The 123,377-nt window shown below is 44.4% G+C and overlaps 1 protein-coding gene across 1 annotated transcript; it reads right to left on the reverse strand.

Annotated features, from left to right (window-relative positions):
• Positions 1–57,127: 57,127 nt before the first annotated feature.
• PPIL4 (peptidylprolyl isomerase like 4) lies at positions 57,128–119,272 on the reverse strand. Its single transcript, XM_068231728.1, has 13 exons — positions 118,908–119,272; positions 105,723–105,790; positions 97,359–97,423; positions 95,271–95,388; positions 93,173–93,315; positions 86,331–86,427; positions 74,380–74,496; positions 72,881–73,005; positions 71,880–71,946; positions 71,684–71,795; positions 70,108–70,204; positions 64,776–64,911; positions 57,128–57,434 (listed from the first exon to the last, which is right to left on the reverse strand). The coding sequence occupies exons 1-13, from the start codon at positions 118,975–118,977 to the stop codon at positions 57,219–57,221; spliced, it is 1,431 nt and encodes a 476-aa protein (XP_068087829.1). The 5' UTR covers positions 118,978–119,272; the 3' UTR covers positions 57,128–57,218.
• Positions 119,273–123,377: the final 4,105 nt, after the last annotated feature.

Below are 123,377 nucleotides of genomic sequence, written 5' to 3' on the forward strand. Positions count from 1 at the left end.
AGTTTCGGCAGGATTGACTCTGGAATTGGGCCTTGTCGGGCTGTCCCGACCTTCATGAATCTTCAGTCAGAGTTTTTTGCTAATATCAGTTTTGAGAGACGTCTGGAAGCCATCTCTAGAGGGGGGGGGGTTACTGTAATGATCCGCTCAGCTGTCTGCACAGGCAGACAGCTGTTTGACCATTCCTTAAGTCTGTGAGCTGCAGGTCTCTGGAAAAGAGACCTGTCTCCGCTTTGCAAGTTTCAGAGTTGCTCTGCTGAGGAATTTGCATACACTTGTCATGCAAATTGCCTACCTGCCTCCTTTGAAGGCTTGCAGTATAAATACCTTTTTCTCCCAGAGTCCTTTGCTGGTCATGATGGTTTGTTCCTGCTAAAACCTGGAGTGTCAGCCTTTGCTATTGTTTGCTAAGATTATCTTAGAGTAATTCCTTGGGACTGCACTAGGCATCCCTTCTAGTGCAGTCAGGTTGTATTATCTGTTTTGTCTGTGCGATTGCACGGTCGCCAGTGGTTGGTGATTGTGAATCGTTCTGTCTTGCGATTGTCTTGTCGCCAGCGGCGGTCGACAGGAAATCGTTTTGTCTGTTTGGATCGCACTCGCCCTAGCGGTAGTGGCAGTGGTTCCTTCTGGGAGTGTAGGCCAGAGCGGCGGTTGCTGCTGGCTGCTCCTTCTCTCTGTCTTGTCTGGTACAAACGCTTGCTGTAGGCTCGGTGAGGTAACCGTTTAGCAAACGCTCGCGTTCTCTATTTCGTGGTTGTGTTGGTTAGTTAGGGTGGCACGCTTATCACTGGGCGCCTAACACGCGGTGATCGTGCTTAAATGCGTTTGCTGTTGCGAATGAGTGCGGTGTTCGCGTTTAGCTAGCGTTTGTTAATTTCCTTGACGTTTTGATCATTGTTATTGTTATGTCTTTCCTGCTACACTTGTGCTCTGTCTTATCTGGTCTTGTATCTCTATTGGCAATCGCCACTCTTGCGATTGCGTTCCCACTCAGTTTCCGTTGTTGTGTGTTCACCGTCGCTGGGTGGCGCCTGGATTGGTGGACACACATACATTCTATCTCTGTACTTATTCAGTCTTGTTTCCCTGTTGGCAATCGTCATCTCTTGCGATTGCGTTCTCACTTGGTTCCTGCTGTTGCGTATTCGCCGTCGCTGGGTGGCGACTAGATTGGTGGACATACATACATTCCTTCTCTGTGCTTACTCAGTCTTGTTTCGCTGTGAGCAATCGTCATCTCTTGCGATTGCGTTCTCACTTGGTTTCCGCTGTTGTGTGTTCGTCGTCGCTGGGTGGCGACTAGATTGGTGGACATACATACATTCCTTCTCTGTGCTTATTCAGTCTGGTGTCGCTGTTAGCAATCGCCATCTCCTGCGATTGCTTTCCCACTTGGTCTTCACTGTTGTGTGTTCATCGTCGCTGGGTGGCGACTAGATTGGTGGACACACATACATCCTGTCTCTGTGCTCTCTCTCTTTAAGGGCTATCTTGCCCTGCATTGCTTCCCCTCGTACAATTCCTATCTGGCATCTATGGCAGGTCAGAGGGGTTGTTCCTCTGTTCTCCACAGCTCCATCTGCCGGCAGGAATTCCTCTCTACAGGTGCATAGCACCATTGCTGGGTTCTCTCAGATTATACGCTTGTGAAGGATTTCCGCAGTGTCAGTGCGCATCCTGTGCGCTGACCACGGAAATAATTACACAATCGTTTCCATAATCACCCAATCCTGTGGCAGGAATGTATCACATAAAATAACGGATATACAAGTCAAGATCTTCAGTTAATGTTTACATAAAATTCTGACATGTGGGCTTGATTCACAAAGCGGTGCAAAGTGTTTGCACGCCTGTGAAAAGCCCTTTATCACGCCTAAACTCAGTTTAGGAGTGATAAGAAGAAACTCGCGCGATGTCCCGCGCGCAAAGTTTTGCGCGCGTAGCGCACCGCGCTGCGCGCGCAGTGTGCCCTGCTTCGCGCGCAGCGTCCATTGAGCCCTATGGGACTTTGCGCGCGCAGCGCGGTGCGCTACGCGCGCAAAACTTTGCGCGCGGGAGCTTCGCGCGAAGAGCAGCACAAATCGGTGATAACTCAGCTTTGCACCGCTTATCACGCCTAAAGTCTTTTAGGCGTGATAACTGAGTTATCACCGCTTTGTGAATCAAGCCCATGGTCTGAGTATTCTGTTACTGCTGATCACTTTGGATTCTCATGTACAATAGTCTCTACACTTTACTCAGAATGATGCAGACATTGAAAATACTCAGTAACTGGCATTTATGCAGACAGAAATATCAATTTGGCCAGTTAAAGGGGCACTATGGCAAAAAATTGTAAAATGTAAAATATGTGCAAACATTGACAAATAAGAAATACGTTTTTTTCCACAGTAAAATGAGCCATAAATTACTTTTCTCCTATGTTGCTGTCACTTACAGTAGGCAGTAGAAATCTGACATAAGTGACAGGTTTTGGACTAGTCTATCTCTATCTCTACATAGGGGATTCTCAGCAAGGCTTCTATTCTTTATAAAGATATTCCCTACAAAAGGATTTATACAAAGATGCTGGCCGGCTTCCCTGCTCTCTACACAGTTTTTTTGGCAGTTGGATAGAGCAACTGCCATTCACCAAGTGCTTTTGAAAATAAATATATCCCTGAGAATCCCCTATAAAGAGATGGACTAGTCCAAAACCTGTCACTTCTGTCAGATTTCTACAACCTACTGTAAGTGACAGCAACATAATAGAAAAGTAATTTATGGCTCATTTTACTCTGGAAATAAATGTACTTCATATTTGTATATGTTTGTACATATTTTAAATGTTACAGCTTTTTGCTGTAGTGCCCCTTTAACAAAAAGAAGTGAACAAAGACTCACCACAAGTTGAAGGCTGGAAAATGTAGTTTGAGTTAATTAACTGTTATTTCTGCTGAGGAACACAAATACCAAAATCAGAATTTAGCACTAACAGCATAAATCCATGGACACGATCTGTGTCGGCAATCTAGGCTGCTAGTCATTTAATATGTGATTGAATAGCATGAATCTGCAGAAGGTGCAAGATGCTATTGTGTCACCCATGAACATAAATCTCAAAGGAAGGTATTAAATGTTTTCTAGAATACATGCTACAAAGAACGGAATCCGTTCTAAAGGTAAAAGAAGGCCCTAACAGTATCACTAAATTGATCTTAAAGTGACACTGAAGCAAAAAAATAAACCCATATGATATAATACATTGTATGTGTACTACAGATAAGTAATAGAACATTTGTAGCAAATAAAAGAGACTCATAATTTTATTTTCAGTTATATAGCTTTTTTTCATAACATTCATGATTCTGGCATATTTTCAATTACAAACCACCCTCTTTATTTTAAACTATGAAACAAAGCAGAGCTAATGATCTGTTGAACTCCCCTGCAGTAAAACCTTATCTGAAGCTGCTTTTCTCTGTTTCTTTGATGTATAAGTGCTTCAGAAAATATGACTGCCTCTGATCCAAGTTGGGCCTGAGAGCTCAGTGCAGCTCTTTTGCATAGATTACAACTGAAGTTTTGTAACTCTTCCTGTACTGGAAACAGGGCCGGATTTAGGCCAAGGCCCCCTAGGCAGTGGCCTAGAGCACCTCAGAAGCAGTGGCACCAAAGCATCAGGCTAAACATATGCAGCATTTGCAAGCTTGCAAATGCTGCAATGCATGGAGATCAGGGGAGTGCCTAACCACGGTACTCTGCTGCTAGCTGCCTGTGCAGCAGCCACCTTGCTCTCTGTGCATGTTTGCATTGTGGCCGGCGGCTACGTACTTGGGCAGCATTGGAGACAGAGGGGAAGAGAAAGCTTCTGCGCTGGAGATGAGCTGATGGCTGCTGCGGTGTGAAGGTGAGGGGGGGGGGGGGAGGAGAGATTAAGGGAGTCATCTGGCTACCTATACGGGTATGTAGATTTCCAAAGTAAGTAAATATCTTTTGAACAGGGTGCAGTCAAATTCTGTAGACGGTACATAAGTTCCACATGTCATAACTAGGGTCTCTGGGGACTGTGCTTAAAGAGACTCCGAGCCGAGTAAAATAATAGATTTATACATACCTGGTGCTTCCTCCAGCCCCATCCGCATGGATCGCTCCCACGCTGCTGTCCTTCGCCTACTCTATCGCCGATACAGTCTCGTAGCTTTGGCCAGTCGCAGCCCCATATTAGTTAAAGGATATCTGAGGTGCCAAAATAAATCTATCTTTACTTACCTGGGGCTTCTTCATCCCCTAAAAGTCATGTGTGTCCCTTTCCGCAACTCCCAGGTTCTGCTGGCAGCCTCTGAAGGATTGCCGACCCCTGGTGGGTTAGCGTCTTCTGCATATGCGTGCGCGCACGCAAGAACGCTTACATCACAGGTAGTGTACTGCTCCTGTGAAGTAGTACTGTGCTGACTCAATACGATCCCGATAACGTGGGCAAGTTCGCACGTTGGTGCTTACACTCCCACGTGCATGTGCAGAAGACGCCGACCCATCGGTGGTCAGCAATCCTTCAGAGGCTGCCAGCTTGACCTGGGAGAAGAGCTGTGGCAAGGGACACACGTGACTTGTAGGGGCTGGAAGAAGCCCCAGATAAGTAAAGATAGATTTATTTTGTCACCTCGGATACCCTTTAAGAAATAAAAAGTATAACCAACAACACCATTAAAAAATAACTGCTATTTAAATAGAAACAATTATAAGCACAGTATGGAGTGAAGCAGTAAGCACAGTACCAAGTGCTGTATAAAGCAAGTGGAATGCATGGGGCCAGCAGGCAATGTATGGTGGAAATGCAGCCTGGAGTTAGTAGGGCGGGTATAAGTTAAAGGGTGTAGACTCTGGAACGAATAGGAAGTTTTGTGTTTTAGGCTATCACTGTCAAGCAAACACAACAATTCTTTACACACTGAGACTTTCAAAGTTAAAATGTTTCAGTTCAAATGATCATATGTTTTCTTTGATATTTTATCACCTTCTTCACTAACCTATCTTTAACGTTGTTATTTCCATCACTGTGGTTAGCAGACATGTAATTTAGCATTTTTTTTGCTTAGTGGAAATAGTTGAAAATTTAGAAGGAATGGAAAATATACGATGAAATGCAAAATGGAAACATTTTATGCCTTCGATGTGAAAAGGGGATTTTAGATTACTTTTTTTTTTTTAACATTCCTATTAATCCATCCAGGGAACATTGCTGGATGATGTTAACTTCATGCAAGTTCCCTATGTAGGTCACAGTAGACCACAAGTCTTGACATAGTAAGCTTTTTTTGCTTTATAATACATTATAGTATTAGTTATACAGGCCATTGAAATATATTGCACAGATGGATGCCAGAGCACCAAGACTGTAACAAAGAAATAAAATCAGTTGAGCAAGTACATGGCATAATGATCAGGTTTCCATTTTATGTTGTTTTAAAAGGATTTAAAGTGGGAATGAACTACCCTAATTTTATTTTTCAGTAAAGGTGAAATGAATGACAATGGCAATGGTGTATGTGTCATGTCACAGTACAGTCTAGTATACCAGACAATTGCGTTCTGGGATGGTGAGTGATCGAGAGCACCGCTGCGCACTCTGCACCAGGCCCTCCTAGTGGTCTCCACAAGTGTAGCTCGGGGTTACTGCTAATTGTAGTGAAAAGTAACCCCGAGCTATATTCAGGAATACCACCAAAGGGGTTAACAAATAGGGGCTTTGTCTATGGATCCTTAAGCCATCTGAAAAAAAAAGAGTTTCACTTACCTGGGGCTTCTACCAGCCCCCTGCAGCCATCCTGTGCCTGTGCCGGTCCTCTACGATCCTCCGTTTTCCTGCCGCAGCTTAGTTTCGTTTTCAACGACTTGAAGTCGGCGGCCCACTGCGCCTGCGCAGCCTTGACAACGCGTATCCTTGCTTGCGTTGCTGTCCGCAGTAGCATCCTGCAAAAGGGCTGCGCAGGTGCAGTTTGTTGTATTTTGTAGCAATAATTTGACTACTTGCCACATGAAAATTCATGAAATATAGTTAATTTGCATTGTGCTTTATAAAGAACTATATACTTCTCTGTCAAGCCTCTGAGAAAGCAGATAAGCATTCAAGATATCTGTGTCAGGCAAACACAGAAAAACCTGTGAGATTGCATACTTGCACAACATATAATCACATCTGTTTTGTCTCATGCAGTAGTTGAAGTATTCTCTGATACTATAAGACTTTCTCCCAGTTTAATCTTAAGACTGAAAGTCAGTTATAACTATAGAGATAATGGCCTCAATTCACTAAGCTTATCTCCTGTCTTTAATAACGTTTCTAGAGTTATCACCATGGTGATGAGGCATGTAGTATTCCGGAAACATTTTACCTCAGGCAAACCTTAAGTTAAAGTGAACCTCCGGACTAAAAATCTACTCAGCAGAACTGAAAAAGCTTGTTGTTTCTTTAACAGTTTCACAGCATCAGAACTTGGTTTTTCTTACCAAAACATCATTTTTAGCTGCATTTTTAGCTAAGCTCCACCCATCAAAGAAAACTGCCCGGGCTTTTTTCCCTGATGCTGTGCAAAGCATGATGGGATTTCCTATGTTGTTATTCACGTTGCCTAGCAACTGGGAGGGGTGATCAGCACACATGACAGTTGGAACTATGTCTCATGCTCCCTGTCACCTCCTTTCAACCAAAAGGATGGCTGCCCTCATAAAATCAAACATTTGCCTGTTCTTTTAAAACAGTGTGGGTAAGAGATTATATTACCTATCTATTTTAATTAACATAACTAATGTAACTTAATGCCAGTATGTTTGTTTAGACTGAAGTTCCTCTTTAAAGTGAACCTCCGGACTAAAAATCGACTCAGCAGCACTGAAAAGGCTTTGTGTTTCTTTAACAGTTTCACAGCATCAGAACTTTGTTTCTCTTATACAAGCCTCATTTTTAGCTGCACAGAAGAAAACTGCCCGGGCTTTTTTCCCCTGATGCTGTGCAAAGCATGATGGGATTTCTGATTTTGTTTTTCTCGTTCTGCTGTTTTGGTGCTATTTTTTTTTTTTTTACATTTTGAATTTGACATTTGAAGCCTAGCGCACACAGATGGGAGGGGTGATCAGGACACAGGACAGTTGGAATTGTGTCTCATGCTCCCTGTCACCTCCTTTCAACCAAAAAGATGGCTGCCCCATGACAAAGATGGCAGCCCCCATGAATCACAAACATTTGCCTGTTCTTTTAAAACAGGGTGGGTAAGAGATTATATTACCTATCTATTCTAATTAACATAACTAATGTAACTTGATGACAGTATGTTTGTTTAGGCTGAAGTTCCCCTTTAAGGAATGAAGAGACAAGATAACTCTCTCACTGTGTGGTGGCAAGTTTTCTCTTGCCTTATTATCTCCAGCATGATCTTAAGGCAGCCATACACTGGTCGATTGCCACCAGATCGACCAGCAGATAGATCCCTCTGTGATCGAATCTGATCAAAGAGGGATCTATTGGCTGCCTACACTGCAAACAGATTTTGAATCGATTTCACTATGAAATTGATTCACAATCTGTGGAGCCGCCACTGCTGCCGCCCCCAGCCTGCATTACCTGATCCGGCCAGCGCGAGTCCCCCGATCTCCGCTGTCTCTTCTCCGCTCTGGGCTTCAGCTTCACTTTACTTCCTGTCGGGGGAAAGTTTAAACAGTAGAGGGCGCTCTAAGTAGTAAGTAAGTAAGTGAAGCCAGCCGGAGCCCAGCGCGATATGATATTGGAAATAATTTTGGAAAAAAGGTCCAGTTAAAAATTCCTTGAGTGACACTCAGACCCAACCAAAATAATACTGTATTACAAGTCAAAACATACACCCTATTTTTTTTATTGCGGGGGGGGGGGGGGGGGGGGTGGGAAGTAAATCAAAGAAAGGGTAGAGTAAAGCTTTGGAAGGAGGGCTATGTTGTGTTTTGTTTATATTGTTATGCGCCCCCTCCTTTTTAATTTTTTAACTTTCCTTAACCCTTTCTCACCCATGCAGGGTGGTATAAACTGCATGGGGCTCCACCATACTAGCCATACCAGTTCATATGGTACATGCTATGGGGGACTCTTTAAAAAGACTTCGAAAAAAGCCTCCCAGTCTGCTACAGAGCCCTTGTCCATATCATGGACAAGGGGCTCCTCTCTACCTCTGGTGCCCAGGATAAGGTGGGGGTGCATAAGTCCTGGGGGGCTTATGCTGGAATCTGGCAATCCCCTTTAAGGGGACTTCCAGATGTCCAGCCTTTTCAGGTAAATAGGTCTAAATGGTCACTTTTGACTGGTAAAAATGGTGGTCAGTGGACGAAGTGTCCTAGGTACAAGAGTAGAATTTCCTGAAGAGGTGAGTTTTAGATTGCACCTAAAAAGGGTAAGTGTGGATGAGTAGCAGATGTGTTGGGGTAGGGGAAGTTCCAGAGGAGGGAAGAAGATCAAGAAAAGTCTTGTAAGTGGGAGTGAAAAGAGGTGTCCAGAGAGGAAGACTGGAGAATATTGTTAGCAGACCTGAGATTCCATGTAGGATGGTATCTAGAAATAAGGCAAATTAAAGAGGAAAGAGCTAGGTTGAAAGGAGCTTTGTGGGTGTGAGTCAGGATTTTGGATTGTATCCTTCCTGTAACTGGCAACCAGTGAAGGGATAGACAGAGGGGAATGGGTCTGGAGAAGCGGGAGGAGAGGTGAATGAGTCATGCTGCAGAGTTCATAATGGACTGTAACGGGGCTAAACAGTTAGCAGGTATGCCACAGAGCAGAGAGTTGCAATAGTTTATTGAGTTTTAGAAAACGGGAGGACGTGAAGGAGGAGATTGCAATGAGACAGTCAGGAACACAAGGATAGATTAGTGTTTGGCATAGATGGGGCGAGGTTAGTGTAAGGATGGGATAGGATAAGATAAGGCAATAGTAAAATATTGGTAACATTACCAATATTAACATCTTGCGCCTAATTGAGCATGCCACTTTTAAATGTATGCCTTGCACCATGTCCAATCCCAGAAGATACTTTATTGAGCAAGAATAAGATTTTGTGTGTTGGAGTTCTTTTTTGTTAGTGGTCTAGTCTGTGTGTGTGTCTGGGGGGAGGATTCATGGAGCAGGGCTGTAATATAAGTTACATAAGGCTAAAAATGTAATTTAGAAAAAGGCAGCTGATAAGAATGAAGTATAAAGTGACAGTTATAGTAAATCTTCTAGGTCCTTGTGAGTTCTGTGCAGCACTCCTCATATTTCTTTCAAAATGAAAGCTGTGTAAACTTTAATAAAATGGGGCATAATTTCTTCTTTTAAAGATAAATATGATCCACATCTTAAACAGGGATTTGTATTTATGAATTTCATGTTATCTAAATAAAGGCTTTTGTCATAATAAACCGCCTAGAAACTCGCAGAGCAGATAAGATAATGGAAAAAGGGATATGAAGGAAAGAGAAATATTGTTTTATTTTCCACAGAATGTAATATGAGAACATAGATGGTAAATAAGGCAGAATAGCAGTTATACTTAGGCCCCTGACCTCATGGGTCCTCTGTACCCCCTGCAGCTATGTCTTAGGATCGAGTAAACATCTTTAATGTAAGGCGTAAAGACTTCAAAGATGATTCTTCCTGTTAGCTATCTGCAGCCTATTCCTTTATGTCTCCACACTGTGCTATGCAGCACTGCTATAAGGCAGTTCTGTGCAGATCGCCCTAAAAATGCCCTTGAGCTGGAGGGCACTTTTTCATAGAAAAGGATTATTAGTAACACCTGTTCAATTTTTCATTAATGCAATTATCTAATCAACCAATCACCTGGCAGTTGCTTCAATGCATTTAGGGGTGTGGTCCTGGTCAAGACAATCTCCTGAACTCCAAACTGAATATCAGAATGGGAAAGAAAGGTGATTTAAGCTATTTTGAGCGTGGCATAGTTGTTGGTGCCAGATGGGCCGGTCTGAGTATTTCACAATCTGCTCAGTTACTGATTTTCACGCACAACCATTTCTAGGGTTTACAAAGAATGGTGTTAAAAGGGAAAAACATCCAGAATGCGGCAGTCCTGTGGGCAAAAATGACTTGTTGATGCTAGAGGTCAGAGGAGAATGGGCTGACTGATTCAAGCTGATAGAAGAGCAACGTTGACTGAAATAACCACTCATTACAACCGAGGTATGCAGCAAAGCATTTGTGAAGCCACAACACGCACAACCTTGAGGTGGATGGGCTACAACAGCAGAAGACCCCACCAGGTACCACTTATCTCCACTACAAATAGGAATAAGAGGTTACAATTTGCACGAGCTCATCAAAATTGGACAGTTGAAGACTGGAAAAATGTTGCCTGGTCTGATGAGTCTCGATAGAGTCAGAATTTGGCGTAAACAGAATGAGAACATGGATCCATCATGCCTTGTTACCACTGTGCAGGCTGGTGGTGGTGGTGTAATGGTGTGGGGAATGTTTTCTTTGCACACTTTAGGCCCCTTAGTGCCAATTGGGCATAGTTTAAATGCCAAGGGCTACCTGAGCAATGTTTTTGACCATGTCCATCCCTTCATGACCACCATGTACCGATCCTGTGATAGCTACTTCCAGCAGGATAATGCACCATGTCACAAAGCTCGAATCATTTCAAATTGGTTTCTTGAACATGACAATGAGTTCACTGTACTAAAATGGCCCCCACAGTCACCAGATCTCAACCCAATAGAGCATCTTTGGGATGTGATGGAACAGGAGCTTCGTGCCCTGGAAGTACATCCCACAAATCTCCATCAACTGCAAGATGCTATCCTATCAATATGGGCCAACATTTCTAAATAATGCTTTCAGCACCTTGTTGAATCAATGCCACGTAGAATTAAGGCTGTTCTGAAGGAGAAAGGGGGTCAAACACCGTATTAGTATGGTGTTCCTAATAATCTTTTAGGTGAGTGTACATACAGTACTGTTTGCACTTACACAATGCAACTGGGACTTCTACTTAGGGATCTGGTATGGTTGTGACCATTGGCAGAGAGCTGGACAACTTAAAGTGTACTTGAATTGACATGTCACATGGGGCCATATGCAATTCACTGTTTCTCCTAAATTTTGTCCTAGGAGACAGCTTTTTATCTTGTGTTTAAAATAACTTTTCAGCACTCTACAATTGAAAATGTTACTAAACTTAGGTGAAAATGTACTGTCACAATTATTCTGAGTATTGTCTTGTTTGCTGGTGGATTAAAAGGCATTTTATTGATATGATGTGAAAATATCACTTAGGAGAAAACTTAGGAGAAATAGTGAATTGAATAAAGGCCATTATGAGATAAACATACTGTAGGTTCAAAATGGGTGACTAATAGCAGTGGGGTCCCACAGGGGTCAGTACTGGGTCCAGTACTCTTCAATTTATTTATTAATGATCTAGTAGATGCAGTAGACAGCAATGTTGCTATTTTCACAGGTGATACAAAATTGTGCAGAATTATCAGGAACTATCAGGAAAAGGGTAAAATATTGCACATGGATCTGGATAGGATGGCTATATGGGCATATAAATGGCAGATGAAATTCAGTGTTGAATAATGTACTATTATCAGACAAATGGTGCTGGTCTGGAAATAGTTGACGTCACATCACACAGCATGGGAAGTTAATTTCTTTTGATGAGTTCATGAGTCGGTATGGAGTCCATGCCTTCTAAAAATTCAGGTATTTACAATTTGGCGCATGCAATGAATGCTCAGCTTGGACATCTCCCTGTTGCCCTTCATAACTGTAATAAATAGTAAGGAGGCAGCTGCAGTGAACTACGCTGCCACCGCAGCTGCCTCTATCTCCCTACTGAGCGGTACTCCCGTGCCTCGGGCGTCTAGCACGCAGAGGACGGGTATCTCATCAGCACATAGGGTCGGGGTGACGCGTGCGCACCGTTGCGATCTTTATGCAGCAAGGAGGCGCATCAGCTGACCTGCGGGTCGGCTTACGTCATGCCATACGTCCACCGCTGCTGATTGGCTGGGCGTAGGGGGGCATGCCTCAGGGTCTCCTCGGGCTCTTAAGCTCGGAGGATTCAGTAGGTCCTCGTCTGCTGTTGCGAATACTTCGTGTTAGCGCTCAGACCTTAGATAGATCCGGTGTGCTTTGATCCGGGAGGAAACCAGGGATTTCACACAGAGATAGGATTTGTTGATAGCTATAATTATAATTGAAATACTGTGTTTTATTTGGGTATGACTCTTGCTCGTTCTGACTATTCCTCCGCTCAGTGATTCTGTACTTCTGCCAATCTGATCTTGCTGCCAACTCTGCCTGTTTAAACCTTCTTGCCTTTGCATTCTGATTTTGTACTGTATCTGTCCGTCTGTTGCCAACTCGATTAGTCTGACCTCTCTACTCTCACCAGAGGGCCCTTTTCTCTGGAGAGGGGCTCTGTACTGTTAGTGCCCACCAGCTCCTCTGGCGAGGTATAGCTAAACCTATCAGTACTACTGTTGCACCAAGCACTATACTTGCTATCACATTAGCTGTCTGGTATACTTGTATTATTGGTGATTCTGCAGCTCACCATATAATCAGGTATATATCTGTATTATAGGTGATACTGCAGATCACCTAATAATCAGAACTCTGTCACTTGCTGACACATATCGTTACAGAACAGCAGACCAAAATGTCTATGGACGCACTGTGTAGCCAAGTTGGGGCCTTGACCACAGCAGTGAACAATTTAACCGTGCTGGTCAATACCCAACAGACTCAGATCACCCAACTGTCTGGAGTGGTACAAACTCTCCAGCCTGCAACCGCACCAGTGCTGTCCCCTCCAGTTGTAGAGCTTAAAATGCCTCTCCCTGAAAAGTTTTCAGGGCATAAATCTGATTTTCAGAATTTCAGAAATCGTTGTATTTCTTACTTTGAGATGAGACCTACTTCTTCAGGGACAGAGAGTCAGAGGGTGACCCTCATTAAAACCCTATTATCAGGGGATTCACAGACATGGGCGTACAGTCTTCCTAGTGAGCATGAAGCATTATCTTCAGTTCAGGAGTTTTTTAAGACCATGGCTATCATATACGATGATCCCGATATCGCAGCCACTGCTGAAAGGAAGCTAAGGACCCTCAGTCAGGGACGTAACACGGTGGAAACTTATGCCGCAGAATTTAGAAGGTGAGTTGTGTCGGCTAGATGGGGACAGTTTGCTTTATTAGATTGTTTCTTAATGGGGTTATATGACCCGGTCTCTGATGTGATGCTAGCTCATCCAGAGCCTAAAACTGTCGATGAAGCGATTGAATTGGTAGTAAAGATTGATCGCCGCATTCGTTATCAAAGGCAGACTCGTGGGAGATACTCTGTGAGGTCTGTTCCTGACGCCTCTCCGTCATCTTCTCCTCCTCTGGATGAACCGATGCAAATCGGACATTCTAAATTATCAGAGGTAGAGAAGAACCGAAGATGGTCAGAGAGACACTGCTTATACTGTGCAGAAAAGGGTCATTTAGTAAAGAACTGCCCTAAGAAGTCAGGAAAACGCTGCCGCCTAGGTGTAGTTAGGAGGTACTACCCTAGGCGAGCCAGCATTACCTCTAACAGATAATCGCTTGCTCCTCCCCTGTTCTATTAACTGGGAAGGTCAAGTTTTGTCCACTCAGGCATTTGTGGACTCGGGCTCTGCAGCCAATTTTATCAACTATGATTTTGTTAAGAAATTAGGGATTCCCCTAATCCCATTAGACAGATTTTGGTGACAGCAGTGGATGATTCCCCCCTGCAGTGTAAACAACCCCTTTCTCAGACCCCTGTACTGTTGTGTCATGTAGGGGTATTGCATAAAGAAATGTTACAGTTTTTTGTGCTTCGAATGGCAACCTCCACTGTGATCCTTGGGATACCGTAGTTGCAAAAGCATTCTCCTCAGATTGACTGTAGTTCCGGCCAGTTGTTAAGTTGGTCATCATTTTGTCATCATCATTGCATGGAGAAAGTTGCTGTTTGCGCCACCAAGGTTCAGGTGGAGGGGGTGCCTATGCAGTATGCAGAATTTGCGGATGTGTTCTATCCCAAGTCGACAGACAAACTTCCTCCACACCAAAGTTTTGACTGCCCCATTGAGTGAAGGCCAGGTTGTATGCCCCCTAGAGGTCATTTTTATAACCTTTCTGGTTCGGAAAAACTTGCTATGCAGGATTACATTAAGGAAAACCTGGCCAAAGGGTTTATTCATCCTTGTAAGTCTCCGGCCGGAGCAGGGTTCTTTTTTGTCCAGAAAAAGGATGGTGTATTGTATTGATTATCGGGGATTGAACAAGATTACCGTAAAAAATCATTACCCACTCCTTCTCATTGATGATTTATTCTCTCAGGTGACTAATGCAAGTCTCTTCTCTAAACTCGATCTAAGAGGAGCATACAACCTGGTACGCATAAGGGAAGGTGACGAATGGAAGACGGCGTTTAACACACACGACGGGCACTACGAGTACCTTGTCATGCCCTTCGGGTTGTGTAACTCTCCTGCTGACTTCCAGGAGTTGATCAATGAAGTGTTCAGAGAAGTCTTGGGGAGGTTCCTTCTGGTATATTTGGATGATATACTGATCTTCTCATCTAACCTGACAGAACACAGGGAACATGTAAAGTTTGTTTTGAAAAAACTTAGGCAGCATTCCTTGAATGCTAAGCTAGAAAAATGTCTCTTTGAAGTGTCTGAAGTTCCATTTTTGGGGTATATCATTTCTACCTCCGGGCTTTCTATGGACCCCGGAAAAGTCTCTGCCATTCTGGAGTGGCCACAACCCGTGGGGTTGAAGGCACTCCAGAGATTCATAGGCTTCGCCAATTATTATAGAAGATTTATTAAAGGATTCTCTTCTGTAGTGTCACCCCTTACTAAGCTCACCAAGAAAGGGGCGGATACTTATAACTGGTCAGAAGAAGCACACTCCGCTTTTTCATCATTAAAGAAGCTGTTTTGTTCTGCTCCTATCTTGCGGCATGTGGATGTCACTAATCCCTTTATTGTGGAGGTGGATGCATCAGAGATTGGGGTGGGGGCTGTACTGTCACAACATTCTGGTTATCAAGGCAGGTTGCACCCCTGTGCATTTTTCTCACGTAAGTTCTCCCCCGCTGAGAGAAATTACGATGTTGGAAACAGGGAGCTTCTGGCCATTAAACTCTCATTTGAGGAATTGCGCCATTGGCTCGAGGGGGCAGAACATGTGATCACGGTCTATACGGACCATAAGAATTTGGAATACATCGAAGGGGCTAAGAGACTTACTCCCCGACAGGCTCGCTGGTCCCTATTTTTCTAGAGATTCAGATTCGTCATTACCTTCAAGCCAGGTAGTAAAAATGTTAAAGCAGATGCCCTGTCTAGATGTTTTGAGCCTGAGACAGTTCAGCCACCAACCCCTGAGAGCATTCTTCCAGAGAAGGTGGTCTTGGCCGCCACTGAGACTTGGGAAGATTGGTCCACCACTCTAGGCCCCTATCAACAAGACGTTCCCGAGGGGAAACCTGAGGGGGTTCTATTTGTACCACTTCCCTTTCGCCTACAGATCTTGCAGTTATTTCATGCACATAAGAATGCAGGGCACCCTGGGGCTGCACGGACACAGGATCTGCTGTCCAGATGTGTCTGGTGGCCATCCTTGGCTCTAGATTGTAAGGAATTTGTGAAGGATTGTTCATTGCACTCTGCAATCATTGCCAGTGCCTAAGGAACCATGGACCCATTTGTCAATGGACTTTGTGGGGGAACTCCCCAGGTCCGAGGGTAAAACAGTCATCTGGGTGGTAGTCGACAGGTTGAGCAAGATGGCTCATTTCATTCCGCTAGATGGATTCCCCTCTGCCCAAGAACTGGCAGATCTCTTCCTTCAGCACATTTTCCGGTTGCACGGCATCCCGGAGAATGTAGTGTCAGATAGGGGAGTTCAGTTCGTGTCCAGATTCTGGAGAGCCTTTTGTCATCATCTGGGGATGGACCTGTCATTTTCCTCTGGCTACCACCCACAAACCAATGGGCAAACTGAAAGGGTTAACCAGTCATTAGAGCAGTTCCTTAGATACTATGTGGCTGATGCGCAATTGGAATGGGCAAAATTCTTGCCATTCGCAGAATTCGCGCACAACAACTTGAAAGGTTCTTCCTCAGGCTTTTCTCCCTTTCAGGTGGTAACGGGAGATCGCCCAAATTTTCCCCGTTGTCAGTGGTTTCTTCTCCTTTTCCTGCTTTGGAGGATTGGCAAGGAGCATTAAAAGAGATTTGGATTATGGTTAAAAAGAATTTGTAAAAGGCCTTCCAAACCCAGAAGAAGCAGGCAGATAAAAAGCGGTCAGTGGAATGGGAATTTGTACCAGGAGACATGGTGTGGGTTTCAACCCGGCATCTGGCCTTGAAACGGCCATCAGCAAAATTGGGCCCCAGATTTATAGGCCCATACCCTGTTTCTAAAAAGATCAATGAGGTCACTTATGTCATTTCACTGCCACCCAGTATGAGAGGTGTAAGGTCATTCCATATGTCTCTGTTGAAACCGGCTGTGCATGTGAATTCCTCTGACCCCCCCCCCCCCCCCGGTGTGGATATTGATGGTGAACCTGAGTATGAGATTGAGCAAATTTTGGATTCCCGTCGGGTGCGTAACTCGGTACAGTATCTCGTGCATTGGAAGGGGTATGGGCCTGAGGAGAGGTCTTGGGTGCCGACTTATCGCATGCACGCTGAGAAGTTGAGACAGGAGTTTCATAAATTGCATCCGGAGAAGCCATGCAGGATGTGTCCGGAGTCCACGCCTCAAGGGGGGGGGGGGGGTACTGTAATAGTAAGGAGGCAGCTGCAGCGAACCACGCTGCCACCGCAGCTGCCTCTATCTCCCTACCGAGCGGTACTCCCGTGCCTCGGGCGTCTAGCACACAGAGGACGGGTATCTCATCAGCACATAGGGTCGGTGTGACGCGTGTGCGCGCGCACCATCGCGATCTTTATGCAGCAAGGAGGCGCATCAGCTGACCTGCGGGTCGGCTTACGTCACGCCACACATCCACCGCTGCTGATTGGCTGGGCGTAGGGGGGCATGCCTCAGGGTCTCCTCGGGCTCTTAAGCTCGGAGGATTCAGTAGGTCCTCGTCTGCTGTTGCGAATACTTCGTGTTAGCGCTCAGACCTTAGATAGATCCAATGTGCTTTGATCCGGGAAGAAAACGGGGATTTCACACAGAGATAGGATTTGTTGATAGCTATAATTATAATTGAAATACTGTGTATTATTTGGGTATGACTCTTGCTCGTTCTGACTATTCCTCCGCTCAGTGATTCTGTACTTCTGCCCATCTGATCTCGCTGCCGACTCTGCCTGTTTAAACCTTCTTGCCTTTGCATTCTGATTTTGTACTGTATCTGTCCGTCTGTTGCCAACTCGATTAGTCTGACCTCTCTACTCTCACCAGAGGGCCCTTGTTTCTGGTGAGGGGCTCTGTACTGTTAGTGCCCACCAGCTCTTCTGGTGAGGTATAGCTAAACCTATCAGTACTACTGTTGCACCAAGCACTATACTTGTTATCACATTAGCTGTCTGGTATACTTGTATTATTGGTGATTCTGCAGATCACCATATAATCAGGTATATATATGTATTATAGGTGATACTGCAGATCACCTAATAATCAGAACTCTGTTACTTGCTAACACAGATCGTTACAATAACTCAGCTGTTCTAGACCTTATCAAGGATGGTCCTGCTAAATATCTCATAGGGAATATTTATAAAGCTATCATAGCGCACAATGTGTTAGAAAACACTGAATACTCTAAATCCAAATGGCTGCCACTCATATCAAACCTTGATGATGAAGAATGGGATGATGCTTTCTCTGTAGCCATATATGTTACTCCTAATCTTCACGAGAGGCTCACTAATCTCTATATTCTACATCAGACATATCTAGCCCCCCTCTAGGCTACATAAAATAAGTAGATCAATACTTGATATGTAATGTGTCCTAAGTGCCAGTCACCAGCACCCTCGTTCATTCATCTAATGTGGGAATGCCCACATTAGATGAGGAGTTCTGGAAATAAATAGCCAAATTCCTTCATGATAAGTGTGTCTTAGATGTTTTCTCAGATGATAGTATTCAAAACGATACCAAGAAATTTATGTCAGAAACCATTTGCAGCTAGGCAAGAGGTGCTAGGCTAAAGTGCCTAAGCTCAAACTCGTCCACTTAGGCCCCATTCACACTTACAAAACCCAAAATGCTAGCGATTTTGCTAGTGTTTTGCTCTGGCGTTTTTGTGGTGATTAACGCCATTCACACTTGGGGCGATTTTCCGGGATTGCGATTAGCGCTTCTATAGCACTATACGCAACCGCTGGGAAATCACCTGAAAATGGTGCAGGATACACATTTTTGGGGGGCGATCGCCCAAGTGAGAATGGGCCCATAGGTTTCTATTGCACTAGCACTTTCAAAAGCGCTAGCGCTTGAGCGTTTTGCCGATATTGCTGGCAAAACACTCAGGTGTGAACGGGGGCCTAAAGCTGAGTGGGTGAAAAGAATTAATAATGTCTTCCCATACAAAAAAAAAAGGATATATGCACAAGAATAGGGCCCCCGCATCCCATAAAATAAGGGATACGCGGTTGGAGCGTTGACGAAATCAAGAAGATGTTTAATATGGAACTATGTAAGTCAGCTGGGAGAACCCTAGACACGCTGAGTAGCAGCTACTTTGATTCTGATGGAGCCCCCTTTCCTTATGAGACGTATCGCATTTATGCAGTTTACTTGTTTGACCTGTTCAACTGTTTAGCAGTTGTTGATGTTGTGCATTGTCTAGAGATGCTTCTTCTTTCAGAATTGAACCTGGTTACTATTGACTGTTGATACCTTGTGATTGACGCACTATATAAGATTGTATTATTTGTGATTCTCTATGATCTGTTGTTCTTAACTTGCTCAATGTAGTAGGAAAGTCTATGGAGATATTTATATGGTTCCATTTTCCTGTGTGCTTCAATACATTTTTTTTCTTGATGGAAAAAAAAATGTTGAATAATGTAAAGTCATGCATTTTGGTCATACCAACGGTCTAGCAACATACAAAATAAACGCCATGGATATGGGGACATCAAAATTGGAGAAGGACTCAGGAGTTCTCGTTGACAACAAGTAATCCTATTCAATGCCAAGCCGCTGCAGCTAAAGCAAATAAAATGTTGAAGTGCATTAAAAGGGAAATAAAAATTTGGGATGCTAGCATAATACTGCCCCCATTTAACTTTCAAGTAAAACCGCAACTGGGATATTGCAGTTTTAGGCAGGTGCAGAGATGAGCAACAAAGAGGGATGGAAGGTCTCACTTACCAGGAAAGGTTAGATACACTGGGTTTATTTAATCTGGAGAAAGTATGCCTTAGATGCCTTGTCTGACTATCGGTCTGAGGGTGGTAGCCAGAGGAGAGTTAAGAGTGAAGCAGGTGATTTAAGTGCAGGAATCAGCAGGCATTTAACAGATGCCTGTAGAATGTATCGATAATTGAGCACCCAGGTGGTGAGTTGGAAGCCTGATGCGTTACTAGTAACCGTTTGGCTACAGAAGTAGCTGATCGGATGCTAGATAGGGGAGGAACAGATTCAATAATCTATTTTGCAGATGAACAGCTAAAATAGGGATAGTTTATGCACTAGGGGAGAGAGAGGTTAGTGCTAAGGCATTAGGAAGGAGAGGTTAGTGTTAGGCATTAGGTGGGGAGGGGGGTTAGTGTTAGGAACTAGAAAGTGAGGGTTCAAGTGAGAATGGGTGCCAGGTAAATGCAGGCACACCGTGCAGCCCGCAACTGTGCAGTAGCATGGGGACGTTTGTACACTGCTGTTTTCTCCGTGCTACTGCGCAGGAATGGCCATCTGTGCACCTGCACAGTGTGGCCGCGCTCGTTCACAGTGGAGCGCTGCCACCAAGAGGAAGTGGGTCCCAGTCAGCAGTGGAGGAGTCGTGGATATCAGGAAAGCCTCTGCTTCACCCTCAGGTCTGGATTTCCATCACAGGAGCCTATAGGCACAGATATCCTTCCTGGCACCTTAGACTTTTCCCTCCACCAAACTGCACTGCACGTGTACTGGCTGTCCCAGCTGTCACTTCTCCTTTATTTCCCTTGCCCATCATAGGTAGCTACAGGTGCCCCTTAGTATTAGGTAGCCAGAGTTATGTTTGATATTAAGTAGCTAGAGGTGCCCCCGGCTAAAGGGAGATCTGGTCAGTGGAATGCAGAGACCCAGATGAGTATTCTCTCATTTACACTCCGCTCAGGACTCTGCTTAGGGAGGAAGGGAGGTAAGTAAGCCGCCTTTCCATTATCAGGCACCTTTAGGCACGTGCCTTATGGTAAATCCGGCCCTGTTCGCCCTACTGATGTAAGTATGAAAGTTGTTTTTTTTTTCAAAGCTTCAGATTTTGCCAATGTAGTAGAAATGCAAACCAATGGAACTAAAAGTGTAATAGCTAAAATAAATTTACTAGACACTGCAGCAGCAAGTGGAAAAGGTCATCAGGATAAGCCAGTTGTGCAGAGAACGGTAGCAGAAGAGGAGTGCCAATTGTTCTGGCAATTTAAAGACCATTTGAATTACAAAGGAATAACATGTTGGAAAGCAAAATGATGAGGAAGCAGGCATGCTAATAGCATGAGGAGACTAGCCAGTATAATGTAACAGTAGACAGATTAATGAGGAACTAAAATTATGGTTTAAGCCAAATGACTAATCTTAATTTGGGAAGGCAACTAGAGAGAGCAGATGTTGCAAGACAAGCCATGGATATAAAAAAAAAAAAAAAACTAGTGGAAAATGCTGAGGTCCATGTCACTGTAAATTGCAGACATGGAACAACAAGTACAGGTAGATGACAGACTCTGGAGACAGACGAGAGAGACAGAGATGGAAGGCAGAGGCAGTGTTATTTGTCAGTGTAACATTATCGCTTTTTATGTTGCAATATAGATTTTGTGTTTTTTTTTTTAACAATACATTTTTAACTACACAGTTGTTTAAAGACCTAGTGTAGCCTGCCGGTTTAAGCATATGATAGTCATTTTGCATCCATTAGTATTATTCAAGGTTTAGTGCATTGCTTGTTTGTACCTTTTTAATAAATAAATTGTTTACTGGGTCATGGGCACATATGCAATTAACTTTTTTCTCCTAGGAGATAATTTTTCATCTTGTAGTTAAAAAAACTTTTCAGCATTTTCCAGATGAAAAAGTACCAAAAAGTAGTTGAAAAACTACTATCAAAATTATTTTGAGTATGCTCTTGTTTGCTGGTAATTTACCATAAAATGCATTTTATGTACAAGTTGTGAAAATATCATCTACGAGAAAACTTAGGTGAAAAAATGAATTGTTTATGGGCGCAGCTATGTTAAATGACGTAGTAGCGGTAGCACTAGCGAAGTATCGCGATCGCACTACTTCACATAACACGGCAGCAGAAAGGAGCACCGCATGTAACTTAGGAATTCACGCTATGCAGTTGTAAGGAAACGCGGAAATGCCGCCGTCTCTCAAGGTGAGGCGGCTGTTTCCGCGTCCAGCATGGCGTCACAACGCGGAAAAAACGCTGCATGCCGCATAGGCAGTGCGGCGGAATCCGCATCAGAGGCGGCCCCCGCACTAGATACATTGCATGACAGTACTGGTGTGGCTGGGACTGATAGTCCACCAAGATTCAGACTTACACGCGCGCGAGCAGAAAGGCAGAGTTTAAATAACAGTTAGAAGGGTGTCGGCTGACCAGCTGGGTCAGCTGACAAATTCCACTGCTCTCATTGGACCAGCAATTAGGGAGGTCCTGGAAAGGTCCTAGAGTATATATACTGCTGGTTGTTCACTTGCTCTTTGTCTGGCGTGCGATCACATACGTGGGAGCACCCAGATCCGTAGTCAGATCCTGAAGTGTGCCGGGACCAGCTGGAGCTGTAATCCTACACTTAGCTAGATATTTGATAGCTAAAGTACTAGTTTGATTGTGATTATATGTTATGACTTTTGCCTGCCTCGACTATCCTCCTGAACTCTGACCTTGTACCTCGATATTTCTGATACTCTGTTGCCGAACCTCGGCTCGTTCCAAGACTCTGTTTCTGCCTCCTGATTTTGTACCCCGATATATCTGATACCCCGTTGCCGAACCCTGCCTGTACTTTGACTCCGCCTTTGCCTACTGTATTTGTACTTTATCTGTCCGTGTGTGTACGACCTGGCTTGTCTGACCTCGAGAACCGACCTCACGATTGGAGGCGGTTCCCAGTCCTGTTAGTGACACTTCTTCCTGAGTGTCACTCTCGGACTTTCCTTCCTACTGTCAGTCTGACTCCTCCCGTCTTGGAGAGCTCAGGTCTGCAGAAGGAATACGTGCAGTTCTCCTTGCTGCACTGAGGCCTAGGCCTCCTAGTGTTACTGTTACACCAAAACACTACACTCTACTCAGGCGAACAGAGGTTAGTTTGTATATCGGATTATCGGTGAGACTTCAGATCACTTATAATCTGGTATATATCTGTATTTCCGGCGATACTGCAGATCACCGGTAAATCAGATACTCTCTGCGCCCACCGATCGTTACAGAACGCCAGACCAAAATACAAAATGGACGCAAACACTGATTGTCTGGGTGTACTTGCCGCTTCGGTGGACAACATCAATCAAGTACTGGGCACCCACATAACTCTTATTGATGCCCTATCAGGGTCTGTACAAACCCTCCAGACATCAGTGAATCATGTGCGATCCTCTCCTAGCTCTGACATACGTATGCCTGTCCCTGAAAGCTTTTCCGGCCACAGATCTGACTTCCGGAATTTTAGGAGTAGAGTATTTTCCTATTTTGAGTTGAGACCCCAATCTTCGGGTACTGAGACCCAGAGGGTCACGTTTATTAAAACTTTGTTGTCCGGCGACTCCCAGTCATGGGCATATAGCCTGCCCACCGGAGACAAAGCGCTTACCTCTGTAGAGGAATTCTTTAAGGCTATGGCGGTAATTTACGACGATCCAGACCTTGCCTCGACTTCTGAGCGGAAGCTCAAGCTATTGCGTCAAGGCGAAGGTCCGGTCGAAGATTACGCGGCCGAGTTTAGGAGGTGGTCAGTTACGGCCAGGTGGGACACTCATGCCCTGTTAGATTGTTTCTTGTCAGGGCTGTCCGATGAGGTCTCTGACATGATGTTAAGTCAGCCCGAACCCAGAACAGTCGATGAGGCCATCTCAGCGGCCATCCGGATCGACCGCAGGCTGGGCTACCAAAGGCAGACCAGGGGTAGTTCCCGTGTCAGAGGGGTGTCTTACGCCACAGCCCCAGTGATTCCACCTCCTACTGTTTCGTCTTCTCCGGTCTTGCTTCCATCCGAGCCAATACAGATTGGTCGGTCAAAATTGACCCAGGTGGAGCGAAGACGGAGAATGACCGAACAGCTGTGTCTGTATTGCGCTGAAGGGGGGCATATAGTACGAAACTGCCCTAATAAGCCGGGAAAACGCTACCGCCTGGGAGTGGTAGGGGGTAACACCCTGGGCGTCCGACTTTTACCCTTAGAAGAAAAACGGTTGCTTCTTCCCTGCACCATTACGTGGGAAGATAAAACCGAGGTCACGGAAGCCTTTATCGATTCAGGCTCCGCGGCAAATTTTATGGATTTTGAGTTTGCTAAGAAATTGGGTATCCCACTCACACCTGTACAACCACCCATCCAGGTTACGGCAGTGGATGACTCTCCTCTGCAAGGGAGTCACCCACTGTCTCAGACACCAGAGGTGGGAGTCACCATAGGGGTTCTGCACTGGGAAAAATTACAATTCTTTGTGTTGCATATGTCTACTTCCACCATTATACTCGGCATGCCATGGTTGCACCTTCATTCTCCGCACATCGATTGGGCCACCGGCCAACTGGTTTCTTGGTCAGCACGCTGCTTTCAGCAATGTTTAGGGAAGGTGACACTGGGCCAAACCAGGGTTCATGTACAAGGGGTACCTGAGCAATATTTAGAATATTCTGATGTGTTCTGTCCCAAGGCAGCAGACAAATTACCCCCACATCGCTCTTTTGATTGCCCCATAGATATCCGTTCTGGTTGTATGCCTCCTCGGGGTCATCTGTACAATTTATCTGGGCCAGAAAAGTTGGCCATGCAAGAATATATCCGTGAGAATTTAGCCAAGGGTTTCATTCGTCCGTCCCGATCGCCTGCTGGAGCAGGTTTCTTTTTCGTTAAAAAGAAAGACGGGGGCCTGCGGCCCTGTATCGATTACCGGGGACTGAATAAAATCACGGTAAAGAACCGATATCCGTTACCCCTGATAGACGATTTATTTACGCAGGTCACAGACGCCAAGATCTTCTCAAAACTGGATTTACGGGGCGCGTACAACCTGGTACGCATAAGAAAGGGTGATGAGTGGAAAACGGCCTTTAACACGCCAGACGGGCATTACGAGTACCTAGTGATGCCCTTTGGGTTATGTAATGCCCCGGCCGTTTTCCAGGAACTCATCAACGAGGTCTTCAGAGAGGTGTTGGGGAGATTCGTGCTGGTCTATCTAGACGATATACTTGTTTTCTCCAACAACCTCTCTGAGCACAGAACGCATGTGAAATTTGTACTCAGCAAACTAAGACAAAACTCGTTATACGCTAAACTTGAGAAATGTATTTTCGAAGTAACATCTGTCGCCTTTCTGGGTTACATTATTTCCACCACGGGCCTGTGTATGGATCCCGCCAAAGTCTCTGCTGTGTTAGAGTGGCCCCAACCCGTGGGGTTAAAATCTTTACAGCGGTTCTTAGGCTTTGCGAACTATTACAGAAGGTTCATAAAGGGGTATTCCACGGTCATTTCACCCCTCACCAGTCTTACAAAAAAAGGGGCAGATACTAACCACTGGACTCCAGAAGCTCTACGAGCATTCTCCACTCTGAAAGACTTGTTTTGCTCAGCACCCATTCTGAGGCACGTTGACACTTCTTACCCCTTTATTGTTGAGGTGGACGCCTCAGAGGTCGGGGTAGGGGCTGTGCTGTCTCAGCGATCAGGGTTGCAGGGAAGATTACATCCCTGTGCCTATTTCTCTCGTAGGTTCTCTCCGGCAGAGAGAAACTACGATATAGGCAACAGAGAGCTCCTTGCCATTAAACTTGCCTTTGAGGAGTGGCGTCATTGGCTGGAAGGAGCAGAGCATATGATTACGGTATACACCGATCACAAAAACCTGGAATACATCGAGGGGGCTAAGAGGTTAAGTCCCCGTCAGGCTCGATGGTCGTTATTTTTTTCGAGGTTCAGGTTCCTGATTACATACACCCCGGGCAGCAAGAACGTTAAGGCAGATGCTCTGTCCAGATGCTTTGAGCCAGAGACAGCCGAGCCTCCTGCCCCAGAGTCCATTATCCCACAGAGGCTAGTGTTAGCGGCAGCTGAGACTTGGGAGGACTGGACAGAGACCCTGAGGCCTTTTCAGCAGGATGTCCCCGAAGGGAAACCTGAAGGGGTGATGTTTGTACCCCTACCCTTTCGTCTCCGCACTTTGCAGATGTTTCATTCTCACAAGAATGCGGGACACCCTGGGGCATCTAGAACTCAGGATCTAGTATCCAGGTGTGCCTGGTGGCCTTCTTTAGCAGCAGACTGCAAGGAGTTCGTTAGGGAGTGTGCAGTTTGCGCTAAGAGTAAACCCTCCCGGCTGGCACCTGTGGGTACCTTGCAGCCTTTACCCACCCCGAGTGAGCCATGGACTCATTTGTCCATGGATTTTGTGGGCGAACTTCCCAAGTCAGAAGGTATGTCGGTCATTTGGGTGGTAGTCGACCGCTTCAGTAAAATGGCCCATTTCGTGCCCTTGAAAGGACTCCCCTCAGCCCAGGAATTGGCCGACTTGTTTATTACACATGTCTTCCGGCTGCACGGCATTCCGGAGAACATAGTGTCGGATCGGGGAGTCCAGTTCGTTTCTAGATTCTGGAGGGCATTCTGCCAACAGATGGGCATGAAGCTGTCATTTTCATCGGGCTACCACCCACAGACCAATGGGCAAACGGAGAGAATCAACCAGTCATTGGAGCAATTTTTGAGGTGCTACGTTGCGGAGACGCAGAGCGACTGGGTTAAATTTCTGCCCTTCGCGGAGTTCACACAAAATAATTTGAAAAGCTCTTCCACCGGATTCTCTCCGTTCCAGGTTGTGTCTGGAAAATTGCCCAAGTTCTCACCATTTCCAGTGGCCTCCACCCCGTTTCCAGCTCTGGAGGCCTGGCAGAGGTCTTTTAAAGACATTTGGCGCACGGTGAGAGATAGTTTACAAAAGGCGTTTTTGAGTCAGAAGGGTCAAGCTGACAAAAAACGCTCAGTGGAGTGGAGGTTCAGACCAGGGGACTTGGTCTGGGTATCTACACGTCACTTGACCCTGAGACAACCTTCTGACAAACTTGGTCCCAGGTTCGTGGGTCCATTCCCGGTTGCTAGGAAGATCAACGAGGTCACATATACCGTTGATCTTCCCACCAGCATGCGGGGAGTGAGGTCCTTCCACGTATCACTTCTTAAACCCGCAGTCCAGGTGGGTCCCACTCCTCCTCCTCCTGTGTTAGTAGATGCCCAACCTGAATATGAAGTGGAAAAGATTTTAGATTCCCGCACGGTTCAAAACTCGGTTCAGTACCTCGTACATTGGAAAGGGTACGGCATTGAGGAGAGACAATGGGTACCGGGTTCACGCATGCATGCAGACGAGTTAAGAAGGGAGTTTCATGCCTTACATCCCGAGAAACCTGGTAGGAGTTGTCCGGAGTCCACTCCTCGGGGGGGGGGGGGGGGGTACTGTAAGGAAACGCGGAAATGCCGCCGTCTCTCAAGGTGAGGCGGCTGTTTCCGCGTCCAGCATGGCGTCACAACGCGGAAAAAACGCTGCATGCCGCATAGGCAGTGCGGCGGAATCCGCATCAGAGGCGGCCCCCGCACTAGATACATTGCATGACAGTACTGGTGTGGCTGGGACTGATAGTCCACCAAGATTCAGACTTACACGCGCGCGAGCAGAAAGGCAGAGTTTAAATAACAGTTAGAAGGGTGTCGGCTGACCAGCTGGGTCAGCTGACAAATTCCACTGCTCTCATTGGACCAGCAATTAGGGAGGTCCTGGAAAGGTCCTAGAGTATATATACTGCTGGTTGTTCACTTGCTCTTTGTCTGGCGTGCGATCACATACGTGGGAGCACCCAGATCCGTAGTCAGATCCTGAAGTGTGCCGGGACCAGCTGGAGCTGTAATCCTACACTTAGCTAGATATTTGATAGCTAAAGTACTAGTTTGATTGTGATTATATGTTATGACTTTTGCCTGCCTCGACTATCCTCCTGAACTCTGACCTTGTACCTCGATATTTCTGATACTCTGTTGCCGAACCTCGGCTCGTTCCAAGACTCTGTTTCTGCCTCCTGATTTTGTACCCCGATATATCTGATACCCCGTTGCCGAACCCTGCCTGTACTTTGACTCCGCCTTTGCCTACTGTATTTGTACTTTATCTGTCCGTGTGTGTACGACCTGGCTTGTCTGACCTCGAGAACCGACCTCACGATTGGAGGCGGTTCCCAGTCCTGTTAGTGACACTTCTTCCTGAGTGTCACTCTCGGACTTTCCTTCCTACTGTCAGTCTGACTCCTCCCGTCTTGGAGAGCTCAGGTCTGCAGAAGGAATACGTGCAGTTCTCCTTGCTGCACTGAGGCCTAGGCCTCCTAGTGTTACTGTTACACCAAAACACTACACTCTACTCAGGCGAACAGAGGTTAGTTTGTATATCGGATTATCGGTGAGACTGCAGATCACTTATAATCTGGTATATATCTGTATTTCCGGCGATACTGCAGATCACCGGTAAATCAGATACTCTCTGCGCCCACCGATCGTTACAGCAGTACGACCAAACAAGTGTTAAACAAGCAAGTTTATAGACAATAACTCCTTAACAGGTCATCCACAACTCTTCTTATTTGTCTTAGCTGTCATTGTTAGCATACACTAAGGCCACATACACACATCAGACCATAGTCTTTGGAAAATGCAAGATCACAGACCAATTTTACCCCCTTCCATGTAGTATGAGAGCCATACCTACGCAGTCTTTTCTATGGAGCTGAACTCCCCATCAGAAAAAAATCTTTGCAAGATGCTGCACACACAGATGCTGTACAGGCACAAAAGATCAGTATCTGCAAAAGATCTGTTCCTGCCAAAGATCCGTTCCTGCAAATTGCAATCATAGTCTATGAGATCTGCAGATCATCATACACACCTTGTTTAACTGACATTCATCTGCAGATCAGACAATCATCTGCAGATCTGAAAATCCATGGATCTGATCTGCAGATGAGATAAATCTGATTCTGATTCTGAGATGAATGTCTGTTAAACAAGGTGTATATGATGATCTGCAGATATCATAGACTATGAAAGCATTTTGCAGGAACGGATCTTTTGCAGATACTGATCTTTTGAATGTCTACAGCATCTTTGTGTGCAGCATCTTGCAAAGATTTCTGTCTCATGGGGAGTTCAGCTCCATAGAATAGACTGTAGGTATGGCTCTCATACTACATGGAAGGGGGTAAAATTGGTCTGTGATCTTTCATTTTCCAAAGACTATGGTCTAATGTGTGTATGAGCCTTTAGGGCCCTGGCACAGTGATATGTTGCATCACTGATTTTAGCAATGCATGTATATGTATACGCAAAAACATCAGACACAAGTCAGCACACTAATGGGCTGTGCGTTTTCACAATGCACTGCTGCATGCATTTTAAGCACAAAGCAGAGATGTCCCATTAACTAGTTGAATGGGACTGGCTGCAATGCAGAGCAATGCAGGTACTATGCGTTTCTGTATAAAGCATGGCCACCCGCATCTGCAATGCAATGTACCCAGGCCCTAAGAAATAAAAAGCAACATCTCATAGCACAACATAAAACCATTTTTTTTATTTGCTCAAGTTAGATACAGTATATGATGTGCTATAGTAAAGGCACTATGATTTTACAAAGATAGCAAATTACTTTAACAGATGGCAATTTCATGGTAGCCTTCAATATTAGTAATGGGTGTGGCATTTGAAGTAAAAAAAAAATCTATTCCAATAGTATAGGAAGCACAATTTTTAATTGGAATCACAATTACCTTGTTATTTGAGATACTATGATGTTATTAATATGTATTAGAGTTCTGATCTCAAAGCTTGGACAAGAGTTCCTATTTTTGTATGTATTGGTAGTATTCCGAATGTCTTCTGTGCTGCTCTCATGCTTACAAAATTGCTGTGCATTTTTGTTTTGTACTTTGATATTGGCCATATGGAAAAAAATGAACTTGTTTAGCACTTTGCTCCTGCTAGACCCAAATAGTTTGAGAGCTGTTACCAATAAGCAAGCAATCAGAAGGCCACAAAAAAAAAAAAGAAGGCCACTCTGAAGCATCAGAAAGGCTTGTCTAAGGACTCTTTTCTGATATGTACTGGCTTTAACCAGGATTCAAACTCTGGTCACCTACATCCAGGGCCGGAGCTATCATAGGAAAAAAATAGGCAACTGCCCCAGGGCCCCAGAGCCTGTAGGGGCCCCCAAGGTGTCCCTCCCCCATGTTAACTGTTGCTCCACAGGGTCTCTGCAGAGTCTGTTAAGTTGGGACGTGATTGGGGGAGGGTCAGCAGCCAGCTCAATGGCCCAGGAGGGAAGTTTGGCTGCAACAAAGGGCCTCTAAGGATGCTTTTTGGTCAGGGTTGTCTGTTGGGGGGCCCCCAGGCTAATTTTGCCCTAGGGCCCAACTTTTACTTGAACCGGCCCTGCCTACATCAAGACACTCATAGATTTAAAGAGAATCTATATGAAAAAAAAATGCCCCTGGGGGGGTACTCACCTAGGGAGTAGGAAGCCTCTGGATCCTATCGAGGCTTCCCCCGTCCTTCTGTGTCCCAGAAGGAAGCCATGTAAATATTTTCCTTCCCTGTTCCAGCGCAGGCGCAGTAGCGGCTCTCGGCTTGGAAGTAGGCGGAAATAGTCGATCCCAGTTGGGTCCGCTCTACTGCGAAGGCACAAGTCTCTATTTACAAAATATGCCACTGCAGCTTTAAGGCCTTGCTGCAGGGCCGTACAACTCAGCACACAAGTGATTCCCCCTCCCCCTTTTCTGCCCACCAACAGAGCTTTTTCGTTGGTGTGCTGTGATCCCTGCTGGGATGTTTTATTTTTAAATAAAAAGTATTTTTTTTTTTATAATCCCCACCCTCCCTCCACCCACCAGGTATCCACAGTACAGCGCTGCCGTAGATTGGAACACTGTACTATATATATAGATGGTGGTTTCGCCATCTAACAGTCTCCTAGCGGCTGGGAGACTGATAACAAAGCGGAGCTCCGTCATTCAAGCGGGAATGCGCGCGATCCCCAGCAAAACACGCCCACAGGCGTTAGGCGATCCTGGGGCTGCTGCTCCGCTCACGCCTATTGGCGTGAGGCGGACGTATAGTAGTTAAGCGCAGCGGGTGTTTCAACTCTCCTCCTCTGGGAAACATACATGTCGGCAGCCATTCTCCTTAAGGTCCACAGAGGCTCTGGATCCCTCTGGCGAGATCATTGTCTGTCGTCATGACGACAGACGGCAATCTCACTACAGGGTTACAGCGACACCGAGAGGACGGAGGAAGAATTGCAGAGCTGGATCCCAGGCAGGTGAGTAAGTGCAGGGGCTGCCGCAGAGTTCTCTGCGGTATGATTTTTTCCCCTGGTTTTAGGGTCTAAAAGCGTGTAAAAAAATTGCACTACTTTTAGACCCTAAAATCCAGAAATAATCAAACTGCCAGGAAGGTTAATCTGTCGTAGTGTGTACCAAGCTTTAGCGTCCATATACAGTATCTCTGCCCTAGGGGCATGACAATAGCTCCCACACTGTTGAAAGTTATGCCCCTGCTCTGCCCTGCAGTATTATAACATAAATCACTGTGGTTCTTTAGTAACATTATACAACAGAATTATGGATGCATACACAGAAAAACCTCATATAATCATCAAACAAATCCTAAATGAATGATAATCCTTTTCAAAAGATCTGCATGTACCATGACAACAAGACAAATATATTACACCACAAAAAGAGACTGACTCTTGGGTGCATGCAAATCAAACACCTTTATTAATCCAAATATAAATAAAGTATCAAGGTACAGCACATATTAAAAAACATACATCAAGACTAATAGTTTACTTAAAAACCAATAAAAATTGTTCACCTTGCTGCCTAGATCATACATATATGCACACCTAGGAAGAGGCTGCAGTCCTCTGAAACCCAGATTCAGAAAAAAGCTTTCTTTGCTATGTCCAAACCAGGGGCGTAGCTAGAAATGACTGGGCCCCATAGCAAAAAAATGTTATGGCCCCCCCCCCCCCCCTCACGACCTTCCAACCCCACGGACCTCGGACCTCCCACCCAAACATTCCTCCAGGACCCTCCACCCCAACACTCCCACACCCAGTATAAGTAACCAGGTATATAGGGGTCTTCAGAATAGGTGGCCAGGGGTATAGATGTCCCAAGAACAGGTAGCCAGGTTAGAGATGTCCCCAGAACAGGTAGCCAGGGGTATATGTGCCCAGTATATGTAGGCAGGGGTACAGGGCCGGTTCTAGACTGGCACATATAAGGGGGGACAGTCAAAAATGGGTAGGGGGCAATATGTTTGAGGAAATTTTAAAAAATGGGCGTGGCCATGATGTCATGTGGGTGGGGCTAACTAATGTAGTTATACTAGCTAATGTACTTACATAAAAGAAAAATAAAGTAAATGCACATAATGACAGACAGCATTTCCCCAGTAAATGCATGTAATGAGAGACAGCGTTTCCCCACTAAATGCACATAAGACAGCTTTTCACCAGTAAATGCACATAAGACAGCTTTTCACCAGTAAATGCACATAATAAGAGACAGCTTTTCACCCGTAAATGCACATAATAAGAGACAGCTTTTCACCAGTAAATGCACATAATAAGAGACAGCTTTTCACCCGTAAATGCACATAAGAGCCAGCTTTTCACCAGTAAATGCACATAATAAGAGACAGATTTTCACCAGTCAGCCACATAGTCCCCCTCCTCACCAGCCACCTTATCAGAGGAGGGGGTCGGAGGAGGCGGCGCTGTTCTAAAATTGGCGGGGGGGGGGGGGAGGGCGGGGGGACCTGGGAGGGGGGGCCCGGACAGCATCATAATTAAAAAAAAAAGTCCCCTGACTCGCACGGGCCCCCTGTGGCGTAGGGGCCCTATAGCAACGCTATGGTGGCTATACCGAATGCTACGCCACTGGTCCAAACAGTCTGGTACAAAAAATTACAAAGTTCACAAAAATGATGATATTATAGCCATGTCGAGGACCCACTTGCAATCCATAATGCATAAAGATAGTTCATCCACCATAAGCGTATAGCACTTGTTATGATCCCAGAGTAGTATAGTTGGTGATAAGCATCGATAAAAAAGGACCCAATTGCAGTCCAGGAAGATGATAATGAAGTTATGACTGTAGCGGACCCAATAGCAGTCCAAGCATATTGCTGTAGAAGCAAGGCAAAGCAGAGATTATAGCTGTAAAGGACCCAATAGCAGTCCAAATGTATTGCTGTAGAAATAGGGCAGAACCCAATTGCAGTTCCCCCTTATCTCTTGCTAATTGATCAACAGCAGAAGCGTGTCAGCCCCAGAAAAAAAACTTGTATTGATGTTAACAGTTCTCAAAGTGGATCCGAGATAAACTTTTACTCATTGCATAATTGTGACCATGCTTCTGGATAGCAAGTATCCAGAAGCATGGACAGTAGCATAGGTAGATTAGTATGCAAAGGTACTCATTGAAGTGCAATAAGGCTGATTAATGAGTGTGTGCAGCAACATGGATCACTCTTCATAGCAAAGGAGCATTTATAAATCCCAGTAAATATCAGGCAGCATGTAGTCAGTTGCACATTGTTACAAAGTCCTTGCATATAATGTTTGTCTCAAGGTAGAGCTGAAAGGCATAACAGGGTGACCAGAAAGCTTTTTATCCAACTAGTTTCACCCTATCCATTGATGGCCCTTTCAGGGAAGAGCTTGTGTAATGGCGACTTGGCATACTTCAAAATCGCCGCTCATCTCCGCCCACCAGCGTCATCATCAGCGATTGGACAAAACGCCCAGAAAAATCACTGAAGTGCTTTAGTTTCATTGAAGGACTTAGGAAATGCATTCATTTGCTTTGTGCAATTACTTTTTGAATGGTGTTGAAAGAGACGCCTGCTGGTATTTACTGTGGTTGCTGCAGAAACTTTGATTTTCTGCCAGAAATACTGTACACATCTAAAGTGACACTGAGGAGAGAGCATTGGCTGGTAATACAACCTTACTGCTCTCCCCTGCTACTATTTATAGACTTCTGCAGAGCCAAACTACAATGTATTGGAGCCACCATTCATTCATTCATGTTACGTCTTATCTAGGTTTACTGATAGTTATTTTACTATTGGAATTGAATGCCTAGTACACACCATACAATTTTCTGTTAGATTTTTCTGTTAAAGAGAATCTATACTCTAATATTCTTACAATAAAAAGCATACCATTCTATTCATTATTTTCTCCTGTGCCCCTCTGTGCTATTTCTGCCACTCTCTGCTGCAATCCTGGCTTGTAATTAACAGTTTTAGGCAGTGTTTACAAACAAACTAACCAGCTTCTAATAGGCTCAGCTAAGCATAGTGTATGAGTCATTCAGAGTATGCAGGGGGCCTGCAGAGGGTGTGTATCGCTTCTACCAATCACAAGCAGCCCTGCACATTCCACACAATCAAGCTTTAGCCCGACAAACAGGACAGAGGAAAGATACATTGATTTATTACAGAGACAGTGCAGTTAGGAAAGACTGCAGTAAGCCAGAGCAGATTAGAACAGGCATAGGAACTTATAGGATAGAAGAACTAAGGCTGAAAAATTTGTTACAGAGTCTCTTTAAGGTGGCCATACACTGTCGATTTGCCATCAGATCGACCAACAGATAGATCCCTCTCTGATCGAATCTGATCAGAGAGGGATCGTATGGCTGCCTTAACTGCAAACAGATTGTGAATCGATTTCATGCTGAAATGAAATCGATTCACCATCTGTGTGACGTTTTCCGCACTTGATTCTGCGGGTGATTCTCTTATCTTTCATTTGTTTTTCTTATCTTTTCCCGTTGTTCCCCATGCAGAATCGAGCACGGAAACGATCGGGCGCGAGATCGGACATGTCGTAAATTATCTATCGAGCCATCTAAATGGCTCAGAATCTTACCATGTGTTCCCAGCATTACAGAAAATCTAACAGAAAAATGTATGGTATGTACAGTTGTGTTCAAAATGATTCAACCCCCACTGAAATTGAGTGTTTTGGCCAGTTTGACATTGGTTTTCATCATTTCAGTCATCTTGTTTACAATTAAATCAAAGAGGCACTTATAAGTCATACAAATATAACATTTATAATGAAATAACCACAAATGTCTTTTCTGTGCTCACATCATTATCAGTTTTATTGAACCCCCAAGTGACATTCATTCTTATAACTGGAAAAGGATGTTGTACTAAGTAATAACAGCTTTTAAACATGAAGCATAGCTTGACACAAGTGTTTTGCAGCGATCTACGGGTATTCTTCATGGTAGCATTCTTCATGGGCAAAAGCCTCCAGTTCAGTCACATTCTTAGGCTTGTGCGCTGCAACTGCTTTCTTTAAGTCCCACCAGAGGTTCTCAATCGGATTTAAGTCTGGTGACTGCGATGGCCACTCCAAAATGTTCCAGCCTTTAATCTGCAACCATGCTCTAGTGGCCTTGGAGGTATGCTTGGGATCATTGTCCTGTTAAAGGTCCAACGTCTCCCAAGCCTCAGGTTTGTGACGGACTGCATCACATTTTCTTCCAATATCTCCTGATACTGAAGAGAATTCATGGTACCTTGCAGACACTAAAACTTCCCTGTACCTGCAGAAGCAAAACAGCCCCAAAGCATGCTTGACCCCCCCGCCATGCTTCACAGTATTCAAGGTGTTCTTTTCTTCATAGGCCTTGTTCTTCTTCCTCCAAACATAGCGTTGATCCATGGGCCCAAACAGTTCTAATTTTGTTTCATCATTCCACAGAACACTATACCAAAACTTTCGTGGTTTGTCCACAAAACTTTTGGCATACTGCAGTTGACTCTTCTTATTCTTTGGAGAAAGCAAGTTCTTGCATGGAGGCCTTCATTACGCAGTGTGCGCCTTATTGTCTGAGCTGAAACTTCAGTACCCACATCTGACAAATCTTTTTTCAGGTCCTCAGCAGTCACACGGGGACTTTTCTCCACTTTGCGCTTCAGGTAGCGCACAGTAGTCGAAGTCAGCATCTTCTTTCCGCCATGACCAGGTAGCATTTCAACAGTGCCCTTTGCCTTGAATTTGCGAATGATGCTTCCTATGGTGTCTCTTGGTATGTTTATCATCTTTGCAATCTTCTTATAGCCATTGCCCTTCCTGTGAAGAGAAATCACCTCTTCTCTTGTCTTCCTGGACCATTCTCTTGACTTCACCATGTTTGTAAACACACCAGTAAATGTCTAGAAGGAGCTGAGAATCACAGTCATTTTAAATCTGCCTAATTGGTGCGTATTATGCTTGATTGCTGCTCATTAACATCCACAGGTGTTTTCAATACCTGATTGAAAACACTTGAATGAACCTCTGTTCTTAAGAGTGGTAGTCTTTAAGGGGTAGAATAATTGTGTCAATGAAGAAATCAGAAAATAACATTTAATACTGTATTACTAAAACAATTGATTTAATTTTAGTTGCATTTGGTTCTTTAAAAAGTCCTAGTAAGATTTCATTCTGAACACAATTACAAATGTACATTAAATTCCCTAAAACCCTTTATAGCATTGAGGGTTGAATAATTTTGAACACAACTGTACCTAGCATATGACTTGTTTGCTAAAATACACCAGCTTGCGTAAATATGCTTGACCATCATTACATTACCTTTGTTATGAATTTGAACTTAGCAGGCTGAAAGCCCAATTTAACCACTTCCCGACCGCCCCCACCCGATGGGCGGCGGCAAAGTCCGGGCCCAAACGACCGCAATACGCTTATCGGCGGGGGCGGCTGCGGGAGTGGCTATGCGGCGATCGTGTCATTCGTGACGCGATCAGCCGCCGGGGACTGGCTCCGCCCACCGTTCGCTGTAACCCGCCGGCCGTTCGGAAGCGCCGGCGGGTTACTAGCACCCGGATCGCCGCTGACACATTGTATAATAGGCTTTGTAATGTATACAAAGCCTATTATACTGGCTGCCTCCTGCCCTGGTGGTCCCAGTGTCCGAGGGACCACCAGGGCAGGCTGCAGCCACCCTTGTCTGCACCCAAGCACACTGATTCCCCCCCCCCTGCCCCCTGATCGCCCACAGCACCCCTCAGACCCCCCCTGCCCACCCCCCAGACCACTGTTTGCACCCAGTCACCCCCCTAATCACCCATCAATCACTCCCTGTCACTATCTGTCAACGCTATTTTTTTTTATCCCCCCCCCTGCCCACTGCCCCCTCCTGATCACCCCCCCACCCCTCAGATTCTCCCCAGACCCCCCCCCCCCAGACCCCCCCCCCTTGTGTACTGTATGCATCTATCCCCCCTGATCACCTGTCAATCACCTGTCAATCACCCGTCAATCACCCCCTGTCACTGCCACCCATCAATCAGCCCCTAACCGGCCCCTTGCGGGCAATCTGATCACCCACCCACACCAATAGATCGCCCGCAGGTCCGACATCAGATCACCTCCCAAGTGCAGTGTTTACATCTCTTCTCTCCTCTAAACACCCACTAATTACCCATCAATCACCCATCAATCACCCCCTATCACCACCTGTCACTGTTACCCATCAGATTAGACCCTAATCTGCCCCTTGCGGGCACCCAATCACCCGCCCACACGCTCAGATTGCCCTCAGACCCCCCCTTATCAATTCGCCAGTGCAATATTTAAATCTGTTATTCCCTGTAATAACCCACTGATCACCTGTCAATCACCCATCAATCACCCCCTGTCACTGCCACCCATCAATCACCCCCTGTCACTGCCACCCATCAATCACCCCCTGTCACTGCCACCCATCAATCAGCCCCTAACCTGCCCCTTGCGGGCAATCTGATCACCCACCCACACCAATAGATCGCCCGCAGGTCCGACATCAGATCACCTCCCAAGTGCAGTGTTTACATCTCTTCTCTCCTCTAAACACCCACTAATTACCCATCAATCACCCCCTATCACCACCTGTCACTGTTACCCATCAGATTAGACCCTAATCTGCCCCTTGCGGGCACCCAATCACCCGCCCACACGCTCAGATTGCCCTCAGACCCCCCCTTATCAATTCGCCAGTGCAATATTTACTTCTGTTATTCCCTGTAATAACCCACTGATCACCTGTCAATCACCCATCAATCACCAGCTGTCACTGCCACCCATCAATCACCCCCTGTCACTGCCACCCATCAATCAGCCCCTAACCTGCCCCTTGCGGGCAATCTGATCACCCACCCACACCAATAGATCGCCCGCAGGTCCGACATCAGATCACCTCCCAAGTGCAGTGTTTACATCTCTTCTCTCCTCTAAACACCCACTAATTACCCATCAATCACCCATCAATCACCCCCTATCACCACCTGTCACTGTTACCCATCAGATTAGACCCTAATCTGCCCCTTGCGGGCACCCAATCACCCGCCCACACGCTCAGATTGCCCTCAGACCCCCCTTATCAATTCGCCAGTGCAATATTTACATCTGTTATTCCCTGTAATAACCCACTGATCACCTGTCAATCACCCATCAATCACCCCCTGTCACTGCCACCCATCAATCACCCCCTGTCACTGCCACCCATCAATCAGCCCCTAACCTGCCCCTTGCGGGCAATCTGATCACCCACCCACACCAATAGATCGCCCGCAGGTCCGACATCAGATCACCCCCCAAGTGCAGTGTTTACATCTCTTCTCTCCTCTAAACACCTACTAATTACCCATCAATCACCCCCTATCACCACCTGTCACTGTTACCCATCAGATTAAACCCTAATCTGCCCCTAGGGCACCCAATCACCCGCCCACACCTCAGAACGCCCTCAGAGCCCAGCCCTGATCACCTCGCCAGTGCATTGCTTGCATCTATTTCCCCCCTCTAATCACACCTTGAGACACCCATCAATCACCTCCTGTCACCCCCTAGCACACCTACCCATCAGATCAGGCCCTAATTTGCCCCGTGTGGGCTCCTGATCACTCGGCCAAACCCTCAGATCCCCCTCAGACCCCCTTCCGATCACCTCCCCAGTGCATTGATTGCATCTATTTTCCCCTCTAACCACCCCCTGAGGCAGCCATCAATCACCTCCTGTCACCCCCCTAGCACTCCTATCCATCAGATCAGGCCCAATACATCCGGTCATCTAAGAGGCCACCCTGCTTATGACCAGTTCCACAAAATTTACCCCCTCATAGACCACCTGTCATCAAAATTTGCAGATGCTTATACCCCTGAACAATCATTTTGAGAAATTTGGTTTCCAGACTACTCACAGTTTTGGGCCCGTAAAATGCCAGGGCAGTATAGGAACCCCACAAGTGACCCCATTTTAGAAAGAAGACACCCCAAGGTATTCTGTTAGGTTTATGATGAGTTCATAGAAGATTTTATTTTTTGTCAAAAGTTAGCGGAAATTGGATTTTTATTGTTTTTTTCACAAAGTGTCATTTTTCACTAACTTGTGACAAAAAATAAAATCTTCTATGAACTCACCATACCCCTAACAGAATACCTTGGGGTGTCTTCTTTCTAAAATGGGGTCACTTGTGGGGTTCCTATACTGCCCTGGCATTTTAGGGGCCCTAAACCGTGAGGAGTAGTCTAGAAAACAAATGCCTCAAAATGACCTGTGATTAGGACGTTGGGCCCCTTAGCGCACCTAGGCTGCAAAAAAGTGTCACACATGTGGTATCGCCATACTCAGGAGAAGTAGTATAATGTGTTTTGTGGTGTATTTTTACACATACCCATGCTGGGTGGGAGAAATCTCTCTGTAAATGGACAATTGTGTGTAAAAAAAATCAAAAATGTGTCATTTACAGAGATATTTCTCCCACCCAGCATGGTTATATGTAAAAATACACCACAAAACACATTATACTACTTCTTCTGAGTACGGCGATACCACATGTGTGACACTTTTTTGCAGCCTAACTGTGCAAAGGGGCCCAAAGTCCAATGAGTACCTTTAGGATTTCACAGGTCATTTTGAGACATTTGGGTTCAAGACTACTCCTCACGGTTTAGGGCCCCTAAAATGCCAGGGCAGTATAGGAACCCCACAAGTGACCCCATTTTAGAAAGAAGACACCCCAAGGTATTCTGTTAGGTGTATGATGAGTTCATAGAAGATTTTATTTTTTGTCACAAGTTAGCGGAAATTGATATGTATTGTTTTTTTTTCACAAAGTGTCATTTTCCGCCAACTTGTGACAAAAAAAAATTCTATGAACTCACCATACTCCTAACAGAATACCTTGGGGTGTCTTCTTTCTAAAATGGGGTCACTTGTGGGGTTCCTATACTGCCCTGGCATTTTAGGGGCCCTAAACCGTGAGGAGTAGTCTAGAAAACAAATGCCTCAAAATGACCTGTGAATAGGACGTTGGGCCCCTTAGCGCACCTAGGCTGCAAAAAAGTGTCACACATGTGGTATCGCCGTACTCAGAAGAAGTAGTATAATGTGTTTTGGGGTGTATTTTTATACATACCCATGCTGGGTGGGAGAAATCTCTCTGTAAATGGACAATTGTGTGTAAAAAAAATCAAATAATTGTCATTTACAGAGATATTTCTCCCACCCAGCATCTGTATGTGTAAAAATACACCCCAAAACACATTATACTACTTCTCCTGAGTACGGCGATGCCACATGTGTGGCACGTTTTTGCACCCTAACTGCGCTAAGGGGCCCAAAGTCCAATGAGTACCTTTAGGATTTCACAGGTCATTTTGCGACATTTGGTTTCAAGACTACTCCTCACGGTTTTGGGCCCGTAAAATGCCAGGGCAGTATAGCAACCCCACAAATGATCCCATTTTAGAAAGAAGACACCCCAAGGTATTCCGTTAGAAGTACGGTGAGTTCATAGAAGATTTTATTTTTTGTCACAAGTTAGCGGAAAATGACACTTTGTGAAAAAAAACAATTAAAATCAATTTCCGCTAACTTGTGACAAAAAAAAAAAAAATTTCTATGAACTCACCATACTCCTAACGGAATACCTTGGGGTGTCTTCTTTCTAAAATGGGGTAATTTGTGGGGTTCCTATACTGTCCTGGCATTTTAGGGGCCCTAAACCGTGAGAAGTAGTCTTGAAACCAAATTTCTTAAAATGACCTGTGAAATCCTAAAGGTACTCATTGGACTTTGGGCCCTTTAGCGCAGTTAGGGTGCAAAAAAGTGCCACACATGTGGTATCGCCGTACTCAGGAGAAGTAGTATAATGTGTTTTGGGGTGTATTTTTCCACATACCCATGCTGAGTGGGAGAAATATCTCTATAAATAGACAATTGTGTGTAAAAAAAATTAAAAAATTGTCATTTACCTTAATGCATCACGCGGGCTCAACCCGCTTCAAAGAGAGGCAACTGAGTAATGGCGTAGGAGACGCTTTTAAGCCCCGCCGATCCGCTCGTTGCTATTAAGAAACGCCCAATGGACAAGACGCGGCCGCGTCATAGCGTAGAGGATGCCGGGTTGTCATAGCAACCCGACGCCTCCACGCCGTCCAGAATGAAAAACGGCCTCCGTATGGAAAAAAACAATAAAAGAAGGGCGCATGCGCAATGGGGGATGGCGGAAATAAGATTAAAAGAGAAGAGAGGTTTGTCAAAACCAAAAGAATGAATATATACATATGTGTAAATATACATGAAGGAGTCAAATGGCTAGGGAGCCCTAATACGAGCGGAAGATAGGAGAATAAACATATAACTCCCACAGTGCTTATAGGTATTAGTCATTAGCAGCAAATTATAATTAACATTTAACTATTATGGAGACATCTGTTGGACAAAAACGTTATTACATCACAAGAAAAGCTACTAGATCCACGAGTAAATAATTAAATAAAAGAACAAAATAATATATGCAGGTTCCAGGCAGCCTTCTCTTTAGGTCAGACTTCCTCTTGAATAAGTTTCTCCAGGACCATGTTCCATGCAGAAAGAGGGGGGAGAAGAGGGGCCCGCAGAAGGGACATGTTCATCACAGACCTTTCCAATAAGGAGAATAGGTTTTTGGTTCTAAAATAGAAAATGTATATATATTAATAATACAGTAATAAAGTAGGTAAACCACCCAACAGGGGTAGCCAAACCACGTGGGGGGGGGGGGGGTTGTTATTTTGAGTGGACAAGAGTGTGACAGGCCTGATAGGGCCTACCACATTCAGTCCAGGAACACCACCAAAAGTAATTGGGTTTTAGGTAACAAGTTGTCGATATGTGAAGGATAGACATAGTGTGTACAAAATGACTAACCGATAGCCCATCGAAACACCAAAGGAAGGTGGTTGCTACTCACTAACAACCACCCCAGAAGTGTAAAAATTATATATATTTTATAAGTGAGCACATAAGAAAAAATCGACTAACTATAGGCAATAGAATATTAAAGTGATAATCAGACTACAACACATGTGTGTCGATACTATTCCACACATGTCACCATACTTACCAACCCCTAAGGATAAGTAGTAAGTTACATGGTTCTCAGAAGGACACATATAAATAATGTATTTAAAATATGGGGTTAGTGCAACGAAGTGAACAACAATTATCACATAGGCTGCTCACCTTCAGCCAAATAGAACATCTAAAGTAGGCATTTTGTGTGCTACCATATACCAACACCCAGTAACCAGAAGCAACCAAGCCAAAAACATGAGCACTGAGAATACCCCTTTAAAAAATCCCAACAAAATTCTAATGTAAAAAGCTGCTGAAAGAAAAATCTTCATTCAGGCCCCCAGATCCCTGTGTGCCCAATTCAAAAATCCAACGGGTTTCTGCCCTCAATAGGGCCTGAGTAATATCCCCACCTCGTGGGGAAGGTAATATTTTCTGTAGGCCCGTTACCTTCCAGTTTTTTGTGCTGCTCTGATGAAAGAAAAGGGCATGTGAAGCCACAGGTGTGAGGGTTTTACCCTCTTCAATATCCTTAGCAGACAGCCTTATTGTCAAGAAATGCTTTTGTATTCTCTGCTTCAACATATTTTTAGTTTGCCCCACATATTTGAGACCACAGGGACACTCCAATAAGTAAATCACCCCCGTGCTTTGGCAATTAATACATTGTTGAATTTTAAAGTAACGTGTTGATGACACATTCCATACCTGTTTTATTTTTTGCATATGTGCACATATGTTACAGCAACCACAGGCAAAGTTTCCTTTCAGATTATGTAAAGGTTTCTGGTTTTTCTTTTCGTAGTGGCTCCTGCATAGCAAGTCCACCCTCTGATCGCTCTCCTGTGGTTGGGAGCATTCTGCACATGGCCAGAATCGCACATGCGCAGAGACATGTGACTCGAGTCTTCACATGAGTACAACAGAGACGACCGGGCTGAATCTGAGGGACCAGACGGACTACAGGAGGCTGGAGGAATCCCCAGGTAAGTATGAAACCTGAGGTGTTCTTTAATTCAGGTTTCCTTAAGAGCGGACCTGAACTCAGAACTTCTTCTTTGCTCTAAAAGATAAGCAACAGCATAATAACCTTTAAAGAATTTTTTTTGCAGCTGATACAAATCCTGCAATAAATCTGCAGTCTGTCTACTTCCTGGAAGCAGACATATTGTTAACATCCTGTGCTTTCAAATTAGCTTATCTGCTGTGGCAGTCAGCTGACATGGAGAGAGATCAAATTACAACTTGTGATTAGTCACAGATGAGGGGGATTAGACAGACTAAACTGTCTAAATACATACAGGGTGCATTTCTCTAGGGTTTCCTTCTGTCCTGTGCAAGCGTTATGGTCCACTTTAAGATTGGATTCTAAACAGCAGATGTGAAGGTCTGACGCAAACTCTTCCTTGTTGAGCTGGAAAAAAAAACATCAGAAGTAATGACCCTTTGAACTTTCCTGCACTAAAATATTATCAGATTCCCTTTACCCCCCAGGATAATAACCTTTTGACTTCTCTTTAATTCTTAGGACAGGGACTAAATTCCACAAGGTGTTCAAAAACCTAATTTGCATAAATAACAACTTTTTAACACTTGCTGTACTGGACATCAAAATTGGACTTCAGACAATTTATTGTTAGAACTAGTACTATGTGTAGCTATGTTTATCTCATCATGTCACTTCAGGTACATTTTAAGGAAAATAAATTATACTTATTTATATGGTGTGGTAAGGGGATAAAACACACTCTTGGGGGGTTAATGCTCTCATTGGACCCCATCTGGAAGCATTTCTCTCACTACCATCCCTGATTCATAATAAGGAGAGGATAACTCTTCAAAGTGCTGTCAGGTGCCTATTTGTATTATTTATCTAAATGGCATAAGCAAATTTATAAACGTACCACCTGGTAGGCGCACTTTTAAAATGGCCGCGGGCAAATTTCAGCAGCTCACCCTGCTGCAGGCAAACTCCTGGGTGGCGTTAATGCTATTCCCCTTCCGAGTTGTTGCAACACGGGGGGAATACATAATTCAGGCACCGGCTATTGCCAGCAAACCAAATTACCTATGTTTTCTAATTTGAGCTCTGGCTATTGCCACTGCCCACATTAGTCACTGAGCGCCGCTATAGCTATAATTCTTACAGCCTATGGCGGTGCCCAAAGTGCGGTGCTGAAATTAGCTGATTCGCCTGGTAGGCCCATTATCTCAGGCAGAACTTATTCAATTTCTAATCTCTCAGAACTTTTTTTGATTTCCGCTTGCAAAAAATATTTAAAAAAATATTTTAAACTGATTCTCTGCCGGAGAGAGACGGAGAGGTTGCACTGTGCTTGCGCAGACTGGCCAAGGCTGGCCGAAGTTACAGGGCCTGGTACCCGAGCTGGAGAAGACTGAGGATGGCAGCGTGGGAGCAATCCGTGCGGATCGGGCTGGAGGAAGCCCCAGGTATATAGAAATCTTTTAATATCATTAATCTCTGGTTTCCTTTAAAACAGAGTTGGAGTGAGTTCTGAGTCGTCCCAAAGTGCATCACTGCAGAACATGCAAACCATCCCTTTGTTATCCCTGATAGCTAAACACACCTCCAGAACCACTGGAATGCAACGATGTGTCAGCTTGTTAACTAATCTAATCTAATCTAACTAATCTAACATGCTTAACAGCAGTGGTAGTCCTAATGTTATAAGTATAGTATGCAAACTCAAAGTATTGTGCAGCAATGCCACCTAATGGTAACAAATAGAATCTAAACATATCTTCATATCTGAAAATGTAACAACATTTCTAAAAGCATTAGTAATGTGAAACGTATAAGGGTTTCATTCTCTAAAAAAAAATGGGGTCACAACAGCTGTGCAGGAAAAGCAGCTGCTTCACAGCAAGCTTTTATGGATCTTCAATAAAATACATGTTTTTATTTGGAAGTGGTGCCATTGATCTTTTGACCGCAACATATCCATTATCTATCAATCACAATCGGGCATGACAAAATTTTTCTTGAGCGGCCAGAGAGAGAAATGGTAGGGAATTATGATTGAGTGGCATTAATTGAAAAATTAATATTTACTTATAGCTCATTCACAATACATGTACAAATGCAATTTCCTACATGTGTTCCCGACACACTTCGTGCACGTCACAGAGCGTTATAACTCAGGCGTAGGCGACACAATAGTCTGAAATATGGAGGGGGGGGGGGGGGGGAGTGTTATATATAATCCAGGCCCTGCCTGAAGGCTTATATACCACACGTCCAACATAATGCACAACCAACTGCACAACATCACCAACCACATAATAAGTTGTTTACAAGACAAGTACGTACACACATGCCAACCAAACAACCAACTCACTTAAGTACTATGCAGGGCCGGCCCGCTCATGAGGCGGGGTGAAACTTTTGCCTCAGGCGGCAAATTTCTAGGGGCGGCATCCGCCCATCGGTGGGTGCGGGGAGCTGGCTGCCCAGCTGGAGGGGTAGCAGGCAGGACGGGGGTATTGGGCCTAGCGGCGGGGATGGGGGTCGGACCCCCCCCCCTCCCTCGCCTGGGTCCCCCGTCCTCCGCTCCCCTCCAGCCTTAAATAGATAAGAAGCGCAACTCGTAAGAGGTAGTGGGCGGGGAGGACTCACCTCTTCCTCGATCCAGCGTGCGCTCCACCGACGTCACTTCCTGCAACGCCGCCCACTGTATTGTAAGTGGACGGCGCTGCAGGAAGGGACGTCAGTGGAGCGCACGCTGGATCGAGCGAGGAAGAGGTGAATTCTCCCCGCCCACTGCCTCTTACGAGTTGCGCTTTTTATCTATTTAAGGCTGGAGGGGAGCGGAGGACGGGGGACCCAGGCGAGGGAGGGGGGGGCGTCCGACCCCCCTCCCCGCCGCTAGGCCCAATACCCCCGCCCTGCCCGCTACCCCTCCAGTTCGGCGGCGGTGGTCCCCCCCAAGGGGGGGGGGGGGGCGGCGGCGGCTGCAGCAGCAGCAATCATTTTTTCCTCAGGCGGCAAAAAGTCTAGGGCCGGCCCTGGTACTATGCTGAAAGCTAAGTATCAAACTGTATTGAAAAACAGCAAAATTTTTCAAAAGACTTGTACATACAAGTCAACCTGTTATCAGTTGGTCATCTGGTTGTTTGCCAGCCGTACACACACCCAACTATCTTCCAGCAGACCAAGTTTAGAAGATAGTTTGGCAGATTGTTTGGATGTGTGTACGAGCCTTTAGACTACTGATAGGATTAACCTTGAAGTATGTTATGCCCTTAATATTAAAGAAAATTACAACTACAGTACATTCTTTTTATCACCTTTACTAGTTGTCATTGACTTTAGTACCAGAAGTCTCTAAAGTTCCTTGTTAATTACATGGAACTGTAGGAACTTCCGTCTCTTAAGTCAAAGACAGCTAGCAAAGGTCCGTCATTCAGTGCCCACCTTAGAATTAACCAATACTACCTGTATCTCTATGCCTTGGTTTCACCCCTAACTAAAATGGATGTGAACAGGTCTCATTTATATATGATCCCTTGGGATAAACTCAGAGAAACTGAACCCCGGATTCCAGTGTTACAACTCAGAATACCAGCCTCTATGATAGTAAATGTACTAAAGCTTACTGCTTTTTGTAACTAGGCCTATTGTTGTTATCTGAACCCGTGGGTGGGAAAATCCCGTATGGTGACGTGGAATTTGTACAGGAAAGGAAAATTACTGTCAGGTAAGTATACAATTTTCCATTTTCCTATACAAATCCCTGTCAGCATACTATGGGATTTAACTATTACCACAAAAAAAAAAAAAAAAAGCAAGGGTGGGAACCAATAATTTCAGAATCAGAATCAGAATCAGAATCAGAATTTATTTTCGCCAAGTACAACGGTGGATTGTACCCGGAATTGGTTTTGGCGCATACAGGGTCGTCGAAGAAAAAGAAAAAAAAACAGGAATAGCATACGGTTACACATAGACATGGGACAAGCATACATAGGACAACATTACAGCTTGTGTGTACAGATAAGCAGAGAACAGCATCGCATACAGTTAAGCATGGTACATACATATAAACAATAAAGCAACGATAAAAAGCAAAAACAGAGCATTACAGCATACACATACAGTTAAACGTAATACAACCATAGCAAAAACATACACTAATAGCAGGAACAGAAAAGAGTGGGACTGGAGGAGCAGCCTGAGAGCTGATATGAGCGTTGCCATTTTCGGCACTGGACGCTACACAGCGACACGCTCCCAACAAGACAGGTGCTACCAATTGTCCACGAAAGTAGAGAGAAGGATGTGAAAGCTGAGGGGTATCATGATGGAGGCGGACAGCAGAGTTCACTCGGGCCAGGTTGCCCGAGGAGTAGCGCTCCTGATTTCAAGTCCGCACGGCTGGTAATGAGGATGCAGACACAGTGACACAGTGGGGGCCCCGTGGGGCCAGGGGGCACCTTTGCTGGGCCGCAGTGGTGTTGGACGTGGGGCCAGGGGGCACATTTGCTGGACGTGGGGAGCAGTGGTGGCGGACGTGGGGCCCCCAGTGGTGGTGGACGTGGGGCCGGGGGCCACCCCGGCTGGGCAGCAGTGGTGGTGGACGTGGGGGCCAGGGGCAGCAGTGGTGGGCAGGCCAGGAGGTTTACCTCGATGGTGGCACTGATGCCCAGATGCAGCAGCCGGCTCCACTGGGAGGGGGGCAGCATCACCTCCTCTGGGGCAGCATCAGGCCCTCCATTGACGCGGTGGTGGTGTGGATCCAGGCAGCCCAGAGCGCTCCGAGGTTGATAGGGCATGCAGAGTGGATCCAGGCCACTGCTGCATGAGAAGGCTGTCGGCAGCGATGAAGATCCGGAGCTGGCTGGAGCTGGCTGCAAAAACGGGCAGCAATGGGGAGAGATCCGGAGATGGCTGCAGCTGGCTGCAGCTCGGGCGGAGAGAAATCCGGGTCCTCCATGGCAAATCCCCGCAGGCCGCATCGAGCAGCATGCCTCAGTCTTCCCTGCGGCGGTGAGAGAGCGGAGGCCAGATCCGGACACAGCACAGCCAGAGCACGTGGGTGCGATCAGCTGAGCGCCTGATCAGCTGGCCGCCCGCCGCCAGGCCTGCGCGTCTCCACGTGTTCCTCCGTCAAGGCCCCCCAGGCTGTGTGCCAGTGTTGGAGCTGCCGGCGTACGCAGCGGTGATGGAGCTGCCGGCGAGTGGCCGGCGATTAGCAGCCGTGACCCCGCCACTTCACCATTCCCCTCAGAGGGAAAGAAAGAGCAGGAGAGGACCTCAAGGGGCGAAAAGGAGAGAAAGGACCGGAGCCCTGTGGCCGCGGCGTCCTGTTACGGCGCCATCTTGGTTGTGTATAATTTAATGCTGGAAACAATATCTCTTTTTATTCAGAGCTTAAAGAAGGTTGAGTAGTACGTGAAGAAGACACAACTTTCCTTCCAAATTCAGCGGTAGTATTAGCAGTTGGATCACCTTTGTAGTGAGTCATAAGGGGCCCATACACTTACACGATTTCCCGCTGATATACAGCAGATTCGATCACTGTGATCGAATCTGCTGTGAAATCGTTGCTCAAATGCTGATGAACAATCGGTTTCCGTCCAAAATCGATCGTTCCCGTAGTTTTGTCCGCGCTGAAGATTTTGCTCGAATGCCGGCGGGTCGGGAGTGTGTCGATAGCGGTGTTCGAATGTCCGACAACCGACGCTAGCGGCAATACATTACCTGTTCCGCCGGCGCGTGTCCCCGCTGTCCCTTCTCCGCACTGGGCTCCGGCTGGCTTCACTTACTTCCTGTCCCGACAGGAAGTTTAAACAGTAGCGCACCCTCTACTGTTTAATATTCCCGGACAGGAAGTAAAGTGAAGCTGGAGCCCAGAGCGGAGAAAAGACATGGAGACCAGGGGACTCGTGCTGGCGGGATCAGGTAATGTATGCAGGGGGGGCGACAGCTCCACAGATTGTGAATCGGTTTCATAGTGAAATCGATTCAAAATCTGTTTGCAGTGTAGGCAGCCAATAGATCCCTCTTTGATCAGATTCGATCACAGAGGGATCTATCTGCTGGTCAATCTGGTGGCAATTATGGCAGCCTATAAAGGTGTGAATGGTCGACCTATTAGCCGCTTTGCAGATGGTCTCGGGGGAGACTCTAGCGTATGCTGCCCATGAGGCCTAAATTCCTCTCGTAGAATGGGCCCTAATCTCTTCTGGAGGTGCCCATTGATTTGTATGATGCCCTGATTGCCCTCACTAACCAGGTGGCAATTGTCCTTGTTGTAGCAGCATGCCCCTTTCTGTAACCTGTGGGAATTATGAATAATCTTTCAGTTTTACGAATTTCCCTGGTAAATTCTAGATAGGCTGATAATATTGTAGAGATGTGCAAAGATTTAGGATATTCCACAGATTCATCCTGTAATTTGGCAAGTTCCATTCCTGATTGAAGTGAGAAGTAGTCACAACTTTTGGAATACATTTCTGTACTGGTTTGAGGGTAACTCTGTTCTGAAAGAACTGTAAATATGGAGTAGAACGGGCCAATGCTTGAATCTCTGCCGTGCGGCGGGCTGAGGTGATTGCAATGAGAAAAATTGTATTGATGGTCAGGTTGTATACTGTGTGGCTTAAAGGTTCAAAAGGTGGTCCCGTTAAACCCTTCAATACGAGTGGTAGGTCCCACTGAGGGTAGAGATTCTTTCTTGCTGGTCTTAATTTTGAGACTGCCTTAATAAATTGAATGATAAGAAGGTGTAGTGCCCATCGCTGGTCTGTTAATGCTGACATTGAAGAGATGTGTACCTTTAGCGTGTTGATCCCTAATCCTAATTGTAACCCCTGTTGTAGGAACTGTAAGATGTCCGTTACTTTCAGTCTATACGGATCTGTCTAGTTCCTGGTTGCCATCTCTATAAACTTAAAGGGACACTTAAGTCAAACAAAAAAAAAATGAGTTTTACTCACCTGGGGCTTCCAATAACCCGCTGCAGCTGTCCGGTGCCCTCGCCATCTCCCTCCGATCCTCCTGGCCCCGCCGGCAGCCACTTCCTTTTTCAGTGACAGGAGCTGACAGGCTGGGGACGTGAGTGATTCTTCGCGTTCCTGGCCACAATAGCGCCATCTATGCTGCTATAGCATATATCATATACCATATAGCAGCATAGAGGGTGCTAATGTGTCTGGGAACGCGAAGAATCACTCGCGTCCCCAGCCTGTCAGCTCCTGTCGCCGAAACAGGAAGTGGCTGCTGGCGGGGCCAGGAGGATCGGAGGGAGACAGCGAGGGCACCGGACAGCTGCAGGGGGCTATTAGAAGCCCTAGGTGAGTAAAATTCATTTTTTTTGTTTGACTTAAGTGTCCCTTTAAACCACACACGGTGATATGTGGAGTTTGTAGTTTTTTCTTGCTTGTAGTAAGGTATCTACCACCTCCTGTGAGCAGCCTAATAAACTTAATTTTTGCCTTTCAGATTCCATGGCGTCAAAGACAGGATCTCCGGTTTGGGGTGGATTAGGTGTCCTTGGGATAGCAGGTCCTGTGGGCATGGCAGTGTCAGTGGTTCTGCTATTGACAGCTCCCTCAGTAATGGGTACCATGGTCTGCGAGGCCAGTTCGGGATTACAGCCAAGACTATCATTCTCTCCTGCTGTATCTTCTTGAGCACATGATAAATCATCGAAACCAGGGGGGGGGGGGGGGGGGGGGAGGGGGGGAGAATATAGGCCAGATTGGCATTCCAATCCATTATCAGTGCATCCCAGCACATTGCCTGTCTGAACCTGTACCGGGAGAAAAAAACTCTTGCATTTCGAGTTGCTGGGTGTAGCCATTAGATTTATCTGAGGTTGGCCCCACTGTCTGCAAATCATATTGAATACTTGTAGGTTTAGAGACCACTTGTTGTTGTCATAATGCATTCAACTCAGACTGTCTGCCATTGTATTATTATTACTTTTTATTTATATAGCGCCAACATATTCCGCAGCGCTTTACAAAGCACAATAAGACGACAAGGGGAATATAGATACATTGTATTCTGTATCCCCGGTATGTGTATTGCTTGTAGTTGTGTAATAAATTGGTCTGTGCCCAAATCATAATAGGTGATACCTCCCTCAGCAGTGTACGGCTGTGAGTGCCCCCCTGATTATGAATATAAACAACAGCTGAGGTGTTGTCCATCTTTAGAAGGACTGACTTGTTGTGAATTGCTTCTGAGAATTATAGGAGTGCCTTGAATGCAGCCCTCAGTTCCAAGATATTGGCTGAAATTGTACTTGTCGGGTAAGTCTATGTGCTCTGTGCCCATTGGTGATTGAGGTGAGCTCCCCAGCCTCTCTGACTCACATCTGTTGTTAGAATTACTGGTGTTGGCATCTGAATATTGTCGCCACTTCACCAGGGTGTACGGTAGTACTAGTTTCAAGTCCAGGATGTGCTGCGCTGCTGGTGCATGCCTCACCATGAAAACCTGGAACAGCATTAGCACCACTCTGCTGCCCTTGAAGTTGATCCGGCGCTACCTGCGGTCCACTGACATGGGGTCAGGTACGCCTGGCGCTAGCAGGGACCCCAACCTTGTCATCAGAACTATCGGTCAGAGAGCCACGGTCCTCTACTGGTTCACATTCTGAGCCAGATGATTCGTCGGATGAGAAGTCCCAATCACTCTCACCAGACTCGGCCAGAATACTGTAGGAAATACCCCTTTCTTGCCATTTTGGGCTGCTAAATTTAGGGGGTATTCCTAACCAGGAAAAAAATGCACCTGTCTAGCAACTGGGAATATTTGTGAAGTTAACAGCTGCGATCACTCAGTTTTGATTAAAAAGAATCAAAACTGATCTTGAGAGCGCCGCAGCTATTGTGTTGGGTTTTTGCAGTGATCAGAAAACAAAAATTTCTTTCACTGCGGTGGAGCGGGCTGAACGCAAGTGCGGCCGAACGATCAGGCCTGATCGGGAAAACACTGCGTTTTAAAGGAGCCTACTCGAAGGTGACCCTAACGTACTTATATAGATCTGACTGCGATCAGTACTGATCACTTACAGATACTATATAGTACCAATGCTGATTAGCGACAGTGATGACCCTAATCAGTGACTAATTAGTGACTGCAGTGTAGTGGGTTGGGCGATAACTGATGCTAACTACCTAACAAAGGGGCCTAGCTAAGTCACTGGCCTATTTTTATATCACTAGGATAGACAGGGGTGGTGATCAGGTACAATCGGAGGCAATCAGATAGCAATCGAAAACAATCAAATGCAATTAGAAACAGGTCAATCTGAGCCAATCACAGGGCAATCAAGAGGCCGCTCAGATGCCAATCGGAGTGAAAACTGCCGATCGGATGTCACACTGCAGCTGTCAGATGCCAAACAGCAATCAATCACAGGGCAATCAAGAGACGACCCAATGCCAATCACAGTGCAAACAGGCGATTAGATGTCAATAAACAGCGCACAGTCGATTAGATGTCACTCAGACCTCAATCAGAGCTGGTGACAGGCGACCAGATGTCAATCACACTGCAGCTGTCAGATGCCAAACGATGCAAACAGCAATTGAAATCACAGGGCAATCAGAGATGATCAAATACCAATCACAATGTAAACAGGCGATTAGATGTCAATACACAGTGCACAGACAATAAGATTGCACACAGATTTCAAGATGGCCACAGACGATACAATAAAATGATCCGATTTTACGTCAATTCGATAAATATGATCGAATCTCCCGAAAAAATCGAAAGCTTTATTTTCATTCGACTGAAAAATCTGATCGGATTTCCCAATTTTTTCGATTTTAATAGATACGGAATGCTGGACATTTTTCTTCAATTTTTCTAAAGATTGTATGGTGTGTGTTAGATTGTCAATTTATTAATATACATATCCTAACAATTTTTGGTCAGATTTTTGAAATGTTACAGACAGGTCCAATGACCGCGCGGATTGATTCCCCGCTCGATCCCCGCGGGCGGACTATAGCAAGGAGTCGAGCAGAAGATAAGGAAGCGCTCGCGGGGACGAACGGGAATCGATCCGGACGGCGGCAGGGACGCGGCGGGAGTCCATCCGGCGGCTAATCGAGCAGCCGGGTCGACCCGTGTATGCCCAGCATTACAATCAGTCATAAAAATTGATTGCAATTCTTGAATTTAACAGATATTTAAAAGATTGTATGGTGTGTGGCCACCTTTACTCAGACCTCAATCAGAGCTGGTGACAGGCGACCAGATGTCAATCAGACCTCAGTGAGACGCCTGTCAGGGCCAGTGAGGGGGTTAGTGAGGGTGATCAGCGGCGATCGGGGTGAGCAATCAGGAAGATCAGTGTGGGGAACTCACTATCAGGGCTGCCGTCCTCTCTGGTGGTCGTCCGGGAATGCTGTGACCACCAGAGGAGGAGGCAGCCAGTATAATACAGGTTGTTCTCAGTGAAGAGTTTGCAGTACTGGGAAGATGTGTGAGCCATGGGGGGCATTGGCTAGGAGTCTGGCTGCTGCATTCTGTACTAGTTTTAAGGGACAGAGAACTTTATCCGAGGATCCAATGAATAGGGCATTGCAGTAGTCCAAGCAGGAAGATGAGTAGTAGAACTAGAGTAGTTAAAAAAAAGCAACAAAACAGTGCTCCTTTTTATGTGGAAAATCAAGTTTCTGTTATACTTTAGAAGCTATATATCTATAATATATGCCTTAAAATATTGCTCAATATCCCTTTGAACCAAATCTTTCACTGTTCCAAATCAATCTCACAAGCAATGATGTAGAAAGAAGGGTTGAAGAGATTTCTCCAGTGAGGCCCTGTATCAGCTCTACATTGGTGTTAAAATATTAATTACTGTTATATGTGCTTTGCATTGTGGAGATTATTAATAAATTGTTTCCTACTGCACTCAGACATCACTCGCCACAGACAAGAATTTATGCTGCACATCCCCCTCCAGGTAATGTTAGTACCCTTTGGATTATAATAACTTGGCAGCGGCAGCTGTGTAATTATGGGGCACAGTACTGCTGCCACAAATCCCAGGTCAGACTCAAGCATAAAAATAACAGAAGGTTACTGCCTTATCTACTGTACTTACTGAATTGGACATTGAAAAAGCCCACAAAGGTTCAGGACTTGGGTAATTGGAAGACTGGGCGTGGTGCTGCAGACCTGGCAGCAGAGTGGCGGTGTCTTCCTAGTTTTCTGTCTCACTCTGTGTTCTGTGTGGTCACTGACTGGATGTGATTGCTATGGCAACAAGGTTGGACCACAAGCACATGCAAATGGGCAGCATTGGCCAGAGGAAACTTGAAAAAGTGAGTAAAAGCAAACAAAGGTATTTCTATGTTAGGATATGGTTGCAACAGTTGAAAGCCACACATAAAGTAAGCTTATCATTGGGCAACATTTACTGCTTGTAACTTGAAAAAGCAGAGAAAAGACCTCAAGCCATCTCTACTGAAAAAGCAGGATTAAATACGGGCATAACATTCAATAAAAACATGTTTTTCTACTTTTTATTACCCATATAGTTGTCATATTTGCTTTTGTGCAAAAGTTTTATCATGGGTTCACAAATTACAAGTTTCCAAAGTACATTTGATCTACTCTGAAGCTGCCATTGTAATTAATTGCATACATGCTGTATTTATTATAATGTATCCAGCAAGAATTTGCCTTCTGTATGCTTGTGTTCAGCTGAAGCACTGCTAAGCAATGTTTACTAATAGTGGCTGATAAGAAAACAAACAGGATAATGTAATCACTTCCTCAACTTTGGCATCTGAGTTAAAGGATACAACCAAGCTGTAAAAAAAAAGAAAAAAGATTCAATTACCTGGGGCTTCTTCCAGCCCGTGGCAGCCTTCCTGTGCCCTCGCCCCAGCTCCGGTGGCTCCCGGTCTTCTCCGCTGGCGCAGCAGACCTGGACAGGTCGGGTTCTGGGTCCGCTTCTTCTGCGCAGGTCACGTGGTCTTTCCGACATCATCAGGACGGTACTGCGCAGGCGCAGTACCGTCCAGATGATGTCGGAAAGACCACGTGACCCATGCGGTAGAGCGCAGAAGCCAATCCGGAACGTGATCTGGCCAGGTCGGCTGCGCCAGCGGAGAAGACCGGGTGCCACCGGAGCTGCGGCGAGGGCACAGGAGGGCTGCCACGGGCTGGAGGAAGCCCCAGGTAAGTGGATTTTTTTATAGCTTGGATCATTCCTTTAAGCTTCCCACTGAAGAAGAAAGTGCTGTGTTTGACTGTTTGAATGCTGTTCTGCTACCACTTTTTTTTCTGGTTGTAGATTTTATGCTGTAATCATTTAGAGCAAAGAAGAAATGCTAAGTTTCATACCATGAGAGACTGAAGCAAACAAAAATTGCTATTTTTACCTTCTAGTTCACTTCAGTACTCTCAGATGTAAATCGCCGCATAACAAGGGCTTTAGACCCCTCAAATCCCTGGGGGGGGGGTGTCAATCCGGCCGGCGCTTCCTGAAAGAGGCAGAGCTTTTAGCTGCAGCTCTGCCTCTACTTATGTCAATCGCAGCCTCTTCCCGCCCCTCTCACTCTTCCTTCACAAGCCAAAGAAAAGTGCCATTGCCTAACATTAATTCAATAGAGACTTCAAAACAGTTGAAGAGAGGCAGAGATCCGCATGGCGATTGACGTCAGGAGAGGCAGAGCTACAGCAGAAAGCTCTGCCTCTGAGGGCAGCACAATCCACGACCAAGATGGTCGTGGATGTTTGCCCCGGGATTTGGGCGCTCTAAAGCCCTCGTTTTGTGGCGGAGATGCATCGGTTTACATCTAATGAGGAGAATGAAGCAAACTACCAGGTAAAAATTGCAATTTTTGTTCGCTTCAGAGTCTCTTTAAGGCTAGAAAGATGCAACTGATCTGGCAAAAAAGGAGAGACACAATTAATGCTAGCTAATCACTAAGCAATTGTGTTTTTGGATTGTTAACTTGATAATGAATTAAGAGCCTAATTTTGGGAAACTTTTAGGCTCTGTTCATATCTAAAAGCGAAATTGCTGACGGCTGCATGCTAAGATTTTGTGCAAAGCGCTTTTGCAGAGCGATTCGTTTTTTTCAAAGTGAACGAGCCCTAACTTATGGTGAATCGAAAAAGAAAACAAAAGGCTCTAATAAGAAGTTATCAGAATTGAATGCTACAGAATAAAGAGAAAGCCACATTTAATGCATGCATGCCCCCTCCCCCTCCAAACGCAGTATGGCAGTGCTCTAACATGGAAAGGAGCACGGCCACAAAGAAGAGGGGCCTGGGCTGTGGCATCAAAGATTATCAAGGAAGCCTCTACATGCACAGAAGGCTCCCAGCCATGGTAGCGCAATCAGGAGGCATGCTGCATGCCCAGTAGCTCAAAACTGACCAGCTTTCATAAAGGCACTGTGGCTGATCGGAGGGACACAGAATGAAAGTGAGAAATGTTGAGGTAAATTATCTCTACTTTAAATCAGAACGTGGTTGCGACAGGGCGACAGGGAAACATGGAAAGTAATGTGAACTTTTTATCAGGTGAGTTTTTTCCATTAACATGAAAATGTAAGTAAAAAATAAAATCCAGCTAGTTTTTTCTAATGCATATCAAGATGTGGATGCTAACAACATCAACTTATTTATACTATAGGTTAGAGTATCTATGGCTGGGTGGTTGCATTTACTGCAAGGTTATAATCCAGTGACTTATTGATGTTTTTTTAAAAGCCAAACACCTTTTTTACCTCTGCTTTAGGAGGCAGTGGCTGCTGCTTTTGGCTGTGCACCCTCCACTGGTGTGTGCACAGCCAAAGAAAAGTGCCATGGCCTAACATTCATTTAATAGAGACTTCCAAAATAGTTGAAGAAAACACCACTTAAACATTAATAGAAGTACAGTTCTAAAAAAAATTCCACCTTTTACTAGTCTAATGGTGCCCATACATGATACAATTTTTTTTTCATACAATCTTACCATTACTATGTAAAGTAAGGGAACTGCCTAAATTATCCTTTCAGTATATTCACTTAATTTACCCTTATACTACATAGAAATGTTAAGATTGGATGAAAAAAAAAATGTACCATGTATGGGCATCATTAGTTTATATATGGTTCTTTATTTGGCTAGTTTCTATTTTACACCTGAAATTCAGTAATAACAGCATACCTTGTTAAAGTATCTAAAAAAAAAAAAAAATTGTTTCAAAAATATAAAACTCATCTGCAGACACAGGTTTATACAAGTAGTGTTCCAGTTAATGAAAATAAATGTTCTGTTTAATTTCATTTTTGTACAGTTCCCCATTAAAATGCACATATTTGTAATGCTTTCTAGTTCCTTGTCTTTCAGTCTCTTTCTCGATACTTGGACTTCTCTTTGTACTGCTTAGGGCTTCGATCTCTTCTTCTGTCCTTGTCTCTTGGATTATCTCGGGTGCTATGGTAGCTGCTACGTTCCTGAGAACGACTTCGGCTTCTTCTGTCTCCTTTTTTCTCACTGCGCTTCTTCTCCCTGCAGTAATCATCGTTGTACCTTCGGTGGCGATCTTCCCGATCTAAATCCTGTGACAGCAAAGAAATGATTTATGCAATAAGCAAGCCTCATAAATTACTGATTAGTTAGAGAGGCAATTGAAGCAAGAGTATCCCCACCAAATGATCGCCAAACCACTTGCAGCAGAGTCTACCACAACAGCCAAGGCATATCATGGCATTCATACACATTCCCAATACACAGCACATACCTTCATATGAGCCCTTCTAATGCTCCAGCTGAACACACAAGTTATGTAAAACACACTTACTACATGAAGTTTACATGCCATCTGAACAACAACATTATAACCAATATTCCCTTCAAACATTTAAGGTAGCCATACACTGATCGATTTGCCATCAGATTCGACCAACAGATTGATCCCTCTCTGATCGAATCTGATCAGAGAGGGATCGTATGGCTACCTTTACTGCCAACAGATTGTGAACCGATTGCAGCCTGAAACCATTCACAATCTGTGGTGCTGCTGCCGCCACTCCCCCCCCTCCCCCGCCGCATACATTACCTGCTCCGCGGGCGCGACTGCCCCCGCTCACCGCTGCTCCGTCTCCGCTCTGGTCTCCAGGTCCGGCATGCGTCACTTCTTCCTGCCCAGCAGGAAGTTTAAACAGTAGAGCGCCCTCTACTGTTTAAACTTCCTGCCGGGCAGAAAGAAGAGAAGACCCGGAGACCAGCGCGAGACGGAGCAGCGGTGACCGGGGGGGTAGTCGCGCCGGCGGAGCAGGTAATGTATGCGGGCTCTATTGCGTCGGTTGTCGGGCACTTGAACGCCGCTAGCGACGCGCTCCCTACTCGCGGGCAATCGACGGTAATTTTCCGCACAGAGCGATCGGACGGGATAGATCGAAATTCGGCGTGTAGCGGGAACGATGTGACAGCAGATTCGATCCCAGTGATCGAATCTGCTGTCGATCTGGCGTGAATCGGCCTAGTGTATGGCCAGCTTTAGCTGCGAACAGCACTCTTTAGGTGGCACTGATATTAACCACTTGATGACCCAGCCTTTACCCCCCCCCCCCTTAAGGGCCAGCGCTGATTTTGCTGATCTGTGCTGGGTGGGCTCTACAGCCCCAAGCACAGATCAAACACCAGGCAGAGCGACCAGATCGCCCCCCCCCCTTTTTTCCCCACTAGGGGGATGATGTGCTGGGGGGGGGGGGGGTCTGATCGCTCCTGCCTGCGTGTGGCTGGCGGGGGGGTAGGGGGGGGCACCTCAAAGCCCCCTCCACCGCAGGATTCCCCCTCTCCCTCTCCTCCCTCCCTTCCCCGGAGATCGGAGGCTGCACAGGAACGGATCTGTCCTGTGCAGCCTCTAACAGGCTCCTGCCTGTCATGTGACAGCGATCCCCGGCCGCTGATTGACCGGGGAACGCAGATCTACGTCGCTGGTCCAGCAGCTGCCACTTTGCCGACGCGCGTTATGAGTGCGTGGTCGGCAAGTGGTTAAAACCAAATCATCTGATTTTTATAATTAATCAATCAAATAATTGATTGTATAGAAGAAACAAATGAAACTTTTCCTTTCTCTTACTGGTTTGCACTATATTTCTTTGAATGAGTAAAGCAATTTGGTAAGCTTAAACAACCACTATCGTAAAAATTGTAAAATTTTAAATACATACCATACATATTAAATGACCATTTCTCCTATAGTAAAATGCACTATAAATGACTTATTTCATATGTTACTGTCACTTACAGTAGGTAGTAAAAAGCTGACAGATCTGACTTGTCAGATTTTCACGATCTACGGTACTTTACGTGACAACAACATAGTAAATTTATAGGGTGTTTTACTATTGGAGAAATGTACATTTATAATTCAATTGTACAGTTGTTCACGATATTTGTCCTTTAATAATATAATGATTGCTCTTAATGGCTCATACACTACATTTCTATCACAAAATGTCTCTATTCCTCTGTTAATACACATTGCATTGTCACTTTCTGGTCTATTTTCTCCTCCAATGTAAAGTGATTTTAAAGGGCTCATTCACACTAGAAGAGCTTTTCTAAGCACTTTGTGGTTTTAAAAGCTCTTGCTAATGGTATCCTATGTGTGTGTTCACACTGGAGCGATGTGATTTTGTAAAAATCACCCATAGGATTGCATTAGCAAGAGCTCTAGCTTTTAAAAAGCTCTTGTAGTGCGAATTATCCCTATGTGTGGCTAGAAGAGAGATGGTCCCTTTAAAGCAAACCCAGCCTGTCGGCTCCTGACGGCGAAACCGGAAGTGGCTGCCGGCGGGGACAGGAGGATCGGAGGGACACGGCGAGGGCATCGGACAGCTGTAGGGGGCTATTGGACACCCCAGGTGAGTAAAACTCTTTTTTTTTTACTTAAGGTTCGCTTTAAAGCAGACCTAAACTCAAAAGGGCGAGGAGAACGCCAGCGCATACCACTAAGGCTGCATCTGAAATGACCTCCAGCTCAGTGTGTAGCACCTATATAAACTTTCTATATAGGTGCTCATTTCAGATGCAGCCTTAGTGGTATGCGCTGGCGTTCTCCTCGCTGTTCTACCAAATGTAAGTTACACATTTTTTTCTGCTTAGCTGCTCCCGAGGTTTTAAATTTAGGTTAGGTCACTTGCCCGGAGGTCTGCCTCACCGTGGCGCAAGTGTCTAGTATAATATACTTTGCATGCAAACCATATTGGAAGCTAAAGTACCTCCTAGTTTATTAAATGTTAGCACTTGTCTTGGATGCAGGGCATGCATTTTTCAGTCTGGCAGAGGCGGTGTATGCCTGTGTTATTAACCATTCAATTGCAGCATGTGTTTAGGGGTGCGCAGCCTTTCCCCCCCACCTTTCCTAAACTCAAAAGGCCCTATCTGCTCTAAAAAGATACATAACAGCATAATAACCTTTAAACAAAGAACATTTCTTTGTTACAACTGATACAAATCAAAAATAAATCTGCAAGGTTTCTACTTCCTGATTCATGGAAGCAGACATATTGTTTACAGCTTGTGCTCTCAAATGAGCTTATCTGCCATAGGTAGTCATGTGACACAGGGGAGCAATCAAATTACAACTAGTGATTAGTCACAAATGAGGGGGAATTAGACAGGTTAAACTCTCTAAATACATTCAGGGTGCATTTCTCTAGGTTTTACTTTTGTCCAGTGCAAGAGTTCAGGTCCACATTAATACTGTCCAATGTGCTGGAGGCACCAGACTATCCTCATGTGTCTAATGGCAGCTAGATTTAAGTCATGTTGCCTGACCATCGTTCAAACTAAAATATCAAGTTTGGGTTGGGATTTCTTTTAAAGCCCCGTACACCTCAGCCGGTAATCAGGCATGTGTACAGTAGCCCTGATGCTAAGCGATCTGACAGGTGGATCAACTTGGCCAAGTGATGGATTACTGATCAATGACTGAGCGCGCCCAGACTGGTGCTGCTGCTCTCTAAGGCTGCTCCAGACATTACATCTCATTTCTGCTACTTTAAACCTCTTAATGGAAAGACTGGACTGAAATTTCAGTGGATTCTAATATATCACTTCTCCAGCAACACCTATAACCTTTCAGAACACCTGGATTACTTGGGATGGCAAAGATTTAAAGAGACTCTGTAACAATTTTTTCAGCCTTAGTTCTTCTATCCTATAAGTTCCTATGCCTGTTCTAATGTGCTGGGGCTTACTGCAGCCTTTCCTAATTACACTGTCTCTGTAATAAATCAATGTATCTTTCCCCTGTCGTGTCTGTCGGGCTAAGGCTTTGATTGTGTGGAATGTGCAGGGCTGCTTGTGATTGGATAGAAGCGATACACACCCTCTGCAGGCTCTGAATGACTCACACACTCTGCTTATGTGAGCCTATCAGAAGCTGGTTAGTTTGTTTGTAAACACTGCCTAAAACTGTTAATTACAAGCCAGGATTGCAGCAGAGAGTGGCAGAAACAGCACAGAGGGGCACAGGAGAAAATAAGGAATAGAATGGTATGCTTTTTAGTGTAAGAATATTAGAGTACAGGCTGGATTGGATCTTCCTTGGTATCACACACTGCTGAACCTTGCACACCTTCCTTGGAATTGACCTGAGACCTTAAAGACTTTCTGCCTCTTTGTGCCCACCCTCTCCCCATCCTGTGAGTAACTTTCATCGATTATCTACAGCAGCTATGCTCAATAGACTATATTTTTCTACATATATTATATCTTCAAACTCCTAAACAAAGGACTGTGTTTTCAAATCCATGCTGTCCATCCATACATCTCTGTGTAAGGACAATCCAGTCTACACAGGCCCTTTGATCTCTGCAGGATACCAGCCACAGCTGAGAAAGTTCACACCTTAACTCTAAATAGGGCCTTTCTCAGCAGGAGCCCTGAGCTGTCTCTTTTGTCCATTCTAATGTGTAAACATCAATATTCAGCAGAGACACTGTTCACTGTATACCAACCAAGAAATATCTATCCAATTGACAAATCAACAATAATTCTACTTAAGTCTGTTGGAATCCTCAGAAAGGCTCGAAGAGGGTCCAGAGGACGTGGGAAAAGACGTTCTCCACTGCAGAACCAAAAAAACTTTGTGACAAAATCTACAGAGTACAGCCAGGCAACAACCCTAATAGTTCCAGCACAATCCAGCAGAGATGACAGCCACACATCTGGAGATTGTTCTCTCCTGGAGCCCTCAATCTCAGACCCTAGCTCCCAGGGTAGCCCCAGCAAGGCTGTCCTCTGCAACATCAGATCAATAAACAACAAAACAGCAATCATACATGATCTAATAGAGTCTTCTGATCTGGTCTGCCTGACTGAAACCTGGCTTTCTGAACCAGTTGGCCCCACCCTGGAGGCCGCCGTGCCAACAAACTATTCCGTGATATACTGCAACAGGAAAGAACGCAGGGGTGGAGGGGTTGCACTTTGCTTTAGATCAGCTTTGAAAATTAGACCACTTACTGTAGGACCTACCAACTCGTTTGAATGCTTGGGGTGCAACTTTCAGCTGAGAAAAACAAAAACATTAACATATTGCTGATTTACCGCCCACCAGAAAAATACTCAGACTTCCTTAAGGAACTTGTAGATCTCCTATGCAACCTAACACTGGAACACCCCAGATGGATTGTTCTTGGAGATTTCAATACATGGGTGGATGACTCCTCTTCACAATTTGGAATAGAGCTACCTCGTGCCTTACATGAACTGGGTTTCTTCCAATCAATCAGGTCTGCTACTCACAGGAAAGGTCACACTCTGGACCTTATATTCCATACTGGGCTGTCAATAGCCAATGTGGAAATTAATCCTGTTGCCTGGTCAGACCATCACACTATCCACTTCTCCCTCTCAATACCAGTTGTCAAACACCAGGTCAAGAATCAAATAAAATATCGCCGCTTATAAGGGCTAACACCTCAACATATCAGAGATAACCTTAGCTTTGATGAATTGACTGAATCCAGTTTGGACCCTGATACTCTGGTGTTTAAATACAACAAATGTGTGTCCACCACCTTTGAGACCATTGCACTGCACTCCCTTCACTGGCTACCTATAGAATGGAGGGTCCTATTCAAGATCGGCCTACTGACATTTAAATCCCTGAATAATCTAGGTCCTGAATACATGAAAGATATGTTGCAGCTGCGTAGCAATCCCCGCATTCTCAGATCCACAGGTTCTAATAATCTAGTCATACCCAGAGTCCACTTGGAAACTTTTGGTCCCAGAGCCTTCTGTCATGCTGCCCCTACGTTTTGGAACTCCTTACCTCAACAGATCAGGACAGCTCCATCCCTGGACGTGTTTAAATCCAGACTGAAAACCCACCTGTTCAGTTTGGCATTTGCAGAAATATAACTTTTGTTGTGTGAACACTTCATCCTACTACCAATTACTGAATCTGAGAGAGCCTAAGCGCTCTGAGTCCTATGGGAGAAAAGCGCTATAGAAATGTTATTGTATTGTATTATTGTATTATTACTCCATCATGCACAGTGCTCTCCTGAGTGATGTCACCTATGCGCTGCTCCATCGTCCCTCTGCCCCCCCACATAGCAACAGAACACATCATCAGCTATACAGCTGACTTTACATCTATACAGCCCGGACCAGCAATGCCACCCAAGGGGATTGCAGGATTATCCAGCCACCCGAACAGTTGGGCGCAACGTGAGCCGAATGACAGATCACCCTGCTGCTGGTGAAATTCCGGGCGGCATTAAACACTATTACCCCTTTGAGTCGTAGCAACTTAGAGGGAGAAGTAATTTGGGGTCTGGCAATTGGCAGCACCTGCATTACACTTTAAATCCCCTGCGCCGTTATAGATGTGATAACATTATGTCTATGGTGGCGCCCAGGTCAGGCGCAGCTTAGCAGTGAGTGCGTGTCCAAATTACCTGCTTCGCCGAAGGGCAACATTAAACACAGGTATATATGCACCTGTGTTTAACAACCCTGTAACAAAAATCTGACTAGGAAGTTAAATACTTGCACAGATATACTGCATTGAGAAAAGAGGATTAGCCCTGCTTTTTGTTTTGTTTTTTGTTTGTTGTTTGTTTTCTCTGTAGGCTTCTAATTCATGTTTATTTTTCTGATAGATGTAATGCCAAGAATTTTCCTTCCTCAGTGTATTTGTAAATTCCTGTTTGGTTTTCCTGAAATGTGCTGATTTGCATAATAAAATATAGAAAATGAATAAGGGCATCTTAATGAGGGGTGCGGTTTCTGTCAGTCCATCAAGAAGAGCTGTATGTGGTTCATAGAAAACAGGTGCCACATGACAAGGGAGGGTCACAGGTGGTATATATACACAGTAGGGAAAGCTTACTAAATTGGTTAAAGTCAGACAAAAGTTATTACACGTTAGTCTCACTCCATACATAGATTAAAAAAGCAATTACACACTGAAGCCAGATATGGAGCAATTATAAGATGGCAACAATTATAATAGGTTTACAGGTTGGTTTTGTGTCACAGAATATGGGCACAAGTTCAATGTATCTGTAATGGCTAAATATAATAAGAATCAGTCAGAGGTGTAACTACAATACAAAGGGTCCCCCCTGCAAAACTTTAATGGGCCTCCCCAATGTTCACACCCCTTCCCTTGCCTCCCCTTGGTGCCCTCCACAGCCTTCGGGCCCATCTCACACGGGTCATAAAACAAGGGTGGTGATCATGATCTGCACACCCATAACAAGTGTAGCCACAAACACACCTGTTCTGAAGTATAGCCCCCTGTATCGGAGGAAGGGAAGGTTAGTAGCTGGGAACCTCCAAAGATCTGGGTCCCCCCTGTGATCGCAGGCGCTGCTTCCCTCTAGTTACGCCCCCTGGAATCAGTTACAAAAGACTACATAATATTATACCTTTGACTTTTTGACCCTCCTTTCTTCTTCATCATCATCCGAATAATGGCGCTTCTTTTCTTTTTTATGTTTTGAATGGCGGTGACTACCGCTTGCCTCATCTGCATCCTCTTCCAATACAAGATCATATTTGCTACTATCACTGTTAAGGTTTATTTTTAAGTAGTCATACATGGCCCTAACAAAGTGAGTAGTTTTAAATCTGTTTTATCAAAACATCTTAAAAAGATTAATGTAACAAACCTTTAATTCAAACATCTCTACAATTTATAAGAACATCAAAAGAAACCTGAGGTGTACGTTTCTGTTGCAGATCTGGCAAATGAAAATTTTTAGGCTAACAAATACTAGCATAGTTAAATGTGTTTATAGTAAGAAAGAAGTATGACTGTCAAGCGACTAGGGAAAGCTGGTAACAAACAAAGACTCAGTGAGCACGAGGATCCCGGTCAGTTTCAGTTAAACGTTTGCGTAGCAGAGGGGGTGCCTAGCAAGGGAGAATGCAAATCTGGCCTCTTGCTTTGTGCCTGGTGGTAGGCACAGAAGCACATCAGACACCCCTGGTGCGATGGGTGCCTGGTAATGAGAGGCGGGGGTTTATGTTGCTATCTGATTACCCAATAATAGAGCAATCAAATAGGCAATCCAATCCCAACGAGTACAGGGGTATTCTATGTTGATTTAAGAGACTCTGCCAGTGGCATCTGTCTTCCTCCAACTCAACTGATGTAATACCAATGGTCCTGTCTACATGATACAACAGGGTAAGTAAGTGCACAAGGAGAAGATGTCTGTCAACATGGAAGAAGACTTCTAACAACAAATGGACAGAGGGTCAAGCTAGAAGCGGCAGAAATAAACCCTAAAGATTTTTATCAAGATTCAGAAAAAAGAGATTACAAGGAGGTTGTAATTATTTTTTTTTTTACCGAGTACAATCTTACAGTATTGACATACAGGTATGGAATCTACTGAAGGACCCCTGAATTCATTAGATGGGTCACTTACTTGATTTCTTCATTATAAGAGTGTTATGGATAGCACCATAAACTATTGCACTTCATTACAGGATGCCCCACTGCATCAGAGTGCATAGTGCTTGTGAGGGACCACCTCCATTGCATATCACTCCACCACTGCTGACAGGCAAAGCCATCTAGTAACTACAGCATATGGGAGCCCAAACTCACAAAGACTCTCTCTGCTAGTTACCTATGGAAGGGGAATGGAGGGTGAGGCTATTATAGGCCATCAAGGAATAAATAAAATCATCCAGATATTACTATAATATTGATTTGTGCTTGCACTGATGTTTTATAAGCCTTTACAATAACCAACGTCAAAGTTTACATGCTAGTAGAAAGGTCTGCACACTTGAAAATGCACATCAAATGTTTATTTTTCATAGCACAGTGAACTTTCCATCATTTTGGGACCGTGCTGAACCCTTTCTCAAAGTGCAAGGTACTTTAAGGACTTTTCATCCAATTATACTTGGTAATTATATTTGTTGAAGGGATCCATTTGTGAAATCATCAATAATAAATGAATAAATATTTAACTCCAATAAAGGACTCCTAAAGTGAGAGGGATATGGAGACTGTCATATTTATTTCCTTTTAAGCAATGCAAATCGTCTGCCTGTCCTGCTGATCATATGCCTCCTAGTACTTTTACCCTTAATCCTTTCCCATTAACAAGCATGCAGATTACATTTTTGACTGGATTTGCCGCATGCTTGTTTCAGGTGTGCGATTCAGACCCTACTGATGCACAAAAGATCAGCAGGACTGTCATTCAATTGGAATTGTTTAAAAGGAAATAAATATGGCAGACTCCATATTACTCTCACTTCAGATGTCATTTGAAGAATGTGTTAAAATTTTTTGTTTATTTCCTAGACCTGATGGTTTAATATAAATTTTGCCTTCTTAAAACAGATGGTATTTGCGATCCTTCAGGTTTTACCTCCCTAGCTGTAAGATTACTTCCGGATTTTGGGTCTAAAAGCGGTGACATTTTTTCACATGCTTTTAGACACCAAAAGCAGGGAAAAACCATGCCTGCTAGAGAGATCTGCAGCAGCCCAGCACATTACTCACCTCCCCTGGATCCAGCGCTGCAATTCTCCCTCCATCCACTGGATGACGCTGTAACCCTATAGTGAGATCGCCATCTGTCATCATGACGACAGACAACGATCAGAGAGATGGAGAGCCTCCGAGGACCGGAAGAAGAATGTCTGCCAGTGTCTGGATCCTGCAAGAAGTGAGCTACAACCACGCACAGGCTCTGCACATACCTCCTGGCAGGTACCAAGAGACAAGCTCTTGGTAGCCGCCGGAAATCCGCTCTGAGCTGTCGATTTCCAGTCCGAGCCTAACTCGGGGTTACTGCTAAGGAGGTTAAGTGAGCAACCGTGGTTTCCCATTATGCATTACTCAAATGCCATTTTTTTTTAATAGAGGATTTTTTTGGTCTCTTTTAGCCCTTTCCTACTGGTTCTGGGTCAACATGAATTGCCTGGGTATTCCCTAATCCTGATGGTTTAAAAAAGACAACATTTTCTCTATGCCATTTTGTTTTTCAAAAATCACAAATCTAGGGTATAAAAAAAAAAAAAAAAAATGATGATTTGTTCAGGAATGAAAGCATCAGGACTGTGGTACTAGCATAAAGATTCTAGAGACACTGTTCATCTCTGAAAGTCTACTCTACACGCTAACAACATCGGGCCAACAGGGCCACCACCTACTCCATGCTACAGATGCTGCATGCAACTATTCACACAATCTGTCGTTCAAAGCTTTATTCATAGTCCTGATCTTATGATTTGAAATGACCGAAGCTTGACATGATGAGCTTGACAGATCCTCACCATAGGGTTGATTAATTAAGCTGTGCGAGTTGTGCACATGCTATGCGCGGTTGTGCAGCATAGCATGTGCTTGCAACTTACGCGTGCTCCCTCCAAGTAACGGCCCGAGTAATGTGCTGGGCTTCAAGTGACAGGCAGCCTATTGGGCCAACCAAAGTGCGAGGACCATGTCCTATGAAGCCACTGGACCCAAGGGGGCTCAGGGCGGGATGAGTGGAGAAGCTATTGTGGGGTCAATTCATAAAAGGCTGTGCGGAAAAAAATAATCTGGTCGGGAAAGTACCGCATTTGGTATTTTAGACTTTTGTGTGCTAATTCCTACAAAAGTTAACAGGTGGGGTAGAAGTGCTGTACATTACCGAAGCCCATTGACAAGAACCTGTTCTTAACAGCAGAAGAGAGTGCAGTGTCTCTGTGTTACAAGCTGTTCTGTGCAGGGAAGCCATTGTGAGGCATCCCAACAACCCTTTAGATGTACGTAATGTTTTACTGCCTTTACTTGCTATAAATCTGTCTCTGAATCTATTGGTCTCTCTTAACATTCTATTTAATTGCCACAGCTTAGATTAACTTCAGAACTTCACACATACCATGCTTTGGTGAGTTTTCCCTACTAGCGCCTACATATCTTCTAACAGGTACCCAAGAGGTTAAACAGCCACACAGCCTAAGGTATTCAGGGGATGCCTGACTTGTTCCGATCTCGCTCTGCTGCTGCCTGGGGGTTTTAAAAGCTTGTCCCGCAGGCAAACGTAGTCCTATCAGATTCCATCATCCAGACTTGCAGAAGACAGGGGCTGTTCCTGTCAGTCACAGCTATCACTGCTTTTGCTTGCGAGTCACGCTCCCAGCACAGTCTCCTCGCTCAGATACCGCATTCTTTTCACCACTTTAAAGCAGACAGTATTGCTTCATGGCTTTACTGCTTGTTGTAGGCTTTATGAATTGACATTTACTGACATGTGTTGAGGTATTTACCGCACAAGTCGTTAATTTACCTCACTGCTCAGTAATTTCAGTTTTTCATGCGGTAACAGCCTTTATGAATTCACATTTTCCTAAGTGCTCGGTAAAGTCAGCTGTTTTCTGCATTATCGAATGTGGTAATGCTTTATGAATCGACCCCTATGTGAATGGAGTGCACGTAACTTACCAGCGCACGCTACGCAGAACTACCGTACGTAGCGTGCGCACAGCTTGTGCTGCTCACATTAAGCTGCTTTAGCAGCGCAGCTTAAAGAATCAACCCCCATGTCACAGCAGACAAGTTTTAAAGCGGACCCAAACCAAACATTTTTTTAATTAAAAATATTTAGTTGCACCACTCTGACACATACAAAGATAAATAAACACTCCTTCAAACCTATGATCATTTCAGTGAATGCTTTTCAGCCTTCTCTTTTTATAGCTAGGGTTATACTGGGGGCAGCCATTAGCAATTCCTCCATTACCGGACACCATCTACTCCACCAGTTTGCCGGAAAAATCCTGGCAATTTGAAAGGAAGGGAGGGGTTCCTCCAATAAATATAAACTATTTTATATTTGTCATCATGCAGCTGAAAAAAGGCTGCTATTTATTATTATAATTTAGAAAATAGGTTTTATTTCTGAAATCTTGTATTTTTAATTTGGGTCCACTTTAACTCTTCATCATTTATGATATATATCCCTAATGGAGATGCTTGAGGTTTCTTGGAGAAGCCTTAGTAAATCAGTGAGAGAGATTTCTGCTAGGAACACCCAATCTAGGGGCAATCTGACCATTACTGTTCTGTAAGCCAAACCCTTAATTTTGTGTGAGCGTAAAGCTCCCAGAGCTTTGTATTAAGTGCTAACCAGTTTATATGCTTGCTCTATTGGCCATACACTGTGAGACCAATATTTTTAAAGGTAGCCTTTTTTTTACCACCCAACTTTTTACACCTGACACCGATTAAACTGTGTTTCAAGCTGGCCGTTGACATAAAGCATGTACTTGCCAGCAGAAGGCCAACAGAATCTTTAGCTGACCTGCTATTTGTCACCTAACTTTACAGACTGTTGTCAGGCAAAAAAGTGGCCAGTGACATGGTTTCATCAGATCTATGTTAAGCAAATATCAATCGATGTAGCATTTAATATTTGCTGAAGCCATATTACTAGCCACTTTTTTGGCCAAAAATATATTTAAGCAAGTATTGGTTCATGTGGCGTTGTAAGGAAAAGGAATTCAGTGTTGGCTAGGATTTTTGTACCAAAAATTTTACCTGGCTTGAGGTATTCAGATAGTAACTGTAAGCTGTGGAAGAAAAGTATATCTATAGTTATTCAGTTTTCACACTTTAAAAATATCATGTAAGTTCACCCCAGTTTTTGCATTTTTCTGTTATCTTTTTGTACTTAAATACTGATCTACTGGATTTCAGTGAACTAAAAATATCACATTTGTAGAACACAAATAACAAAAGGATACTCTTGCTTAAGCCTAGCCTTGTCCTTCAAGGCAAGCTTTGACGGTTTTGATGAATCCTTCTCATACTCTTTGAAGTCATCCTTTGTATATTTTCCACCTGAAAAATAAAACGTTTTAATGCACATTTATTTTTTTCCTAAATGTTTTAAGTGCTTTTAATATTTTATTTTTTTTATTTTGTTTGACTGGCCTTTGGCAGGAAGATAAAAAACCTTAAGCTACATTTCAGTCAAATCTAAAATCCATTTAATGCAGAATAAGGTCTATTGATGTATATAAAGCCAGTAGTACAAAAGAGAAAACACCCATGATAATAACATAGTCCACTATACGTCGCCATCAGTGTGTAAAGGGGATGTCGTCTACGAGGTACATAAAAAAAAAAACCCAACCCCCCCCAAACACACAATGCACAGTAATAATATATGCTCTGTCTACTCTTTGTGTTAGATTTACAGATGATATGGGTATGGTCGGAAAAGTACATTGGACACTTTGACCAATATACGGTACTTTGTTGTTACATCTTTGGTAAATATCATATAATTTCAATAAACAAGAAGCATATTGGACAATCTGACCAACATATTTTACCATACAGTCCTGAGCAGTGAAAGGGTGCCAGAGGTCTCCCTTGCTGTCTATCACAAATAGAAGAAAAACAAGAAAGAACGCTCACAGTGTGTGTAAGGTAACAGGAACGGCCCTAGTTCAACAGGCCTCAATGGGTTTCCCAGGCTGTTTGATAACCCAGGTGAAACCTGTGAGTGCTCTCTCTTGTTTTTCTTCTATTTGCAGTGGATAATCGGAGCTTCCCCGTGCATATAACATCGCCAGATCGCACTACCTTCTAGGCCACATCCTGCCCTAACCTTGACTTGTTGCTGTCTATCTCAAAACCAGAGACCAAAACGGCAGATGACAGCCACAGCAAATTGTTTATCGGAAACACTGTGAGGTTTATGAGAATCAATAAGAAAATAATTCCTTTGCAATACTTCAGCCACAGCAAACTATACTCACCTTGGTGTATGCAACTAAGATGGATGTTGGACGTGTGAATTGGAACTTTCACCACGTGGCAAATGTGACTAACAATGGCAAGTAGTATAAATATTTAAAAAGCCACCCCTATCTGATAATCAATCGCCCTGATATAGGGGGGGGTAGGGAGAGTGTACCTTTTGTATTCTTTAGTAAACTTTCACTTTATGAAAGAAGTGCCATTAAGTTACATGAATGTCATATGATCAAATAAGCAATAGTGGCATACATAAAAACATTGGTGGGCAGAATTGTGTGTACCTTTATCTAATTAAATTGTACAAAATTATCATATCATAACTTTATGGACACTGCAATTCTGAATTTTATATATCATAACAGTGTGTGTGCGTGTGTGCTTGCGTGTGTGCGTGCGTGCTTGAGAGATTTACTAACACTGACCAAGATGTAATGTAAAACAATCTTAGAGTTGTGGCAGCTCCATTTTGACACAGTTATATTTAAAAAAAAAAACCAAAAAAACACAACACACAACAACCCTCAACTAGTAGCCTGGAATAATTATCAGTACCTTTTCCTTTCCATTTCACTTTAGCCACAGACTGACTAAAGTCCACATGTATTCGCCGGTCATCAATGAGAACGTTGTCCATTTTAAAATATGCTTTTTCACAATCTTCCTCCTGTAAGAGAAATAAACACTGGAGGCAGTGCTCTTTACTACTCTCAGCTGAGCAGAAATGAGGTAACTAATGCATTAGGTTTACCTTTTCAAACTCGATAAAAGCATAGCACAGTGATTCACCAGTCTTAAAGTCTCTGATTATTTCACAGCTGATAAAAGAAAAAAAATATATAATTTATACCAAAATCAAATTAACAAGTTCTATTTATTTAACATTAATTCACTTATTGTAATAGGACCTCTTGCAAGCCGTGTCAAGCAGAGAACCTACATGTAGTATGAGCAAATAACTATGGTCTTATGTTGTATATTAATGTGAAAAGGGAGGTCCGTGGCCACCAGTGAGGAGGTTGTTACAGGAAAAGATAATGGAATTCCAGCTAGAATCTACTGCCTTTCACAAGTGACATAATGCCCGGTACACCCGGTGCAATTTTCCATCAGATTGATGGTTGAAGATTATTTCCGGCAGGTCCGATCTGATTTACAATAGTTTTCAGGGATGGGCTTCCGAGTAGCGATCTACTCGAATTCGTAATTCTAATGAAGATTAATTACTGCACCTGTGACCGCAGGATAAGGGGGATTAACTTACCCAGAAGCCCATGGATCCTATAGCAATTGCTGTAATACGCGACCTATGGGATGCGTTCCACCACTCACTACCGCACGTCCACGTCCTCCTTCCGGCAGAAGGAGGAAGTGCAAAGTAAGTGAGTTTTTCTGATCGATTTTCCGATCATTTCTAGACAAGTAAAAAGAATCTGAAATCAGATCGGACCTGCCAGAAATAATCGATTCGACAGTCAATCTGATGGAAAATTGCATCGTGTGTACCAGGCATAATTTCCCCACACTGCTCCCATGAAGAAGACCTTAAGCGTCACTGTCTAAGTAAAATCGCCCCCATGATTGTTTTTCAGCCATGAAACATACTGTTCATGCCTGTGAATCTGTGAAGCAATTTATATGTACAGACTTGGAATGTAAGTGATAGGTCCACTTTAAACAGAGAATGATAAAATGATTTGTTGTAAATTTAAGTGCTCCTTTTAAGCAGAAAATGATTGGGTTAAATTGTACCTCTTTATAGTTCCAAAGCGTGAAAAGATAATCTCCAAATCTTCATCAGTTGTTACAGGGTTTAATTTACACACAAAAAGCACATTATCAGGCGGTTTGATTTCAGCATCTGGTATGTCGCCAACCTTTAAAGAAAGCGGTAGTTAGTCTCAAGCAATGACACAGACACAGTCAAACGCTGCATTTTGAGCTGAAACAAGAACACATTGGAATACTGATGCAATACAACTGACGGCTGGCCTTGGAGCACCATCCAATACAAGGAGTGTACATAAAAGCATGCATTAGCTTTTATGGTGGATCATTTTTAACTGTTTACGCATAAATTGTACTCGAGGAAAAAAAAAAAAAAAAAAAAAAAAAAAAAAAGGTTAATATATACTCACCTCAACGATCTATAGGTTCTTCAGATCCCTCCGGGCTCCTTATCACATCCAGCCTCCCCTCAGTCTTGCTGTATTCCTGTGACTGAGACCAGACGGATCTCGGCGCATGCACAGTACACTCTGCTCGCCCCTGTGTATCATGCTTCTTCATGGCTGTGGCTGACAGTGTCCTAGGCATGTACAGTTCAGAAAGAACTGTGCATGCCCAGGATGCTCCTGACAGCAGCTGCTACCCACGGCTGTGCAGGAGTACAGAGAGGGTGCATGCATGGACACAGCATATGCCCTGAAGATCCAACCAGAGTTCCAAACTGAGCAAACAGCGGCAAGACAGATTTGAGGCCAGACACAGTAAGGAGTCTAGAGGGGTTGGAGGAGCCTATAAATTAGCAGGCTGAGTATATATTAGCCCAGGCATGGGCAAACTTGGCCCTCCTGCTGTTAAGGAACTACAAGTCCCACAATGCATTTGCCTTTATGAGTCATGACTGTGGCTGTAAGACTCCTGCAATGCATTGTGGGACTTGTAGTTCCTTAACAGCTGGAAGGCCAAGTTTGCCAATGCCTGTATTAACCCTTTTTTCACCTCAGGTTTCCTGTAAGCCTTGAACACATACACAAGGAATTTCACTAGACAAGGATAGGAACTCAATCTCTCAGGTGACATTGCAGGTCCGACGCTGTACAAACATGTCGCTAGCCTACACAAACCAAAAGAACTTGGGAAAGAAGCTACTTTTGGTAGTATCGAATTGCTGAGTCAAAACCCAGTTTTAGAGTGCTTAAACCAGACATTGGAAGCATTCTTTATAATGTGGCTTATACAGGATCCTTCTCATGGATTAAATGCAATTTAAATAGTGCCATTATTCAGGGTAACTTTAGAGAGTCATGAGTGTGTCAGGGCTTGGTAACAGCTTGGCATTCCATTCACTCTTACAAGGAGTTTGCTGTCTTTGTAATGCCAGAATCCAAAACAGTAACCAGTTCTTGGACAAATTCCTCTAGAGGAGGTTGTACTATAAGTTAATTACATGTAGGGGTTTTTTAGGGGGTAGAGAGGAGTTTCCTGCATCTTACCTTTGGTTTATTAATAATATATAACATCATTACCATTTCCAACAGAACAGCTCGGGTCTTGGCCTCCTTGTCTGCCAGCACCTCCTCAATTTCTTCTAAGGACTTCCCTTTGTTGTCATCAATTTCCTCATCTGCACCGATCCTCCCACTCTGTTACGGTAAAGATAACAAACAAACAGGAAAAAAAAAATGGTAAAAAAAGCCTTTAAACCCCCCCCCCCCCCCCCCCACCCCCCAAAAAAACCAAGCCTGAAAATCGTATTTCACACAATGTAAAACACAACTTTTTTTTTTCTTTATTATTAAATGTGGATAGAGTGACGAAAGATTAGAACCGTTAGATGCAATTGTTGTCTGTAGTTATAGTAATTTAGGCTGAAAGACAACTATGCATTCATCTAACTCAACCTCTTGAGCATCACTGCACACCTCAATCCAGAGGAAAGAAAAGCCACAAAGGCAGAAACTATCGTCCTGCTTGGTTCAAGGTATCACCTTCCCACACTTGCTATTCATAAATATGGATATCCTTCAGGCAGGGAACACACTTGTCTTTCAGTTTTCTGCGCTAATTTTTCTGCGTGCGTTTTCTGCACACACAAAGTGTTTCTATGCAGAAAAACGTGCATGTTTTTTCACAGCAGCTAATGTAATTGAAACAGAAAACTGACAAAATGTGCTGAATCATGATGCAGAATGTCGGTTTTTTTTCTGCGTGCAAAAAACACATTAAGTGTGAACTAGCATATTGATGAACATGAGTTTGCAGGTTTTCTGTGCAGAAAACGCGTACGAAAACTGTCAAGTGTGTTCCCTGCCTCAAAGTAAGGAAACCATTCAAGCCCCTGATAACAAGTAATTTACCAAAATTACTTCCAGTGGTAAGATATTCACATCTTAAAGTGAAAATTCAAAAAAACAAACAAAAAAACAGATATTCACCTAAGGAGAGGGAAGGCTCTGGGTCCTATAGAGCCTTCCTGGTCTCTTCATGGTCCCCGCGATCCCCCGCAGGTTCCCCCGTTAGCAGTCTACGACCCATGGGTTGTAGACTGCTCTCTTCCACTTCTGGTGGGCTTCGGGAGACTTCGGAAGCACTCGGGCTTCCACAGATGGGCTGCTCCTTACTGCGCACGTGCGTGCACTACTGAGTGCTTCTGAAGCCTCCTACAGTGGGAGAGTTGAACCAGGGATCCAGCTCTGTAACACATGTACCGTGAGAAGAACGGGAACAGGACCCAGAGCCTTCCCTCTTCCTAGGTGAGTGAGTATCTGTTTTCATTTTTACTACGGATTCTCTTTAAAGCAAAAACCTGTAAGGAGAAAATAGGCCTTTCAATGCAACAGAGGCTTCCCAGATCTTCCATGATCCCTCTGCTTCCGAAAGGAACCATTTTCATCTCTGTGGCTTTACTCCCATTCATGTATGAGTGTGACCATTCTGTGCATACACAAGGGCGGTCTGTGCATGCCCAGGAGCATGAAGCCACTCATGCATGTAGGAAAAAGTAATGTACGATCATCTTTGTGCTATTGGGCATGTGCAAACCATACTCCTGCATGCTGCTATACCATGGGCAGCATGGCCATGGAAATATATTCTGCAATCCCCTGTCAAGTAGGCATCTGTGCTGGAACAGTGGGCTACAGGATGAACAGAAAAGCCTCTGGACTATCCAGAGGTTATTTTTATTTGTTATTCCCGCTTCAGGTATGCTTTAATTACTTTTACTGTGGGAAAAAGACCAAAATTACTTACGGTAACGTCTTTTCCAGTAGTCGCGAAGACAGCACCCCTAATGAGACCTGTCTCCCTCCGAGCAACGGACAGGAAGCTGCAAAAGATTTAAAAATTTGCATAATCAGGCGGTCAATAGTATAAATAGGCATAGTCTCTCACTCTACCTTCAGTTCTATACAAACGACACGGACACCAAATGATGCTTAATGTTTTTAATATCTCTCTTTCTCTATATATATATATGCATATATATACAAATATATATATATATTATTATTATTATCTTTGTACCCAGGGTGGGTTGTAGGGGTGCTGTCTTCGCGACTACTGGAAAAGACGTTACCGTAAGTAATTTTGGTCTTTCCCAGTACGTCTGCTCAGACAGCACCCCTAATGAGACGATATACACGATACATATATATATTTAGGGAGGGACCACAGCCTGCAGAACCTTTCTGCCAAATGATAAATCAGCGTTAGCTGACACATTAAGTCTATAGTGCTTTATAAATGTATTCTGGCTGGACCAGGTAGCTGCCCTGCATATCTGTTCGATGGAGGCTCCAGCCCTCTCTGCCCATGAGGTTGAAACAGCTCGCGTCGAATGTGCTGTCACTGGTGAAGATAGCTGTCTGCCTTGAATCTGATAAGCTGTCGCTATAGCCTGTTTTATCCATCTAGCCAGAGTGGTCTTAGATGCTCCTTTTCCTTTAGATTTTCCGGAAAAGATGACAAACATTGCCTCAGTCTGTCTCCATGATTTAGTTCTTTCCAGGTAATAAAGCAGACATCTCCTTACATCTAAGAGATGCAACTCTCTTTCTTTATCATTAGCTGGATTAGCACAAAAAGAAGGAATATACAGCTCCTGAGATTTATGAAATGTCGATACAACCTTGGGAAGGAAGGCAATGTCCAACCGCAATGTAACTCGATCATCAGATATCACACAGTATGGTTCCTTGATAGAAAGAGCTTGTAATTCCCCCAGTCGTCTAGCAGTAGTGATGGCTAATAGAAATGCAGTCTTAAGGGTTACCATCTTGTCTGATGCCTGTTCTAAGGGTTCAAACGGAGCTTTGCAAAGCCCCTGAAGGACTGTATTCAAGTCCCAAGTAGGTACTCTAGACCTTATAGTAGGCTTAATCCTCTTTAAAGCTTCAAAGAAACGGATCACTAAGTGTTCCTGAGCCAGTCTCCTCTCCAAAAATACAGACAAAGCAGAAGTTTGTACTTTAAGGGTGCTTATACTGAGTCCTTTCAGGAAACCATCATGTAAAAATTCCAGCACGGATGTGACAGAGTTATTGAGCATAGATTTTTCATTGCACCATTCATTAAACACTCTCCAGGCCTTTTGATAAATCTGACGAGTCACCTTCTTTCTACTCTGGATAAGAGTTTCCGCCAATCCATCAGAGAGTCCCTTTGCCTTTAACAATTTCCACTCAGGTTCCATGCTGTAAGATGAAGTAGATGTAGATTCTGGTGAAACACAGGTCCCTGAGACAGAAGGTCCGGGAGGAGAGGAAGGGTGATTGGCTGAGATATCGTTAAAGTCTGTAGTAACGTGAACCAAGGTCTTTTTGGCCAAAATGGTGCGATCAATATCACTCGAGCCTGATCCCGTATGATCTTGTTCAAGACCTTGGGTATGAGAGGCAATGGGGGGAATGCATACATCAGATGGTGACCCCAGTTCATGGAGAAGGCATCTATCGCCCAAGGCTTGTCTCGTGGATGGAGCGAACAAAACTTCTGATACTTCGTATTTACTTTCCTGGCGAATAAATCTACCTCCGGACACCCCCATAAGTCCGTAATCTGTTGAAGGACCTCCTGCTTGAGAGTCCACTCGTTCTGGTCCAGGGTCTTTCTGCTTAAGAAGTCGGCCAGATGGTTCGATGTTCCCTTCAAATGGCTGGCGCTTAGGGAATCCAGGTTTTCCTCTGCCCAGTTTAGAATTCGAGATGACTGACGCCACAAAAGATGACTTCTTGTTCCTCCTTGGCGATTTATGTATGCCACCACACTGCTGTTGTCTGATCTTATCAAAACATGCTGGCCCTTGATGTGGCTGCTGAAAGACTGTAATGCCTGCCATACCGCTTCCAGTTCTCTGCTGTTTGACGAGCGAGACCTCAGCTTGGTTGACCAACGACCTTGGGCTGGAAGAAGATCCAGGTGGGCTCCCCATCCCCACGAACTGGCATCCGTAGTTATAATTGTCTGATTTGGATACTGCCAGAGACGCCCCCTTGAAAGATGGTCTCGAATCTGCCACCATAGCAACGATACTTTGACATCGTGCGGGATCATCACCTTCTTGTCTAGGGAAGATTGCTTCCTGTTCCAACTTCTTAAGATCCATATCTGTAAGCTTCTCGAGTGAAACTGTCCCCACTGAACCGCAGGGAACGAAGCTGTTAATAGTCCCAACATCGCCATTGCCTTTCTCAGTGAAATGCTTCTTGATGTCTGAAAAGAGAGAACAGCATTAAGTATGGAAGAGATCTTCCTATCAGGGAGAAAAACTCTTTCATTCAAAGTATCAACATTGAACCCTAGATACTCCATATTCTGGCAAGGAGATAAGGAAGACTTTTCCCAGTTTACTAGCCACCCTAACGACTGAAGGAAGGCTATGCAAGAGTCAAGATGGGAACTCACTAAGCTTGCAGATGAACCCCAAATCAGTAAATCATCCAGATAGGCTATGATATTAATTGATTGCATTCTCAAAACTGCAAGTACTTCTGCCATGACCTTAGTAAACAACCATGGTGCTGAGGCTAATCCGAAGGGGAGAGCATTAAATTGAAAGTGTCTTACCTCTCCGTCCAGCAGGACTGCAAATCTGAGGAATTGCTGCGAGGACAGGTGGATAGGAATGTGCAGGTAAGCATCTTTCAGGTCCAGGGATGCCAGGAAGCAGTCCTTCTGTAAGAGACGAATCACAGACAAAATGTTGTCCATCCTGAACCTTCTGTATGTTACTGACTTGTTTAGACCCTTCAGGTTGATAATGAAGCGGAAGTCCCCTTGAGCCTTTTTGACCAGAAATACTGGCGAATAGAACCCCTGGCCTTTCTGACATGAGGGAACCTCCCTGATTACCTTCTTGTGGAGTAGAGATTTTACCTCGTTCTGAAGAGCAAGCTGTTTTAGCCTGTTTGAAGGTAAGGGAGTGAGAAGGAATCTCTGAGGAGGCGTGACATCGAATTCTATTCTGTACCCTTCTAATACAATGTGTAGGAGCCATGGATTTGTTCTGTAGAGCTGCCATGTCTCGAAGAAGTGGGAAAGTCTTCCTCCCACTGGGAGCCTGATGTCATTGTCTATTTGACTTGGTAATCGGGGGGTTGTTGGGCTTGTTCCTCTGGTTCCTATAAGGGGCCCATCTCCTTTTTGTGTTTGCTTTATCGTTACTCTCTGGCTTTGATGGCCCACGAAAGGGCCGTTTAAACTGAAAAGATCTCTTCCTAGTGGGAAAGTTTTTCTTTGTGTCAGCTGTTCTATCTAAGGTCTCGTCCAGTTTAGAACCGAACAAAAGACCCCCTTCACAAGGAATGCCGCAGAGTTTTGACTTAGACGAGTTATCGCCTCCCCAAGTCTTAACCCAAACTCCCCTTCTGGCAGAGTTCACTAGAGCAGTGGTTCTTGCTGTTAGCTTAACAGAGTCATCAGCGGCATCAGTAAGGTAATCAGCTGCATTAAACAAGTTGGGAAAATCTTTGAGTATCTCCTCCCTAGGTACTCCTGAAGCAATCTTGGCCTGCATCTCTAAAAGCCATGTTTTCATTGATCTACCCACTGCTGTGGATGCAACTGCAGGCTTGAAGGTCAGAGAGGAAGACTCCCAGGCTCTACGTAGGATATTGTCCATCTTTTTATCGATGGGATCTTTAAGATTCCCGAAATCCTCAAATAATAGGTCAGTCTTCCTTGACACCCTAGACAATGATGGGTCAAGCTTTGGCGGAGGACCCCAAAACCCCGAATCTTCGGGACTGAAGGGATAACGTTTGGACATAGATCGCGGCCAAAAGGCCCTCTTTTCTGGCATGTCCCATTCCTTCTTAATCATAGACTTGAGAGAGGAATGGACAGGAATAAAATGTGACTGGGGGTCCGCCAAGCTCTCGTACATTTGGTCGAGGGGTGTCAAGGATTTCTGCTCAGTTTTAATACCCATGGTACTATGTAAGGCAGAAATAAAATCTCTCATCAGTTCTGGGGAGAAGGCAAATTTCTGGGGTTTATCTCCTTTTTCCCCAACTTCCTCTTCTGAAAGTTGTTCAAGAGAAGAAATCTCCCCTTCTGATAAATCGGATTCAATCACATCCTCAGCAGACCTCTTCCTCTTAGCACCGATAGGGAGAGGCAAATTCACAATAGAGCCTGCTGGGGATACTGGTGGGAGAGAGGCAGGAGGTGCATCAGAGACAATACTAGCAAGTGGATTAACTAGAGGCATAGTGACAGATGAGGCAGCAGCATCGGCTGCAGAGGAGGAAGCCATAGCAGAGTCCTTTATTTCCCTAATAGCTGTAGCCATCTCCGCTCTCATCCACCCCATCAAGTCTTTAAATACAGCAGGAGACTCATTTTTCACTACTTTATCGGTACAGGACTGGCATAATTTTCTAGAGCTGGAAGATACACGGTTATTGCAAATAGCACATCTCCTTTCAACCTTGCTGTCTGAGCGTTTGTCTTGACTGGAATGTGTCCCCGACTTATCCACCTTGTCAGACTTTTTAGGCTAAAATACAAACAAACAATAAGCCTATGTTAGCTACATAATCCTCTTAGCAGAAAAAAACCACCAACAAAACTAGATACTAGCTAAGCAGTATGCCCCGCAGACTACTTGCCAGAGAGGATTCAGAGCCAGGTTCCACAGATAATGCAGTAGAGGATCCTGCAGCGTCCTCCATGATCTCAGCCGACATCTGAGATATGGGAAACAAGGTGGCTTTTCAACTATCGGCAAAGTGATTTGCATAATTACCCCCAATCACCTGATACATTTCGTTCAGCTGGCGCTGTCCCGCCGCGGCCCCTGCCGCTAACTGCTCTGCAGCGCTTCCTGGTCACGTGGGACGCCTCTGCGTGACGACTTCCGGTTTCTCCGAGCGGAAGTTCCTGGAGCGCGCGTCTGCGCGCATAAATCTGCCGCCTTGCTGGGAGAAGCCTCCTGAATGCTGCTAGTCACATCATACCGCTCTCCCCTGGAGCGGACTATCAGGAGACCTTGCAGCAAGCCCCAGTCATCTGACCGGATGGCACCTTGAGACCTCTCCCTCCTTCACGTCCGGACAGGAAACTAGAACTGAAGGTAGAGTGAGAGACTATGCCTATTTATACTATTGACCGCCTGATTATGCAAATTTTTAAATCTTTTGCAGCTTCCTGTCCGTTGCTCGGAGGGAGACAGGTCTCATTAGGGGTGCTGTCTGAGCAGACGTACTGGGAAAAATACCCTTTATAACAACAGGTGGTAAAATCTATGTTTGATTGCAACCATGAGATTAAGAGACGCTTGTTGATTGGAAGGAAAGCTATAGCAAGTTTGGGCAAGATACTAAAGGATAGAGGCGATAAGACTACAGAGGCTAATGCTTCATACACACTTGATATAAAAGTCTTTGGAAAAGGCAAGATCACAGCCCAATTTTACCACATTCCATGTAGTATGAGAGCCATACTCTACACCAGGGCTGCCCAATAGGTCGATCGCGATCTACCGGTAGATCGCGACCGCCTCCTTGGTAGATCGCGGCCTCTTGGCCGCGTCTCGTTAATGTTTGTTGCGGCCAGCAGCTCGTGTTTAGCTGCTGGCCGCTGGCCAATAGAATGCATGCAGGCGAGGAGAGAGGGAGGAGAGAGGCGGCGCGTCCGCTGCGTCATGGCTGGGGGCGGCGGCGGGCAGCCTGTGTAATGTGCGTGTGTAACGTGCCCGGCGCCGCCCCCAGCCATGACGTAGCGGCCGCGCCGCCTCTCTCTTCGCCGCCGCTTCTCTCCTACATCCCATTGGCCTGCCAGAGTCTCTCCTCGCCGCCTCTTCTCCTCCGCCTGCAGGTACATATACCTGGCTAACCTACACTGGGGGGGGCCCTATACCTGGCTAACCTACACTGGGGGGCCCTATACCTGGCTAACCTACACTGGGGGGCCCTATACCTGGCTAACCTACACTGGGGGGCCCTATACTTGGCTAACCTACACTGGGGGGCCCTATACCTGGCTAACCTACACTGGGGGGCCCTATACCTGGCTAACCTACACTGGGGGGCCCTATACCTGGCTTACCTACACTGAGGGCCCCTATACCTGGCAAACCTACACTGAGGGCCCATATACCTGGCAAACCTACACTGAGGGCCCATATACCTGGCAAACCTACACTGAGGGCCCATATACCTGGCTAACCTACACTGAGGGCCCATATACCTGGCTAACCTACACTGAGGGCCCATATACCTGGCTAACCTACACTGAGGGCCCATATACCTGGCTAACCTACACTGAGGGCCCCTATACCTGGCAAACCTACACTGAGGGCCCCTATACCTGGCAAACCTACACTGAGGGCCCCTATACCTGGCAAACCTACACTGAGGGCCCATATACCTGGCAAACCTACACTGAGGGCCCATATACCTGGCAAACCTACACTGAGGGCCCATATACCTGGCTAACCTACACTGAGGGCCCATATACCTGGCTAACCTACACTGAGGGCCCATATACCTGGCTAACCTACACTGAGGGCCCATATACCTGGCTAACCTACACTGAGGGCACGCAACCTGTGCTGCAGGCACATACACCTGGCTAACCTACGCGGGGGGGGCGTGCTTAGCATTTGAGACGTTGGTAGATCTCCTGGCCTCGGCAAATTTAAAAGTAGCTCGCGAGCCGAAAAAGTGTGGGCACCCCTGCTCTACACAGTCTATTCTATGGAGCTGCACTCCCCATCAGATAAAATCTTTGCAAGATGCTGCACATAAAGATGCCCGTACACACTCAAAAGATCATTATCTGCAAAAGATCTGTTCCTGCAAAATATCCATTCCTGCAAAATGCATTCATAGTCTATGAGATCTGCAGATCATCATACACACCTTGTTTAACAGACGTCATCTGCATATCTGGCAATCATCTGCAGATCTGAAAATTCATCCTGGTGGATCTGATCTGCAGATGATTGTCTGTTAAACCAAGTGTGTATGATGATCTGCAGATCTCATAGACTATGAATGCATTTTGAAGGAACGGATCTTTTGCAGGAACAGATCTTTTGAGTGTGTACAGGCATCTTTGTGTGCAGCATCTTGCAAAGATTTTATCTGATGGGGAGTGCAGCTCCATAGACTAGACTGTGTAGAGTATGGCTCTCATACTACATGGAAGGGGGTAAAATTGGTCTGTGATCTTGCCTTTTCCAAAGACTTTTATCTCAAGTGTGTATGAAGCATAAGATGGATAGTATAAGTGAAGCAATGAACAACTGAAAAAATCAGTGATTGACAGAGACATCTCGCATGGACAATACATATGGTCACAAAGAGTTGGAGTCGACTGAACTAATGAGGAGGGAAATCTTCTTTAAATTATATGTGGATTATGTCCTCTTGCCTTTTCTACAGATTTAGAGATAAATCGAATTTGCCCAGGTTTTATATTGTGGTTGGAAGCATTTAGGTTGCCTCCATGCCATCTCCTAATTGTAAGCTAATTAGACCCATTTGGATGGAGCTATACTGCTGGCATGACCAAGATGGATAACCTTATATTTATCGACCTTAAAGAAAACCTGAACTGAACATTAAAAGTCAAAATAAGCATACACAAGTCATACTTACCTTCCATGTAGTCTACTCCTCAATCTCTTTCTCTTCTCCCGCGTCCTGTTTGTTCACTGTGATCAAGGGAATTTTCCGTCCTCCATTTTGAAAATGGTCATTACCCATAACAGCTTCCTGGTCAGCACACAGTTAAACTGTAACATCGCCCACTTGAGCCATAGGGAAACATGGACATTACCTGGTACATCCGTTTTCCTCTCAGCTATAACTGACAGCAACTGATATTTTACTGACAGTAACTGATATATTTCAGATCTGACAAAATATTGTCAGAACTGGAAGGGATTATTGTCAGAAGAAAATGGTGAGCTTCTGAGAGGAACTGATGGCAAGGTAACTATGTAATGTTCATTTGAAGGTACCTCATGTGTTTATTTTAAATAAATATTTTTACTCAGTACAGGTTCTCTTTAAAGAACTGACATGGAAAGATCGAGCGGCCTTTCCATGTCAGTTCACGGAGGGTGTCTCCGTGAACAGCCGGAGAGCCGCCGATCGCGGCTCGCCGGCAAAATGTAAACACCCGGGGAAGAAATCCCTGCTGTTTACATCATACGGCGCTGCTGCGCAGCAGCGCCGTAAGGCAGATTGGCGATCCCCGGCCTCTGATTGGCCGGGGATCGCCGGCATCTGATAGGCGGAAGCCTACCCTTCAATGCGCAGGACGGAACTCCGTCCTGCACATTACGGAGAGGGAGGAAGGCAGGTAAGGAGGCAGAGGGCGGAAATGGCTGCGGAGGGGGGCTTTGAGGAGCCCCCCCGCAAAACGCAGATGGCCGGCGGCGATCAGACCCCCCCCCCACAGGACATCCCCCTAGTGGGGAAAAAAGGGGGGGGGGGGAAGTCTGGTCGCCCTGGCTTCAAAGCGATCTGTGTGGTGGGCTGGAGAGCCCACGCAACACAGATCGGACCAGCATAGACTGTTCCTTAAGTGGTTAAACAAAGTTCATTTTTCCATCAGGCCAATGCCATACTAACAACCGGCCAGCGTATGGTTTGGCTTCCATCTGTAGCAGATTCTGTAGCAGACATGCTACTGCTCCAACACCTCTCTCTAGACTGCCTGTGAGGCTGCTTCTTATGCATAACTTAGCATCTAATTAACACCATATTAGTGAGGCTCTCAGCCCCACTGACAACCAGGTGTGTACCTAGGTGGGATGGGAAGGCCCGCCCTTCCTTCCCTCCCATCCCAGGAGTCCGGCCCTGAAAAAAAAAAAAAAACACAAGCAGCAAGCACCAAAATCCGGACTCCTTTCCTAGGACCACACAAGGTTTTAAAGGGACCACAGTCCAAATACCGGGGAAGTGTACCTCCCATCTAATACCCAGCCCCGATGACCCCTACAATATATATATATATATATATATATATATATATATATATATATATATATATATATATATATATATATATATATATATATATATATATATATATATTTTTTTTTTAAATAACATTGCATCATTCTCTTATATTTGCAGTGTACACACTACTCGGAATTCTAATGCTTTTACAGAGCAGGCTAGTGAACTTTTGAACTGTCCTCTGCGGGAAAAAAAACAAGAAAACAATAGTGACAGACACTTGAGATAATAAGCTTCAGAAGACAGAGCTCTCTGCGACATTGAAAGTCGTGGAGCTCAGTGGCTCTTTTGCATAGATAACAACTGGAGTTTCTCAACTCTTCCTGTATTGGAAACAATATTAGGGCTGGAACCCACAGGAGCGCTTTTGGCAGCGTTTTGGCAGCACTGCGATACGCTAGCAGTTTGCCAAAACGCTGGGCTAATGTTAATGGATGGGGCAACTTCCACAGGAGCGTTTGCGTTTCCCAGAAACGCAAACGCAGGACCTGCAGCATTTTGGGAGCGTTAGCGCTTCAATGTAAAGTATTGAAACGCTAGCAGAAACGCTCAGCAAAACCTAAACTGAGCGGTTTTGCTAGCGTTTTGTGGTTCAGCACACTGTAAACAAAATGAAAAATAATTCACAGGACCAATCAGGATAAAAACGCAAAACGCAAAACGCTAGGCACCCGCTGGGGAAAAAAATACAATGTTGCAAAACACGACCAAAAACGCGCATGAATCCGCTTGCAAACCGCTCAGACAAAACGCTAGCGGTTGCGTTTTGCGTTTGCGGTTTTCAGTGGGTTCCAGGCCTTAGACTTATGTCTCTGCTCCTAATGTTTTATTCCTTAGCTGTACTACACATACAAATCATATCAATTTTTGTTTCACTTCAGTGTCTCTTTAAACCGTCAAAACTATATTATACAAACAGTACCTAGCATGATTTGCAGTTCTGATGAAACAAATAAAAGAGGGCCAGCAGAAAGTATAATGAACTGTCAGAGGTTACTTACATCTAATTGTTCTTTAGTGGGTTCCGGGGAGCGATCTGGAATAATCAGCCCTGATGGATCATCAAATGGATCATCCAGGATCACAGTATGGTTTATTCTATAAACAGGAAAAAAACATTTCCAGGTTCACTAAAAGTAACTTGGAACCCTTCAATGGTAAACAGTGCACAACACAAAACAATATAGTATAAAGTCCGCAATCGGGAAGAAGAGGGTCTCAGAGAGCATTGGAGGGGCTGATGAGGATCGGGGAAGCCTCTGGAGAGTTCAGTGGTAAGTAACAAACTTTTCTTTTCTTTTTTTTCACTTCAGATTTGCTTTAACCACTTGAGGACCTAGGGCTTTACCCCCCTTAAGGACCGGCCACTTTTTTTCCATTCAGACCACTGCAGCTTTCACCGTTTATTGCTCGCTCATACAACCTACCACCTAAATGAATTTTGGCTCCTTTTCTTGTCACTAATAAAGCTTTCTTTTGGTGCTATTTGATTGCTCCTGCGATTTTTACTTTGTATTATATTCATCAAAAAAGACATGAATTTTGGCAAAAAAATGATTTTTTTAACTTTCTGTGCTGACATTTTTCAAATAAAGTAAAATTTCTGTATACATGCAGCGCGAAAAATGTGGACAAACATGTTTTTGATTAAAAAAAAAACATTCAGTGTATATTTATTGGTTTGGGTAAAAGTTATAGCATTTACAAACTATGGTGCAAAAAGTGAATTTTCCCATTTTCAAGCATCTATGACTTTTCTGACCACCTGACATGTTTCATGAGGGGCTAGAATTCCAGTATAGTATAAATACCCCCCAAATGACCCCATTTTGGAAAGAAGACATCCCAAAGTATTCACTGAGAGGCATAGTGAGTTCATAGAAGATATTATTTTTGTCACAAGTAAGCGGAAAATGACACTTTGTGACAAAAAAAAAAAAAATAAAGTTTCCATTTCTTCTAACTTGCAACAAAAAAAAAAAAAATGAAATCTGCCACGGACTCACCATGCCCCTCTCTGAATACCTTGAAGTGTCTACTTTCCAAAATGGGGTCATTTGTGGGGTGTGTTTACTGTCCTCGCATTTTGGGGGGTGCTAATTTGTAAGCACCCCTGTAAAGCCTAAAGGTGCTCATTGGACTTTGGGCCCCTTAGCGCAGTTAGGCTGCAAAAAAGTGCCACACATGTGGTATTGCTGTACTCAGGAGAAGTAGTATAATGTGTTTTCGGGGGTATTTTTACACATACCGATGCTGGGTGGGAGAAATATCTCTGTAAATGACAATTTTTTAATTTGTTTTACACACAATTGTCCATTTACAGAGATCTTTCTCCCACTCAGCATGGGTATGTGTACCAATACACCCCAAAACACATTATACTACTTCTCCTGAGTACGGCGATACCACATGTGTGGCACTTTTTTGCACCCTAACTGCGCTAAGGGGCCCAAAGTCGAATGAGTACCTTTAGGATTTCACAGGTCATTTTAAGAAATTTCGTTTCAAGACTACTCCTCACGGTTTAGGCCCCCTAAAATGCCAGGACAGTATAGGAACCCCACAAATGACCCCATTTAAGAAAGAAGACACCCCAAGGTATTCAGTTAGTAGTACGGTGAGTTCATAGAAGATTTTATTTTTGTCACAAGTTAGCGGAAAATGACACTTTTTGAAAAAAAAAAACAATAAAAATCAATTTCCGCTAACTTGTGACAAAAAATAAAATCTTCTATGAACTCACCGTACTACTAACAGAATACCTTGGGGTGTCTTTTTTCTAAAATGGAGTCATTTGTGGGGTTCCTATACTGTCCTGGCATTTTAGGGGCCCTAAACCGTGAGGAGTAGTCTTGAAACAAAATTTCTCAAAATTACCTGTGAAATCCTAAAGGTACTCATTGGACTTTGGGCCCCTTAGCGCAGTTAGGGTGCAAAAAAGTGCCACACATGTGGTATCGCCGTACTCGGGAGAAGTAGTACAATGTGTTTTGGGGTGTATTTTTACACATACCCATGCTGGGTGGGAGAAAAAACTCTGTAAATGGACAATTGTGTGTAAAAAAATCAAAAGATTGTCATTTACAGAGGTATTTCTCCCACCCAGCATGGGTATGTGTAAAAATCAAAAGATTGTCATTTACAGAGGTATTTCTCCCACCCAGCATGGGTATGTGTAAAAATACACCTCAAAACACATTGTACTACTTCTCCCGAGTACAGCGATACCACATGTGTGGCACTTTTTTGCACCCTAACTGCACTAAGGGGCCCAAAGTCCAATGAGTACCTTTAGGATTTCACAGGTCATTTTTGTTTCAAGACTACTCCTCACGGGTTAGGGCCCCTAAAATGCCAGGGCAGTATAGGAACCCCACTAATGACCCCATTTTAGAAAGAAGACACCCCAAGGTATTCCGTTAGGAGTATGGTGAGTTCATAGAAGTTTTTATTTTTTTGTCACAAGTTAGCGGAAATTGATTTTAATTGTTTTTTTTCACAAAGTGTCATTTTCCGCTAACTTGTGACAAAAAATAAAATCTTCTTTGAACTCACCATACTCCGTACGGAATACCTTTGGGTGTCTTCTTTCTAGAATGGGGTCATTTGTGGGGTTCCTATACTGCCCTGGCATTTTAGGGGCCCTAAACCGTGAGGAGTAGTCTTGAAACCAAATGTCGCAAAATGACCTGTGAAATCCTAAAGGTACTCATTGGACTTTGGGCCCCTTAGCGTACTTAGGGTGTAAAAAAGTGCAACACATGTGGTACTGCCGTACTCAGGAGAAGTAGTATAATGTGTTTTGGGGTGTATTTTTACACATACCCATGCTAAGTGGGAGAAATATCTCTGTAAATGACAATTGTTTGATTTTTTTTACACACAATTGTCCATTTACATAGAAATTTCTTCCACCCAGCATGGGTATGTGTAAAAATACACCCCAAAACACATTATACTACTTTTCCTGAGTACGGCGGTACCACATGTGTGACACTTTTTTGCAGCCTAGGTGCGCTAAGGGGCCCAACGTCCTATTCACAGGTCATTTTGAGGCATTTGTTTTCTAGACTACTCCTCACGGTTTAGGGCCCCTAAAATGCCAGGGCAGTATAGGAACCCCACAAGTGACACCATTTTAGAAAGAAGACACCCCAAGGTATTCCGTTAGGTGTATGGCGAGTTCATAGAAGATTTTATTTTTTGTCACAAGTTAGTGAAAAATGACACTTTGTGAAAAAAAACCAATAAAAATCAATTTCCGCTTTTGACAAAAAATAAAATCTTCTATGAACTCGTCATACACCTAACAGAATACCTCGGGGTGTCTTTTTTTCTAAAATGGGGTTACTTGTGGAGTTCCTATACCGTCCTGGCATTTTACGGGCCCAAAACCGTGAGTAGTCTGGAAACCAAATGTCTCAAAATGACTGTTCAGGGGTATAAGCATCTGCAAATTTTGATGACAGGTGGTCTATGAGGGGGCGAATTTTGTGGAACCGGTCATAAGCAGGGTGGCCTTTTAGATGACAGGTTTTATTGGGCCTGATCTGATGCATAGGAGTGCTAGGGGGGTGACAGGAGGTGATTGATGGGTGTCTGAGGGGGTGGTTAGAGGGGAAAATAGATGCAATCAATGCACTGGGGAGGTGATCGGAAGGGGGTCTGAGGGGGATCTGAGGGTTTGGCCGAGTGATCAGGAGCCCACACGGGGCAAATTAGGGCCTGATCTGATGGGTAGGTGTGCTAGGGGGTGACAGGAGGTGATTGATGGGTGTCTCAAGGTGTGATTAGAGGGGGGAATAGATGCAAGCAATGCACTGGCGAGGTGATCAGGGCTGGGGTCTGAGGGCATTCTGAGGGTGTGGGCGGGTGATTGAGTGCCCTAGGGGCAGATAGGCGTCTAATCTGATAGGTAGCAGTGACAGGGGGTGATTGATGGGTAATTAGTGGGTGTTTAGGGTAGAGAACAGATGTAAACACTGCACTTGGGAGGTGATCAGACGTCGGATCTGCGGGCGATCTATTGGTGTGGGTGGGTGATCAGATTGCCCGCAAGGGGCAGGTTAGGGGCTGATTGATGGGTGGCAGTGACAGGGGGTGATTGATGGGTGGCAGTGACAGGGGGTGATTGATGGGTGATTGACAGGTGATTGACAGGTGATCAGTGGGTTATTACAGGGAAGGACAGATGTAAATAATGCCCTGGCGAATTGATAAGGGGGGGGGGTCTGAGGGCAATCTGAGCGTGTAGGCGGGTGATTGGGTGCCCGCAAGGGGCAGATTAGGGTCTGATCTGAAGGGTAACAGTGACAGGTGGTGATAGGGGGTGATTGATGGGTGATTGATGGGTAATTAGTGGGTGTTTAGAGGAGAGAATAGATGAAAACACTGCGCTTGGGTGGTGATCTGATGTCGGATCTGCGGGCGATCTATTGGTGTGGGTGGGTGATCAGTTTGCCCGCAAGGGGCAGGTTAGGGGCTGATTGATGGGTGGCAGTGGCAGGGGGTGATTGATGGGTGGCAGTGACAGGGGGTGATTGATGGTTGATTGACAGGTGATTGACAGGTGATCAGTGGGTTTTTACAGGGAAGGACAGATGTAAATAATGCCCTGGCGAATTGATAAGGGGGGGGGGTCTGAGGGCAATCTGAGCGTGTAGGCGGGTGATTGGGTGCCCGCAAGGGGCAGATTAGGGTCTGATCTGATGGGTAACAGTGACAGGTGGTGATAGGGGGTGATTGATGGGTGATTGATGGGTAATTAGTGGGTGTTTAGAGGAGAGAATAGATGTAAACACTGCGCTTGGGTGGTGATCTGATGTCGGATCTGCGGGCGATCTATTGGTGTGGGTGGGTGATCAGATTGCCCGCAAGGAGCAGGTTAGGGGCTGATTGATGGGTGGCAGTGACAGGGGGTGATTGACAGGTGATCAGGGGGGATAGATGCATACAGTACATGGGGGGGGGGTCTGGGGGGGTCTGGGGAGAATCTGAGGGGTGGGGGGTGATCAGGAGGGAGCAGGGGGCAGGGGGGGGGGATAAAAAAAATAGCGTTGACAGATAGTGACAGGGAGTGATTGATGGGTGATTAGGGGGGTGATTGGGTGCAAACAGGGGTCTGGGGGGTGGGCAGGGGGGGGTCTGATGGGTGCTGTGGGCAATCTGGGGCAGGGGGGGTGGGGAAATCAGTGTGCTTGGTGCAGACTAGGGTGGTTGCAGCCTGCCCTGGTGGTCCCTCGGACACTGGGACCACCAGGGCAGGAGGCAGCCTGTATAATACACTTTGTAAACATTACAAAGTGTATTATACACTTTGTATGCGGCAATCGTCGGGTTAACATCCCGCCTGCGCTTCTGTATGGCCGGCGGGATGTTGCGGCGGGTGAGCGGCGCCAGGCGGAGGCGGAGGATCGCGTCACTGATGACGCGATCGCTCCGCCCATGCCCCTACAAGGACCGCCGCCATTTGTCAATACGGCGGTCCTTGCGGGGTCCACTTCCCGGCCGCCATTTGTCAATACGGCGGTCGGGAAGTGGTTAAAGATCCAAAATAAATTAATTGCACTTCTGCAATTCATGCATGTCTTAATAGATTACATTTGTGTCGTTTCTGTGATGTGATACCTGAAAATAGATCAAACTAATTTGAATATTAGTAATAAAACTGTCATTTAAGAAATTCACTACAAAAATGTTCCCATATGGGCACAAGTGGAATATGAAAAGAATGTGCTTTCGGACAGAAAGGAGAAGTGTTAAGATCTACTGTAAAAACTTATAAATATTTAATATATTCTTCACATATGGTTTACATCATTTTGCTATTCAGACAGCAGTAGCAGGAACATGTTTTACACAATGGCTAATTATCTGCAATAGTCTAGATATTCCTGTTTCTGCTGAAACAGGGATACTATGCAAAAGAAGCTCATTCTTTATTCACACAAGTTGATTTAGTCCCTGTTTATTTTCCTCCTTCTCTGAAGGTACCCAGAAACTTTATATTAAGTTGACAGACTGGCAAGCACATTGGGAAGGCTATCTGTAGGCATGCCTGCTGTTTCATTACATAGTTGGGCAACTTATCTGCATAAAAAAAAAAATCGACTAGAAAAACTCAATTCATTGCCAACATGTCAATGGAGAGGTGATGCTAACCTGAAAATTGTGCAAAATAAATAAATAAAAAAAAAATTTCAACCCAAATATTGATTTTTGGACAGACATTGTTTGCAGTGCAGATCGTAAGCTGAACTAGCCAACACAACTATCATGCCTATTTTGAAGTTGAAAGTTTGAGGTACTCATAAAGGAATATATAAGTCCCCCTTGTACTGGTAGGAAGTAGATCTGTGCCAAAATGACAGCACATGATTGGATGGTCTTGATACCAGACATTAGAACAAAGGGAAAGGGCAGAAACCTAACGTGACAATCCCCTCATCTATGAGTATTAAGTTATAGCTTTAAATAGCAAACAACATTAACACAATGATCTGAAAATGCAGCTTAAGTGGTCCTTGAATAGTAAGTGGTCTTTGGCTATATTCACACTTGCATGACGTATGCGTTTTAGTGCATGTGCATTACAACATGCACATCTATGGCACTAAATAATACATTTCAATGTAAAATGTTAAGGGGGGGGGGTTGTTGCTGGTTTTTTTGCAGTTTTTTCTCCATTGAATGTTGAATTATTCCATTCTTTAACATGAGCTGCCAGCATGTGTAAAATGCAAAGAACAGCATGCGGTGTGAATGGAACTGTGAAAATACTCTGACAGCACATTATTATTATTTTTATGTACAGTGGCTTCTATGTACTGAAACCTCAGCTTACCGGATATCCTGGAATGGAACAAAGTCCTTATCTACAAAAGTCTCATTGATTTTCTTCAATACATCCATTCCTTCTGTGACTTCTCCAAACACTGTGTGCACTCCATCAAGATAATCCAGATTCTCCCCTGTGGTAATCAGAAACTGCAAAAAAAAAAGGGTAAAATATTATATTACTATAACATATAAAGGCAAATAAGAGTGCAAGTTTTGAGGACTTATTTAATAATGCATGCATTAGTTACAAGCTGCCAGTTTGCTACATAACACTCCTACGTATAAAAAAAAAAGAAAAAAGAACAAGCGACAGGAAATGTACCAGCTACTATGTAGGAACACAAAGGTTAACCATGACTATACTACACGTAGTCTATCAATGTGATTTAGGGTCATAGATGCACACCCAGGAAGTTACAGATGAGTGCAATGGTCAGCCTGTCAGAGCACACACAGGCAATTCCAATGTCTCCACAATCAACCAGCACTTCAATGTATATAATTCTGAAATGGCAAGGCTTTATTCAGGAGTAGAAGCTTTAATTGACAGTGACAAGCCGATACACCAAACAGCCAAAGTTCAAGTCCTTTCCAAAGACAAGGTGTGCAACTGTAGTATAAGAAGATAGCAGCATGGATATTATCACATCCTAATGCACAAGCTCATGTCTCTGGAGGGATGTAAGGGTACAGACATATGTCACTGTATCAGGCACAACTCCTTCCCTTACAAGCCAAAGAAAGTGTGAAGCAAGCAACAGTTTGTGATACAGGGCAGCAATGGCAGCCTCCATTTTATTATGGACTATTCATTTATTTAAGTTAGGCACATATTGATGCATTGCAGTGCAGAGTACACTGAAAAAACTCATCTCATAAATCAGTCGTTTTGCAGAGCACAGACTTTAATGTTCCTCTTCCTGATCTAGAGCAGTGACAGTACACCTACTCACTGATTTGATGTCTTTCAACCAATTTTCAGCAATTTATACAGACAAAAAACACAAATGTGTTTTATTTTATGTAAAGATGCCCATTGCCTACTAATAAAAATGTTGATATCTGATCACTTCAGTGCTATCTCCTGAGGCTTTCCCAGCACCACCACCACCACAAAAAGGGGAGGGGTGGACAGCGTACAAGAAGCAGCAGCTGTGTTGGATATATGCACATTTTATTCACTGGGTCCTTCTAGAATGTAGCCAGATGTGAGTGTTTTTTACTGTTTTTATGATCTGGATCCTTTTTTGTTTTTAGAAAATAAACAACATTTGTAACAGTATGTTCTTAGAGGTGTTCCCTTTTTTTATGGTGCATCTGCACTATTATATTGATTCAGCATAAAATGATGGTGACGTGAAACACCTTACTGATGAAGAGGACCACTTGAACTGTAGATGCATTAATGAGCCAGAAAGAAAAAAACTACTTATGGTTTGGGACTCTAGTAAGCCTTCCTTGCCTTTTGTGGTGCTAGGAAATCCTCAGGAGATAGCAATGAAATGTTCAAATATCACAATCACACCGAAGATCAGTCCGCTTACTACCTAGGTAGCTGTAGCACAGGACTCATTTTTCTTTTGAATGATGCAATCTTGATTGTATAGGTCTTAACACATTTATGTAGTACAGGGGTAAAAAGAAGAAAATATACCTTAAATGTATACTTTAGGTAGGCCCTCATATTACATAGAAGTGGGAGTATTGTACAGTCAATATTGTATTATTATTGTGTACCTTTACTTTATTGTCCCTTCAAGATATTGCCAATGCGGTTTATTCTTGCATTAAAGCGTGCCTCCAGTTTTCTAGTAATAAAATCTCATCGACCTCTAACTCACCATCTGTATCTGTTTCAAGTATTTTAACAGGCTCCATTACAAGGACATGCATTAGTAATACATTTTTGTTTATTCTGGAGATTTTTTTTTTTTTTTTTTACAATGCTCTCTGCTCTAAAGCTCTACTTGCTTTGTTGTGAAAAGGGGTGAAAAAGGATGTAAGAATTATTGTTTAAATTGGGTTATTGGCCTGTGGCCTATAGTATGTCTGCCCATTAGTAATTCCCCCAATATTCACTGCTGTCATTTTCTGTCACTTACCTGTGAGCCATGCTGATCATTTCCATTATTCACCATTGACACTGTTCCCATTTTTTTGTGCTTTATTCGTGGAACTTTTTCAGATTCAAAATAACGAGCCTGGTCTCCATATAGTTTACTGAAGGGAAGAAAATATATATATATATTTTATTGGCATAGCCTGTGGTGCATACTGTATAAGCTCTAAAGCAAAGTTTTTTTGTTTTTTTTTGGAGGGGGTGAAAAAAAATATAGATTCTAGAATCTTGGTTTATATTCCAGTTAATTATTATAATGAGTAACAAATCCCAAATTATTTATCAAGTGATATCTTCAGGTAATCCACTACAACCTTATAACCAGGAATAGTTAGTATTTGACATTTGCAGCGTCTCTTTATGTCAACAGCACACCATCATATTCACAGGCATGTAGAATAATACTCCCCTCAGAATACATACATGTGAGCAATCATTTGTGACGATATCTGCAATGTCACTCATTTGTTTCAGGGCCCTTGTGCTTGAGGAATGGCTTTTTGAAACTTGACCACTAATGATCTAATCTTTGTCATCCAATTTTACCAAATCTATGTGGTATAAGGGTAAATTGAATGAATATAGTGAATGGATAATTTAGGCAGTTTCCTGATAGTACATACAAATGGTAAGATCAGATGAAAAAGATTGGATCGTTAGTGGCCACCATTAAACAAACTAATGCCATTGCAGATCTGTGGATTCTGGTAGTAAGGTTTACTATCAGAGTGCGCGATCTGTGGGTTCCCTTGTATCACAGGTGCTGCTACCTGTATAGAACAGTGCTGGATATGGAGACAAAAAAGGAGAAAAAGCGCACACTGTGATACTAGTAGGTGAAGGCTCTAGGCCCTACAGGAAAGGTCTCACCTGGTTGTCGAGGCTGGAGAAACCTATATAGGTTTGCCAGCTGTCACGCTTGTGTCCCTCTTATGCCGGGGACCTGGCTTGCACGGATAGCCTCGCGGTCTTGGATGGTGATCCGGTCAGGATTCCACGGTGATTCTTTGGAATACGCTGCGGTGGGCGTGTAAACGTTTTTCTGCGCTCAGCCAGAACGAGCCTGATTTCCCGGCTCTAAGTGTAGTAGGTGATAAAAACAGCTAGCAAAGCCAGGTGTTAGCCGCAATAATATGCAAAGGATGTGTTTGAAATCTTTATTGCGACGCGTTTCCCAGCGTTACAGCTGGCAACCCTATATAGGTTTCTCCAGCCTCAACAACCAGGTGAGACCTTTCCTATAGGGCCTAGAACCCTCACCTAATGCCATTGCATGCATTGTTACAAATTATTATTCAAATGTATACATTTTGAGGGGCAGTATTATTTTGCATTGCCGGTTGATTTGATGGCGTGTGGTAGTAATAATAAACAGAAGTTGCAAATTTAAAAGGATTTTATATCCTGGTTATTGAGTCATAGCAACCACCCCACTCACCCAAAAATGCACTACCTCCCTGTCGGCTGCCTCTAAATATAATGCGCAAAGAGAAATGTTGTGCGTTATGCTCCCCACCACTGCATTCAGCTCCATTGTGGACATGAGATGAAACAAGGCTGAGCAAGGTAATGATCCCTAGAAATATATTTGAGGGTATTTCTTTAAAATGCTGAATCTGCGGGTAAAAATTTAAGTGCACTCTTACCACTTTCATAAGGATTTAAAAGACAAGTAGCAGCCAGGTGCTGCTAATCAAATGCACTTGAGTAACTATGTCAGTAAAAGCAGAGGTTCTGGAAGGTTGCTGGTCTGTAGCATTCAGGTATGAGTTAACACAATGCCAAGGAGAAAAGACAAGTGGGACAAAGTTCCTCCACAATAATGTGAGAGACTAATAAAAATGTACAGAAAATGATTTGCTTCAAGTTATTGCTGCTCAGGCTAGTTATTCAAACTAGTAAATCATGGGTGTACTTGCACAAGTGGCTTCTCCATTTTGACTTTATATTTGTTAAATATAGGTATGGTCGAATCTATCGTGTGATGTTTTATTTTCCTGATACATAACACCTTATAATAGTTATACACATTTTTCTCATGACTGAACAAAACTGAGCCAAACAGACTTACCTAAAAATAGATTCCCCTCCTCGTCCTGTTCCCAGAGGATCACCAGTCTGAATGATAAAATCCCTCTGACATAAAAGACACATAAAATGTAAATTGGTATAGATATACTAAAACAATTGGAAGCAGATTAGAATACAGGGTGCTTTCCCTTTCAATGGAACGCATTCAGCCATCTTGTAGACCACTGTTGGTAGCGAAGAGGAATGCAGCATCCCTGGCCCCTGCTAAATAAAAATCGAATGTGCATACTAAAGTTTACGATTTACTAGCATTCACTAGTTCTGTTATGGATTTCTACACTTCCATTTACTGAGTCTTTTCTATAAAGGGGTTTGTGCCACAGCAATTCTGCAAGGTACAGGTTCAGCATGTAATGACAGGCACCGTACTGCCTTCTATTACTATTTTACACTCCATCACATGTTCAACATTTTGAGTGTGAAGCATTCACAGGACTGGTGATGTTGTGGTTCTCAGGTCTATGTATACATCTTTCAGTCAGGAATTTGCTATATGCCTTTTAAACAAAATGACCAGTAGGGTCTATGTAACAAAACCAACTAGAAGTCAATCTAACAGAGAATAATGGCCTCAATTCACTAATCAGTTTAGACTAGTCTACAGATGGTTTTTAGTCTACTGATGGTTTGGTGTAATGTTTTAGACCTGTTTTTAGACCTGGTCTAACATTCAGTAATTATACAATTCACAAAGGCAAACAAGGAGTAACCATGCCCACTTTTTCTGACAAAGATTAGACCAGCTGATTTCTGTGGGTAAAGTAATTCTGTGAGGGATTTTAGATGTGAGGATGGAACCTTTTGAATTAATTATGCAGGAGTTTAACTGTATGCAGAGGAGAGCTCATCAGAGGAGAAGGCTGTCATAGCTACTGGTTTGTGAATTGCATCTTTTGATCATTTCCCCTGCTTTACCCACCTAATTACCAAATGCTTTAGACCAGGTCTTTGATGCAACTGACCAAACCATCAGTAGACTAAAAACCATTAGTAGACTTGTCTAAACTGCTTAGTGAATTGAGGCCAATGAATACATTTTATTTACTAAATTATTTAAAAACATTATAAAAAAAAAAATAATTATGGCATGCAAAAATTCTGCTTTGCATAGCATTTTAGTAACCAGGGCTGTGGAGTCAGAGTTGGGGACATTTTTGGTACCTGGAGTCGGAGTTGGAGTCTGAGGTTTTATAAACTGAGGAGTCGGAGACGGATGATTTTTGTAGAAAATTCTCAGCCCTGGTAAGTATTAGACTAAGGAGTCAGAGTCGAGGAGTCTGAGCCATTTTGGGTACCTGGAGTCAGAGTTGGAGTCGGAGGTTTCATAAAGTGGGGAGTCAGAGTTGGATGATTTTTGTACCGACTCCACAGCCCTGTTAGTAAGCAGGCTTTCTGATCCCTTTCAGCCCCTTACACACTCCTAGGAGTTCTGGTTTACCAAGAGCTTGCTGTGTAATCTGTAACTCTGGGTGTTTCAAGTCCTATCCCATAGAACCATATTAATTCATGCCAGTCACTGTTGAGGATCAATCAATCTAAAAACAGTCTGTATGCATGTTGGATTAATTTGGCTCTGTAATATTAACAAGACGACACATCATTGCATTCCAGTGGTCCTGGAGGTGTTTAGCCATCAGGGACAACAAAGGGATGCTTTGCATATTCGGCAGCAATGCACCGTGGGACAAATGCTCACTTCAACCCGAATAATCGTAAATACATTATGTTTTAAGAAGGCAAAAAATTCTGCCTTATGTAGAATTTTAGTAAGCCTCTTTGACCCCTTTCAGCTCCTTGCACACTCATAGGAGTTTTGGTTTACCATGAGCTTGCTGGGCAATCTGCAACTCTGTGTACGACAGGTACACCTTCTCACCTAGCATGTCAGGATGTAGTTGAACAATCATCCGACCCATGACGACTCAGTTTATGAAACCATCGACTCTGACTCCAGGTACCCCAAATTGTTCCAACTACTCGACTCCTTATGTCTACTACTTACCAGGGCTGTGGATTTGGTACAAAAATCATCCGACTCCTTAGTTTATGAAAATTGTTCCGACTACACAGCCCTGTTGAACAATGCACACCATATGGTATAGCCCAGTGTGCAATGGGTGCTCAAACCCTGGTTAACCACTTCCCGACCGCCTAACGCACAGAGGCGGCCGGGAAGTGGAGCCCTGAAGGACCGGCTCACCCACAGAGGCGGCGGTCCTTCTAAGGGCATGGGCGGAGCGATCGCGTCATCCGTGACGCGATCCTCCGCCCGGGATCGTTACTCGGGCATTTTGTCTCCGCTCGCCGGCCACTTAGAGCCGGCGAGCGGAGGAATCCGCATAATTGCCCAATCAGGGAGTATAAGGCACTTTGTTAGGTAAACAAAGTGCCTTATACGTGCTTCCTCCTCGCCTCGTGGTCTCATTGTTGCAGAGACCACTAGCGAGGAGGAAGCACATTGTAAGTAGCCAGCACACGTGTTTTTTTTGCCCACAGAGTCCCTGATCTCCCACCCCAGGCCTCATACCCCCCCTGATAACCCCAGCAGACCCCTGCCCAGCACCCTTGCACCCCTGCAAACCCCCCCACCTGCCACTAACTAGCGACGCTGCCCTTTAGTTTAGGTCCCTAACTGCCTCCTAATCACCCCTGATCCCCCCCCTACCTTTAGATCACCCCCAGACCCCATCCCAGACTACCCCCCTGTATACTGTATACATCTGTATACAGCTACCTTATCCCCTGATCCCCCTCTGATCACCTGTCTATCACCTGTCCATCACCCCTTAGCACCCCCACCCATCAGAGCAGACCCTAACTGCCCCGCGGGGGTAACCGATCACCTGCCCAGGCCCTCGATTGCCCTCATACCCCCCTTCTGATTACATCCCCTGCTCTTTGTTTACATCTGTCCTCCCCAGCGATCACTAACTGATCTGCGATCAGTAACCCCCTGTGTCTGCCTCTCATCAGATCAGGACTCAGTCTGCCCCGTGCAGGCTCCTGATCAACCCCCCACCCCCTCAAATCGCCCTCAGACCCCCCCCCCTAATCACCGTCCAAGTGCATTGTATTTGACTGTGCTGCGCTTGTATTCGATTGTGCTGCGCTTGTATTCGATTGTGCTGTAATTGTATTTTATTGTCCCGTGATCGACTTTGATTGCCCCGTGATTGTTTGATTGCCTGAGACCCCACTTCCCGCTACACCCAATCCCACCCTCCCCCCATCACCTTCCGAGTGCATCAGATTTGCTTGTGCTGTGATTGGAGTCGATTGTGCTGTAATTGTATTTGATTGTCCCGTGATTGTTTGATTGCCTCTGAGACCCCACTTCCCACCAACCCCAATACCTCTCAAATACTCCCTTTTTGCTAGGTAGGTGCTCTTTTTTTCTGGGTAGTCTCGGAGGAAAACCCCATAAATTTAGTAATCCACAATGGCAAGAAGGGGGCTTTCCGATGACGAGGTATACAGGTACATGGACCAGTCGGATGAGTTCTTTTGGGAAGAATCATCCGTCGAATCTTGCGGGTCCGAATTTGAACCTGTAGAAAGCAGTGGTTCCTTGACCGAAAGTGATGACGAGGCTATGGTCCCGGCTAGAGCCAGGCGTACCAGACCCCAAGTCGTTAGACCGCAGGTGGCGCAGGATCCGCCTCAAGGGCAGCAGGGTGGTGCTAGCGCTGATGATAGTTTTCTTGGTGAGGCAGGCACCAGCAGCGTAGCATCTCCTGGACTTAGTGCCAGTGCTTCCGTAGACCCTGGCGAAGTGGTGAGCGTCAGCATGGAAGTTGAAACTGGTACGGTGGCAAGTGCAGTAGTACCCCCATCGCAGCCACCAATAAGAAGACGGGCCCGTAGTACCCATAGACTCCCAGAGGTGCTGGCACAACCAGATTGGCAATCCCCTGATTCCGCCGCACCCGTAGTGCCCCCTTTCACCGCCCAGTCTGGAGTCCAGGTGGCGACAGCTCATCTAGGAACGGCCCTAGACTTTTTGCAGCTGTTCATCACCCAGGTTCTCCTGGACTTAATTGTGGTTGAGACCAACCGTAAAGCCACACAATTCATCACCGAGCACCCGGAGAGCATGTATGCTCAGCCTTTCGGGTGGAAACCAGTCCAAGTTTCCGACATTAAAATCTTTTTGGCCCTTATCCTTCACTTGGGACTGATGAAACAGAATGTACTGCGGTCGTATTGGTCTACGAACCCAGTAAATCATGTTCCCTTGTACCCTGCTGCCATGTCCAGGACACGATTTGAGTCCATCCTGCGCTTCCTGCACTTCAACGACGACAAAACCTGTCATGAAAAGGGCCACCCTGCTTATGACCGGCTCCACAAAATTCGGCCCCTCATAGACCACCTGTCATCAACATTTGCAGATGCTTATATCCCTGAACAGAACATCTGCGTAGACGAGTCCCTCTTACGCTTTACCGGGCGCCTTGGCATCAAACAGTACATCCCAAGCAAGCGCGCCCGGTATGGGGTGAAACTGTATAAGCTCTGTGAAAGGGCCACAGGCTATACATGTCGTTTTAGGGTCTATGAGGGAAAAGACTCAAAATTGGAGCCGGTCGGATGCCCTGACTACCTGGGGAGCAGTGGAAAGGTTGTGTGGGACTTGGTGTCACCCTTGTTCCAGAAGGGGTACCATCTTTTTGTGGACAATTATTACACAAGTGTGGCCCTCTTTCAGCACTTAAAGTTAGAAGGAATCCGATGCTGTGGCACTGCGCGGCCTAGTCGCCAGGGCTTCCCCCAACGGCTCGTTACCACCAGACTTCAACGGGGGCAGAGGGCCGCCTTGCGTACTGAAGACCTGCTCGCGGTGAAATGGAGGGACAAGAGGGACGTTTACTTTCTGTCCACCATTCACACAGACACGACAGTCCAAATTCAACGGGCAACTAAGGTCATTGAAAAGCCCCTTGTCGTCCACGAATATAATGTCAACATGGGAGGGGTGGACTTCAATGACCAGAGGTTAGCGCCCTATTTAATTTCCCGGAAAACAAGACGCTGGTATAAGAAAGTGTCTTTTTATCTGATTCAATTGGCAGTTTACAACAGCTTTGTTCTCTACAGTAAGGCTGGGAGAACTGGATCTTTCCTTCAATTTCAGGAACAGATCGTTCTGGACATCCTGTATCCAGGAGGTGCCAGCCCCCCCCCCCCCCCAGATGCAACTAGCCGACTGCATGGAAGGCATTACGCCTATCAGCTTCCGTGTGCCCCAGGTCAACGCATCCGAAGAAAACGTTGCCGTGTCTGCAGCAGGGCTGGAACAAGGACTGACACCGTTTATTATTGTCCCCGCTGTCCTGACCAGCCTGGCCTATGTGTAGGGCCGTGTTTTGAGAGGTACCACGAGCAGGTACACTATTAGAACCTAGGGAACTCCAGACACAGGAGTAGGCACACACTCAGTGGTCTTTCGCACATTGTCGCAGGGAGAGGAGAGGTAAGCTTGAAAACCAAACGGGTAAGCATAAAAGTGGCAAGAAGGATCGGTTTCCATGCTTGATATTGCTGATCTGTCCTGGGTTGGCGATATAAGACGGCATGTTTGAATTTCCCTTGAGTGTGGACACCCCCGGTTTATATGTGATTTGGGCCTATGATGATGCTTTAATGCCACACAGAGTCATCTCTATTGGCAGGCATATTGCTGTATCCTACAGGCATAATGCTGTATACTAAAGTTCTGAGGCCCAGTCACATAAGTTGGTGGCTCACCCTGAGTGCAGGGTGGCACGGGGTGTCTCTCTCCTGAGGTTATCACTGCCATTGATGTGGAGGAAGATCTGCCATTGATGTGGAGCAAGGTATGTTTGCCGTTCATTTTTCCTTTCAGCCCAGAGTGCATTACCCGTATACCCAATATAAGGAGTATAGCAGAAACTCCTAATACTGGCCATACATGTAATGATTGCAGAGACCCTAAAATGCCAGGACAGACTTCACAAATGACCCCATTTTGGAAAGAGGACACCCTAAAGTATTATGTGAGGTGCACGGTGAGTTCATAAAAGATTTTAGTTTTTGTCACAAGTTAGCAGAATTTTTTTTTTTTTTTTTTTTCTAACAAAGTATCATTTTCCGTTTACTTGTGACAAAAAATAAGATTTTCAATGACCTCACCATTACCCTCATGGAATACCTTGTTGTGTATTCTTTCCAAAATGGGGTCATTTGTGGGGTTTGTTAACTGTCCTGGCAAGTGGGCGGGGTGCTAAATTGTGAGCACCCCCCCCTGTAAAGCCTAAAGGTACTCATTGGACTCTGGGCCCCTTAGCGCAGTTAGGGTGCAAAAAAGTGCCACACGTGGTATCGCCGTACTCGGGAGAAGTAGTACAATGTGTTTTGGGGTGTATTTTTACACATACCCATGCTGGGTGGGAGAAATACCTCTGTAAATGACAATCTTTTGATTTTTTTTACACACAATTGTCCATTTACAGAGGTATTTCTCCCACCCAGCATGGGTATGTGTAAAAATACACCCCAAAACACATTGTACTACTTCTCCCGAGTACGGCGATACCACATGTGTGGCACTTTTTTGCACCCTAACTGCGCTAAAGGGCCCAAAGTCCAATGAGTACTTTTAGGATTTCACAGGTCATTTTGCGGAATTTGATTTCCAGACTACTCCTCACGGTTTAGGGCCCCTAAAATGCCAGGGCAGTATAGGAACCCCACAAATGACCCCATTTTAGAAAGAAGACACCCAAAGGTATTCCGTTAGGAGTATGGTGAGTTCATAGAAGATTTTATTTTTTGTCACAAGTTAGTGGAAAATGACACTTTGTGAAAAAAACAATAAAAATCAATTTTCCGCTAACTTGTGACAAAAAATAAAATCTTCTATGAACTCACCATACTCCTAACGGAATACCTTGGGGTGTCTTCTTTCTAAAATGGGGTCATTTGTGGGGTTCCTATACTGCCCTGGCATTTTAGGGGCCCTAAACCGTGAGGAGTAGTCTGGAAATCAAATTCCGCAAAATGACCTGTGAAATCCTAAAAGTACTCATTGGACTTTGGGCCCTTTAGCGCAGTTAGGGTGCAAAAAAGTGCCACACATGTGGTATTGCCGTACTCGGGAGAAGTAGTACAATGTGTTTTGGGGTGTATTTTTACACATACCCATGCTGGGTGGGAGAAATACCTCTGTAAATGGACAATTATGTGTAAAAAAAATTAAAAAATTGTCATTTACAGAGATATTTCTCCCACCCAGCATGGGTATGTGTAAAAATACACCCCAAAACACATTATACTACTTCTCCTGAGTACGGCAATACCACATGTGTGGCACTTTTTTGCAGCCTAACTGCGCTAAGGGGTCCAAAGTCCAATGAGCACCTTTAGGCTTTACAGGGGTGCTTACAATTTAGCACCCCCCAAAATGTCAGGACAGTAAACACACCCCACAAATGACCCCATTTTGGAAAGTAGACCCTTCAAGGTATTCAAAGAGGGGCATGGTGAGTCTGTGGCAGATTTCATTTTTTTTGGTGCAAGTTAGAAGAAATGGAAACTTTTTTTTTTTTTTTTTTTTCTCACAAAGTGTCATTTTCCGCTTACTTGTGACAAAAAATAATATCTTCTATGAACTCACTATGCCTCTCAGTGAATACTTTGGGATGTCTTCTTTCCAAAATGGGGTCATTTGGGGGGTATTTATACTATCCTGGAATTCTAGCCCCTCATGAAACATGACAGGGGGTCAGAAAAGTCATAGATGCTTGAAAATGGGAAAATTCACTTTTTGCACCATAGTTTGTAAACGCCATAACTTTTACCCAAACCAATAAATATACGCTGAATGGGTTTTTTTTTTTATCCAAAACATGTTTGTCCACATTTTTCGCGCTGCATGTATACAGAAATTTTACTTTATTTGAAAAATGTCAGCACAGAAAGTTAAAAAAATCATTTTTTTGCCAAAATTCATGTCTTTTTTGCTGAATATAATAAAAAGTAAAAATCGCAGGAGCAATCAAATAGCACCAAAAGAAAGCTTTATTAGTGACAAGAAAAGGAGCCAAAATTCATTTAGGTGGTAGGTTGTATGAGCGAGCAATAAACCGTGAAAGCTGCAGTGGTCTGAATGGAAAAAAAGTGGCCGGTCCTTAAGGGGTAGAAAGCCCTAGGTCCTCAAGTGGTTAATAAACAGACAATCTGGCAAATAGGTAAAGGGGTCAGCACTCCAATAAGTTATTTAGGAGTAGAACTATAGATACAATTGTTTAGCTCAACAGTTTATTTTCACTTCAGCTCTGCTTTAAAATCAAGTTAAGAAAGTTAATAGTTAAAAAGCACTCACCTGCACATTATGTACGAGACAGTAATTGTAGTATTTTATTTTGCAGAGCTTCAGAAAATTTAAGCAAGCTGAGGAAGAAAAAAAAAGTATTAGTAACACAGAATTATTCCACTGAAGGGGGAATATACTGTATATTTTAAGGTAAAACATGGAGCAATTGTGATAAGTTGTCCTTGGTGTGATTGGTGGTTTCAATGGCCACTTTGGAAGCTCTGGACTTAGATCACATTATTTTCACTAAATTTCAGCTTGCAAATATGAACTAATAAGAATTTTGATACGAGAGTTTAGACAAAAGATAAGCTGTTTTGTTTTTTTTTAATGATTATTAGCACAGATTAATCTAGATCCAAAATGTTTTATGAAGTGCTCCACAGAAAGCATTAAAGGGGACCTAAACCAAGGACTTCCTCTCTGCTCTAAAAGACAAGCAACAGGGGGCGCATGCGCGGCGCCGATGAAGACGCATGTAAGTCCTTGCCGCTCCGCACCTCGATCGTCTCCCGACACATCACCCAGCTATAATTAGCGCTCCTACAACCATCTTACCGGGAGATCCTGCTTCCCCATCATGTCGGGACAGGGAAGGGAGAAGAGCGGGCCAAAAACGTCCACCTCCACCCCCGCAAGCAAAACCTCGCCACAGGCTGGCCTCCGCCCTAACAAAGCCAAGATGGCCGACGGGAACAGCCATGCATCACGGAGCGCTCCTTCCACTCCGGATAGGCAGCCCCACTCCCCTCCACACTTCAATCCAGACCTGGATGAAACTCCACAACTCCCGCCCCATCAGGAGGACCTGATCACACATATACAACGTGTCTTCAAGCTAGAATTGAAAGAGGCGGTTAAGAGCATCACAGATCAGATTAAAGACCTTGGGCACCGAGTGGACGAAGTAGAACAACAGATAGATGACATGGCTGACGCACAAGAGGCTGATAAGCTACAAATTGATCAGCAAGATGAGAAAATTGAGATACTCGAGCTCAAACTTGAAGACATGGAAAATCGCAGCAGAAGAGCAAACATCCACATCAGGGGCCTCTCAGAAACAGTCTTAGACCTGAAGCCTGCGGCCTTAGCCATTTTCTCAGCGCTACTACCACAAGAGGACCAGGCTCAATTTCGCATAGTCCGGATCCACCGCGCCTTAGCCAAAGTGCGAAATCCAGACTTACCTAGGGATGTTATCCTGAAGTTTCAGTACGAAGAGGTACGAGATCTAATCCTGGAGGCCGCTCGAAATCTTACAGTTCTCCCGGGGGCGCCAGCCGGGGTCCAGCTCTTTGCCGACCTGGCCCCCTCAACCATCCAAAGACGTAGGAACCTCCGTCCGGTAACGATGTCCCTTCAGAAAGCCACAGTAAGATATAAATGGGGATTCCCCTTTTCCTTAATCTTCACCCACAATGGCACTACATATACCAGCAGATCACTGGAAGAAGGTCGCAGGCATTTAGAACAAGCTGGTATTCAGATGGACCCGATGCCACCCACATCTTTGCCGCAACGACCCTCGCGCCCGGCCAGAGTATGGGCCTCCAGAAGAAAGCGACTCCGACCGGCACAGACCTCGAGAGCAAACATCTAACCCTCTTATGGGTACAAATGCTTCAGTTATATGTCCGGGCTCCACGGAATCCGAAATTTGACGGAGGACGTAACTTTTTCCCTAGCGTCAAGAACTGTGAGTACTGTTTTCCACATTGACGGCCACGGGTGTCCCCCTTAATACAAATTCAGGGCCACGGGTGGCTCTAAAAAACTATGAAGACCCTGGCAGAGGCGTTCGGCAGGGATCGGCCGCTCCCGTGGTATATCCTGACTGTACCACCCCACTTGCTACTCCCAGCCTCCTCACACAAACGAACTTTGCTCCTCATAAGAAACACTTTTGCCAGTGGCACAGTTCTGCAAGAATCCCCCATTATAGATCCCCTTTGTTTTTTCTATACCCCCTGTTTTTAATTTTTATTTTTACCCAGTCCTTGTCTCCCCTCACCGCTTAAGCAATTATATGGGATCTTTGTAGTTGCACATATTCATGACTTAAATATTCTAGCTGTAGCAAATATTGGGCACTAGATGGTGCTGTAGGACCATAAATGTTTTATTTCCACCTGTTAGCATTAACCAAAACAAAAAATCTTTTCCTTTAGCAGGTTGTCGGAGAAGACGGGGCAAGCAGTGCTGTCCCCCACAAATGAACAGAGCTGATGGTGTTAGATTATTACCCTCAGCCCTCTTCATTATTCTGAGGATGTTCTCCTCTCTAAAGTTGATTAAATATGCTAATCTTAGTGTTAGGCCACGTTGGCCAAGTTTAATGTTATGTTGTAAGGTTTTCATGCAGGATTATGATCTACAGGGCGGCCCGGATGGGGGGGAGGGGGTGATCCCTCGGAGAGGAGGTGACTCTACATGTCTCTATTCTCCAAAATCCATATTCGCATTACCCGAATTAGTCAAGCCATGACGCAAGTCAATATCTCATAACGCAAAGGGCCTAAACTCCCCAAACAAAAGAAGAAAAGCTTTCTTAGATTATCAAAAATGTAGACCAGATATTATATGTATTCAGGAAACCCACTTCACTAAAACCTCATTCCCCAAATACTTTCACACTCAATACCAACGACATTTTGCATCGTCTGCTGACTCTAAACATAGAGGTGTCCTCACACTTCTTAAAAATGCGCTGCCATTTGTCCTTGACACATGTATCAAAGACGACGAAGGATGCTACATAATTCTGATAGGTACCATCCAGTCACAAAAGTATTGCATAGTTAATTTATACGCTCCGCCGGAAGGCCCAATGGCACCTATTAACGCAATCCTTAAGAACCTGGAAAAGTACTCATCTCATGCTATCATTTGGGCAGGAGACTTTAATATCGCTCCTAACCCTGCAGTGGATAGGTCGCAGCAACCCCCCTCGGCGAAACAGAAACAGCTTGCCAGGTCCTTGAGGGGAGCCCTTACTGACTTCCACCTTGTTGACTCATGGAGGGAACATAACCCAATATCGCGGGGCTACACCTTCTTTTCCACGGCCCATCATAGCCACTCCAGAATAGATACCATACTTCTATCCGCGACATTAATCCCTAACTTAGTGTTCTCTCGACACATGATTAGTTCGTGGTCAGACCACGATATAGTCTGGACGGCTTGCTCCTCTCTCACTACACCTCGCCCTCCCTGGAGACTCAACGAAAGTCTACTGACCGATAATGAGGTAGTTCTGGAGGTGGAGGAGCAACTTTCTAATTATTTTCAATTAAACGATGTGGACCAAATTAAACCAGATATTCTCTGGCTGGCACACAAGCCAACTATTAGAGGTCGATTTATAAAAATAGCCTCCCAAAGAAAAAAAGCTCAAAACAGAGAAGCAACTAAACCTTGAGCACAAGCTCTCCCAACTTCAAAGAGCACATGCTTCCTCCCCCTCTAGATACCTCTATAAACAGATACAAGACACTCAGAACCAAATTAATGTCCTCCTGTCGGCTCGGACGGAAAAGGCTATCAGATGGACCAAATCAAAAGTATACGTACAATACAACAAGCCCAATACCTGGTTAGCCAGAAAGCTCAGGCAGGCCCATTCCACTAATAAAATTCTACAAATTAAAACCAGCCAAGGTGAGATTACATCAGACCCGCTCAAAATACATAAAGCATTTGCAGACTACTATAACTCCCTTTACACTGCCAAACCTACAGAAACTTCCAGCTCCATAGCTAATTCCTTTTTCCAAAACCTCAAAACCCCTGTACTTCTCCCTGATAAAGCTGCGGCCTTGAATCTACCAATTTCGGACCTAGAAATCTTCTTTGCCATCAAAAAGCTAAAAAATGGAAAAGCCCCTGGCCCTGATGGCTTCCTGGCCAGCTTTTATAAGAAATTTAAAAAAATTATTATTCCCTACCTTAAAAGGATCTTTAATTCCATCCTGGATGGCAAAACTCCAGCCCCAGAGTTTCTACAATCTGCCATAGCTGTTATTCCCAAGCCCAAGCGTGACCCCCTTGATGTTAAAAATTTTAGACCTATATCACTTTTAAACCTTGACTATAAAATCTTTACGGCTATACTAGTAGCTAGATTGAACAAAGTATTAGGTCCGCTAACCCATAGAGACCAGGTGGGCTTTGTCCCATTTCGGCAGGCACCCGACAATTTAAGAAAGGTAATCAACCTTTTACATATAGTTCGATCTACTAAGACCCCTTTCACCATGTTATCCCTTGACATGGAAAAAGCATTTGACACCATAGACTGGTCCTTTATGCAGGCCACCTTGCTCAGAGCTGGCTCCTTTTTAAATGCCGTCAGATGTCTCTATTCTAAACCGGTAGCTCATCTTAAACTCCCCACTGATCTCCCAATTCCGATCCCTATCCAGAGAGGCACTAGGCAGGGCTGCCCACTCTCCCCTGCCATATTCGCATTGATAATTGAGCCCCTAGCGAACAAAATCCATTCTTCCCCTGATATTCAAGGTATACATGTTAAAAACTCAGAATACAAAGTTAGCCTCTTTGCGGATGATCTGCTATTGACTCTCTCCTCCCCGCACACATCGATCCCAACTCTACTTCAAATAGTCAAACAGTTTGGAAAACTCTCTGGTCTCACCCTGAATATCAACAAATCAGAGGTTCTCTTCGCTAATTTACCCAAACAAAGTGCAGAAACTCTAGCCTCTAAACTGGGTCTATCACTTCAAACAAAACACATTACCTATTTAGGTATAAAAATTTAAACTAACCCAGCAGACCTTTATGCCCTAAATTATAAGCCGATTCTGTCTGAGCTGAAGAGGGATGTGGTAAGGTGGAACTCCCCCCTCGATCTCGTGGTCTGGACGCATCCAAACTGTCCGAATGAATCTATTGCCACGAATTCTATACTTATTTAGATCCCTCCCAATACAAGTAACTAGGGCTTCCCTTAGGGACCTTCAAACTTCTATTTTTAAGTTCATATCAAATAATAAAAAAAAGCAGAATAAGACAGTCTGTCCAGGATCTTAATAGAGAAAGGGGAGGCTTGGGAGTCCCTGACCTATTTAATTATTATAGAGCCGCACAGATTGCTCAGCTGGCACAGTTGCACTCTAACCATAATAGGCCCCTCTGGGCTGACATTGAAGACGATCTTCTTTCACCAATTAGTCTGGCGGCCCTCCAGTGGTCCCCACACCTCTCTCCTGCAAAATACAAACTAAAGTCACCCTTAACAGCTCATTCACTCTCTATATGGCATTGACTAAGATTCACTAAAAAATTGCAATCCAAAATACCTCTTCAACTTCCAATCTTCGGAAACCCCGAATTCCCACCAGGATGGGATTTGCATCCCTTGCAGTGGTGGATCTCCCATAACTTTTTCAACATAGCTAACTTTCTAGTCAATGGTCAGTTTCCGAACTGGACAAGCTTCTGTTCCCACACCTCCTTCCCACTTAAAGAGTATTTTAGAGCGATACAAATATTCCACTTTCTAAAAACCCTCACACAATCTGCCCACATCTCCTCGACTCGTACCACGTATGAACATTGGTGTGCCCAAAGACCTCTGGAGGGTGGCCTTATATCATACCTGTACTCAACGTTATCACAGCCTCTAGAGGCAACTAAATCCATATCAATGATAGCATGGGAGGAGGATCTGGGCCAGACACTCACTGTCAAACAATGGTCCAAATGTTGCCTTACCCTAGCAAAAGGTAGTAATTATTACTCCCATATAGAAACTAATTACAAAATATTACATCGTACATATATCACCCCCCAGAGATTGCACACTATCTCCAATGATAAATCTCCTCTATGTTTTAGGGGATGCGGCCAACTGGGTGACCTCGCACACATATGGTGGTTCTGTCCTGTCGCAAAAAAGTATTGGGCTCAAGTAGCAACAGCAATTGGTACGGCCTTGGAGATCCCCCTGGCACCTGACCCTTTCCAACTACTCTTAGGACATAAGCCCCAGAGATGGAAGTATCCACATCATAGGCTAGCCCAACATATTGCCAAGGCAGCCCGCCTGCACCTTGCCCGCCAGTGGCTAAAACCTACCCTTTCAATTGACATGGCCGATGCCATTGTCATGGAAATACTTATCTCAGAAAGATTATTAGATTATTGCAATGATGCAACCTTGCCATTTACCCGGACCTGGCAGCCCTGGCTCTCAGCCTCGACATTGGTGGGACTTAGGTCCTGCGCCCTCTCCTTTTAGGCACTCTTCCTGACCACCTGGCTGCCCCTTCCTCGAACATTGATATGACCTGTATGATTGTTTTCTGTTTATACATGTTCTGTATATGTTAATTCATTCTGTTAAATAATGCCCTTTTGATAAGGGAAAATTTAAAAGCTGTAAGTTTTTACTGGAATTCTCAATAAAATACTTTGAAACTAAAAGACAAGCAACAGCATAATAACCTTTACAGAAAAACATTTTTGTTACTGCTTACAGAGCTCCTCAGATATGCTGCAGTGTAGTTACTTACTGATTTCATGGAAGCACATACATGGTTAACCTCCTGTGTTTACATATAGCCTGTCTGAAGGGCACAACTTGGCTGTAATGCTGGGGCGGCATACTTTATGACCACCCAGCGCATCAAGGCTAAGTAGCTGGATAATGGAAGAGGCTACACAGGTTGCCCAGAGCAACTGCAGCTCTGGGCTTCCGATATTGCTACAAATAAGACACAATGGCAGCGCAGTGCGATGTTGCGCTGCCTATGGTCTGAGTAACCAGACAAAGAACGAAAAGACAGACAGAACGCTAGCAAGACTAAGCGCTGCCCTAGCGGTAGCAAGCATTCAGACAGGTACAAGACAGGACTATAGATTGGAGCGTAACTAGTAGCAACCGCAGCTCACAGTCACGTCCACAGAAGCAGAGCAAGCAGGTTAACAACCAGTCACCAGCAAGCATCCACACAGGCAAGACTACATGAAAGAACATAACGAATAGCAACTACAGCCTATAGTTACGTTCCCAGAAACTAGAGTAGCAGGAATACTACCAGTCACCACCGTGGTAATGGCAGAATCCAAGCTATCAGGATAGTGGACTTCACTGACCCACCGCAGATGCAGCGAATGTCCATCAGGCATGGAAACAAGGCAATAAACAATAATACAGAAAAATAACAAACGGCTCAACTAATAATATATTTTAGCAAGTCTGCATATACATTTATCAAGAAACTAGCTAAAGCACAAATAATAAGGTCGCATTGAACTAGGGTTGCCGCGATTTACCGGTATTACGGTATATCACTGTTTTACAATGCATGGTAACCGTACCGTGCACTTTTAGGAAATACCGGTTTAGGCTGCATTTCCGCATCCACCGCTCCGGCATTGTCCTGCTCTCCGTCTCCCTCCAAATTAGGAAGGCAAGCTCCCAAAGCTAGTTCCCGATTGCGGGAGGCTTGCCGACATGTGTGCAGACCCTGGGTGGTGAAGCGCGTCCTGTGATGACGCGGGCATGGCTGGAGCGCACAAAGAGATCCACCCCCCCCCCCCCGGCAATGTATCTGCTTGTTTTTTTAATTGTGGACTGTACCACAAGAGCAGAGGGGGAGACACCAGGTGATTCTTTCCAAAATAACTACACTAAATGAGAAAAGGCTACAGCCCGTTCTCCCTCCTGCTCGATGCACGCAGTCTCCTTCCTCCCCCGACTGCAGAGTTGAGCTTAACACTGATACAGATCAGTGTTCAAAGGAATGGCCAGCGCTCCTCCCCCACGAAAATGAACACTGCCGCCCGCCCGGGAGAAGGAGAGAGAGAAAGACACACTGCACATGGAGTTGAAACTATGGCGGCAGATAAGCAGTGCTGCTGTGGGAGAGGTGCAGTGTTTGAATGCAGCCAGTGTGTATATTTATGGCGTGTGTGTCTGCCTGATGTATATGTGTGTGATGTCTGCCTGATGGATGTGTGCGTGATGTCTGCCTGATGGATGTATGTCTGCCTGATGCGTGTGTCTGTGTGATGAATGTGTGTGTGTTTGTTGTCTGCCTAATGTATGTGTGTCTGTGTGATGTGTCATGATGAGTCCTCATGCCCACCGCTCCCCCCTGTTCTCCTCTGTCCCCCTACTTTGCAAAGAAATCCTCTGCTGCGGCTCAGCCCAGGACTGCTCTTAAGGCCTCGTTCACATCAGGGCCGTTTCTGTGCGCTTTTTACAGCGCACTGCCCTGTGCGATCAGCAAGGTATTTACTTTCCCATGTAACTAAATGTAGCTGGTTCACATCTATGCGCTGCGCTGAGCAGCGTTACAGAAACGTAGGGTTGCATGCATTTCTGTGCGTTGAGCTGGAAAGCGCACATCAATGCAAGTGAATGGGTGCGCTTTTTTAGCGCATAGAAGCGCGTACAAGCGCATAGAAGCGCATGCGTTTTTTACCCCTAATTGGAGAAAAAAATACATTTACATACAAAAACAAAGTTTTATTGACAACTGCTGCTGGTACAACAAGCAAAACGTGCTTTAAAGAAGCGCAGCGCAACGCACAGAAACGCGCACTAAAGCGCGCACAAGCGCATGCCTTTTTTACCACGCGCTTTCACACGTTTTTCAGTGCAGCAGATGTGAACGAGGCCTTATACATGTCCCCTCCCCCGCATTTGCATTATATTTTTCAGCTCTGGTATCCTTTAAAGGAAACCAGAGACACAGCATAGTGAAAGTTTTATACATACCTGGGTCTTCCTCCAGCCCCATCATGCACACAGATCCCTGCCACGCCGCCATCCTCAGCCTTTTCTATCGCTGGTACAGAGTCCCGTAACTTCAGCCAGTCGCGGCCAGAAATAGTACTACGCCTGCATATATTATTCTCCGCAGGAGCGCATGCTCAGACTGGCCGCGACTGGCTGAAGTTACGGGGCTCCGTACCAGAGATACAAAAGGCTGAGGATGGCGGTGTGGCAGGGATCTGTGCGCATGATGGGGCTGGAGGAAGCCCAAGGTATGTATAAAGCTTTCACTATGCTTTGTCTCTGGTACACTTAAGGTGTATAGTGAAACGCACCACCAGCATTTTTAAAGTAAACCTGAACTCAAAACGTCCTCCTCTCTGCTCAAAAAGATATGCAACAGCAATTTCTCTCTTTTTTACAGCTGATACAAATCCTAAATAAATCTGCACAGTTTCTACTTCCTGATTCATGGAAGCAGACATATTAACCTACTGTGCTTTCCAATGGCCTTATTAATTGCCCTCTCTGCCATAGGCAGTCATGTGACATGGGGAGAATGACAGCCAACAAAATATCAAATTGCTCTGTTGGCAATTTTGGATTGAGATTTACTTTTGGTATTGTTGGGTTTTTTTTACATTTAGAAGAGTAAATATTTCAAGCATGACAGGAGGACCCTAACCCTTAAGGGTTTAACAAAGAAGAGTTTGTTCAACTTTGACCTTTTCTCATTTTATAAGGGTAATTGTAATGAGAATAATTGCGTAATACCGTTTACCGCAATACCGTCATACCGTGGTATTTTTTTTGACGGTAATCATACCGTGGATTTTCATACCGTTGCAACCCTACATTGAACTACAATAACAGATCTTTTACAGAGTGACAAAGTACCCAGCAGACCAGCGTACTGACCGCTATGTTGGGCAGAGTCTGAAATGGGAGGCAGACTTTTATGTGGACATCAGCCAATGGATGCTGACATGCAAACTCCCACACAGCTGAATGGTAATTACTAAATTCTGAGCAAAGTAATCAAGTAATTGGTGGAATGAATGATGACAGCATCCTGAGCTGCCCTGAACTGCAGAGCGATTGCGAATGACAATGAGACTTATTGCGAATGCAAGCAGATAAACCAGAACCGCCCATTTGCAGCTCCACTGCAACGGACAGAACACGTTACAGGAGGGATCCTGACAGTAGCACAGATCAGACAGGACAAATTACAGAGATTTATTACTAGCAGATAAGGGAGAATTAGATGGCCTGTTATTTCTAAATACAAACAGGGTGGGTTTCTCTCTGTTTTCCTTCTCTCCTGTGGAAGAGTTTAGGTCCTCTTTATGTGTATCCAGGCCTTGTCATGCATCCAGGCCTTGCTTGTAGGATGGGAGATAAAGCCGCCTCCTTAGCAGGTGTGCTTTCGGGATTAACCTTTACAACAGTGGTACTACTTGGATGCTGAAACACTGGAAGGTTCATTAAATGTTATATATCAGATTTTTGAGTTAATAAATACAATTCTGAATAATCCACTTGTTACCAGCACTAGTCCATTCTTTGACAATTATCACTGACTACAGATTTTAAGCAGGACTAATTACTCACTCCCCTACACACACACACACACACACACACACACACACACACACACACACACACACACACACACACACACACACACACACACACACACACACACTTAACCTGAAGCACACTGTAAGCATTTTATTTACCCCTTCAGGTCCTTGTGCCTGTATTCATTATGATGCTTTTGTCTCACGTCCTCCAGTCCAGCCTCCACCATTGTCATCATCAAGTCCTGGGCCCATATGCAATTGAATTTTTCACCTGACTTTTCTCGTAGGTGATATTTTGAAACTTGTCAATAAATTGATTTTTAATCCATTAGCAAGGAAAGAAATGCTCAAAATAATTGATAGTACTTTTTACCTACTTTTTTCCATTGCAAAGTGCTAAAATGTTATTTTAAATGGAAGATGAATTTTTTTCTCCTAGGAGAAAACTCAGGTGAAAAAGTGAATTGCATATGGCCCCAGGTGTTGTCATGGGACTGAAACTCCATAGCTAGAGGCTGGTGTGGAGAACTTGGTCTGGGAGCACCGCAGCGAAGAGAAGTAAACATGGGGAGCGGTAAATACAATGCATAGAACTCATTACAGTGCAGTCTTAGCAGGAGTAGTGGATATGGAGGAACTATCATGGGGGGTAACCGAAAAGGGGTTATATACATATGAGCAGCACACTATATGGGGGCATTGAAATGAAATAGATGCACTATAATTTTAAGCTATTAAAATGGGGTGTGTGTGTGTATATATATATATATATATATATATATATATATATATATATATATATATATATATATATATATATATATATATATATATATATATATATATATATATATATATATATATATATATATATATATATATATATATATATTTATCAGTGGTCCTCAAACTAAGGCCCACGGGCCGAATGCGGCCCACCAAGGCTTTTTCACTGGCCCCCAAACACATAATGTATAACTTATATATGCGGCCCACTTCACCATTTAAAGTAAACCTCCGGACTAAAAATGGACTCAGCAGCACTGAAAAGGCTTGGTGTTTCTTTAACAGTTTCACAGCATCAGAACTTTGTTTCTCTTATACAAGCCTCATTTTAGCTGCACAGAAGAAAACTGCCCGGGCTATTTCCCGATGCTGTGCAAAGCATGATGGGATTTCTGATTTTGTTGTTCTCGTTCTGCTGTTTTGGTGCAATTTTTTTTTTTTACATTTTGAATTTGACATTTGAAGCCTAGCGTGTGCAGATGGGAGGGGTAATCAGGACACAGGACAGTTGGAACTGTGTCTCCTGCTCCTTGTCACCTCCTTTCAACCAAAAAGATGGCTGCCCCTATGACAAAGATGGTAGCCCCCATGAATCACAAACATTTGCCTGTTCTTTTAAAACAGGGTGGGTAAGAGATTATATTACCTATCTATTCTAATTAACTAATGTAACTTGATGACAGTATGTTTGTTTAGGCTGAAGTTCCCCTTTAATATTGGCGGCCCACATATAGAATAGCAGTGCTGGCACCACCCATCCACATACTGTAGAAGCCAGCGAGCAGTCCTTCGCTGGCTTCCAATGCAATTCTGCATCAGGTGACACTGCTGTCCAACTGGACGGCAGATTGTCCCCTGGGTATGCTTCATTATCTGGTGCACAAAGACGTTCTCCGGGCGCCGCGTGACTTAGTGGCTGCTGCTGGGATTTCTCCTCCGGGCATGATTGTGGGGAATCAATACCTAGATTCAATGTAATGTTTTTCTACAACATTTTATGTATTTTCCAGCCCCCCAGCAGTCTGAAGTATGTTGACCTGTCCCTTGACCAAAAAAGTTTGGGGACCCCTGGTGTATGTAGTCATTTTCACTACAAGGTAGGATACTACATGGAAAGTGCTATAAAGGAGGAAGACACTGTATTTGAAGGCAGTATAGTTACATACATTCGTTCTCATTGTTTCTTACTTTTAGCGTATATTTCCAAAAATATTTTTGGGCCATTATCTTTCTCTCTGGATTGGGGAACTCCACTGATGAGAGCATATATTGCATAAAATTTGGTTAGTGCTGCTCAACGCCGTGCATGATTTACTCTAATCCCCTGTGAGCATGCATAACTACACCCACCTTTAGCACAGTCATCACATATAATTAAGCAGATTGTATATATCCAGAGAGCTCAGTCAGTAGCTAGTTGAAAGGTGAGGTGCTTTTAATTTCATTCCCATTTATTTGATTCTTGGGCTTTTGGCATTATTCCCATAAGAAACATGTAGATTTCTTGCATGTTTAGTGTAGGACTCACTCTTTGGGTTGACACTTTGGAAAATTCAGTGAGCTTGAGTGCATTTACGATTGCAGTAAAGCGTGGCCAAGAGCCCTTGTTACTCTTTTTTTTCTTATTTGTGTGCTGCAGTGTATTTTTGTTTTGTATGTAGATTGGGGAACTCCATTTCTGTGTGCATACAATTTGGTTTGTGCTGCTCACCATGTGCAACAACCTCCCTCTCGTTCTGTTGCAGACCCTATTCCATTCACAACATCTGTTTCTTGCAGGTACAGCAGTCTTTATCATCTATATACAATGCCACCCACTACAAGCAGCTGCTTACTTGGGTTGTCCCACTCCCACCCCTACACAGCCTTCCTTTTCGGCCTTCCATGTACAGTAGGTCCTCTCAGGCCTCTTCAATTGTCCAATCCATCATCTGCCCTAAGCAGTGACCTATGTAGATTTTGCAGAAATCCAGCCCTGTTACACAATGCACTACACAACACGCATACACTTACTTTATTTAAAACTAATTTATTCAAACTTTACATAATAGTCACAAAAACTCATCTTACCTCGTGGTCTTTCTTCAGTGTAAAGATCTATGACAATATCCCCCAAAGTGGTCTCCAATAGAACAGCCATGCTTGATAAACCTGCAATAAGAAGTCCCAGGATCTCACTAATTTGCAAATGAAATACTGGAGAACAGCTAATCGCCTTTGGAGCCTGTGCTCACGATGAAGTCATAAACTCGTATACCAAAATGACTGTTAATAGTTATAGTTGCCAAAAATAGGAATCTGTGAGTATGAAAGCGGGCAGATGTCAGAATTCTACTCTCTCTGCTAACTCGGCTCGGAATGATTACGCTTTCCAATCCAAGCGCTCAGGGTTCCTACGCTTCCAACATAAACAGACGCAGAACAATGACGTCAGAGCGAGTTCTTGTAGGCAGATAGAGCAGAGCTGTGTAAATGTAACGTGGGGGGCGCTGTCATATTGGTGCTGGCAGAGTGTATTCCGGAAACGGTGCTGTGGTTGGCAGGAAGAATGGCAGTTTGTTTTGATTAAGCGAGAGGAGTGTTGTAATGTTGTAAAGTTTCTCGTAGTGTGCCCATCCTATCAATCTGGCAAGCGACTAGCTGCTGGCATTGGCACTTTCACCTTCTCGCCTTTCTGTGTGCGCTCCACCCCTTCTCACAGCTCATGCCTTGTGGATTGTGAAAGAAGATGGTGCGGAGTGGTGTACTGTGTATTATGGGGCCCAGCTGGAGCTGCTTACCTGTGGCCTTCACCATCCTCCTCACCGTGCCTCTTCTGTGCGCCCAGACAGCAGCCATTCAGGTATGCACCGCTATTCAGCCTCCTGCAGATGGATGTGCTGCTCGTCATCTGTTAGCAGTTTATTTGAGTTCTTTCACTATATAGCATGATGATTGTCTTACATAACATCATTGTGAATTCTGCAGAAATAGGATAGCTGCGACAATATATCTGTACAGCAGCCTTTCTTAAAAATTAACTCTGGAGAAATCCTTCAAATAATGTTTGGATCTCAAGGAAGTAGCAGGGGGGAGTGGGGATTTATTTTGTAGGAAGAATGGTCTTTAAAAGTTGCTCCCATTCCATGTTTTTTTTTCTTGCTCGCTCTTTATCACAGTAGTGCATGATAGTGTTTCTTCTTATAATTACAATTATAGTTCTCTCCTATAACAGTAGTATTACAATGCCCCTCATACTGTTTCCCTATTCTAGTGATTTTCATTTGAGTTACATAGTTATTTGGGTTGAAAAAATACATATCTCTATCGAGTTCAACCAGAAAACAAAGTTCACCACCAGCCTGCGCCCTCCCATATACCTGTTGATCCAGAGGAAGGCAAAAAACCCCTTACTAGGCATGGTCCAATTAAGGCTCGTACACACATCGGATTTTCGCAAACGACCGGTCTTTTGGGCATTACATAGTATTTATAGCTATGGATGTCTTTCAATGCAAGGAAAGCAACTAAGCCCCCTTTAAATGCAGATATAGAATTTGCCATAACTACTTCCTGTGGCAAAGCATTCCACATCTTAAAGTGAATGGGTACTGTTTTAAAAACAAAAAAGTCAGATACTCACCTAAGGAGAGGGAAGTCTCGGGCCTAATGAGCCTTCCCTCTCCTCTCCTCTCTGGATTGCTTTGGCTGTGTGTTTTGGGTCATTGTCCATCTGTATCATGAAACGCCGACCAATTACTTTGACTGCATTTAGCTGGATTTGAACAGACAGTATGTCTGAGAACACCTCAGAATTAAGTTGGTTTCTTCTGTCCTGTGTTACATATTCAGTAATCACTAGTGTCCCAGTGCCACTGGCAGTCATGATGTGGTATGCAGTGTTCTCCCCAGGCTGTTTTAGCCGGGTGCTCCACCCGGCTAGTTTTGGTGAGCACCCGGCTGTCATTGGCTCACCTCCTCCTATGCTGTAAGCAGAGTTGCACACAGAAGCACCAACCCTGCATTCTCTCATCTCGCCCCACCCGGCTACTTTTTCATGCCACCCGGCTACTATTTCATGCCACCCGGCTGGAATAAAATTCTGGGGAGAACACTGGTATGCTTTGGATAATGAGCTGTTCCACACCTTCTCCATAGTTTTTTTTTCTTGCCATCGTTCTGGTATAGATTGATCTTCCAGAAAAATTGTTGAAAAGAAAGTTGATCAACTAGGCCTGTTGGAAGAAAAATCGCCAGCATATTCGAATCAAGATTTCCCATACAAATTGACCCATGTAAGACTAGCCTTCAGGCTCATACATGTTCAATACGTATGACCCAAAACCTCTTTAAAGGGGCACTATGACAAAACCTGTAAAACCCAACAAGCGTGTAGATAGATAGATAGATAGATAGATAGATATTGATTTCACGGGGGGGGGGGGGGGGGACGATGAGGGGACACGGGTGGCACAGAGGTGGACACTGGAGGCACAGGGAAAAGAGGGGGACACTGGAGGCACGGGGGAACAGAGGTGATTGGGGAGGGGGCACTGGAGACACGAGAGGGCACATAGGAGGTACAGGGTACAGAGATGGCACAGTGCTCTGACTTAATAAGGAACTTTACCCCAAAAAATTAGGGGGGGGGGGTCACCACAATATCAGCCACATGGATGATCTATTTGAGAAAAGGTAAAAATTTCTTGTGGGAAAGGGGTATCCGCTACTGATTGGGATGAAATGCAATACTGGATTAAATTTCCTCTTTATAAATGGATTCGGGTCAAGAACGATCCTTCAGCCTGTCTCATTAACTGGGGACTACCTCAAAGACTTTTTTTAAGATGTTGTTATATGTAGATGAAAACTAAGTCTGCAAGTGAGTGCTTAAAGATTAGCAAAACATTTGTGCCTGGAGGAAGGCATACACAAAGGGACATTGTGTGAGCTCCACTGGGAGTTACTAGACAGGAAACCAGAAGCATACTGAATAGATTAAAAATAAATATGTACATCATTTTTATGTGATGTTTACAGCTGAACATGCTTAAAGAGACACTGAAGCGGAAAAAAAATGATATGAATTGGTTGTGTAGTACGGATGATTACTAGAGCATTAGTGGCAAAGAAAATATCCTTAGTTTTATTTTCCGTTATATCCTTTTTTTTTTTTTTTTTTTTTTTTTTTTATAACCTTGCATCATTCTCTAATATTTGCAGTTTACACACTACTCAGCATTCTAAATGATTTTACAGAGCAGGCTTGTGAACTTTTGAACTGTCCTCTGCAGGGAAATAAGCAATACAGTGACTGACACTTGAGATAATAAGCTTCAGAAGACAGAGCTCTCTGCAACTTTTAAAGTCGTGGAGCTCAATGGCTCTTTTGCATAGGTAACTGGAGTTTCTGAACTCTTCCTGTACTGGAAACAATATTAGTCTCTGCTCCTAATGTTTTATTTCTTGTCTGTGTTACACATAGAAATCATTATATCTTTTTTTTTTTTTTTGGTTCAGTGTCTCTTTAAAATAACATATGATTCATAGTGCAGTATACTTGCATTATTTATTCTATAACCTGTTACACTAATTATTTTAAATATTATGTCTACCCTTTTAGAATGCGGTTTAGCAAACCTGACCTCAGTGAAATAACATAAATCCAAAATTAAATCTCCATTCCTAGGATAATTTATCTAGCTGCTTTCTCCCTCCAGTAACTGGACTGATCTCTGCATTGGTGGAGAGGCTGGAGAATGGCATCAGATGGGGTTGTACTGCACCTCCTCTACCTGGAAGTGCAGTGAAAAAAAGGGTCCTGTTGGGATACAGGACATAACTTTTAGTCAGTTACTAGGAAGTAAACACAACCGTACTACTTTTTGTTTTAATATTGTTCTTATTTGTTTATTTTTGTTTTCTTTGTTTAGGTCTTTAACCACTTTACCCCCCGTGGTACGGATTTCTCCGCCCCTTTTTTCACCCTCTTACCACCAAGGGACGGAGAAATCCGTACCTGACGCCGCTCCCGCCGCTGTCCGCGCTCCCGCTCGCTCGTCCACATGCCGCCGCCCGCTCGCCCGGAGATCAATGAACGGGTTTCCCGTTCAATGATCTACGTCCCCCGCAATGATCAGCTGCTTCTACGAGAAGCAGCGCGATCATTGTGAAAAAAAAAGTTGCCCGGCCTCCCTGAACTTCCTGCAAGCGTACTTCCTGTACGCTTGCAGGTCACATAAACAAAAACTCGCTGTGGCCATCTTGTGGCCAAATAGTAAAACTACACCCTAAATCACTTTTCTTATACAAATACATTGGTTAAACATTAAAAATTAACTCCTTACCTCCCACACTCCCCAATTTATTTATTTATTTATTTTTTTGTAATTTAAAAAAAAATACAATTTAAAAAATACATAAATAGTTACCTTAGGGGCTGAACTTTTTAAATATTTATGTCAAGAGGGTATAACACTGTTACTTTATAAACTATGGGCTTGTAATTAGGGATGGACGCAAAACTGAAAAAAATGCACCTTTATTTCCAAATAAAATATT

This window comes from Hyperolius riggenbachi, chromosome 4 (genome assembly GCF_040937935.1).
Source record: "Hyperolius riggenbachi isolate aHypRig1 chromosome 4, aHypRig1.pri, whole genome shotgun sequence".
NCBI classification, from domain to species: domain Eukaryota; kingdom Metazoa; phylum Chordata; class Amphibia; order Anura; family Hyperoliidae; genus Hyperolius; species Hyperolius riggenbachi.

Bases quoted from the DNA above. Each gene is read 5' to 3' on its own strand.
- PPIL4 (XM_068231728.1), bottom strand. From the start codon at position 118,977: ATGGCTGTTCTATTGGAGACCACTTTGGGGGATATTGTCATAGATCTT. The intron at 73,006-74,379 runs GTAATGATGTTA...CTTTCTTTAAAG, and splicing joins GAGCTGTTCTGTTGGAAATG to GTTGGCGACATACCAGATGC. The intron at 71,947-72,880 runs GTACAATTTAAC...TTCTTTTATCAG, and splicing joins CGCTTTGGAACTATAAAGAG to CTGTGAAATAATCAGAGACT.